At 40.7% G+C, this 132,554-nt stretch overlaps 5 protein-coding genes and 1 pseudogene across 5 annotated transcripts; 2 read left to right on the plus strand and 4 right to left on the minus strand.

Annotated features, from left to right (window-relative positions):
• The first annotated feature begins 3,320 nt into the window (after positions 1 to 3,320).
• On the plus strand, positions 3,321 to 20,211 carry LOC149300247 (ceruloplasmin-like). Its single transcript, XM_089485258.1, has 18 exons — positions 3,321 to 3,475; positions 4,655 to 4,899; positions 7,029 to 7,241; positions 8,206 to 8,376; positions 8,996 to 9,250; positions 9,442 to 9,610; positions 10,731 to 10,870; positions 11,186 to 11,332; positions 11,678 to 11,886; positions 12,757 to 12,907; positions 13,058 to 13,270; positions 13,920 to 14,127; positions 15,298 to 15,437; positions 16,227 to 16,352; positions 16,619 to 16,728; positions 17,482 to 17,698; positions 18,812 to 18,951; positions 20,023 to 20,211. Exons 1-18 carry the CDS (start codon positions 3,321 to 3,323, stop codon positions 20,209 to 20,211), a joined length of 3,198 nt encoding a protein of 1,065 aa, XP_089341384.1.
• A 699-nt stretch (positions 20,212 to 20,910) lies between these two features.
• LOC149300248 (BLOC-2 complex member HPS3-like) lies at positions 20,911 to 33,239 on the minus strand (annotated as a pseudogene).
• A 1,095-nt stretch (positions 33,240 to 34,334) lies between these two features.
• On the plus strand, positions 34,335 to 56,466 carry LOC149300249 (DNA-dependent ATPase/E3 ubiquitin-protein ligase HLTF-like). Its single transcript, XM_089485259.1, has 24 exons — positions 34,335 to 34,354; positions 35,111 to 35,324; positions 35,467 to 35,633; positions 36,187 to 36,320; positions 37,118 to 37,194; positions 38,284 to 38,358; positions 38,907 to 39,098; positions 39,527 to 39,619; positions 40,092 to 40,140; positions 40,437 to 40,521; positions 41,450 to 41,529; positions 41,810 to 41,902; positions 44,866 to 44,963; positions 45,262 to 45,405; positions 46,555 to 46,693; positions 46,870 to 47,005; positions 47,411 to 47,590; positions 48,580 to 48,704; positions 50,263 to 50,441; positions 52,538 to 52,657; positions 52,741 to 52,853; positions 54,947 to 55,127; positions 56,151 to 56,231; positions 56,314 to 56,466. Exons 1-24 carry the CDS (start codon positions 34,335 to 34,337, stop codon positions 56,464 to 56,466), a joined length of 2,928 nt encoding a protein of 975 aa, XP_089341385.1.
• Positions 56,467 to 58,607: 2,141 nt separating this feature from the next.
• LOC149300250 (glycogenin-1-like) lies at positions 58,608 to 65,418 on the minus strand. The gene is made up of 8 exons (XM_089485261.1): positions 65,349 to 65,418; positions 63,360 to 63,495; positions 63,097 to 63,271; positions 62,385 to 62,547; positions 61,806 to 61,932; positions 59,215 to 59,434; positions 59,013 to 59,063; positions 58,608 to 58,824 (listed from the first exon to the last, which is right to left on the minus strand). The coding sequence occupies exons 1-8, from the start codon at positions 65,416 to 65,418 to the stop codon at positions 58,660 to 58,662; spliced, it is 1,107 nt and encodes a 368-aa protein (XP_089341387.1). The 3' UTR covers positions 58,608 to 58,659.
• A 28,126-nt stretch (positions 65,419 to 93,544) lies between these two features.
• Positions 93,545 to 108,703, minus strand: LOC149300251 (mast cell carboxypeptidase A-like). The gene is made up of 10 exons (XM_089485262.1): positions 108,686 to 108,703; positions 104,018 to 104,142; positions 103,509 to 103,614; positions 102,933 to 103,034; positions 101,502 to 101,609; positions 99,571 to 99,681; positions 98,110 to 98,200; positions 96,284 to 96,486; positions 95,471 to 95,555; positions 93,545 to 93,732 (listed from the first exon to the last, which is right to left on the minus strand). Exons 1-10 carry the CDS (start codon positions 108,701 to 108,703, stop codon positions 93,545 to 93,547), a joined length of 1,137 nt encoding a protein of 378 aa, XP_089341388.1.
• A 4,561-nt stretch (positions 108,704 to 113,264) lies between these two features.
• LOC149300252 (mast cell carboxypeptidase A-like) lies at positions 113,265 to 126,215 on the minus strand. The gene is made up of 11 exons (XM_089485263.1): positions 126,091 to 126,215; positions 125,064 to 125,139; positions 123,300 to 123,424; positions 121,634 to 121,736; positions 121,450 to 121,551; positions 119,796 to 119,897; positions 118,957 to 119,067; positions 117,631 to 117,715; positions 116,686 to 116,888; positions 113,645 to 113,729; positions 113,265 to 113,452 (listed from the first exon to the last, which is right to left on the minus strand). Exons 1-11 carry the CDS (start codon positions 126,213 to 126,215, stop codon positions 113,265 to 113,267), a joined length of 1,305 nt encoding a protein of 434 aa, XP_089341389.1.
• Positions 126,216 to 132,554: the final 6,339 nt, after the last annotated feature.

Raw genomic sequence — 132,554 nt, forward strand, 5'->3', positions numbered from 1 at the left:
AAGTCTTACATTACTGAAAGGGTGGTACTGTAGGTAGGTGGAACAGCCACCCAGCAGAAGTTGTTAAGAGAATTTAAACATGTATAGGGTAGTCATGTGGCTATCCTGAATCTAAGAAAAGAACAATGGCCAATTAAAGTCACATCATGTAAAGTTCACATCAGGAAAAACGCTCTTAAGTGCTTTATCAAAAGTGATCTAACCGTTCCTTCTGATTCATTGGCACTTATACAAAATTTCTAATTCAACAACTTACCTCAGAGCGCAGGACTTGGATTTCTTCATACGTAGCTTTTGGACACCTGAAGGAGGCACCGTGAGTCTCAAGCACCCGTCCCTGGTGCATGCCTGGGTCAGTGCTCCTGTAAGTGGGACTGCCGTATGAAGAGAGTTGGCGAAAAATTTGTTAATATGTGAATCACCTGATACAATGAAATACATTAAGTAAATTAAGTCTCATCTGGAAGGATCAAAATATCTTCGACTATCCACTAAAATAAAAAAGAGTTACTATTATTTATTAATATTTAGTGTGCATATCCTACATAGTAGACATAAACTTCTAATATGTACAACTGTATACAATAATACAGGTAATCATAAATCCCATCCAAGAGGAATATTGGCCCCACACAAACAAATAAACAATATTTCTAAAATACTGTATACACCCTCCAAAAACTAGACTTTGCCCAGCTCTTTGCCCAGCAGCTAGCTAAAGGACAGTTGTGTGCAAACATTTGAGAACTCATTGTCAAGTTACATATTTTGTTGCTTTTCAACGTGCGAAGAAGTTAACACAACCTCTGTAGTGAACAGTTTCACATTTTACCTGTTTATAAACATGGTATCACACAAATTGAAAACAAAAATAAAGTGCACGGGATGTGTAAAGGTTTAGGCACCCTTCCAGCTGACACACTACACATATCGTTTGTAAGGCTTTAGAGTTTAGGTGACTCATTTGACCTTCTTAATCTTATAGCCAAGTCAAGACAAGATCTGGGAGACCAAAATAGAACCTCTTATACAACTGTTCAGAAGTGCAAAGCAAAATCCCCTTGTCACTGCAAAGGACCCTGCAGAAAGGTTTAGCTGGCACATCAGTAGTGGCGCACCTGTCCTCTATGAAATATTGGTTACACAAACACGATGAAAGAGGCAGACAGAAGGGAATGTTATGTACAATCTCATCACAAAATCAAAGTCTGATGTATGCAATGCAAAACTTAGATACCCTGGAAACATTTTGGACCAAGTTCCTGGCTCTAATAAAGTGAAAACTCTTTGGCAACAGCACTAAAGGCATGTGACAACACACTGACAACCAACACTACAGCAAATTGAAGGAGTACCCCACAAAATCCTACAACAGAGAACTCACCAAATCCATGCAAAAACTCCCCTCTAGCAACACTTAATACTTAAGGACTAATTCCAGAGGAACCAAAAATAGGCTCCTTCTGTATGCTCCCCAAGATCCAGAATGGTAATCTGAAAGACCTATAATATAAGGTGTTGGTACACCTCTTGTTAGAAAAACCCCATGCTATATATCCGTGAGACCACTGACCTCCTAAATAAACTCACCCATTCAAGCCACTATGGATGTTGAATCCCTCTATACCAACATCCCTCACAATGATGGATTAGTGAAGATGCATACCAAATAAAGCAATCTTAACACTAATTGAGTTCATACTCACATACAACTACTTTAAATCTGGACAGATTTTTTACTTACAGATTATGGGCAGAGCTATTGGAACACAGATGGCATCACAGTATGCCAACCTATTTATGGCAAAACTGGAGAAACAATTCCTGACTACCTGTGATCCCAAACCCCTAATCTACCTTTGCTATATAGACGACATTCTAATCATCTGGACAGTCATTGAAAAAACAATTCAGACAGTTCCACAAAAACTCCAACTTTACACTCTGCAACTTTACAATAAAACTGCAATTGCAAGTAGTCCTGTACTCACAACAGCTTCCAAAACACAACCATCAGTATCCAAAACATCACCATTCAAACCTCCCTATACCGCAAACCAACGGAAAGGCCCAGTTACCTCAACCGCAACAGCTTCCCCATGGAACACACAAAAAAAATCTATAATCTACAGCCAGGCTTTAAGATACATTTGTTTTGGCCCCAGAAACAAAGATGAACAACTAAAAGACCTCACATAGGCTTTATTGTTCAAGGATATAATACCAAATTCACAGATGGCCAAATATAAAGATCAACAAACATACAGAAAGAAGAACTACTGAAATGCAAAGACCCATGGATTAATGATTAGGTCCCCTTAGTGGCCACATACAACCCACATGCAAAATAGCAAAAGAAGTCGCTCTGTTACAAACAAACGTAAAACAACTGGTAGTAGGGAGCTCTATAGACATGCCAACAATGAACAGAACCTCCACCTGTATCGGAAAAAGGTGTGAAGCCAACAACCATACACCACAGACATGGTACCAATACCACATACAGGCCTACACCATGAAATGAATGGTACCTTTAATCCTGATAAAGGGTTTGTGTCACACTATCCACACAATCAATCTTACACATAGACACACACCTGTGAGAGTTTACAACACCAAGAGAGACTACTCCTACCAAATGCTACATTTCACACTAACACTCCATTATACTTCAGTTAGCTAATAACGGTAGTGCAAGCAGCGTGTAGAATCGGTGCTATAAAGTATCAACAAATGCTGGAAACCAAAAGCGATTAGGTATAACAACAAGACATGGATCCAAAGCATACTTGAAAATCAACTATGAACTAGTTCAAGGAGATCTTGAAATGGCCTTCACAGAACCAAGACATTCTTAATTGAAAATCAATTTGCAAATCTCAAGAATGTACTCTGTGTAAGATGGCCTAACGATATTTCTGAACCTTCGGAATTTGCATTCTGCAGGGAAGAGTAAGAAATAAATTTTACAGCTAGAACAGGAAGAATGTTGGCTGGCTACAAGAAACGCTTGGGGTCTGTGATTTCTGTGATCGGAGGAGAAGTATATTTATAGGCCTTACGTGGGGAAGCACTCTAGCCGCCCCTGCACAGCCATCGTCCTCTATGCCGAGTGAACACAAACAAAATAAAATATAGGGTTAAAACAAAGTTAACATTACTGTGAACATTGACACAGGGTTTTACTGGAATGTGTGTTTACTTTGGGCAGGAGATAGTATCATATTATGAAATTCTGACTCGCTGATAACAGAAAAGCTACATATATAAGAATGGGATTTGTTAGTCCATTATCATGAAATGAGGACTGGAGCTAGAAAATGAAGCTCATTGTGATATGTCTAATATTTCTATTGGGACTTGGATGCACAGCTGCCATAGACAGAATATATTATATTGGCATCAGGGAAACAAATTGGGATTATGCACCTACTGGGAGGAACATTATTTCTGGAAAGTTAATAGATGATGATGAGTAAGTACCATTATTTATACAATCTTTGTTCATAAGCTCACCGAGGTACGCATTTAAACTGTACCATAAGCGATAATTGAAAACTGAGTCACCTCGACAATTCATTTCAATGTAAAGAAGGAATGATTGATGGTAATTGACATGCAGCCTGAAGATGATATAGTTGTAGCAGTCGTGGGGCTTACTTACAAATTGACACAAGCAAGACGTGTCAATATCTGCTAACAAGATTAAACCATATACTTTAGCGTAAGGGCCATAAATGTCACACTTAGGGATCTTCAGCACAGTCCTCAAGGGCAGTAAGGCTCAGGAACCCTGACTTATAGCAAACAGTGATTCATTTTCAAGTGAACCACCTCAAAACAAAATCATAGGAGAAACAAACCTAGCTTCCAATTGGAACTTCTCTAACTATATTATGCTGACCCAGACTGATCAGCCTAAACAACCACTAAGAAGGCCTATGTGATCAGGGCAGATATATATTTTAGGGGCGGGAAAGCACCAAAGCCCCACAACTCAGTTCTACAGTCATCATCCTCTATGCTGAGCGCAAGTTTATGAGGTCATATACTGACATGCTGCTTATTAAAGACTGGTAGTATGGAGTAAGTTTACTATGTGGATCCTATGTTGGCTATGCTGTGTGCTCCATCATCTATATGGGCATTTTCGAGGGAGATTGCTGACCTCATAAGTTTGTTCACTGATCACAGGGAATAATGTACGAAGTATAAAGAATAATGTATTATATTTATTTTGAAACATATTGTTTTTTAGCAGACTGTGATACTCATACCCACTAAAGATTGTGATCTCCTACAAAAGAGGAAGAAAGAGGGAATAGAGACTAACTCTCTTAAAAGCCAATGCTGTTAAGTTTAAGTTTGAGATTTTCCCCATCTTCTTAAAGGATGATATACATTTGTAAATGATAAAAAAACAGACCTTTCAAAGAATATAAATGTATATTGTTGCTATGTTAAATCTCATTTAGCTTGAATTTCCTCCTTTTTCCAGCATTCAGGTTTATGTTGTAGAGCTAAAATGATTTCTTCTATTTGAAAGAGCAATTCGAAATTATGTGAAAGTTTGATTAAAATAATTTAAAACGTAGATCTCATCCACAAAACCTCCCCCAAATAATGATAAATATATACATTTTTTTCATTTCAGACACGCAGGCACGTTTTTATTGCGTGATAATAACAGAATAGGCAGGATATATAAGAAAGCGGTTTATCTTCAATACACTGATGACTCCTATACAGAAGAAATCAAAAAGCCAAATTGGCTGGGATTTCTAGGTCCTATTATGAGAGCAGAAGTTGGAGATACAATCACTGTTCATCTTAAAAACTTTGCAACAAGACCGTACAGTTTGCATCCGCATGGAGTCCAGTACACAAAGGCTAATGAAGGTAAACAAGCTTTATAATTAGATAATTCATGCCTGAATTGACACCCATCCAATATAAATATTCACATGGATTTGTATGTCTAGAGTTTCAAAGTTGGATTACTGTAGCAGAAAGCACTCAAAACATATTAGACATGTTATGTACATATTTTATACTAGAAGATGTGGGAAATACTTAATCCTGTCGTAGTATTTCGAATTCTCATCCTAAAACTATGAATATGAAGAGGAATTGAACACAAAAAATGGATATTGTTGAATTTAATGGATATTGTTGAAAATACAGTCCAAAGAAGGTAGTGATCTAGTTGAGCAACATTCATTAATAAAAATGCAGAACCCAGGGCCAACTTTGACACAATGCAAAATGGCAGCTGTTTCAGACCCAGGTTTACTAAGGACAGCTGTCCCTTGAGCCCCACATGGTCTGCAAGTTGTGATGGAGAGGTATGTCCATTACAACTTGGAAAATGCCATTATATCTTGGATGCCGCCATTAGACAATGGTTTGTCGACAGCTTTGCTGTAAAAGCTAATAGGAAAATAAAAATGCATGGGATAGGTAGAAAGCTTCAAGACAAAAGACAGGATCAAGCAGTGATTAAGGTCTGAGTATTCACATCAGGAAAATTGGGCAGACTAGATGGGTCGGATGGTTCTTACCTGCCATCAAATCAGGGCCGGCCCAAGACTTAATGTCGCCTGGGGCGAAGTTTAAAACGCCGCCCCCCCCCTGCCGACGTGGGGGGTGGCATTTTAAACTTCGCCGACGCCATTATCTACCCTCCCTATTATCTACCCTATCCCCCGCCCTTTGTACTTACCTTTAAACAGTCCTGCGGTGAGTCTCCCTGCTCTGCCACGGTGCCGGCTTGTAATGCTGAGCGCCGGAAATTGACGTCACTTCCGGCGCTCAGCATTACAAGCCGGCACCGCGACTGAGCTAGAGGGCCCGCAGAGGAGAGAGGGGGGCGCCGAGCGGGTAAGCGAAAACCACTCGGCGCCCCTCTCTCTCCTGCGCTTCAAAAAAAAATAAAAAAAGCGCTTGGGGTGGCAAAGTGCCGCCCCTTCAAAAGTGCCGCCTGGGGCAATTGCCCCACTCGGCTCCATTGTAGGGCCGGCCCTGCATCAAATGCTATATTTCTAATGCAGAGAAAGGAATTGCTGTGTTGGAAGCAGCACAGGTATCCGTTTTCAGAACACTGCACCAGCAGAGATAAAGTGGGCTCTGGGGCAAGTACAACTAAACACACCCAAAGTGTTCCAATTACTGTGTAATAGTCCTGATTTTCAGCCCCTGTCCTGTTTGTGACGGAAACCCGTATTCGGACTGAGTAGCTCCGCCGTAGAGATCTTCCTTGCCGCTGAACAAGGAAGATCAGCACAGGTATTTATACACACAAACATGATAGGTTTAAAGGTATAACCTCATCACCTCCCAGACAGCCCGGTGCCTTCATACAGTTCTATGGCCAGCAATGCCCACCCGAAAAAGAGTCACTATTTCGGGGTGATCCCGAGGGAGCATCGTCAATCCCGGGATACCATTGGAGAGCTTAGCGTCCGAAGATGTTATGGTCCAAAAGGCGACGTGATCTGACGTCGGGACCTTGAGCGACAGCGTCGGAAACTTCCTTGGAAATAGTTGGCGAGGTAGCCAGACCAGAGTTCCATGGCCGCGGCTGGGTAACCCCGGTCCTAAAGATTGGTAATAAAAACCAGAGTTCCCAAATTAGCTCCCTCTCACTGACCACCACCGAGTGTTGCCCACCACGTGTTTAATGTAACTTCAAAAGAGCGACATGGTGGAACAAAGATTTTCCGTACCAACACAGTTTCAATTGTCCAGGAATTTGTGGCTCGGTCCCGGTCAGGTGCCAAGCAGGGGGGGAGGTGGAACCCGACCAACATTAGGGGTATACAGGGTCCGTGAACCTTTAATCCCTGTGAAAACAACAGAGATGGGGTGTAACACAGAAAAACAGGTATGGGGCCAAAATAACATAGGGTATGAACAGATGGGCTGTCACACTGCTGTTCCTCCAAGCAGATGTCTGTGGCAAAGGATGAATGGCAATTTAACAAATTATGAATTAGAGTGAAATGCAATGAACAGAACTTTGTTTGCAGGAGCACTGTACCCCGACAACAACCCAGATGCACTTAAGAAAGATGATGCTGTTAAGCCAGGAGAATCCTTCACATATAAGTGGGATGTAGTGATGGATCAAGGACCAACGCAGAAAGATGAACCTTGCATAACGAGAGTGTATCATTCACATGTCGATGGCCCAAAAGATGTTTATTCTGGCCTTGTTGGGCCCTTAATCATCTGCAAAGAAGGTACGGTATCCGCGTCCCTTCCTAAATGATGTTTCTGGTGGTTATGACTAAGGAAAAGAAAAATAATGTCCTCAGATCAAATGAACGTGATTGCTCAGGTAGAAATACCAAAGCTGTCAATATCACCAGTTACCGCTCCCCGCTGTATTAACAGGAAAGAAGGGCGATTCCATCCCAAATATGTGAGTAATCAAAAAAATAGAGTATAATCTACTAAACATGGGAAGATATCACAGTAATTGTATATAAAGTGGTGTGTTTTCACTATATCAATGAATATTAAACGGAACTTTACGATCATTATTCAAAGTAAAATACATTTTAGATATACCCTCAAAAAACAGAATGTTGGCACAACAAGAAACTGTATGCTTAAACATTTCATGCAAAACCTTAGTATCTATCCATTGAGTGAGAGCACAGTACATCTACAATTAATATTTGATATCTACATTCATTTGTGTTTGATCTACCAGTATTGGTACAAGAGCTACAGGCCACAAATGCGACGATAAACCGATGGACAGGGTAACGTGCAATAATTCCAGATGTGCGGCAGAGAGAACAGAGCGCACTTCAGTGGGTACAGAATGAAATATCCAAGCCATATTATACTTATATGTATCGTATTGTTTGAATATGATTTTGAAATATGGTCGGGGAGGCCAGAGGGTCAACCTTCAAGTCCTGCCAAGTGGGCCAGTAATAAAGCAGTCCACATCTACCAGACATTTAGTCCTCACTATCCAGCCCACACTGCAAAGACTACCATGCTACTACCGGTATATATACTATAGGGGTTATAGAATTGGAAGTAAAACAGTCTCCAGTAGTGGCCCAAACTCAGAGCAGCCTAAGGGAAAATTGCCCCCCCCGCACACTTTTCAGCCCTGCCCTAATTATCTTTATGGATGATCGTTAACATAATCAGCTAGTTCACATTTTGTTCCCCCTGTTATTATAGGTCTGATAGACGAAGCGAAGAATAAAGGGTATAATGAGTTCATCTTGATGTTTACCGTGGTCGACGAAAATCTAAGTTGGTATCTGGATGAAAATATCAATACTTTTTTATCTGAGCCAGCCTCCCTGGATAAAGACGATGAGGAGTTTCAAGAGAGCAACAAAATGCATTGTGAGGTTACTTTCTCAATAACTTCTGGATGTCAAGTACTTTTAACTCGATATAGAATTTGATACGTAGCTCTCTGTTTGCATTACGGTTAAATCGGTACATGAAATCCTCATGACACTTACGCCAAATGTTCACCATTTCACCCACAAGTTCCCCGGCCACTTATAAACTAACAACACCACACAATTCACCAACAATCCCAACAAGGTACCTATATTTTTTGACCAAGTGGCTACAAAATATGAAACTGTTCTTTGCAGGTGCCCCATATAAAAATATATATGATATTTTATTTATATAGCGCCAACAATTTACGCAGCGCTTTTTACAAGTCCATACATTCAAAGGGTCTGACAAAACTAGAAATAATAAACCTAAACATTAGGTAAAGAAGGCCCTGATCGCAAGATTACAATCTAGGTGTACGTTCTTGCTTTACATTTATACATATTTTTTGGAAGATGCACCAAGGTAACTTGTTTTATAAACTTTTGAGACTGTTTGTTTTGTTTTATATATTTATATATCCTTTTGGAGTCACTTGATGTTCAAGATGGTCTATCTATAAAGATAAGATAAATATGTCATTATAAACTCAATTAATCATTCTTTTTTTTAGCGATCAATGGGTACATGTATGGAAACCTCCCTGGTCTTTCTATGTGCAATGATAGGAAAGTTAAATGGTACATGTTCGGTATGGGGAATGAAGTAGATATCCACTCAGCGTACTTTCATGGACAAGTTTTGACACATCAGCATTACCGTGTGGATACCATTAATCTGTTTCCCGCCACCATGGTTCAAGGGGAAATGGTAACAGACAATGTTGGAAAGTGGCTTCTCAGCTGCCAAGTTAACGACCACTTAGAAGGTATGCTTTCTTTAAAAAACATCAAATGATAAAATGACTTTAGGTTGTTTTGAGGAACCTTTATGGACTATATACAATATTTAAGAGATATTACATGTCTTCTTCTCTTGTAAGTAGTCTCTCCCAATTTCCAATTGTATTTACATTTTTACTTTCATTGGTAACTTATCAACTATGACTTTGGTCTTTAGGCGGAATGCAAGCAATTTATGAAGTGACAAACTGCACAAAATCAAAATCAAGCTGTAAATTTATGTCAAAGGAAAGACATTATTACATTGCGGCAGAAGAGGTTATCTGGAACTATGGTCCAACGCTAACAAATCAGTTTACAGGAGAGAAATTAGATACTCCTGAGAGGTGAGTATTATGAATGAGGCTTTGATCAAATTGACACCCAATGGGTTCCATTCTGGCTTCCTTTACAAGCCACGCACAATCCCAGCCTTTTATCTACAGAATCCATGTTCAAAATGTACGTGTGCAAGACTGATTGTATTTGTGAAACAACGTTACGTTCTGGAGAGGTACAGGTATTAAACATAGATATCTACAACATCAACAATTCTGAACATTGTTAAGGGGATTGAAGGCTAGAATCGACCAATGGCACTCAAGAGGTTAAATATTACAACCAGACTTCTTATTAATAGGGTATGTGCAACTGCCTGCTGCCACTTGAATGGCACTAAATATATATATATATATATATATATATATATATATATATACAGTATAGTGGATATATACATATATATATATATATATATATCCACTATACTGTATAGTATAGTGGATATATACATATATACTGCATTTACACTGTATATAATGTGTAGCTATTAACATTTACCATAATCAGATCTGTAGTAAATATTAATAGCTACATTTTGTGAATTGAAATACAACAGAGAAAACAAAAACCACAAAATGAAAAGTTTATCGTTTATATAGGTAACGAAATAATATCCTAACAGGGCATGCAGTCTCACTATATTTTAAAGCACCTTTGCAAGTACTTGATTAATTGTGTGCATTTGTATGCAGCAAACGCAAGCCACACATAAAATAGCAAAATGCTCATTTATTTTTAACAATACTCTGGCCTCACGTGTGCCACTTCGGATGCCAGTTCAGGCTAATATAACCCTTTAGCATTCAAAGTCGGAAATGATCTGAATTGTAGCAAACATTGGATGAACTGCATTTAAAACACATTCCTGATCTCCTGCTTCAAATAACAAACCCTACTTAGCACACCTTGCTTACTATATTCTCTTAATCGTTCACTGCCAATGCTGCTTGCTTATGCACAGTTATTAAGTGCAGATAAATTATGTTTCTATTTGGTTTTCATATGTCAGTATAATGGTATATATATATGTATGTATGTATATATATATATATATATATAGTTAGTATGATTATATAATCTAGAATGCCCATAAACTTTTCTGCTCGTATGTGTACGATTTCATAGTGAATCAGCCCCGTTTTTTGAGCAAAATGATGTACGAATTGGCGGTTCGTACAAGAAGGCAGTTTATGTGGAGTACACAGACTCAACATTCACAAAGCGGAAAGAAAGGTCGAAGGAAGAAGAACACCTTGGAATTCTTGGTAACTTCCTTTATTTAGTCTATGTATTCTACAGTTTGGACATTTTTGGCAGAAATATTACAGGGAAGCTATGGGTAGTTTAGCTAATAAATGAGCTGAGCACATAAGTGAAAACTTACCTGCTCCAATATATAGAAGGAAATAACTGCACCTCCAAGGGTGAGGTAGAAATCTTAACTTAAATAAATAAGTCTTAAGATGAAGGTGAACGCTTTATTGTCTATACTTAAACAAGTCTATCAGGTCTCCTATAGCTAGTATGCTTTTTTTTTTTAAAAAAAATCTGTTTTCATCGTACTTATTTCGATCAACTAGGACCAGTCATCTTGGCACAGGTGGGAGATGTTGTCAAAGTGACATTTAAGAATAATGCAAGTCGACCATACAGTATCCAGGCTCATGGAGTAAGCTACACCAAAGACATGGAAGGCGCATTATACAGAACGGGCAGTCATACCGAAGGTGATTATTGTTCTTTTCTGCTCCAAATAACACGATGTGGTTTATTTCATTACAAGCCATTTACACCTTCAAGATGCTGTTCCACCTACACTGCCGAATTAAACATAGACACTTTAACCACAGATAAGATCCATTGGGCACATCCAGTCTGCACGTTTTCCTACTGTAAAGACTTTAATCTGAAACAACAAATAGTTTTGCGTCGTTCATAAAATAAAAACTTCCTAAAAGTTTCTAGATTGTTTTAATAAAATCTTCAGAGAAGAGGATAAAATGGCAGATCTTCTGATTGTGATCTCTTGGCTTGTATATGTTATATATGATTTTATTCTCTTATTACTGCAGATCCAGATGTTATAACATCTGCTTCCCATGTGGCTCCTGGGGATACGTTCACGTATGAATGGGATATACCACAGAGTTTTGGCTCCACCATACACGACCGAAATTGCTTGCCGTGGCTTTATTTCTCGGCTGTCGATGTTGTTAAAGATACCAATTCTGGTCTTGTGGGTCCTCTGTTAGTGTGCAAAAGTTTGATTAACGGCAAACAGGTAAATAGCACGCTTTAACCCCTTAAGGACAATGGGAGGTCCCTAAACCCATTGAAAACAATGCATTTTGAGCCTGTACATGTACGGGCTTTGTCATTAAGGGGTTAAAGAAGTAGCCATACTGGCTATGGTTATAACCATTCGGAACACACTTTTCATTATTAATACACCGTATTAAAAGCCAACCAAATGTGCATATTACAGGAGGGAGTGTAATAACTATGATTTCTCTTGATCAGCATAATGTTCCTCCCGATTAACCTATCTCTGGAATATTATTTGTTGACTGCTTCAGGCAGACTTTGTAGAGGGAGAGGTAGGGAAGGATATTGAGCAGATATCACTAGTTGTGCCAAAGCAAGATCAGCTTCCCCTTTGAACTAGAATGTAACTTTTAAACTAAGGATCTTCAAAACTATTATACTGATGAGAAACCCCAAAATATATGGATGTTTTGGTAAAGGCTGCAATGCCCTGAATGCCCATTTAAGCAGGCAAATAATCTGATATACAGGGGTGATCTTTTGTCACGGATTAGAGTCAGATCACGGTGATATTCACATCCATGGAAACTCTCCTGGTTTCACCCCAAATCTCAATGGTCACAAAACCTGAGTTATTATTTCTTTAAAGTAAAAGCACTTGAAATGTGAATTGCGCCATTTTTGGGTAACAGACTCCCTTTGAAATACACTTAGTGACTTAAAATATAGGTCTGGGTGAATTCCTGTTTCAGATTACCTTGATCAAGAATGTAGATTCTTTAAAAAGGTTAAATTCAATCTGGAGTAAGAATTTCTATTTTTAAATGAACGTACTTGCGCTTTTTCTGATTAATTATAGAACAACCTTGTTTTTTTTGCTCTGCAGAGGGGCATACAGCACAATTTCTTCATGCTGGCCACTGTATTTGATGAAAATAAAAGCTGGTATTTGGATGAAAATATAGAATTATTTACAGGCACCCCTGAAAATGTGACCAAAGAAGATGAGGATTTTCAGGAGTCAAACATGATGCATTGTAAGCAACCATTATTATTGAATGTTTAAATGTAGTTACAGCCCTTAAAGGCATTGGAATGATGGTGAACATCTTCTGCGCTAAAGAATTCACAGGTGATTCTATTAATTAATGCTAATGATGCCCATTTGTTTCAAACCCTGCATTTAGCTATCAATGGATATATGTATGGAAATCAACCCGGCCTGGATATGTGCAAAGGAGACTCAGTTCTGTGGCATGTGATGGGGATTGGGTCAGAGGTTGACATGCATGGAATCCACTTCTCTGGAAACACCATTGTCGATCATGACGCAAGAAGAGATACAGCAAGTGTATTCCCTCACATCTCTTACACAGTTGCCATGAACCCTGACAGTAAAGGTAAATATACTATTGAAGGGAAAGCCTCATTCAAAATGCTTTTTTTTATTCTCGGTGGTTTTACAGAAGAGCTGAGTAAGCCCTTGCTATACCTTTTCGGAAGTGTTGGACAATTTTATTATACATACATGTTGTAGTAAAACAAACAGAAAGTACCTGTTGATATATAATAAACCCATACCACCCAATGGGCCACCCAATATAAGGAAGAACATATTGTTTCAATATATTGAGCTACTCTAATCGGCATGGACAACACAAATATGAAGAATGAGCTTACAATACTGTGTGGAGCAGAGGGAGATTGGGCTGTCAGTAACAAATCATTTTATGGTCCAAGAAAGAAAGACATTTGGAGGCAGATGTTGACAAAGCTTCATTAGGGACTAATCAGCACTAGAGTTTAAATATGATTCTGAGGGACTCATCCCACCAGATGAGGTCCCCACTGACCAAAAATGAAACTCTGGATCTCAAACTAGGGGTACACTTTCTAATCCTGAGTTATATATGAGCATCACCAACAAGATAAGCTGTCATATATTTTCAGTTTGTGATGGTAAAACGTTGTGACGGACTTAAAAAAAGCTTAGCGTAAAGGTGGCAAGAGGTGAATCTGAACCATTTAGCAATGAAGTGCTTTTTCCAGGTGTCTTTGATGTGGAATGTCTCACCACGGACCATTATACAGGAGGCATGAAGCAGCATTACAGGGTTAATGCTTGTGGCTGGGAGAAGCCGGAATTTTCATTTTCACGTACAAACACCTATTTCATTGCGGCAGAAGAAGTAGAATGGGATTATTCTCCAAACCGCACCTGGGAACATGAAAGACACCTGCATCACGCTGAAAGGTAGTAAGGGAATCTATACTCACGTTACAAACGACTATTCATGGTTTAACTATTTAGGATGTATGCACTCATTTACAAACTATGTCAGACTCCTTTCCTGGCAGAGTGTTTAATAATATTAAAGTGATAGAAGTTAGTATCGGGGATGCAGAAATGTTGGAGCCCAGTATTAACACATAGTACTACCCCCTTAATTTTTTATACTCTCGTCTCATCTTCTTTCCCTTTTAGGGATCACTTTTTCCATCTTTCCATTTACTTTATTCCCTCTCTACTCAGACCTGTTCATTTCAATCTCCAATATCCATTTTCTTCTTATTACACGCCCTAGGGGGAGATATCTGGACTACTAAAACGTGAACTCTTATCAATATGCCCCCTTGAATGAAATCAGTGTAGAAATTAGAGTATAGAATGTCTGAATGTGTCAGTTGTGAGATCTGACTATTAGAGTGATGGTACCACCATTCAATAGGACATACGTGGCTCCAGTGGTACTGTCTTGACCAAGTCAGGACAGCTGTCAGCTATTAAAGGAGTAGAAAATAATTGGAGCAAGCTGGAAGCTTTGAGGTCAGGGGAGGACCCTAGATATATATCTTGACCATGCTCTGTTTTATCAACATATACTGGCGTGCACCAAAATCGACTCCATCTAAATCCTGGATTTACAATGGATCCAGTACTAGAGGAAATGCTGCTTATATGTAGCATTAAGGAAGAAAAACAAAGAATGTTTGATCCCTCAAATCTTTAACGTGACACTAAACTTTAAAAATGTTTTTCCAGTATCCTTAGAATTGGAGAAGACTGCTTTCTGCAGACGACCAGCAGTTTATCAGTTAGGAGATGTCATTCTCTACTCTTGCAATAAGCTACTCAGTTTTGACCAAGATTGACAGAGGGGATCTTCAGTGGATCCCACCTATTTGTCTGGGGGTAAAAACACAGGTCTCTTATTGCAGGAGTAGGGGTATTTGTATGCATATCCATACTTTGATCCTTCATACCAGGTGGAACCCACAATGGGAAATACATTGCACACAACCAGACTCCCAAAGACCATAACAGAACTTCATTATTCACATGGAATAATTGACATGTTTGTATTTATATATATTTTTTACAAAGAGTAAAAGTAAATTGAATTCAATATCATTTTATATGTTTCAGTCCGGCTGATATATTTTTAAACAAAAATGGTAAATTTATTGGTTCGAAATATAAGAAAGCAGTATACCGGGAGTATACAGACAACACCTTTACAAAACCCAAAGAAAGAAGTGCGGAAGAAGAACATTTGGGAATATTAGGTAATTAACCATGGCAGAATATGAAGGAGAGCTTAGTGTTGTAGTTTCCAATAATTCTTAATATGAAACAAACAAGAAACCCTGTCTGGTTCCAATATTATGCTAGTAAAGTCTAAACCATACCTCCCAGACAGTATGGTTAAACATATGGCTAGGAGGCAGGGCTCTGATGGGACTTTAGAACCAAGTCTTTTAGAAGAACAAGGTGTATTTACGTTTACATTTATAAACCCCTTTTGTGCTGCTTATTGACGCATCAGAACTGATGCCCTCATGTTTAGTAAACATTCTGAGATCCTAGAAAAGAGGAACATCAGTGAGAAAAGAGGGATTTGGGTCCCAAAAACAACATATGGAAATGTTATGGGAATTTATACATTTGGTCCAAAGCAAGAAGAGGTTGTTTATGGTTTGCTCCATCTGCTATGTTTCTTTTATTTCACTGTGTATATAGATATATGGCTTTTAACATGCAGAGGCAATATCTCAATACTGTCCCGTTTAAAGTGGGAAAGCCCTGATCTTTTGTGGACAGGGCAAGTTGACAATGTTGGTGTGTTTTGCTTTAGAGATCGCATTGGGTTGATTTTATTGCAGAACTTAGTTAAGCTGCAGGATCTCTTGCTTTCAGTGACAATCCAATCAAGTCATTTCCAGGAGTATGCATTTAATTATCACCAAAGAATACAAGTTTAAAGTATAAGGCATAAGGAAACAAAGCGCAGTGCTAGACTGATCAATCCTTTGCTGAGATATGAATGAAGGCACTGATGACTTTTTCTTCCATAGGTCCAGTTTTAAAGGCAAATGTAGGAGAAAAAATTAAAATAATCTTTAAGAACAAAGCAAGCAGGCCTTATTCAATTTATGCACACGGGATAAAACCATACGGAAACACAACACCAGCAGAACCAGGTAAAGACTTTTTTTATGTTTTTTTTTTATACCCTGGTTTGCATTTTATTTAAATATGAATCACTGGTACATTCAAAAATCCCCTCCAAGATGTTATTGTTGGATGTTATTGCTCGATGTTCTGGATATTTGTCTTAACAAATACCCAAATTGAGGTAAACATACTGTATGATGTCAGAAAGATTTTAGACAACAAAAGGATGTTTCTGCTATGCTAAAGACAGCAGTGGAAAGTTTTCACTTTTCACAACATATCTTATCTACAGGCCAAGTACAGATCTATACGTGGAAAGTACCTGAACGATCGGGACCCATCACGAGAGGTGATGCAGACTGTATAACATGGGTTTATTATTCAAATGTGAATCGCATTAAGGTAAGACTTCCATTCTACTTTTCAATGCACATTATAGGTAGACTGGGGTTATTGTTAAAGTATTCATTATCATTAGAAATTAAAAGAGAATTAATCTTTCATTCAAATAGATCCAAATATAAGACTCATTGTGTCTGTGTTTTGACTTTTGTTGAGGTGCATGAATGATGCTGTCCAAAGCCAGTATCGAATTATTGCCATATAACCTTTGTTTAATAATTTATGGACAATTGAATATTCACTAGGTCCTGAGCTCTAGGGCAATGTGTTTCTGAATGTCAAATACATGATATATATGGCATTTTCTTCCCCCCATTCATCTTTGGGACTCAATTAGAAACTTGTTGGTCAATGACTTATCATAAGAATGGAAAAATAAATAGACTTATTTCTTGTGGCAGAGTCTACCACCCTTAAATAATTTTGCTTAGGGCCCCCAAAAGCCCATCACCCAGTGGCCAAGGCCACCATAGGCTCTTCCAGAGGTTAAATGCTTTAACCAGCTGTCAAGAGTTTCCATTATAACCACAAGGACCCCATGCGTCGGGTTGTTCGACCAAGATTAGCTGGTGGTTCTCCCTAATACAGACTAACAAGTTTACATTTTGAGCATGAATGACTGAAGACAGCTTCTAATTATATTCATCCAGAAATTATCTGATACAAATGTAGTCCAAGGACTGATTTGCTGCATATAACAATTTTATTGCATATGAATTATAACTTCTACTTGCACATACATTTTTATTGCAGGATACTTATAGTGGATTGGTTGGGCCACTTGTGATTTGCAAAAAAACTTTATTGCCACTTAAGATACTTGAAAAAACAAAACCACGTTTTAATCTCCTTTTTATGATTTTTGATGAAAATGAGTCCTGGTATTTGGATGAAAATATCCAAGAACATTCCCTGGATCAAAATGTTGACAAAGGAGATGAAGATTTTATTGAGAGCAACAAAATGCATGGTATGCCTTACCTAAAAAGTGTCATATCGTTAATTCAATGGCCACACTTGCATGTTAACAAATGGCCTCTTGACACTCCGTCACTGTTTGAATGCCCGATCGTATGTTTGGGCATTGCCTTTTGGCAGGTGTGACTGCTGACTGCATAAGAATGACTTACAAGAATATAGATCAAGAAGGGTCTATCCAAGAAAAAAAGGTATATGTTTCATGTGACACAATGTTTCATGTTCCACTGTAACTCAAATTACATCAACCACAGATCACTAGTCTTTACTGGACTGATACCTTCGAATAGTAAGAGTCATAGCTCCAGTACAAATTGGAAATATCTCAGTCGTCTTCATAGAAGGATGGCTTACATTATGAGCTTGTATGATTTATTTTGGGGCGGGGGGGGGGGTGACCTCCCAACTGAAGATTCTATTATATTCATTCAGAAGTGATTATTTACTTATCTGATGCAAAAATTATACAGACACCAGTGATGTCATCACGACAACACTAGGGGTGCTTTCTGGTTACTGGATAGGTGCCTAAGGATCCGTAATGATCCCAAAGAAATCTTTATAAAAGACAAAAATGTATATATGGAAAAAACTATTAATAAAAAAACCCGAACAGTTAATAAATAACCATACTATGTAAGGGAGCCTTTTGACCCTTTAAAAAAACATAAAAAATGTTTGCACGCAGGGTTTTTACTGTACTCAGGGAATGTAGCCGGACACAGCTCTCTCTTTTCGGCAGCGGCACCTATGTGATTTGTGTTAGTATAACAAAAAAAGGAAAATTATACCTAAACATATGGTTAAAAAGACAAAAAACTGCTGGTTTTCATGGTGAAAAATACCCTGCTTGGGAAGTTCCTGATTGTCGTTTTGTTCAGACGGCCTTTTTAATGATGAATGAGAAATGAGAAGAAGAGACATATATATATATAATGCTACATGTGGCCACAGATATCAACTTCTCAAGTTAAAACTCTCAAAATGACATGATGCCTGATAGCAGCAAAATAGTTCTGCTATAATATTATCCAGTTTGTTGAAACTATGTGATTACAGACACTTGCACTTTAGTATTTTGTAATTGTAAATTATTTTATTCCAGCCATAAATGGAAAAATGTATGCAAACTTACACGGTCTGACTATGAGAGTCGGAGACAATGTCATCTGGCACCTGATCGGACTCGGAAATGAAGTGGATTTACATACGGTGCATTTCCATGCGCACAGCTTTCAATATCAGGTAAACATACTGCTACTGAGCCTTTGTGCTCAAAAAGGGATATCCAAAAATGGTTGCCCGTTTGCGGCCCTCAAGGACTAAAGATGATCACCCCTGCGAAAAACTAAATGGACACTCAAGCCATCTTCTGCACTTTAACGCATGTAATAGCTTTGTGCCCCCTTTCATATTTCATGTTATCCCTTTTGCGAATACATGGAGGGATTCTGCGTTAGCCGCGTCCCCAGGTGCTTTCTGTGCAGGAGCCATCTTTACCTCCTTCCAGCTCCAGAGCTGGCTCAATGAAAGCCACGGGTGTGGGGGGGGGGGAGGTCTGTTAAGATTGCTGCGTGCGCATGCGGAAAGAGAAATTTCAACATGAGCACTTTCCTGTCACTGGTGGGCTGCCTGAAGCAGCCACTCAATTCCAAAAACCATCAAAGCCATTGGGGGTGGGGGGGGGCAGATGTAGCTAGAGAGAGCTGCATCTTCTACCTAACGCAAGTATTTTTGGAAGACAGAGTACTTTAAAATGTATTCTTCTTTTGAGGGGGGTGTCAGGGACCGTAAACTGTTCCTTTAGAGATTATGGTTCCCAGAGCCAGAAACTCCAAAATAAGTTTCCATTGCAGATTCCTTTCAAAAGAAATATATATTTACAAAGCCGATTCACTTTATTGTCCCCCCCCCCCTTGCAAATGCATGGAGGTTTCACCAAGATCTTCTCATGCATTTGCCTCTTTCCTGTCGCTCGGCTGAACACATCTCCTGCCTGACAAAGCACATGTGTTGAGCACTCATCACCGGTCCGCTCCAGCTGGCTTGTGCATGAGTTCCAGGGTATCCAATGAGACCCCCCCCTTGCCATGGGCTTTTGATCGGCTGCTCCTTTAACCCAAAGGAGGCCATGGAGGGGATGGTGCACTACAGCTCTGAAGCTGCAGCTTCACCCTAAAGGTAAGAACTTTATTTCTTCCCCCCCAGGCTAAAAAATGCATATTAAAATCATTACCATCATAGCTGAGGCTGTACAGAAGACTAGATTATCCCTATGACAGCAACTAATTTAGCATTTTTTTCTTCCCCTCCCAGCGAGGCGGGACGTATCAGTCTGATGTCTTTGATCTTTTCCCTGGGACGTTTCAAACAGTTGAGATGGTTGCCCGTGTTCCTGGTACTTGGCTGCTGCACTGTCATGTAACCGATCACATCCACGCAGGAATGGAGACGCTGTATACTGTACTGGAAAGTAAGGGAAGCTCTGGACAAATACAACCTTAGCCAACAATAGCTTTTATAGACCCCTTATCTTTACATTCACAACAGCACAGGTTAAACCTAAGAAGTCTCAGATGAAGAAGCTACGCCATTCTCACGTAAATCTGAGTGTCGACCATACCAAATTATATATTTTTTATACCCCACATGGCTCTCCGATTAGCACATACCCAAAAAACACACATTGAGTAATGTCTGCCATCAAAAAACGGTTGTTGAATTGGCAGAAGTGCTGTAGTTTTATCATGAACGTTAATATGTAGTTTTTTTTTTTTAAATTATACTAATTACTGCATTCTAACATTTTCTGTTTCAGAAAAGGAAACCCTCCTGGACAAATTTAAGAAACACTTACCTGGACATTAACATTCCAATAAATAAATGTATTATTGTACTATGGAAAACCCACAATTACAATAAAAATATAAAAAAAAACCAGGATGTTTCATATTTATATATTCAAATGCTTGCATTCCTTACATCAACTGCTATGAATACTGATATATATTTTTTTTTTTTTAAATACATTTTTTTCTGGATTTGGATGAATTGTAGGAATGGACAAGAAAATGGTTTTCACAGACAGATTTATGATCCATGGGGTAAAAGTAATGTCAAAGGGGGGGGGGGAGAAACCCCCACATATATTTGGTTGTAGTCGTAGTTCTCCATTTTACAATGACACATACACTGCAATATATTTTAAGTAACCAGCTTTCTTTTATTTTGGTTTAGAAGGTAAGGTAGGAAAAACGCAGCCACGCCATCGTCGGGAAGCAAATTCACAAAGTCCTGAAGTTCGAGCTCCGTGCTGATAACCTCCAACGTGTCTGAAAGAACAATATATCTTGTACGATGATGCTAAAGGGATAATCCCACACAGACAGCACCGTGTGCACGGTCCTTACCTCGCAACGAGGAGATAAATATGGCGTTCTTGTTTCCACTCTCTCGAATACGGCTGCAAAGTTCGGGTAGCATCTTGTTCCACCATAGCGCCTGTCGTTAGTAAGAGAAGGCATATCAGCAATCTTGGCACATACTTGACTTGGGTTTTACTAAATTATACGGAGCATATAATAAGGGATTGAATTTGCAGAGTTGGGGTTCAGAGCCTTAACCTGCTGCCGTTATAAGAATACTCCTCCGATGAAGAAAAACACTAAAATATTCCACTTAATTGGAGTGTCGCAAGACTTATATCAATGATATTCCAAGTAAAACTGTCCTAGACAGCATATAATCACTAGTATTTCAGTTAGTCTCATATACAGATGACAAAAAGCTGATATGAGACAGACATTTCTAGGAATGACACCATGCAGCAACATGCTCGATGATGTCATTAGATTTTAATACAACATACATGCCACAGATTACTTTTGTGACAGCTTACCATCCACAGAAGATCATTTTAGTTGTACGACAGGAGAAGCTGGTTGTTACCTGGCTCCGATCCCTTAGCTCATGTCTTGCGTATTGTATCACAGCTTCAGGACACCGATCCAGAAGTCGGTCTATTGATTTCTCATATTCCATCAGCCGCGTCTCACATATAACGTGAATGCTTAAAGTTGTGTTGTCATCATCTGGGATAAACTCCAAAAAAGGGAGAAATGACCCAATATCCATTGAGGGTCCACAAAGCAGAGACTGCAAAAAAAAAAAAAAAAAAAAAAAAAAAAAAAGTTAATAAGTAAAAGCTATTATGAGATGTAGTTAGTGAGTAAACCTCTGCAAGCAACCTTCAGTTAGGATATGTCATTTATACTGCATATCCTTTTGATTTTTAACATCTATGTTGACCTGAATTTAAATTCATGTAATGGAAAAACGCACATACCTGCAATTTTATCAAGTCTCCGCATTCATAACAAGATGTAGACTCTGACGACACCATCTTTGTGATCCAAGGGCTTATTAACCCAAAATGGCTGCACGAATTTCTCTGAAACAAAAAATGATGCATATTACATGTACTGATGCTCAAAAATATAACTCTCATAAAAGGTCATACAGAGAGAAATCAAATCACCAACCAAATGAATCCGTGTAAACCATAAAGAACGCAGCCATCTAACCAGATTTGCTAAGCGCCCATTTTTTTTTTTTTTATTGTTCTATGAGAACGTTTCTGAAGGTTATCAAATTAAGCAATGTAGGTACTTACTATTTCAGTTATCTGCGTCAACTACATTTAGATAATTTGCCATGCAATTAATTAGACACGATGCTGAATGGAAAAATGAAAGCAGCTGCATGAACTATACGGATAGTGCTAGGACAACGTACGTTTGAAACAGTCCCAGATACAGTACCCAATATGACCGAAAGTATGTGGACACCTGACCATAACACCTATATGACCTTGTTGGTCATTCTATTCCAAAATCATGAGCATTAATATGGCGGTGGCCTCTTTTTGTGCCTATAGCAGCCTCCACTCTTCTGGGAAGTCTTCTAGAAGAGTTTGGCGTGCATCTGGGAATTTGTGCCCATTCAGCCATTTGTGAGCTCAGGCACTGATCTTGGACTAGAAGGCCTAGTTTGCAGTCGGTATTCCAGTTCATCCACTTTTGGTTCCGTGGGGTTGAGGTCAGGGCTCTGTGCAAACTCAGTAATTAGGAGCGTCCATATCCTTTTGGTCATGAAGCGTATGAGATCTGGTTGGTGTTGGTATCTGAAGCCGGTTCTTGGGCAACTGGAGATCAGAAACTCCACATTTTGCCTATCCAGCTTTCTCAAAACGATATTCTGCAGACTGAAGGAATACATTGGACTAAAAGCAGAATAAATCTGGATTAGAGACTCCAATTTAAGGTTATTTACACACTTATTTTTACGTAAACTGTATTTTTCAGGATCTCGGAGTATATTTATGCTACAGCTTTTTATTTTTTATTTTTTTAGAAACATCTGAATTACGGGGCACTGTCATAAAACAATGAACATGAATCAAAAACTCATATTTTTCATTTTGTTTTTGGTCCATTTGTTTTCAGATGACTAATTTTAATTCCTGCCGTTTCGGCTCAAAGTTTGGTGCTGAAAGGCTTCTCTTTCTCTGTGGATCTGTCATGATTCTGGCCTTATTGGAGCACTTCTGCACAAGGGCTCCGCCAGGTTAACCTGGAGGATAGCGGACAGTGGACCAAGAAAGAAGACAGAATAAACAATAATTCGGAGCTCTCTGCTTTGTTTACGTTGGGGACCCTCCATATTTTCAGCCATTCGTCTGAATAAAAAGAAAAGCTAAACTGTGAGATTTCATTAAAATTAAAATTTGTGCAAATACAATAATTCTGAAATTAACTTTCCAATTGATACTAAAATTAGACATTTTAAAATCTTAATACTTTAATTGATCTGTTCAATGAAACACGTTACGTTTAGAATGTTTGTTCAACTTACCAGGTCTTCTGCGTTCTTTAGAGGGCTGACACAAATATGCTGGGGTTTACATATCCTACACACATAACGAGAAGACAGTTTGAACAGAATATCGTGTAAAACTGAATCCGGAGGATAGGTGGAAAGAAGTGCTTCCCAAAAATCTACAAGCATTTGGGGAATGTTTTCTTCGCCGTCTTTACCGTTCTCGCACAGCACCTTAATAGGGACACAAAATAATATGTTTTTATTTTAAGGGAATGACGGATTAAAATGCATCTGATTTTCTGACAAGCAATTGGTTTGGAAAAGTAAATTTAGGAAAAATAACCAAAAAATACTTAATACTTAAGCCAGAGGAATAAAAGAGTTAGATATATTTAGAAAAAAAATAACCTTAAAAAAGATCTCAGCATCTTTTAGCTTAATCTTGCCGTTTTCACGTAAAGCCACTATGGAAGCCACCAACAAGCCAGGCTGAGTCTCCTTTAGATGAAATGCCATCTGAGTCGGAATAATTTCTTTATTTCTGTGTATCAAAAGCAGCCTTGGTTCGTTCATAAAACCACACAGTAACAGCATCTGCAAAAAAAGTAAGAGCAAGGAAGCTGTTAGAGAAATATCAACAGAATGACACGATGGGGTCTATTCACCTCCCTGAACAGAGGAAATAGGCTGCGAGGACCACAGATGAGCTTTGGCGGGGACTGCTTGGTCATTAAGATGCCCCGTAGATGGATCTCCACTATATGCTGCTTTGGTTGCGCAACTGAAACTGTCGGGAACTTGGTCCGGGGTTGCTAGTTATTGCTCTCCGTGACCTTGCCTATGATTGTCCAAGGGTTCCAGCTGATGGGTGCCCCCCTGCTCTAGCTGCATAGTTGTAACTTTGATGACAATTCTCAGGTTGTTACAAAAGGAATATATTACATTGCCCCCTCTGATCACTTGGGCCAACTTGTCTGCTACATGTTGCGCTACGCTGCATAGTTAATGACGCTCAGAACCATTTGCTGGTAATGTACATCCAACAAAGAAAATCTCACCTCTGGCTGCTGGTCCATCTCATTTTTACAAGTCTCAGGATCGTTCATCCTCAGTGCCATGGATGCTTTAGTAAGGGAGACCAGACCAGAATTGGAAGCAGATTCGGCCTTTTCCAGGTAGCCTATTGCTTTCTTGGGACACACATTTTTCATGCAGGGGCTACAGAGCACATGGGGCAGCTGAGCTGGTTCTGTGTCATTAAAGATCTGCAGTACCTTTAAAGCCATCTCCTAAAAGAGAAAAAATAACTAATCTAAAAATGTTAGTGACACATTGCGGGGTTGAGGTTGTGCCCAGGCGTATCCAATGTATACGACAGATGTCTGCTAAAAGAAAGTCAAAATGTTGTTTTAACAGTGACATTATAAATAAGGCATGTCTCCATGTGTATAGGTTATATAGGGTACCTGCCAGGTACTAATGCTTCCACTGCCTGGCATCTGCAATGTACATCTTCTGGTACATTAACAAACAGGTTTGGATGAAATAGATTATGAATAATGAAGCAAAAAAAGAAAATAAACCCAATAAAGCGTTAACGTGATGAGGGGCGATGTAAAACCCCAAAAATTGAATAGCAAAATAAAATGAAAACAGTGCAACAGGGCTTTCATACTTCTCCCAGCTCCTCGTCCAGCTCCTCTAAAAGGGAATGCTTCAAGTAAAACATAAATCCTTTTCCACGATCCTGGGGCGGTTCATCGGAGAGAACTCGGTTTATAACTTCAGACATGGACAAGCAAGACATCTTGAAATAAGGAAGTGCAAGATGCGAATACTTGGTGTCCAACCTTAAAAAATAATAAAAATAAATAAATAAAAAAAGATCCCACAAATGATTCAAATCTGTGCAATCAGATTTAGCCTAATAATTTATACAAAAGCATGCTCTTTTTATGTTGCACCACATAACAGATGAAACCTTCCTGAAGCCTGCCTTGAAGGAGAGAGAGAGATATATATATATATATATATTATATATATATATATATATATATATATAACCCACGCTACCATTGGAATTGTTGGTCACACTGGGGAGGACGTAAAGCCGACTAAAACCTAGATCCAAATTACCTCTTAATTATAACTGTTAGAATCTATTTTTTTTATTACAATTGTTTGATATATCAAAGATTTACTTCCTTACTGATGTTATGCCTATTGATTTTTTTTAGTAAAAAATAACCAATGATCACTTATCTATAATAAAGTTCTCATGGTTTCCAACTTGAATGTAGAATGCATCGGGGATATTATTTGAAAGTCAATGCTAGTCCTCTGCGGAGCTGGAACTTGACCATATGTGAAAGCAACAGAACCAGGCGAGGTTCTAGAGCAGGGGATCCAAAATATAGCGCTTTGTTGGGGAGCTATGACTCCCAAAGTGCTCTGGTAGCCATTGAACACTTATTTTGATTTAGAACGCTAAACTACATGCGAAACTACCCACTGACTTGCTTATTGGAGAGAATTATGTGTTGCAGAGGTTCCTAACCATATTCCTTAAAAGCTATAACACATCATACACGAGAACAAACTCTGCTACAGACCTACCTGCTATAACAGTGCCCTAGACTAGCGCAGCTCTCTCTGTACGCGGCCAATAGTTCTGCTTTCTCGGCAGAATCCTCCAAGTGGGGCGCCATTAGAGCGGCTCTCACCAGTAGATGGGCTTCACTCAGAAGGTGGATGCTGCTTTGGGTTTTCATAGTGTCGTATTTCTTGCTGTACTCTACCTACACACAGAAAACCCGGTTAATCTATTGGCGCAATTCCTGAACACCATTCACACGATATACACTCGGTCAGTAAAAGGAACCATCTGCTAACACTAAAAGGCGAGGGAGATCAGGGCTTGGCAAACAGCTGAAAACTGCTCTGATACAGACAGGGTTATCTTTAAGGAACCGTCAACGTTTATAGGCCTATGTACATATCAAGTAAAAACTGTAAAGTGTTGCTTTAAGCGTGTGCAAATTGGATCTAAACAGAAGATCAAAAGCTAAAAAACAAAAACAAAAGCGTAACATTTTGTTTACTAAAGGAATCTTGTCTAAATTTCTTTGTTTAGATCATTTAGCTTGAGAATAAAACCTTGAAGTCTGCAAAAAGTTTACGAAGAATACACAGGAGATTAACGTGTGTATAACAAAAAAGAATGTGATCACAGAATTCGGGTGCACATTGTGACCAATCGCCCCCAAACCGCAATCCAAGACAAAGCAGGAGGTGAGAGCTCATTGTATGGCACAACTAGTAGTAACCAGCCAACAAACCATACAGAATGTATCGATCTTCCATACAAAGATCTAACCCTGCTAACCCGTCGAGCAGCCTTTGCATGTGGGAAGAAGCCCGGCGTGCGTCGTCATATCCAACACTTCTGTGCTGCTGGATGTTCTTACAGAAGACCAATAACCCTTGTTTCTTGAGCCCCTGAGTGCCACATCACGGGCTCTATCACGCTCTTCTTTGCTTTGGATTATATGTAAAATAAACCAAAATACCATTTCATTGTAGAGCTGGATGGTGGACATTGTGCTCACGACATACAGGTTCCAGTTAGGCTCCGTCTCCACGGGTACTTTGCCTTTAACACTTCCGGCTTTCTTTGAGCTCGAAAGGAAAAAATGAACAACGTCATCGATGCATCCTGTGTAATCATTAGAACATTTTACAAACAGCGCCTGCACATTTTTGGTAAGATCGTCGGTGCCCATCTTGAATTTGCCGTTTCACAACATTGAATAAGTTTAGTCTCCGACTCACTGCTACCTTTTGGGATTTCTTCCTTTCTCGGTCACATCCTCAAAATGTGCTTTTGTCAAAATAATAATATAGTTTTTAAAGTGCTCCATAGCCTTCAATCCGATGAAGAGCTGCATTCTCAGCGTGCACACATCAAGGGACACAGGAGGACAAGTCTTGGGAAAAAGAAACCAGATGGTATTTGCTCACAGGTATGAGATATTTTTTTTTTTTACTGTGATAGGTAAAAACAATAGCACACAACAACACAGCACAACTTATGTTATAGAAATTTCTCATTTGAGGCAAAACAATCACAATGCCCATGAACTGAAAGGTCTCCCAAGGCTCTAGAACAGGGGTGTCCAACTTGCGGCCCGCCAGCTGCTGCAGGACTACATCTTCCATACTCCTCAGCCAGCCCCTTAGCTGAAAGAGCATTATGGGAGATGTAGTCCTGCAGCAGCTGGAGGGCCGCAGGTTGGACACCCCTGCTCTAGAACAAACCCTTCCTATCTGAACCGCCGTACAACTTTTCCAGCCATAGTCCAGTGTCCCCAACTCTAATTAACCACTTTGACCTTAGCCAGAGGGTTCTATTCACTAACCCAACACGCAAGTCACTTCAACCAAGACAAAACAGACACCAAAAAAAAAAAAAGTATCGGAATTTGAGGAAAAATTACGATAAAAAAAGAGTTGCCATTTGTAATATATTTTACCTTCATAGTGGTATCAATGTACGGATCCTCGTCGCGTGCGGCAACCGCACTGCATCTCACAGTGTAACACAGCAGGTTGTTACTGCAAAGACGTGGACATGGGTCATTAGAAGAGGTCTGCAAATATACATAGGATTACAGTAACATTTACACACGTGCAGCACTTCTGTGTTCCCCGCACACGGAATGCCTGCTGGGGACGGCTTTGCGCATGGACGTAGGTCCCAGTCCTGCATGGTGCCATCTGAATGTGTCTTATATATCGCATCACACATTAACCATTTAGATTTTTATTATAAATATAAGAAGGTCTAATGCAGGGGCGTCCAACATGCGGCCCGCGGGACCTCGAGGTGCGGCCCGCGTGAGATCGGCAGCCAGGATCACAAGAGCCCTGCTGCTTACTTGTGGGAGGGTCTATTCTCTGCTCCAGTCCTGCCTCCTCTGTGGGGAGAACGAGTGCTGAAGTCTGTGATCGGCATTGAGAGAGCTGTAGTGCAGGTAAGGGGGTGGGGGAGGTTGTGTGAATGAGTATGCCTGATTGAGGGAATTAATCTGAATGAATGAATGAGTGTGTGTGTGTGTGTGTGTGTGTGTGTAAGTGCTGGAACCTAGGCATGATGGGACTGTGATTGCTGTTAACAATCCCACTCCTATCATGCCAAGTCAGTCAGTACATGCTGAAACCTGGCTAGCTGCCCCTTGTGTATTGATGCTGCCAGCAGTATGGGGTCTGCACTTGCAGCCACCCTGTACCAGCATGTACTGGCTGACTTGGGATGATAGGAGTGTTTTTGCTAACAGCAATCACAGTCCCATCATGCCTAGGTTCCAGCATTTACTAGTTGCCTGGGTATAAAAAGAGTGTGTTTGCTGTTAGCAATCACACTCCTATCATGCCAAGTCATATTGTTGACTTTTTTTTGTCCAATTTTGGTGTGTTACTTTTAATAAAAGTGTGGTTACACACTAAAACTGGACAAAAAATACAATGCCCAGCCAACCAGTACATGCTGGAATCTGGGTATGCCTGAGATTGCTGTTAACAATCATAATATATAATTTTTTGTACAATTTTGGTGTGTAACTTACTTTTATTAAAAGTGTGTGGGGGGTCACTTTCAGCTAAGTGAACCCTGAATTTTCGGTTTTGGTCCAGATTTTCATTTTAGTGCTTCGCTAAAATAAATAGAACTATTTTATTTTTACTTATCCAGAATCCTGAATTTGTAGGCCCAGAAATCAGTGAGAGGAAAAGTAAAGGTTTTGTGTCATTTACTTTATTTAATCTGCATATTTTATTAAAGGCCATATTTTCTCTCAGTGAAAAATGAGTGCGGCCCTCGCATGGATACAATTCTGATGAAGTGGCCCACTGCAGAAAAAACTTGGACGCCCCTGGTCTAATGTATCAAAAACAAAGCAAAACTATTAAAAGTCCTTTTAGAAGGATACGCACAGTGCAACATCATCTCTCATTACCAATGTGGATGAAGTGAAGTAAGGGAAGTAAAAAAAGGATACATTTTAGGACAAGAAGTCATAACCTAAAACTATGGTGTCAATGGCTTAAAATGTAATGTCAGGAAGTTTCAATTTACTGATAGGGTAGTAGATAAGCAGAAGAGCCTCCTTGTGGAAGATGTAGAGGTTAATACATTGGGGGAACATCCAAGCATATGGCTATTCTGAATATAAGAAAACGCCCAAGGGTAGATTATGGTTTGAGTCTTCACAGCCAGAAAAATGGGCAGAAAGGATGGGCTTAATGGTTCTTCTCTGCTATTAAATTGTGTGTTTGACCTAATTAGAAAGCTGAAATCCCATGACAGGGTTTTAAGCCCGAGCATGTGAAGGCAGAAAAGAATACCTTGTGATCACATGCAGAAACTGCGGCGTCAGGACAGCCTGCTGTGACCTCTCTGGATACCGATATACAGAGATCAGCTCGACTACGTTTCCAACGGTGTACAAATAGCCAGTGTGTGGCATGGAGAAAAAACAAAAGAGGCTCAACAGTTCTCGTGGTGGAGATGATGTTTGGTCCCCTGCAACAAGCCTTCCTGTTTGAAGAACAAGAAAACCATAGTATTCACCGTTATTTGGAAATTCAGATTTTCCCATTTCTGGGACTTTCACACTACTTTTTAGTGCAGAACTAAAATATTGATTCGTCCTTTGAAGCCTACATATTAGCTTATTCTAGGTCCTAGAGCATTGTGTAATTCCCCGGCAAAATGAAACAGTGGGTGGTATGCCTTGTACGCAGTCAAGATCGATAGTATAGGACTTGATAATGCAATGTTTTGTACTTTGTCACACAACAAAAAGTCTCAGAGACCTGTGCTCGAGCAGAGATCAGACATGGATGTCTAGCAGACCACCACACGTCAAATCCGCACAGAAGGCTCCGAACACATGCGGTGAGAGGGAAGGGGTAATACAGAAGGCCCAGAACACAAGCGGTGAGAGGGAAGGGGTAATACAGAAGGCCCAGAACACAAGCGGTGAGAGGGAAGGGGTAATACAGAAGGCTCAGAACACAAGCGGTGAGAGGGAAGGGGTAATACAGAAGGCTCAGAACACAAGCGGTGAGAGGGAAGGGGTAATACCGAAAGGGTCAGAACACAAGGGGTGAGAGGGAAGGGGTAATGAGCGCACTCACCTGTCTTATACATGGGCAACAGCTGCAAGGAATGCAATCTTGTGTTTTCCACAGATATGCCTTCAGAGAAGTCTGGTGCAAAATGCCTGCAAAAATAAAAAGCATTTATGGAAAAAGTATTATAACGTCAGACAAATATTTATGAAACGGCACCTAGTTATAAAAAATCCCCCCAAAAAACTCAAGTAACAGATCAGTCACTTGACTAAAGAGACAGCGATTGTGTTCAAGGGTCACTCTCCAGTGATATTTGACATGCAGCAGTGAAAGGTCTTCTCATGTTTTCCCCAATGCAAATAAACAGGATTATAATCTAGTTAGCATTCTGAAAAACAAAGTATATTACCTGTACATTATAGGAAGCACTTGAGAAGGGCTCTGGGAACGTGAAGAGAGCCCTGTCAATTCTGGAGTCACCGACACGTTACAGGATTTACATTCCTCACCAGTCAGTTCGACGGGTCTCTGACATACGACAAAGTCATCCGGCTGAAGTGGATGAGATGATCCGGGGACGGGATCCTGATTACCTAGAAATAAAATAAAAAAAAACACAAACAAGTATTACACTGCTGGCATTATGAACAAATTAGACATTTAATATGTAAATATTACAACAAGAACTAAGTGGGCAGAGACAATCAGCGTTAAAAAAAAAAAAAAAAAAAAAAAAAAATGAACCAGCCACCCAAGTGCAAATACAAACATATCAGAAGTCAAATGTCATACTCTCTATATTGGGGTCAATTACTCCAAAGAGTATAACATGATTAATTAGTTGAAATCTTTATTTACATTGGTCAGGTAATGTCTCCTGTGTCTCCAGATTGCGAGATGTAGCGACAGCAGCTTCAGATGATGGTGGGATCAGTTTCACAATCAAGACCTCCAGCTCTGACAAGATACTTACATACTCGGCACAAAATTTAACCTGCAAAATCGCCATGCCGGTAACGTGTAAAATGAGAGAACGCTCGAAGTCTAGTAAAGGCGTGTCATGGATGGAAACATACTTTAGACTGAAGACCACCAGTTTAGTCTTACAGCCAACAAGAAGGTCGCCTCGCATCGGGCAGCAGGCAAGGCAGACTGGGGGCTCCGAAAGAGGCATCTCTATAATTTCCATCTGGTCCTTGGAGGTCCCCGAATGAAGGGATTCCATTTGAAGGCCAACCATCCGCACACTGACTCTGGAGGTCCCGGTGGACTGACATCTCCAATTCATGTAAGCACGCAAGTAAGAAATATTATTCTTTTCTTCTATGGTAACCAAATAGTCCCCTAAAGAATGCAAAAATGACATAACGTTAGATATTTAATACCACACCTGACCAGCGTGATCCAACCGGAACATACCTAGTTAAATTGTGTAATGACCCAGAAACCCAAAGAATGTTGTTATTTTTGATTGCTTCATATTTGTTAACGTATAAATTAAACCTACATTGAAAGAAACTGAATTTAAACAATAACGTGTCCATTTCCCATCTACTTGAAAGCATTTTAGCAACTATTTCGATCAAACTAAACGTTAAGTTAAGAGTTTGTATTGTTTCCAATGCTATGGCTAAAACACAGACACCCGTTATTTGCAAAAGAAAATCATAATGTCCATGAAGACATTTTAGATATTTTCCAAGGCCAAGAAAGGGTCCTAGATTTTCCATGAAAGAATCTTAGAGATACCAACCACATACCCTGCGGAATGTAACACACGAGTAACAGTAAGCCGAATGCCATGACTAGCGCTACGGAACGGACAAACCTGTCCTACTAATAATCAAGTAACATTTTGCCTTATTTAAGTGTTGTCATACGACACAAAAGTAGTGAAGGGTTGTTGTCATGGCAAATAAAATAGTTTAAATAAAAATAATAGACTTTAAGAAGCTATCAGATAAAACAAAAAAAACATCGGATTGTCTGCACCTTTAATGTTGAAGGCAGCAGAGGGCATAGAGATGATCTCTCCCCGCACCCTGTGTCTGACTGATCCAACTTGTGGGAAGTAACAATACATCCACAGATCAGTCCGGCACAGAGGAAGACACACACCGCTCCAGCAGGTATGGGGCGTGGGCATGGGCACAGGCAAGCCGCGTGGGGGACGGCACAGGCAAGCCGCGTGGGGGACGGCAAAGACAGCACAGGCAAGCCGCTTGGGGGTTACACCCCTGCACAAACACACAAAAGCCACAAGACAATCTCCCAGTTTTCTGCCAGTGGACGAGTTTCTTACCTAAGTCGCTGTAGGTCATGCGCAGCACTTTGCCCAGGGTGTTAAAACTGCACAGCGGTTGGCACAGGTCTCCAGACACAATGAACACCTCCACTTTACAGCCGCCGGCACAGGTTACAAACACACTGTCGCGCCCGCAGCAGAACAGCTCGGGCACCTGTTTGGTCGGCACAATCAGCTGAGAGCCGTACGGGTGGCAGTTGTACAGCTGCACCATTTTCTTTGGTTCTGGTCGTACAAGTCCTTCAGGGGACGCGCAGGTCACACGGGGTCAGAAGATATGAGACGGCGCGTCAACTCCACATCACGGGCAGGGCAGCCAGGTGCAGGCAACACAGGAACCGCGCTCTACACCAACACGCAGTACTGCCCATGTATGCAAATATACCATGAAGAAATACCTTCTGTATATCTAAAAAAACACACAGGAAAGAGTATTAGGCGCCAATATTAACATACAATTCTTAGAATTAGAGAGAAGAGCTAGTCTAATGATCCGCAGCATATATATATATATATATATATATATATATATATCATTAAAGCTACCTTACTGCTGTCATTTTGACCGGTAACAGCCTATGAAGTATACAGTCCACCGGGTTCCATGCCCACCGCCCAAACACATCTATTACTGCGTAAAACATACCCCAGGTCCCCGTACGCAATCTCCGTAGTACCGAGTCCGACTGAGAGAACCTAGGCCACGCCCTCACTTCTCTCACCAGCATGTGACTCTCATTAACGCATCACGTGAATAGCGGGGGGGTGGAGAATGGGCTGAAATGGTTAACCCTATCCAGCTATCGCGCTGCCTGCAGCCACGGTGAGACTACAAGTCCCATGATTCCTAGCGGGAAGGCTCACGGGAATTGTAGTCCAGCAAACCCTACAGTAGAGTAACACCACAGTAAAGCGTTTCTATATGATTACAGGACGTTGCGCGATGTTCTAAATCCTTTATAGCCGAGTGTGACAAACAACAGTAAATGCACTGACCTTAACGTGCAGTCATTGCTGTGTTACTTGTTATCATTCCACAGTCTGCATATACATTACCCCGTGGTAGCGGTCACTGTTGTGTTTTTCTGATTGGTTGGCGCCACGGAGGCGCTCTGTGATTGGCTGCATAGTCCTGGCTGTGGTTATCGTTTTGAAACCGCGGGCGACTGCGTGTCGGAGTAGCGCGGACTGGGCGAGTTTGCGTCAGCTCCTTGCGGTGTACCTGGGTTTCTGCGCATGCTGATGAAGGGCCTCGTACCATTGGCGGTGTAACACCAGTCTCCTTCTTACACCTTAACCCTAAACCAAGATGTCACGGATGTTTATGAGGTAAAGGCCATTATCAGCGCGCGCTGGGTATTATCGCTGCCCCTCCCCCGTTATATTTCCCTGCTGGATTATAATACGCTGTGAGGAAGCATCACCAAGGCGTACTTAAGGATCTATTCACTAAATGGAGAGCTGACAGGAGAATTTTGAATTTAGCTCTTTGACTTCATTATGTGTTGTGGAGAGCTAAGCACAATGAGCTTCTGCTGAGGGAGCACTTGACTGGCCCTGCATAATGTATAATTAAACCAGTGAGATTTCTTCAGGCTTCCTAGACATCACATTATACATGGCCAGCTCAGCAATTCTTCCTGGAGAAACCAGCTAATATTGTCCCTTCATAATGAATAGGTAAGCGAGGGAGTTGCAACTACAGTCTAGTGAATAAACCCCTTTGTGTCATAAATATGTAGATCACGCTTATGGCTTCCACGGCGGATCGCTGTCTGATGGCAACTTGGTGTTAAAAAAGAAATTGAATGTTATAAATGAAGTAATAGAAGTATAAAGTCCTAAGGGAACGTATCTTATTACGGTACTTGATAGATAGAATGTGGCGGCAGATTTAAGCCGTTCGGCCCACCTTGTCTGCCCATTTTTCTTCCTGTAAAGACTCTGACCTTAACCAGTCCGTGATCTTGTCTTAGATTGTGGATTAAACATGAATTTCCCTCACTCTATCAGCCTCTACCACTTCTGATGAGAAGCTTCTGATCCTTTCAGTTAAAATTCTACTCTTATTCCTTACTCCTGCAGGGGATCCGCTTGGAAATTTTTACAGTCGGCTCAGTTTGGAAGAACTGGGAACTCTTCGCCATTTTCTTCTCCGAGTAACTTATTTTTCAACTTTGAGCTGGACGACCAACTTTCTGCCGATGATTCAACGTCAGCGGAAGAAGATCTTGATTCTTCGGTGCTGTTTGGATCATTGAGAGGCAATGTTGTTGGTTTGCGGTATTACACGGGAACGGTACGCAGAGTAAAAATATGTCATCGGAAGAATCTATGTGGCAAATGGACAGAGATCCAATCTAAATATATTATGACTTTTAAATACCTCGGTGGGCTTGAAACAGATGGCTGCTATAATATATCTCTTTTCGTTGTTTAAGGTCAGCAATAATGAAATGGTTGCTCTTCAAAGGGAGCCCAGCAACCAGTACGATCGACATGCAGTGAAAGTCAATAATATCAACGGTGACCAGGTTGGTCACATTAAGAAAGAATTGGCTGCAGCTTTGGCCTATGTCATGGATCGTAAGCTGGCGAGGATTGAAGGGTAAGCGATAAGTTTGAGGAAGACTACCGTACATATGAAGGGTTAAATGAGCCAATAAAATACCCTTTTATTAAAGAGGAACTAAGCATATGTGCCTTGTAGGAAAGTAAGTTTTGTACAGTAGTTCTGCAAAGGCATTCAGTAGACTTACGTTGGATGGTGTATACTGTGCCTTATCGCTGTTTTTCCTACCGGGCCTTCCACAGCACACATGGACGCAGCCTCTGTATGTCCTGTCAGAGACTGGCTCCGTTCACCACGGAAATCCGAAAGCTAAGCATCCCAGTTCCCGACCAGTGACAATATACTCTGAGTGGGAACGCCGTGTGCTGCACCAGAGTATATTGTCACTGGTCGGGAACTGGGATCCTTAGCTTTCGGATTTCATAACCCGAGTTTGGAGTGGCATTTTTGTGAGCTATGTCTGGAGGCTTCTGAGGTTTCTCGAGCCTTGTGTTATTACTCCTTAATTCATCTTTGGCTTCCTACACTTTTTCATTATTCCTGAATGATGGAAGTTGGGAAATATTGAATGTATTTACTGTATTGACAGGGTAGTGCCATATGGGGCAAACAATGCTTTCACTATGCCGGTAAATCTGAGCTTTTGGGGAAGACCAGAAAACAAGCAGGCGGTTTTAGACCGGATGAAAAAACATGGATTCAAACTCGGACCCCTTCCTGCCGGTGAGTACTGTTTGTCTTTTTTGTTTTTTGAACATGTACTGTTAAAAGGGGGCTTCTAAGCCAAACTCGTTTGAACATAGATCAATACCTTAATCTACTCCTTATTTAAAAGTCAAGTGGACATATTATTAGCAATTACAGATGATTTCATGGCATATGCTTATTTCTTACATTTATGTCCTTGGAGTAAATTTAAAGTTCATCTCAGAATACAAACCGATTAAACAATGTTCCCGTTGTGTGCTTCAGACTCATAGAACACCCTAAAGCAGTTAAGGTGAACCAATGGGCGCGCCAAGGCCTCTGTTGTAGCACATGGCCTGGTTGACGGCAGCCTGGTTAGTTTTCTTAATCGGCCCAAAAATAAATGTACATGCAGACCTCCCTGCTATTGATACTGAGTGCTGGCGTATGATGTAATTTCGTGACATTTCTGGCCAAAATAAATGGTGTCTGCCAAGCTGTATGACATAAGTGGGTGTATGCGTGTAAGTGAGTGTGCGTAATTTCTTTCTTTCTGGAAGATAAAAACAACATTGCGCTACACCAGTGATAGGCATCAATATGCTGTGTTCTGCAACTTGGTTTCATGAAGCAAATAGACAATAGAAGACATAATTACTGTCTGTCCTTACGTGACCAATTTGAATGGAACGGCCTGTATTTGGACTGGGTTACCTAAAAATCCTAGCCTGAGTTAGATAAACCTACATTAAAAATATGTTACTGATTTATGAGTATCGCATCTATTATCTGTCTTTTTTTTTTTATTTTTTTGTTAAATTTACTTTTCAAAGGTTCACAGTTCAGCTCTGGATCAGGACAGGGTTACAGTGGTCCTATTCTACCAGCTGTGCAAATGACTACTGAACAGGTTTGTTCTGTAATTACTTTACCAGAAAAAATGTTTTTGCTTTTTTTTTTTTTTTTTTGTATTTTTTTTTTTTGCTAGGGCAACCTAAAGATTCACTCACTTCTAGTAAAACATCTGAACAGCAAAAGCCTTAATATTTATGTATTATTTCTCTAACCGTTTTTCCCATGGGAAGGCAGGCTAGGTTTTGCGAGCCGATCAGCAGCCCCTCTACACCACAGAAAATAATTTTCTAGAAGCAATAGTGGCGAGGGGACCTTAACATGCCCCATGTGCAAGAGACATGGTTAGTATGTGGGGACCACTTTGGTAACTGTGCATGGTTTGCACTAAAAGGGTGAAAGGTCCAGATGCACCCAACCTTTTATGTGAGAAAACAATGAAACAATCTGACTTTGCGTCGCTGATTCCTGTTTTGGTGACATCTGAGTAGGATCCGCGTGTCAGCAGAGACTGACGTGTTTCCACTCTAAACGCACATCCATGCTTGGCCACACAGAGTGGAGGCCTTGTGGTTATCAGCCTTGCAGAGTGGTTCAAATACACAACAGGATACAAGAACACTGAATAGCCTTTTTTTACATGACCATTTCATTATTGTCTTGATTCTTTTATAAAACCAAAATATGTTGGCGTTAACATTGACTGTAGCTGGGTCAGACGAGAGCCGCAGTGTTGTCAGGTGATTCTTCTATATTTCTTATATCACCCATAAGTATATATTTTCCCGCATGCTTTTTGTTGTAGATATTGGTAATGGTAATGTTGTGCTGTAGGTAAGTCGTGGGTGTTTCATGTCGGCCCACTTGTCAGGTAATCTTGTATCACGTTGTGTGCGAGAACAAGAAATGCGCAAGGCCCTGTCAACAAAATGCAACCTACGAGGGTTGAATGTCGTAATCTAAACCGCGATAACTAATAGAGAAGGAAAATCCCTTTACAGCATTATGTTAAAATATAATGATATGGGGGATTAAATCTTTGCTTATTATATGCCACTTTTTGCTTAAACCATGCGTGTGGGATAAGATGTTTTTCATTTTCACTTAACTAAACAAAAGTGTTCATGTATTTGCTGATTTGTTTCAGTTAAAGACAGAGTTTGACAAACTATTTGAAGACCTGAAGGAAGATGACAAAACCCGCGAGTTGGACCCCTCTGAGGTAATGTCTAGTGATAAGCTCAGAAAAACAAATAGCTGACAATGCATTCCCAGTGAAGCTGCCGGAGTGAATACTGTACGTCGGCATTGCGTTAGTATACATATTTTCTATCAGAAGGAACAATGTGAGATGCTTGTATTGGGGTCTACTTGTTCTGCTCTGCAAGCGATCCAGGATTTAAGAGCGTGCGTGAAATGCAGATCGGGGAGAAGAATGTGAGCTATACTTTTTGAAGTCAAAGCTGAATTTGGATTGGATTCGTAGATTTATCAGTCAGAAGAACAAATTCAAATTCTAGTTGCTGATGAGAATATGTCTTGAAAATTTTAAACTTCCCTCTGAAATGAAACTTAAAGTACCCAGAATTAAAAACAATAAAAACCATACAACTCTGATGGTATCCCTCAGTCTGCTGAACCAGATATGTGTATCACGTAATGTTCATTATAAGTACGTCCGTAGCGCTGTTTTATAATAGGGGGCAGTGGAAATATTTAACATTGTTGCACATTTAACATACATTGATTTCTCATCATCATTTTCTGTAGGCCGTACAAACAAACTTGCTTCCTCACCAAAGGCAAGCTTTAGCTTGGATGGTTTCCCGCGAGAACAGCGATGAATTGCCACCGTTTTGGGAACAAAGAAGTAATCTGTATTACAACACACTCACTAATTTTGCAGAAAAAGAAAAGCCTGAAACCATCAAAGGAGGGATCCTGGCAGATGACATGGGTCTAGTATGTATATTTATATAGAATTATACTGAAGATTTATTTGCGTGGCAAGTGGGTTGAGTAACTTATTGATTACTGAGATTTGTACTGGCAGATGCTTATATTATCTAAAAATGTTTATGCACATTATCAACCCAGGAGGTAATAGCAGGTTCCACAATCTGGCCCATTCAGCAGCTGAATTATAGAATGACTTCAATAATTTGTTTGTAAGCGTAAATTGGGTTAATAGACTGTATCATCCTTGTTACTGTCAGAAACGAAGAAGTTCCTGTAGGAGAATATGTCGTTAAATACAGTATGTGTGTGTGTGTATGTGTATATATATATATATATATATATTAGTGCACCCAACTTGAGCTAGGTTTATTTGATCTGTATAAAGCCTGTTTATTTTATTGATGCATTCATTCATGGTTTTGTTGTTGTAGGGTAAAACCCTTTCAGTCATCGCTTTAATTCTTACAAACTTTCATGATGGTCAACCATTTCCAGTAGTAAAGACTCAAACCGACTCAGATCTGGTATGTTTTGTGTGTCGTATTTGCCAGCTGGCTTTTTTCTGAATAATTAAATTAAATCACTGCAGAAAGTAAATTGGGTAGAGGTAACATTTATCCTGGAGAAGAAATTCTTTTGGAGTCTAGAAGGATTTTTTTCACATGATTATATTTTCTCATGCAATTCTTATTTCTAATCAGCATGTGCTAAGAGACCCATTATACTCTGCTTATGGTGTACAAAATGTTAGCAGAAATGAACCATGAACCATAGTTTTTAACTCCTTTTTTTTATGTGGCAGAAATTATTGTGCATCTTCTTATTATTTATTATCTTTTTTTTTTTTTTTTTTTTTTTTGGCTGGAGAAATAAATAACAGAAAAGTGATTCTACCATTAGCAGCCGTTTAATACATAATACTGCAATAATATGCCTTTCATGACAGTTCACCTCAGTATCCAGAACAGATATAATGATTCTCATGCTGTTTCGCAGAATAAGAAGTATGAGGAAAATCTATTGACATCAGAAAAAAAGCAAAGGGGTAAGTACGTTACGTTGTTTTTAGTTTCTCACTTCTCAAGAGTACTGATTTTCTGTTTCAAGAGAGCCTTTGCAAATGCGATTAACCTGCACCGCAAGTCTGTATGGTGATCTTCGTATGTTCTAATGTGTTTTAGGAAGCATTGGACTATTAGCATGTTGTATTTCACTTTCCTTTAATAGGATTCATTTAAAAGGTAGATTAATTCTTTATAGGAGGGTTTCGCCTTCTGGGTATTAAGGGTTGAGCTTAATCAATCCTTGGCACAACCCCTGATTTGTTGTTTATGAACGCAGTAAAGAATAAAGAAAAAAGAGGAAATCCTTCAAGCAGCAAAAGTAATACTTGCCCACCTGATAACTCGAGTAGTCGCCCACAAAGGTACAGCATAACTCGTTTACTTTTCTAAATGTTTCCCCCACTTTCTCATTTTTAAACTGTCTGTTATGTTATCTTTTGCTTGGGTTCATTAGATTTTACCCAGAACACCTAGCTCCTGTTCGTGTCAACCCCTACCAAATGCTTTTCTTATTTGTATCAGATCAACCCCTTAAGGACCATGGTTCTTTTTTTTAGCATCTTTGCTATCTTTTTTAAGCACCATTTCCCTCTCTTTCATTTAGGTTTACCACTCAAGTAATATATACATACCGTTATGTGCTATTTAAAAAAAAAAATATTATTAAAGAAAAAATGCCCCCTGATATGCCACTTTGCCTACTCCCTAGATTTGCCCCCCCCCCCCGCCGACTGGCTGCCTGCGCGATGCACGTAGACAACCTCTGGTGCCAGCACTTCTGCCGGGGCTTTTATGGTGGAGGTTATGTCATGCCGGTGCTCCACCATAGAAGCCCCAGTGGAAGTGTCGGCAGCGTAGGTTGTCTACGTGCATTGCGCAGACAGCCACCGGCTGCTGGAGTGAAGGATCCAGGTCCCCTGCAGCGCTGCGGGGAGGGGGGGGTTTGGATCTTAACCCTGCTACTTAGCCGCTTAACGTGATTCGGGTGATAAGAACTGTGCATCCTATCCCATATGCCATCATATATCATTCTTTTTAGACATGACTGGGTTAAAATCGGCCCATGTTCATGTAAATTGTATGGTCCACTAAACACGGAAAAGCAATCATGATGTAATAAACGAAAGGGTTTAAAAATATCAGCAGGGGGTGTCCAAACAGCCTTCCTCCATAGTATACTAGCATTATTTTTTTGGAGATTACATTGTCATGTTCATTTTATTTATTTATTTATTTTGAGGTGGTGATTTGCCTTCTCTGCTACATGACTTTGCTTGTTTTATTTCCCAGACGACAAACCAGGAAAGCCAAATATACTCTCAGCAGTGACTCTGAAGAATTAGAGGACTGGATTCCTCCAAAAATTAAAGGTACGTCGCAAAAACAAAACCCTGTAATGCAGGATATCACATGTTCGCCATATGTCGTTTTACTACCCAGACATATGTTGGATTACTCCGTATCGTCAAAACTCGGTGAGCTTTGTGTAAAATAGACGGATGAAATGCACATTAAAGGAGAAAAAAAAAAAAGTCACACTTGTCGGATCATGTAAAGTTCTGCCATGTGTATATTTAAAAATAATATAACGTGTTTTTTTTTTACTTTTGGTTGAGTTCTTAGTGTTCTGGTTTGCTTGTTTATGTTTAGTTTCCAAAGCTTGCAGTCTTCAAGATGATGAGCAGTTTGCTATGGCTCTGTCTGGGCAATGTTTTACAGCAAAGAAGAAAGCCAAGGCTAAAGGTATGATTATATTATTATTGTTGTTGTTATTATTACACGGGGAGAACACAACATTAACCCCTTCGCGACCTTTGCCGGTTCAGGACCGTCATAACAAGAAGGTCACTAAATGACCTTTGACGGTCCTGAACCGTCAAAAAATTAAATAAGCTTAGAAAGTGATCAAGGATCACTTTCTTCGCTTAAACGGCCTTGCTGCAATGCCTCGATGTCGAGGCATTCAGCAAGGCCGAGATCGGCATCGGGGGCCATGTCTGGCCCCTCCCGTTTTAAAAGCGTTTAGGAGGCGATCAACGATCGCCTCCTAAACTTAAATGGTGTCGCTGGAATGCCTCGATCAGGAGGCATCCAGCGACACCAAACACTTACCTCTAGGTGGGCTGTGACCGCTCCGGAGAGCGGTCACAGCCGCCGCTGCCGGTGATCTTCGCCATCAAGCAAGATGGCGGCGGCCCGGGAAATAAAACAATAGAGACGAAAAAGTTCGCTAGAGGGTCTCCAGACCCTCTAGAGAACTGGCTCCACTTGCTGGTTGAATACAGGTACTGCATTCAACCATGCAAGTCAATGGAGCCCAGCTTTCTAATCACTATGTGATTAGTAAAATATTCAAAAAAAAAAAAAATATGGAAAAAAAAAATAAAAAAAAATGTGCTAACATTTAAAAATAATTATGCAGTGATGTCACTAGATGAACCATCCAGTACCAGCAAAATGTGTAAAAAAAAAATATAAAAAAAGTATTAAAAAAATAAAATTAAATTAAAAAATAAAGTTTATTATTTTGAGCAAGTGCTAAAATTTCTCAAAAATCTCAACAAAGAGTTAAAATAAAAGCACTTCAAATACCCAAGGGGTGTCTAATATATAAAAAAATGGCTGATGGGGTAAATTGGAGTGGCTGAGCTCAAAGATAGGGCATAGGTACAGACTGACCAAAATGGAGAAAAAAAGCGCACTTCCCAAATGTGGCATTTTAAATCTGAAACAACCCGACAAACTCATGCATGTCGGGTATCACTGCACTCAGGAGATGTTCCTGAACACACATTGGGGGGGTGTTTGACAGTGGCATATACCAGAACCTGTATATCTATACCTAAAGTACAATTTGTGTGAAAAAAAAAATAAAAAAATTACTATTACAAAGTTTGACAAAGTGTAGTTCTATAATTGGTGCATGGAAAGGGTTAAAATAACAGCATTTGGAATACCCTGGGGTGTCTAGTTTTCAAAAATATATGGTTTGAATGGGTTAAATTGAGTTAACCGGCTTCAAAGATATTCCAAAGAGGAGAGGGAGGCACAATGACCAAATGACCACCTGAATTACGCATGCCCCAAAAGTAGCCTTTTACCAGCCAAACAATCTGACAAACCCATGCATGTGGGGTATCGCTGTACTCAGGAGATGTTCCTGAACACACATTGGGGTGTTGTTTGACAGTGACATATACCAGAACCTGTATATCTATAACTAAAATACAATTTGTGTGGAAAAAAAAAATAAAAAAATTTACTATTACAAAGTTTGACAAAGTGTAGTTGTATAATTGGTGCATGGAAAGGGTTAAAATAACAGCATTTGGAATACCCTGGGGTGTCTAGTTTTCAAAAATATATGGTTTGAGGGGGTTAAATTGAGTTAACCGGCTTCAAAGATGTTCCAAAGAGGAGATGGAGGCAGACTGAGCAGATTTGTTAAAAAAGATTTGGAAATCATAAAACGCTGCTTGTACTTATTGCCCTATAACTTACAAAAAACAGCAAAAAAACATAAAAACATTGGGTATTTCTAAACTCAGGACAAGTAGTAGAATCTATTTAGCTAGTTTTTTTACTTGCTTTTTTAGGTGAGTAAAAGATTTTTCAAATAAAAGTCATAAAATGTGTTTTTTTTCAATTTTTCACCATGTTTTTTTAATTTTTTTTATAGTAAATAAGATGATACGATCAAAATAATGGTATCTGAAGAAAGCCCATCTTGTCCTGAAAAAAACAATATATAACTTATGTGGGTACACTAAATGGGTGAGGAGAAAATTACAGCTGAACACAAGCACCACAAAAGTGTCAAAACAGCCTCGGTCCCACAGGGTACAAAACGAAAAATGAGCCCGGTCCTTAAGGGGTTAACAGCATTAAAATTAACAATATTCAAAACACAACAAAAATGAGCAAAGATGAGACAGACTGATACATAAGGATAAGATCGCCCCGCTGTTGTGAGTTTCCCGTCACAGAGGAGTTTAATAGTACGGTTCAGGTCTCGTAACACACACGATAGCTGAATTCATTCCTCCTTTTTAAAATGCACAACTGTTTAGTAGACACACAGAATTTGACACAAGATAAGAACCTTTCAACCTATCTAGTATGTTTGTTTTTCCTGATGTAATTGGCCTTGTCATAGATTCAGGATAGCTTAATGTTTATGCCATGCATCGCTGTATAAGCATCTACCACTTCTGATGGGAAGCTGTTCCATTGATCTACCACCCTCTTGGTAAGCTAAAAATATGTTTTGTGTGTTATTTTTAACTCCTAACCTCGTAAATGTTGATTATTTTTTGACATTGCCTTGCTAAATGATGTATGGGCATTTGCCCAAAACAGAACTCTGTGCCCACGGGGCAGCACTTGTGCTCTTAGGCCAGTCTAAAATTCTTCAAACAGGGCTGGTCTGACTTGGACTGCCCAACACTTGATGTCTGGAACACGGCAGGGTCAAGAAATGTGATGTGACCCAGTGTTGATTTTTTGTTTGTTGTTATTTTTGCACGTATGTGCACTAGTGCGCATGTTAAGTTAGTGTGTTGAGAATGATTTGATTGTCTGATTAGTTATTTGATTCATCAGATGCATAGTTTTTTTTTTGTTTGTTTGTTTTATTTATTAAAATGAAGATTTGAGTTTTGTTCAGTTTTTATCCACTCACTAAATCCAACAAACTTTCCCAGCAGGGACCATTATCCCAAAATGCCTTTCAAAAAGTACATCTGGGAAGCGACCAAGAACAACGCTCATTGTATGTCCGCTATCAGTGCTGAGTAACTGGATTGTAAGTATGCTTGATTTCTCGGTTTTTTTTTTATGTTACATGCAGGTTCAAGTTAGAAATGGCAAAAAAATCCAGTCCCAGCGCTTTTCACTAGACTTTGCCAATTTAGGCCATTTGTGTGTATAATCAGTGGGTAAAACGCACAAAAATCTGTATTGGTTATTATTAGTGGGAAATGTAACGGCTGAAAGGCATGAATTGTCAGTCACACATCAGCGGTTGTTATCATTTGGACTTGTTATATGTTATGTTACACGTGTTTGCACAGCATGATCCTTCTTTGTATTCTATCACACAGGACCAGTTTGAGCAGCATGTAAAACCCGACGTGCGTCTGAACATCTACGTATATTACGGTCCTGAACGTAGCAAAGATCCCGGAGTGCTTTCTTCGCAGGACGTTGTTCTGACGACATACACGGTTGTGACACACGACTATGCCGTAAGTGAAGCGTGCCGGTGGATGAACGGGGAGCTCGCAGACCTTTTATTATTTAGCAAATCCTTTGCTCTTTTATTCTACATTCAACAAACTTTTATAGGTATATTTTAGTATCATACATTGTTATATGTTTTAGAGTTTATTTAGTTTAATGTCCCAGACAGGCTCACAAAAAGGCCTACTTATGTACTTTAAAATAATCAGCGGGAGTGCTTTCTTCTCACGCGCAATAAATATGAGCCTGCCCTGTTGGGTACGCAGGCTTTTCATTGAATGTCTACTCAGTGGGTCACTTTGGGAGAAGATATTTTTCCAATGTCACCAAAATAATGAGGAAACAGCTTAGTGTTGATTTCTCGTTAAAGCTGTCGCTGAGGAATTTTTTTTTTTTTTGTCCTGTGTCAGGAAGGGATATATTTTTAATTCAGCAATAATGGTGAAGTTTTAGTACCGTGGGTAGTGCCTTTCATTCAGGTAATAAGTCTATATGCCTGTTTTCTTGATCTATATGACGGCTTGAGATGCTGTACCCAGAAGGCAACGACTACTATAGGGGAGTTGCTGCACTCTATTAATTATTATATCAGGGGGCATTATTAGCTGGCATTGTCTGTTGGGAGACAGATCCGCGTGTGGGCAGTCTTTCACTACTCCTGCAGAGGGTTAATGTCACTAGGATGGATGCGTAGGCTCGATAAGATGCCCCTCCAGAACAGTTTCCTGGCCCTTCATCCTCACCGGCAGGGCGACAGCTTGTCTAGGAAGAGTGTACTAAGGGAAAAATGTCCTTATGTCATTGTTCAGATTTGTGGTTGTTTTCCCTGGAGCTTGTTGCAGGAACATGGGGACAAAATGATACCGGGCTCCATGCCCCGTCTGATCTACATTTTAACTATACCTTTTGGCTGTTTGGTGCCTTTAGGTGATACGTATTAATAGTGGGAGCAGTGAGAAGATCACCTGTCGGCATCCAGTCTCGGTTGAGACAATGGCTGACGTCAGATAAACCTCTATACGAGGGTTACCAGCTTGTTAAAAACAAAAACCACAGGATCCTTAATATCAACTGTCATTTTCTTGCTGAAAAGCAAGACCTTTAACTTTTTTCTTTATTCCATGAGCTAATTCAGTGTATTGTTTCTGGTCTAGAACATAAGTGAAAGCCCGTTACATAAAATGAGGTGGCTAAGGGTGGTGTTGGACGAAGGGCACACCATCCGAAATCCAAATGCACAGCAAACGAAAGCAATCCTCGGTTTAGACGCTGAGAGACGATGGGTGCTGACAGGTACGGCTTGCATGTTTTTGTTGTGTTTCATTCTAGCGGTTAAATAACGGAAATCAATGTATGAAACGAGGGGTTAATTAAAATGTTCTTGAATTCTTTATCGAGACAAAACAAGGGTATCGTCGGCGTAACTTGTCCGCAGCTTATTCTTGCATTATGTTATCTTGACGACGCAGGTACCCCAATCCAAAATTCACTGAAGGATTTGTGGTCCCTCCTGTCTTTCTTAAAACTGAAGCCGTTCACTGACCGACAATGGTGGCATCGTACGATTCAGAGACCGGTGACCATGGGAGACAGAGGAGGACTTGGGTAAGAACACGAGAAATACAATCCTATAAACAAAAAGTTTAATATCATTTTTAGCTGGCTGGGTCTGAGTTGGCTTTATAAACTTGTACGCTATACTGAATGTTTTTATAGCCTCATAATAGCCCACTTAGAATCCTTTCTTATGTGTGAAAAGGGGGTTTTGTTTGTACATATTCTTTGAATGTTTTAGCCCACTATGAGCATCCTGAAGAGTCACGAAGAAGATCTAATTGCAATTTGAAGTTCAAGGCAATGAGAATATTTTTATGCCGAGTATTTGTGAAGAACAAGATAAATGCTATAATTCCCCAAATACAGGCAGTACAAACATCTTGTCACACTGCTGTCTTCATACAAAGTGCAGCCTGCATGGCGTTTATAAATAGGCCTTTATTCTTTGTCTAGCCGGTTACAAGCCCTCATTAAGAACATCACTCTGCGGAGAACAAAAACCGGAAAAATCAAAGGGAAGCCGGTGCTGGAATTGCCAGAGCGGAAAGTGTTTGTTCAGCACATCCAACTGTCGGATGAAGAAAGGCAAATATACGAGACTCTAAAGAACGAAGGCAAGGCCGTCATTAGCAGGTAAGGCACAAATATGTCTTCGACTGCGGTAGAGCCGAATAATGAGGTTTGGATGACCTTTTTTTTTTATAGTTCTAATAGAAAATGCGTATTAGTTATGACAAGAAAATGTGCACAAGTGCTAACAGAACACCTTTCCGTGTGTACTTCTAATTTGTAGGGTTAGTTTTGGTTTTAAAATTTCAATATGTGCCAGGATTCCAAAGATTTATTTTCTAACACTTCTTCCTTCCCTTTATTTGGTAAACATGGTGTCCTTAATTGATTTCTAGGATTATTGTTCCAAATGTCAATTGACCTTTAATTAACCACTTTTATTGCACTCAACATCGTTCAAAGAAGAGAGATTTTACCAATTATGTAAATTGAATTTGTCTGGGCTTCACGCCTCATCTTTATTGGGGATGTTTTTTGCAAGCAGCGTAATAAAAATGGTGGTTTAAATCTGAATTTTTTGTTAAGTATCCAGCAAGTGGCCATAGAGTACATTGACATTACCGTAGGAAAGAAGAAAAAAACATATAAAAAAAAAAAAAAAAAAAGCAATAAATATTTTTTCTTTAAACCTCATCCTTTTTATACTTATAGGGGGTTTTAAAAGTAGCCCTTGCAATGCTGGTGAATATTTAAGTTGACAACCAAAGAGTTGCATTATTTTGTGTTCAACTGCAAAAAAACCTGTGCATATCCTTTGTGTATTAAGTTAGTTTAGACCTATATTAGAAAATATGACTAAACGTTATCTCTTTAAGACATGTTATACTGTTGTACATCATATTGAATAGCTTAGAAGAGGTTGCTTCCTTTTGATCTCTATGTAGCTCTGTTTTTTTTAGTTTTTTTTTTTTATAAGTATGAGTTTAGACAGCATTTATCTGGGTAATTCAGTTTTTGTGGGGTGTATGGAATCTCTTCATCCATTCCTAATTGTGTGTTGACCGTTGCGGATCGAAGGCTGCTGTTCTGAACTGTCACGGCGTGTCTTTTAGGTACTTCGATGAAGGAACGGTTCTTGCTCACTATGCAGATGTCCTCGTTGTGTTGGTCAGATTGAGACAGCTTTGCTGTCATCCTCATCTTGTCTCAAACACCTTGTCATCCATTACTTCTACAGGTTAGTGTTTGTAAAAATTCAGGTGCTTACGTACAAAATTCATATGAATAAAAATACAGATGAGGTCATGTGCAATTTCCCCACTTCAGTTGTTAATAGTTGTATTAACGGCAAAGACCAATAAACCCAGGGCTTGACAAATTTGTTGTGAATCTAGATGCCAGCTAAAAAAGTTAGGAGCCAGGATTTTTTTAAACTAACAGTTGGTCAGGAGTGATCTGATCATCATCAGCCCACGTACTAAACTCACAGCATTTGACCTGGAAGCACCCTGGACTTTCAAGTCAGTGCTGGTTTTTTTTGGAATTATTATTTTTGATATATATATATATTTTTTTAACGCTTTCAATGCTGATGTTCCATTGGAACACAGCATTGACTGATATTTAGTCCCCACAAGCTTGTGGGGACAAATGTTAACCCCTGCAATGCCACGAATGTGTCATACACAATTGTGGCATTGAAGGGGTTAACGCTGCACTGTCGCTCTCATGGAACGATCAGGCAGCAGGGGGGTGTTGGGGCTGGTGTCCACACTCTTGTGGAGACCAAAGAACCCTCTCCCCCTGTTCCTGAAGCTGCCTCTGGCAGCTGGGAAGCAATTGCTGGTCTATAGACCAGCCCATTGCAGGGGGGAGTCTCTGATGACTGCTGTAGGCTTCCATGCCTACAGGAATCATCAAAGGGCTTGTGGGGGCTCGTTTTTGCTGTTGCTGGTCTGCCTGGCAGACCACCAGCAGCAGAGCCCCTTACAAAATGGGAATTAACCCCTAAAATGCTTCAATCACGGCATTGAAGGGGTTAACGCTGCACTTTCGCTCTCATGGAACGATCAGGTAGCAGGGGGGTGTTGTGTCAGGTCCCCACACTTGTGTGGGGACCCAATCAACACTCAATCCTCTTTCCTGAAGATGCCTGTGGCAGCTGAAAACACGATTGCGGGTTTTCCTGCAATCGCGGTTTCAGCCTACAGAATCAGTCCGTGGGAGTGGTCTCAGGCTCGGGGGCGGGCTCGGAGTGGCTGTGCTGTCTGACCAGACTCCTGGGCAGACAGCAGCAGCAGCGCCCCCGTGAGAACAGGCTGACAAACACTTAGGCACCAGGACAAAATTCTGAGTCGACTTGGCGCCTGGGATTTGTCGAGCCCTGAATAAACCAAATTACTCTTTGAATTTATTTAAATACGTTGGCACCCCCATTTAAATAGAATGGGGAGTTTTTCCCTTGCACATAACAGTATTTGTCCTGGTGGGGTGTTTGCCATCACAACAAAAACGACAATGTCCTTTGGCGGAGCTGCCAGACTTTGTGTTTTGTCGTTATCAGCTCGGTCAACTGGACGCTGACTAAATGTGATGTGTAAACGCCGGGTTCAACAAAAGGTACACAGCTGCTATCGCCATTCAGCAGAAATACAAAACTGCTAGGGATGTTACCTTACAGCAAAAAAAAAAAAAAAGCATAATTCTAGCTTCACTGTGACGTTCCAAAGATTCGCTGGATTTTACCAAGCATAAAGTCACATTGTATATATCCTATTTTTTTTGTAAACTTTTAGGCAATGCCACCCCAGAAGAGTTACGGGAGAAGTTGGTGAATAAGATGAAGATTGTTCTGAGTTCTGGCTCGGATGAAGAATGTGCGATTTGTTTGGAATCTCTGAGCATGCCCGTTATAACCCTCTGCGCACACGTGTTCTGCAAACCGTGCATATGTCAGGTCATACAGAGCGAGCAGGTCAGTGTCGTGTTCAATCCCACTTGTACTCTTTCAGGAGAGAACGGGATCGAGGTATTTTACCCACCGCCAAGGCATTTAGGTGTTTGCGAGGAAGGGTTTATTTAAGGGATTTCTTATTCCTGACCAAGATATGATTTGCTGTCCCCTCTATGCTGAAGGGAACGTGGAGATCAAGGGTCTTCGTATTTGGTAGTTTTGGCCAAAGCTAAGAGGCTTGTGGAAAGGTGTTTTCTCCCTGTTAGGGAAAGTTATTCAGGCCCCTGTGGTATATAACAATAAGTTTGAATTACTGAACCCCATTCCTGAGGAGACAACCACAAAACTAACTAAAGATTGTGGGTTATATGATACTAGTCATTAAGTTGGTAATTACCAGACATTGGGAAGATAGGCAATCTCTAGGGATGCAAGAAGCGGCCGAAACAATGAATGGCATGCAAATGACGATGGAGATGTTGCAAAACCTTTTCAACACACTGCAGACATATGACAACGTTTGGGCTGAACAGCCATCACAACTAGTTTAACAGAAATATACAAAACACAGCCTGGGCTTTTAGGGAGGAAAGCATTGCAGCTGCAGTCCCACGTCTGTGCTAAAAGTATTGCCACAAACCCTTAATATTTGGACTGCTCAGTGGGCTTGTTACATGTGCGTTATGGGCGCGTTTTATAAACTGCATTTATTAACCTGCCGAGAAAAGAAGTAAGATTTCTATTAACTACAAAAGTAAATAAACAAATGCAAACCAGCCTGAAAACCAAAGCAGACCAATGTTTCATAATGTTGCTGTATGAGAGGGCAGTGGCACAATCGCCTATTACACAATACAACAGACATGGGGCACAACCGCCTATTACACAATACAACAGGCATGGGGCACAATCGCCTATTACACAATACAGCAGACATGGGACACAATCGCCTATTACACAATACAACAGACATGGGGCACAATCGCCTATTACACAATACAACAGACATGGGGCACAATCGCCTATTACACAATACAACAGACATGGGGCACAATCGCCTATTACACAATACAACAGACATGGGGCACAATCGCCTATTACACAATACAACAGACATGGGGCACAATCGCCTATTACACAATACAACAGGCATGGGGCACAATCGCCTATTACACAATACAACAGGCATGGGGCACAAGCGCCTATTACACAATACAACAGACATGGGGCACAAGCGCCTATTACACAATACAACAGACATGGGGCACAAGCGCCTATTACACAATACAACAGGCATGGGGCACAAGCGCCTATTACACAATACAACAGACATGGGGCACAAGCGCCTATTACACAATACAACAGACATGGGGCACAATCGCCTATTACACAATACAACAGACATGGGGCACAATCGCCTATTACACAATACAACAGACATGGGGCACAATCGCCTATTACACAATGCAGGGTTGAGTTGATTTTCTGTGGCCATACTCAAGTGTGGTGATAGATTTATTCGTTAGGCAGGAGTTTGCAGTTTAAACTCGCCACTGTGTTGTGAAGCGGCCGCTCCGGTGAGCTTCTCCTGCAACAAGCGCTCGGCGGCTCCTGCATAAAGCATGGTTATGAGTACTATTTTCTGGGAGGTCGCTGCAGTGATTGAATCATGCATTATACGCGGATAGGTCATCGCTTCTTACGAGGAGAAGCTTGTCAGGGTCAGCTCCTTACAATCCATAGCAAAGACAGTTGCCCGCATATCAATCCCACAGTCAGCGTTATGTGGTTGTAGATGCATGCGGTGCATTTCCAGCCGTATGAATGCATCGCCTGTACATATGAAATGATTAACCCCAAACGCACGTCAAATCCAAAATGATTAATTTGCTAGTATGGGATTTTAAATTGAGATACAAAAATTCTTAGTCTTACAGTGATGTAACTATAGTGGTTCCCATGGTGATTACGATTAATAAGGACTTTTCTTCCTGTAGCTTTAGTAATACATCTTCCAGTTTGCAGATTTTGAAGTTACAGATTATATATTTGTCCAATACTTACTTCATTTTTCTGTAAAACTACAGTGAAATAATTTGTGCGCTGCCATATTCCAGCCAAACGCTAAGTGCCCTCTGTGCCGAGGAGAAATACGCCGGGAACATTTGGTGGAATGCCCAGAAGAAGACACCGAATCTACGCCGAAGAAGGAGCAAAAGTGGAAATCAAGTTCAAAAGTAAGCTTTGCTGAATTAAAGACAGAGGAATTTTTTACGATTTTGGTACCCCCAGTCTTATAATGTAATTGCTTACTTTTCAGATAAATGCTTTAATGCTTGCATTGACAGACCAAAGGAACAAGGATCCCCGCATAAAAAGCATCATTGTTTCACAATTTACCAACTTCCTGACGACAATAGAAACAGCTCTCCGGTAAGATAAACTATTGTCACACGTCATCTTAACTGATTTGTGTAATTAAAAGCAGTAGTCGCGTCGCTTTTTGTTGTTACTTTTCTTTTAATAGAAATATCACTCCTTCCCCATATCTGGATTTATTTGGGCTCTAGCATGACTAGCATGTGATTTGTGTGGGAGGTTAATAGGCAGGGTTTAGTCCTGGAATCTGCATGCCTCTAATGCAGGGGTCCTCAAACTACGGCCCGCAGGCCACATGCGGCCCGCGGAGCGCATTTACCCGGCCCGCTGGGTGTTTTTTGCCTCAGGACATCCATGTGTTCCGAAAGATGCTTTCGGAACGCAAGGATGCCTCTGTGAAGTCCCTGCGGCACGCGTTTACTTTAAAAATGCGGGGACCGCCGGGAGCAGGCGCACGCAGCGACGTCACTGACGTCCCATGCGTGCACCCATGGCAACCGAGCGCCGCAATATGCCGGCATATTGCGGCGCTCAGCAGTGAAACAGCCGGCACCAGCAAGCGGCTTTTAAACACTGATGCGGAGGAGAGAGAGGGGCGCCTAGCAACCGCTCGGCGCCCCTCGTTCTCCCCCGCTTCAAAAAAAAAGTAGACATCCTTTAAAAGCCGCTCGCTGGTGCCCGCTGCTTCACTGCTGGGCGCCGAAATATGATGTCATATTACGGCGCTCAGCAGTGAAGCAGCGGGCACCAGCGAGCGGTGCAGGAAGAAAGAAGCATCGTGCTCCCGTCGCTGGACTTCAAGGTGAGGGGGGGGGGATATATAATGGGTAAGGGGGGAGAGGATATATAGTGGGTAAGGGGGGAGAGGATATATAGTGGGTAAGGGGGGAGAGGATATATAGTGGGTAAGGGGGGAGAGGACATATAGTGGGTAAGGGGGGAGAGGACATATAGTGGGTAAGGGGGGAGAGGACATATAGTGGGTAAGGGGGGAGAGGACATATAGTGGGTAAGGGGGGAGAGGACATATAGTGGGTAAGGGGGAGAGGATATATAGTGGGTAAGGGGGGAGAGGACATATAGTGGGTAAGGGGGAGAGGATATATAGTGGGTAAGGGGGGAGAGGACATATAGTGGGTAAGGGGGGAGAGGACATATAGTGGGTAAGGGGGAGAGGATATATAGTGGGTAGGGGGGGAGGGTATATTTGTTGATTTAACTTTACTTGTTCTTCATTTTAAATATTGTATTTATTCCCGTTTTGTTTCTTCACTTCAAAATAAGATATATGCAGTGTGCATAGGTATTTGTTCATAGTTTTTTTTTTTTTTTTAACTATAGTCCGGCCCTCCAACGGTCTGAGGGACCGTGAACTGGCCCCCTGTTTAAAAAGTTTGAGGACCCCTGCTCTAATGGGTTGCATACAGATTTACATGTACAACAGGACGGGGGCAGCCATTGCAAGTAAAGTACATGCGTCTTTTCTATGTGCAAAGAGGCAATCTCTGATAAATGGGGAAAAAAAATAATTAGTAGTTGTAGTATCTTTGGTACTTGAGTATCTCCCAGGTACCATCTAGTGTATTATTGGATAATACACAGGTATAGATGGTGCCCGGATAATACACACGTGTAGATCTAATGCATTGATAGGGTGCCTTTAAAGTCACAGAGATCACAAATAGAATGACTGCTTTATCAAGATGGTCATGGGTCAGACCAAGGGGCAGGTAATGTGTCAGTGAAAGCATTTTGAAATCATTACTGTGAGGCATAAAGCCAGACGCTGCCTACTTCGGATTAGATCTTGTATCTCAGACTCTACAGGGTAGAACTCGAGATCCTTGTTCGCCAACTGCATAACCTTGCATTCATTAGTCTTTCATTGCAACACAATGTTGTAAACGACCAGCCATCGGCTAATATAGGATGTTGTGAAACTGTTCTAGATTCATATTAAGCAGTTGGTTAGAAGTGCCACAATATTTAATGTTACAGACGACATGTGTAGCCCTCTGCGTGCCCTTTCAGCAGTTATGTAACCTAGTTTTATGCAGCGTAATACAGGATGGGTGCCAAGTCAGGACCGTTCATACATGCCGTGTCTGTTGCCATGGAGATCTTATACTGCCCTCATTTTTGTGCAGAGAGTCTGGCTTCATGTTTACACGCCTGGATGGCTCGATGACACAGAAAAAAAGAATAGAAGCGATTCAGTGTTTCCAGAGCAGTGATGGCGCGTCTCCCACCGTTATGCTGCTATCGCTGAAAGCTGGAGGCGTGGGTCTAAACTTGACAGCGGCTTCTCGGTTATTCTTAATGGATCCTGTAAGTATTTGTAACGGACACATGTGGTGTCTGACAGCTGTGCTCAAGGGGCGAAATATTCACAGCAATTAAATATATTTTTATATAGTACAGGAGCGCATTTCTTATACCAAAAACCAAAGCAGGAGTTTTACACAAATAGAAGGGAGCGCTCGCTCGCCGTTGGCTCCCCTTGAGCATCACTCACTGCAGCTCACACCTCACATGGATGGGGGGTTAGCTGTTTGCCGGACCGTGCTGCTTTGAATCACACGAGCCTTTTCACCATTAGGCTTCTCGCCAATTAAATTACGTAGCCAGCACAGCCCTTTTCACTGGACAAACATGCCAAAGCGAGGGACTTGATCCTACAACTCCCCCGTTCAACCAGTATACCCCAATATATGCAGCATCGTAGAGTGACGGTGATTTGAAGATGACGCGCTCCAGCAGTGAGATTTTTTTTTTTAATGCCTACACATGGCATTGTTGCATCCAATTGCTAGGAGCATTTCTTATAATACTTGAGAACAGCACTCTGTGTTGACAATAACTGGAAGACTAACCGGCTCCACGCTACATATCCTGGAGTACAGCGCATGTCCAGGAGAATTTTTTTTTTTTTATATGAAGCTCCGTATGATGCGTCGTAACTTCTAGTCTGTCAAACATTCCAATTAATTTGCTAATCTAGTGGTATATGATGGTACATTAAACATTATAGTGTCAATATACGCAGTGCTTTGTCCAAACTGTTACATTGGGGAAAGAGGGCTTTGATGGCAGACGGGAACCGTTCAGTTTATCTTACCTGCCTGCTTTTCCACTTGTAAAGAGTTAAACCTTAATCGGTCCTCAAACTTAATTTTAAGGATTGCCATATAAACGTTCTGCTTGGTCCTTACAGGCTACAAAATATTCTGTACCACCCATTAACTAAAATAGCTGGCACCAGCAGTTTGGGGGTCTTCATATGAACCTATCAACTGACAGACCTGTGCCCTATTTTAAAATGTTAAAAAAAATAAACCCCTCAATCTGTAGGCATGGAATCCTGCTGCTGAAGAACAATGTTTTGACCGGTGTCATAGACTTGGACAAACCAAGGAAGTTATCATCACCAAGGTAATTACTTCATACTGCGTGATGTAGTCAATTGTGTATAAATTACATATAATAAATTCTCATTTTATATTGTTCCCTTCAGTTTGTGGTAAAAGATTCTGTAGAAGAAAATATGCTAAAAATTCAGGACAAGAAGAGAGAGCTTGCCGCAGGGGCATTTGGAACAAACAAGCCCACATCGCGTGAAGCGAAACAAGCGAGAATCGCAGAAATAAGAACGCTTGTGGATTTATAAACATCAGCATGGACTTTCTTCCAAGTGATTGTACATGGGGTTTTTTTTTTTATATAAATAAAAGTTCATCCATTAGGTTTCACAAGATATACATTAACTTAAGCTGGTACTGAAAATTAATTTTAAGGAGTTTGCTCCCACTTCAGGTGTAAAAATGATCCTCTAGTAGTTACAGTAAAGTTACATTTCCCCAAGGGTATACATTTGAAGGTGCTGCAGAAGGACTGAACACTTTCAATAGGAATCAATTACAAGAAGCACAATTAAAAGGAATAAACTGGTATGCATCCAACTGCCAGAATGTAGAACTAATACAGCAAAAAATTATATAAAACTTGTTCAGTTAGTCTGATATCTCAAATGGCTACCTGGTACCTTCCATCTCCAGAATAGCCACATCACCTGTTTAGACATGACTTGGACACAGATGTTATCAATAGATTTGAGCAGGTGATCAGACTCCAGATGCTGCATTAGATCTGCTGATTTAGGAAGTCTGGACATGTGCAGCTTTAGGAATTTGTAACCCAACCGGAGTTCTTGCTGTTGGAAAGCCATCACATTCATAGGCTTTGGGGCAGGCACAGATGCCAGCTTGAGCTTCAGTCAAGATAAATATTTGCCCTGACTAAATGGGTGTCAGACAGCACCACGGAACAAAATCCAAATTCAAGCCACCAGCACTCTTTAGATTTAGTATCTAGGCAGGAATGTTCCATGCAGCTAGTAATATCCAGGAATATAAAAGTGACCCAAGAGCACTTCTGATTGCCCACGATATTTAATAGAGAAATATTCTTGGGTATAGGTACACAGTCTGTGTAAATTCTTGTCTTGATACTAAATCTAAGGTGTCCTGTGTTGAGGAAAATTGCATTTGGACTGAAGCCGCTTTGTTGTGGATGTGTGTCCAACCGTGGTAGGAACAAGCTTTTTTTTTTTTTTTTTTAAACCCATCTTATTCTGTTACATGCATTGTCACATCAGCCTTCATTTAAAGAGCTAGCAGCAGGCATTTAACTCCCTACCAATACCAAAGAGCAGTGGTGTACAATGCATAATGGCTGTAGTACTTAAGGAATATATTTAAATCACATACAGGGCCAGCCAAACACTTAGAGCAGAAGCAACTCACTGGATTTGAGCCATTAATGTATAGGTGAGTGAAGCCCCCCCCCCGGCCCATGAATAAACCACATTATATTGATGGCATGGGTCTACTAAGCAATGGCCAGGCAATTTTGGCCAATTGACCAGTGGGCAGATTAAGTTAGCTCAATTTGTTTAATACTGAAAGTTTACATTTTATTGGCCTACTTTAGAAAGATACCGTCAGGCTTACTAGTTTTACCAAAGTTAACTGGCTGAGACTGACTTAGCAGGCTGGGTTCCCGATGAAGTTATACCCCACATGTTTATTCTCTTACACGTTTGCAGGAGTTGCAATTTCCTCTTATTGCAGCACAACTTACCGCCACTGTTAGTTAAACCCATTGAAGGGCTAACGAGATTAGCCCTTATAATATTTTAATACTGGAGATATAGAATTGTAACAGTATACTGAACATATTCAGTTTAATTCTTTTAAAGTGCCATGTTACAGTTATTTCAGAAAATGCATTACAATAGCCCTTCTAGGGCACATAACCGAACAAGAAGCATTCCAAGGTGTGTTTACAGGGCACCCCAAACAAGTTGGTAGGATCCTAGCTTGAATCCGGAGTGTAGGAGCAGGAGTAACTAACTTGTTCATTTAATTAAGTTTGCTCATAGGTAGAAAAAAAAAAAAAGGGCAATATTGTAGGTACTACTGCTGGAAAGGCAAACCGACGCTATACATGGCCTATACATTACTATTGCATAGAGGACGACCAGTTGGAACAGTGTTGGGATCATTGCATCAGCTGCTCAAGCAAGATGGGTAGTTGGAAATGATCTGGGTAAATTAACAAATTAAGTGCTAGCCAGTGTTTGAAGCAGACACTTAAGTGATTCTCCAACTAGACAAAAACTTTGGCTGAGAAGGGGGGGGGGGATACAAATGGCACAAACTGGACTTTTACAAAAAGAGATGCCTATTTAAATATCCCACCAACAAGTTTTAGTAAAGCTCCTAGCAGTTTAGTAAGCTTCTGGTAAAACACAGTCCTAGATGCCAAATAGATCAACAAGTCCTTGTGCCGGGAAATAACCCTACTGGAGATAGGAGTCTAGCTTCTTTCTAATGTTTTCATAGGAATCTGCTCCCATGTAGTCAGCTTGGCCTTGTTCCCACCGTTCTCTACGCTCTTCCGAGGATATAGATGGTTGGGGGGGAGCAGCGATGGACATCTGTGCCACAGCTTCTGTAACTTCCTCCTAAAATGAGAACAGCCATGTTTAGTAGTTTGAAAACCATAGCTTACAATGTAAAATGAGGGACCCAATGGATATCCCATCATGCAAATAAGCAGGCAAAGCAGAACTTAATACACAGAACCAGCAAGAAAAAAAAAAAAACTGCAATGGATTCTGCGATGTGTATATAGGTTTTAAGTTCTTCATACCTCTCTACAGAAGCGACAAGAGAAAGCCAGTGAACAGATCAACCCCGATAGCTGTGAACAGTTTAAGACAGGTAAGACAAAAGCCCACATGAACTAAGGGACCTTTTTACAGCATAAAGCACTAACCTATTGGCCATCCCAACAACCTTCATATTAGAGACATGTTTTGTTCAATGTCAGAAACAAGTCCCTGTTAACATACCGCTTTCAGGCCTGTTGATACATCTTTAACTGCTCCATGCTCCGTAAGTAAAGGAAGAATTCTAGTAGTGTAGATATTCCACCAGAGGTTAAGGAATTCTGGGTGAATCAGTGTCTGGTCATGCATTTCACTTTTTACACTCTTCGTTTTGCTGTCATACGTGTAATTCCATGGTTTTACTTTACCCAGGAAGTGAACCACCTTAGCATCAGCCCCAAACCTTAAACAAAAAACAAAGATTTACATTATATTACACACACACGCACGCTTTGGGGGGACGGAATTCTGATTGGCATGCAGTTTTTGGCAATATTTTTCATACAAGCTGTGCATTCAAGTCTTTCTAAGAACACGAAGTATGTAAGCATTAGCTGTACAATTTTGCATTTGTAGTTTTGTTGGTTATAAGCAGTGGCGGAACTACCGGGGTCGCGACTGCGACCGGGCCCCGGCGGCAGGGGGCCCAAGCCAAGGGGCTGCCTGAAATCTTTTTTCCCTGGTTTTTTTTTTTTTTTTTTAAATAAGGCATGGGCGTCCAACATGCGGCCCTCGAGGTGCGGCCTGCGTAAGATCGGCAGCCAGGGCAACCGATCTTACGCGAGCCGCACCTCAAGCCCTGCTACTTACTTGTGGGAGGGTCTTCTGGACTGCACAGAGGAAGCAGAGTTCACGTGACATCCTACTTCCTCTGTGCTTTAGCAGGGAAGGCAGAGTGAGGCTGCGCCCCCTGCTGAAGTCTGTGAGCGGCATCGAGGAGCTGCAGTGCAGGTAAGGGGGTGGGGAGGGTGTTTGAATGAGTGTGTGATTGAGGGAATGAATCTGTGAATGAATGAGTATATGAATAAATAAGTGTGTGTGTTAGCATGGATGTGTAAGTGCTGGAACCTAGGCATGATGGGACTGTGATTGCTGTTAGCAATCACACTCCTATCATGCCAAGTCAGCCAGTACATGCTGAAACCTGGCCAGCTGCCCCCCTTGTGTAGTGATGCTGCCAGCAGTATGTGGTCTGCACATCACTTACAGCCACCCTGTACCAGCGTGTACTGGCTGACTTGGCATGATAGGAGTGTGATTGCTAACAGCAATCACAGTCCCATCATGCCTAGGTACCAGCATTTACTGGTTGCCTGGGTATGACAGGAGTGTGATTGCTGTTAGCAATCACACTCCTATCATGCCAAGTCATATTGCTAATTTTGTCCAATTGTGTGTTACCTACTTTTATTAAACATGTGAGTTTTTATTAATATTTTTAAAGGTGGGGGTCATTTTCGGTTTTGGCTAAGTGAACCCTGAATGTTTTGGTCCAGAATTTTCATTTTAGTTCATCCCTAGAATAAATCTAGGGAATCCTGAATTTGTAGTCGCAAAACTTTCAAGGCCCAGAAATCAGTGAGAGGAAGAGTAAAGGTTGTGTCATTTACTTTATTTTAATCTGCATATTTTATTAAAGGCCATATTTTTTGTCACAGTGAAAAATGAGTGCGGCCCGAGCACGTATACAATTCTGATGAAGTGGCCCACTGCAGAAAAAACTTGGACACTCCTGGATTATGCCCTTTGTACATGCGCCCCTTTTTCTTTGATTTTATTTACAGATATGATTCAATATGTAAGTTGAATTTGTTAAAAAAATTGTTGGGTAAAAATCATGGTTTTTTGGGGGGGGTGAGGGGGCCCTTAACAGATTCTCGCACCCGGGCCCTGAGGCGTCTAGTTACGCCCCTGGTTATAAGTAGCAATTCTATAAGCCAGCAACACATTGCCAGCGATTGAGGAGGCCTTTGGTAATGATGTTGGATGTCCTTGTAAACTGAAGCCTGGAGCGCAGCCAGGTTTGCAGTTCATAACACCTGATCAGATGCCAAGGTCATCAAGGATTCATAAAGTCTTCATTCATTAGAAGCAAGACTTCTTGCCAGTAACTGGAAGATTATTTACATGCACAAGAAAAGCCAGTAAACAAGTTGGACCTCTATCAGCTTCTTTGGAGTATACCATATATTACTAAACACCTCTCATTTGTTGACCTTTTTAGGACTGGCTAGTGGTATTGTAAATCTGGGCTAGTCAGCCATTTAAACTGTGCTCCCATACAATTTGACAAGGTTTTCTAGTGCTCACTCCAGCTTTCTACAAATCATGTGAAGGGGTTTAGTCATTTTCCCTTGACGCCTTTAAATATGATGGGGGGGGGGGCACAAAACAAAAAGTCACATGCCACGTAGGATGATCTTAATTTGGCATTTGAACGGGGAAGTCACATGACAATAGACAGCCTCCTGGTCTGCAGATGAGTCTAGCCAATAAACAATCAGCTGGATTCATTACACACCAACAGCTACTGAGAACCATTAAGAGATCGCTATCTATAAACCTACTGGACGAATTCTCGCATTCGCTGCCAAGTTTAGTAGTTCTTATATTAGACTTTGCAGTCCAGTAACCTGATGTTGCACCAAGAGGGGACGGAATTTTCATGTGACTCTTCCCATGACCAACGTGGTCAAGTCAGGCTTATTTTAGCCATGTTACAGCCTCTTTGTGGTACACATTAACACAAGTTAGGGGTCAAGCTAATTACTTACGCTTTAAAGGCAGGGAGGTACGAGTATATCGAGATACTGCTCAAGTTGTAAACAAAGGGAAGATGCTTGTGAATGTCTTTTGTTGCCCAGTTACTGAAGAATGCATTGAGCAGACCTTGGTCCCCACCTAAAGGCAAGAACATGGATGTCTACATCAAACGAGTCACGCAGAATTGATTGAATCAATTGTAACAGTTGCCATTTCTTTATTGCCTGGGTGCATTCACTAAGGTGGGATCATTTACTTTATATCACGTCATTAAGTCATGCAATACACGCGGGGGGGGGGGTAACTACTGCAATATAATCATTTCATGGTGGAAGAGTCTGAAACTAGACCACAGTCTGCTTGCTTAGTTCTAAACATATGTAAAGGAAGCAGATTAGCAATTTTAAAGGATTCCTCTATACATAGTTTTAGATTATAATGCAAGTATACTACAGAGTGCAAGTGCATACAGAATCTGAATTTGCCAAGTTACCCAATAGGATAAGTAGGCTGCCTGAGGGTTCAATGGGTTAGGTTGTCAGTTGCACTGTGATTAAACCTGCAGATAAAGAAGTGTATTATGTACCTACCATCAAAGCTGCCTTTTTCTGTAGCCAATTGTAACAGCTGGTTGTAGGTTTCTATAGATGGTTGGAAAACAAATACTCCAGAGTTGAAGCAATCTGGCCAGCCTGGGTCTGGTGCTGCAGATAGCTCTTCTCGCTCAAATAGGTTATCAATATTTGACAAAACCTGCCATGATCAGAAGATGGAGTTACTGTAAACAGATTTAGCGTTCAGTAAATCCTACCGCATCCAAGATGTCATGTGCTTCATAAGTCGTTATCCCCTCATTCTTCAAATACTTACCGTATTGGCTCGGATATAGGCCGCACCCTAAAAGTTTGGTGCTTTTTTAAAGAAAAAGTTTTTCTTTAAAAAAAGCACCAAAAAACATGCTGCCACTCTGCCTGCCCCCCCCCCCCCCCCTGCACCGCTGCGGGGGATCTGTATCCTAACCCCGCTGCCTGCCCGGCGCCCGAATATAGACCCCGAATATAGGCCGCACCCCCACTTTAAAGACTTAAAGTGGGGGGAAAAAGTGCGGCCTATATCCGAGCCAATACGGTAATATGCTCAGTGAGGAAAATATATTGATCACCTCAGTTACACAGTGACCATAGATCCCACTATGCAGAAGGACAGGTGAATGGGTACCATTGAGCCTTTCGCTCACTCACGCCAATTTGGCTGGAATCATCAGTCACGGGATGCTGAGTATATGCAACGTAAACGTCTTACCATTGTGTCTGCGTCCATGAACACACATTTTGTGTATTCTGTAAGTGCCCAGCAATGGAGTTTTGTTAATGTGATGCCAAGTTCTGGTCTCTGCATTAAAGCCAGGTGAGCAGAATCCTCACTGTCCAAGACATCCACTACCCGAACTACGTCAAAGACTTTATCCAGCACTTTTCTGTATTTACAATATAGACAGTTTATTAGAACACTGTTTACTTTTGCAACATTGCAGATTAAGAAAAAATAAAGTTAGTTGAGTTTACCTCATAGAGTCTGAGACCTGAGGTGTTATGAGCACCACCAGCTTCCTTGTTGTGTTGTGGTTTCGTAGAGATGAACCCAGTACTAGCGCTCCTTTAACATATGGATCATTGGTGGCCAGTGTTACAAAAGCTTGATCTTAGGAAGGAAAAAAAACACAAAAAAACAAATAGTAGAGCACACTTAAGTGGTTTCTAAAGAAATGGATCCCATTGGCGTCTTGATCAAGCACAGCTCTTGCATCAGGCTTTAAAATGATTTTAATGCGCTTTCTGGCACCCAAACTGCATGCTCAGAATGGCAGACTATAAGCTTGCCAAGAGATTCATGCTTCCCTTCCTACTTTAGTGTTTACAGGGTGGGCAAGGAAATGCGACCTCTCTCAAAGTCTTTGTAGTTTTTACAGCAAATAAATGCAACCTTTGTGATAGAAAGCACTCTGTTGCAAAAGTATTTTTTTTTTTTTTAGCCAATACAACAGAAGCTTGACATCTTAAAGATTATTAACATGGAAAGAAGGATCCCAGTGAGGTCATGAGCCATGCACCAAGATATGCATTTAATGGGGCAGATGTACCACATTTGAATAGCTTTCGGGAAGATAAATTCTTGGATCCAACTGTCCAGTAAATGTCTGCTCTCCTACATGCAAAACTAAATCTCAAGTCAAGTCTAGGTGTTATGCAGCAAGGGGGAAGATGGCCAAGTAGCCTTCTTATCATTAAAACCAGTGCCATAAAAAGATACCTAGTATTGACCAGCTTCTTCCCAAGTGCTACCAACCCAATTGTCTGTACTGGTATCCAGCAGCAGACTGATTTTATGTTTGTCTCTTGAGTACATGCCACCTTCCACGAGTCACTTGTGAGACTGGGCTTCTATTATGTTGCAACAACACCATAATCTGTAGTGTTTCAGTGACTGGGGAGGCACACAAGCATTATGTGGGATTGGCAGCAAACCCCGCTGGTTACCTACAAGAGTGAGCTATGTTTGTCCAGACTATACAAGGTTACCATTCACCTGGTGACATAGCCCATCTGTTCACTGCGTTTTACACGAGGCAGACAGCACAAGGGCTTTTTATTTCATACCTTCCCTGGAGCGTGGGCAGATACAGAGCCAACACCCACTAGGGCAAGGAGGTGTCACAAGAGATTTATTTTGGTGAACTGAATTAATGAGCTGTTTTCACTTTATGGATGAATGAGCCACTGTAATGCTGAATGTTTCACTGAGCTTTAAAGGGTAACTGCTCTAGAGTACTTATTGTGCCATACTGGACAGAGGATCTAACAAAATTTACGCTGAGAACTTTGCAGAGTAGCATAACCATATTATGGTAGAGGGACAGTTTTGGGGGGCGCAAGACAGCACATACAATTCACCCACTAGCCTCGCTACTCATGGCAAAGAATAAATATAAAAATTATGCACACGCTACTGGCCTACTACAACCAGACTCATCCATGGTGCTCCTCTTCCACAGTCACCTTCTAGGAATGTAAAGAAAGCTTTGCCATCTAGGAGAGACACCAGGGTGACCAGGGAAACTTACGTTACGGTGCCATGTGGCTAACAGTCCTGCATCTTATCCAGTCTCCAACAGCAAGTGTTGCCAAAGTCACAGAACACCTCTAACATATTGTTCCACAACACAGTCCAGTCACGTTCTAATCATGGTACAGGGCAGAGTGGGACGCCCCAGGCTAAACGCTGGGCACCAGCAGTTGCTTTTAAAACGCCTTTAATATTTGAAGACCAAAAGCATGCTTTAGAAGTTTGAAGACAACAGGGTTGATGCAATAAATCTTTTGCAATAAAAGTACAGTTTCAAGGAAATCTATCAATTCTCTTAATAACCGTGCTTATTTCTTAATAGCCAAGAGTTGTGTATTACACTCCCTGCCAGCACGGCCGTTACAGAAATGGCTTCACAGCCTTATAAGGAAGTTCTGATTATATTAATCTAGAAAAAAAATAGAGATTACTGGACGAGGAGGCACTGCAACACTTCTGTACCTTACGACACTCAAATGTTACTTTACAGCCCCTATCCATATATCGCAGGATATCAAACATACAATACGCAAACCATTGCACATTGACAACTTAGGGGAACTTTTATTCTAGCTACCCATAGCTAGAATAAAGGTGTATGGTCCAGGAGCAAGTGTGAACACTTACGCACCAACCCCCCCCCCCAGATTGTATAATAATATCAGGACACCGTTTAATATAGAATCTTTTTTTTTTTTCTGAATAACACCGGGCTTTACTGACGCAAAAGCTTGTAAAGCCATGCTTGGTAGAGACAGCTGCAGTTATCCTGCGTAAGGCACAGCATGAAAGGATGGAGTTACAGCTCGTTTAGACTAATCTTTTGCCCTGACCTGCTAAAATACCATTTCTGTAAATAGTCCTTGTAGCAGCACTATAAAGCCCTCACTTATTTGACAAGCAATGACCTACATATGAAATGCAGACACTGTCCCCAAACAAGTTCACAGGGAACATGCCAACTGTATTGTTTGAAAGGGACACAGCAGGCACACGCATGATAGCCAAGCGTGCAGAACACCCCCCATATTTAACCCTTCCTCCCAGCTATTTTGCATGCAGGAAGAGACATGTTCTGCCGAGTCAGCAAACAAGCAGGCAAGTGCTTCTTCAGACACCCGTGTGCTTGGATGGAAAGCTCTTTAGGAGAAGCTGCAGCCTGTTTATTGCACAGTTCTCAACTGGTTTGTTATACCTCCCTGGAATCTAACAGGAGCTGGAACTGTAACCGGCATACCATATACACTCGTGAGCAGATATATTCTACAAGCCAAGGATCTGGGGGTGCCGGGAAAGCAGATTTGTAGCATGTATACTAATCAATCACTCTACATATGCAATAAAATCACACTTATTGAATATTACCAAATCCTACTCTAAATTTGGTATGTGATAAGGCATTAGTTTGTTTCCATGTACCTACAGGATAACAGGAACAGAATTATGCCAGGCATGATTGAATTACTGACAACGCAGAATAGAGAATGCAGTCAGACGTGATCTATTGAGAGGGGCTTTATTCTGGCTTGCAACAGCAGTTAGAGACCAAAATCTTTTTACCGTTTGTTTTTTTTAAAGTGATAAAGATCTTTAGAACATTTCCCAGAGGATAGCAATAGCTGATTCTGACAACAGAATCCTGCCTCCAATTCCCTCTACAGCACATAACTGTGTCCCCTAAGGTATGATTGAAAAAGCCCTGGGGAGGAAAAACCTGTTGCCTGCACGGTCACTTTCATGTCCACTTTATGGAATTAGCCTCACATTTCAGAAGTCAGGCATGCGTCAATAACCATTTTAGGACCATTGATTGGCACCATGTTTGGAAGGTCACACTGGTGTGGTCATGTCCTGAGCTCCTAGATAGGAGGAACCTATCTTCTTATATTGTCAGGCAAGTATCACCAAACATCGACCTAGGCCTATGGCTGTTGGAATGGATACACAGTCAAGGTTCAATTTGTTTTCATAATTACGTATCAATCACAAGGCACACCATACCAATATAAGAGTATAACGTTACAAGAACTACTCTAGGAGTCCTAGAAAGAACTGCAGTAACATGGGAACATTAGAGAGGATACAGTGCAACTAACTAAAAATAAAAGCTGGAAGCAACGTCAATCAGTTAGAACACAACAGCTGGCAAGAGCACACTGAAGGACTGCGGACACTCGTCACGCTGAAGAGATCTTCCCAGGAACACTTGGTATGACATGCTTGAATCTAGCACTTGTGGCATCTAAAAACTGAAGCACAAGAATGCAGCCTCGATCTTTATATCTGAGATGTGCGTAGGCTTGTATTCCCACTATAGAGGAAGCCAGAAGCCACATGTTCCCCTTCAAGACACAAATATGGCTACCATTGAAAGTGTCAAATATAAAATAAATCCCTGTGGCAGCAGTTTCCATACTTTAAGGCATTGGTGTTTACATGATGAAACATGGATTTGGAGGTTTTCAAGTGCACCAAAACTATTTAAACATTTATATGGACTACAATGCATATTAAGCAAGCAACTCTACAAATTTCATTTATTTTGAAAAATGAAGATTTTATACCATGTACTGACTTAAGCGCCACATATACTCTGATGTCTCTACATACAAACATTTATAACCCCTTCTGTAGGCCAGGTAGATCATAGTACAAGGAGCTTGACTCCTACCCAGTAGGACAACTGCAGTACCACTTTGGCCAACAACCAACACAAGCAAGAGTCAACGACACACAGAATGGTGTAAATAACCTGAAGAGAGTTCACGCTACTCCAAATTGCAACATCAGCAGATAACACCAAGTCCTAGACATATATACACCTTCCCCTGGGAAATCTTATGGACGAGAAAACCAATTAAGAGCCAGCCCAATGGAAAGAATCCCTTGCGCCATCCCCGGATCTGAACATGATCTTACCAATAATAAAATGAAATGGGGGATCCATTTTTTTGACACTTGCCATGTGCAGTGGAACATTTTTCATTCATATCTTACCCCATAAAATGAAGTTGAGACAAACACATTGACTATAACACTTATAATATTCCATAAGATTAAGGCTACCATAAATAAAAACAAACAGATTGCTACCTAGGGAAGTTGCCATGTTAGGGGCAACAGCAAAGGGTTACCCAACTGGCCTGGTAGTTGTGCATGGAGTACAAACCCGGTATGATGAAAGCAGCAGGGGCCCCAATTACTTCCCTACAGTGATATATTTGGCCCAGGTCTGTCTTGAAGTTTGTATTATGAATAAAAGATGGAGATGGCCCTGGTCACATGATATTTGTTGCAGTATCTATGGCCATTATACAGCACTAGAGATTTTGATGGCTATAAAGATGTCAAGTTCACCTGAACTGGGGGGGGGGGGGGTATTAAGACATGTGCAATTCAAAGTATAGATCACCAATACTTTAGGTTATTGGAACTGTCAATCATTTATTAATTGAGATAAGCCAAGGTACAGCTCACACCCCAGCCTTAAGGATTACATACCAGGCACCAGACAGGGGCAAACCCCCGCTTTACTGCATGCAGGTTTTGCACTTTACTGGCACATAAGTGGTTAACAGCCAGGACATGGCACACAGCAACAGGTTGAGGGGAGGCGGGCCGGACCCCTGGAAGCCATCATCCTGCCTGTGTTAGGAGGCGGAAGGTGTACGTGATGGAATTTATCGGACATCCCAGTCGAGATAGAGGTCAGCCTGGAGATACCGCGAAGGACAGCAGCTATAGGAAGGTACCTCTAACAGACAGCTACTGCGTGACACGCAGTGTTTTAACTGGACATAATTAAAGCCCTCAAGAGCGGGGGGGGGGCTTTCAAGTGCCAATGATGCTCCTCTCAGGACCACCTCGCCGCCGCAACAGTTGGATAAGAAACCGTAATAAAAACGTAAAACTCCGGCTTCCGTTTAACGGACATTGAAGAAATCGGAAAAGAAAAAATGCGGAAGAGAGTTCATGTGAGGCGCTACCCCTATAAAGGTCGCGTCCGGTGCCACCCTACCTGCCATGGCTGAGCTGCTGCGCTGTTCCGGGCTCCTGCTTGCACCTCCCCTGACCCAGCTGTGCAGATGCTGCCGGTCACAGCGGATCCCAGTGACCTGCTTCTTATACGCGGCCTTCACGTGACCAGGCCCCGCCCCCCCCAGCAGGAGCTTGCACAAGAAACACACACATTGATAAACACGGTGCGCAGCCGGAGCGCCCGGTATCCGCTAATTGCGTAACTTAACCGGCGAAAGATTTGGCAATATTAGGGCTGCGCGGGCAAACTCACCGCTATTTCAAATCCTTCTGGTGATTCAGGGGTTAATCAAGATGCTGTTAATGATTTACAATCATGCCTGTGAAAGGGGGCGATCAGGTTCGCGTTAATGTCTATTTATTAACGTGTTCTGTGCGAGTAAATTGATACGGCAGGACACCATTAATCTTCCGCAATAAGGCTAGCCAATGCGATCCCTCACAGCAGTTTACTTAAATCCATACATGCCAACAGTACCGAATATTTTGGAACAATCCTCACCTTCAGATTTCCGTCTGGTGTTGGTGCTGCTGGCAGCTGCATGCGTGTGGGCGACGTGCTGCGCTGCTGTGGTGTCCACATTTTGTTCACAGATCAGCAGCTGATGTCACGCGGTTCAGGAACCAGCATTCAGGAATTTTTATAGATGTTATTTATTAACTAAGATAGCACCGGCATACTCCACAGCGCAGTACAATGGCTATAACATGTAGTGCGTCCCGTCATTCATACGTACGGAAACAAAAAGTGATGAAGGCTCTGATCGAACCAGCTCGCTGTTTCATAAAATAGTAATGATTATCATTTACAGCTACAGAACTTTTTTACAGCAACAAATGCAGTTTTATTGCTTAATATCACTTTTCTGTAAATAATGCCAAATAATTAGGCCATTTGCTTTCTCGGGGTAACTGTTATAGTCAGGACTGCCATCGGAAATCATGGGGCACATCTCCCATTAACCCGCCCCATCTAACACCATACAATAACATACGCTTTTACACATACTCTAAAACCGTACTTTGACAACCATACAAATGCTAACAAATACACACGCACGCTGATACCATACACTAATATCCTTACACCCTAACACCATACAATAACACACACGCTGATAACATACACCAATATCCTTACACCCTAACACCATACAATAACACGCTGATAACATACACCAATATCCTTACACCCTAACACCATACAATAACAGACACGCACGCTGATACCATACACTAATATCCTTACACCCTAACACCATACAATAACACACACGCTGATAACATACACCAATATCCTTACACCCTAACACCATACAATAACACGCTGATAACATACACCAATATCCTTACACCCTAACACCATACAATAACAGACACGCACGCTGATACCATACACTAATATCCTTACACCCTAACACCATACAATAACACACACGCTGATAACATACACCAATATCCTTACACCCTAACACCATACAATAACACACACGCTGATAACATACACCAATATCCTTACACCCTAACACCATACAATAACACACACGCTGATAACATACACCAATATCCTTACACCCTAACACCATACAATAACACACACGCTGATAACATACGCCAATATCCTTACACCCTAACACCATACAATAACAGACACACACACACTGATACCATACACTAATATCCTTACACCCTAACACCATACAATAACACACACGCTGATAACATACACCAATATCCTTACACCCTAACACCATACAATAACACACACGCTGATAACATACACCAATATCCTTACACCCTAACACCATACAATAACAGACACACACACGCTGATACCATACACTAATATCCTTACACCCTAACACCATACAATAAAAGACACGCACGCTGATACCATACAAGCTGGCACGCTGATACCATATACTAATATCCTTACACCCTAACACCATATAGTAACAGACACACACGCATGCTGATACCATATACTCATATCCTTACACCCTAACACCATACAATAACACACACGCTGATAACATACACCAATATCCTTACACCCTAACACCATACAATAACACACACGCTGATAACATACACCAATATCCTTACACCCTAACACCATACAATAACACACACGCTGATAACATACACCAATATCCTTACACCCTAACACCATACAATAACACACACGCTGATAACATACGCCAATATCCTTACACCCTAACACCATACAATAACAGACACACACACACTGATACCATACACTAATATCCTTACACCCTAACACCATACAATAACACACACGCTGATAACATACACCAATATCCTTACACCATACAATAACACACACGCTGATAACATACACCAATATCCTTACACCCTAACACCATACAATAACAGACACACACACGCTGATACCATACACTAATATCCTTACACCCTAACACCATACAATAAAAGACACGCACGCTGATACCATACAAGCTGGCACGCTGATACCATATACTAATATCCTTACACCCTAACACCATATAGTAACAGACACACACGCATGCTGATACCATATACTCATATCCTTACACACTAACACCATACAGTAACAGACACACACACACGCTGATACCATATACTAATATCCTTACACACTAACACCATACAGTAACAGACACACACACACGCTGATACCATATACTAATATCCTTACACACTAACACCATACAGTAACAGACACACACGCATGCTGATACCATATACTAATATCCTAACACACTAACACCATACAGTAACAGACACACACGCATGCTGATACCATATACTAATATCCTTACACACTAACACCATACAGTAACAGACACACACGCACGCTGATACCATATACTAATATCCTTACACACTAACACCATACAGTAACAGACACACACGCATGCTGATACCATACACCAATATCCTTACACACTAAAACCATCCAATAACAGACACACACGCATGCTGATACCATACACTAATATCCTTACACACTAACACCATATAGTAACAGAAACACACGCATGCTGATACCATACATTAATATCCTTACACACTAACAACATACAGTAACAGACCAGCACGCTGATACCACACACTAATATCTTTACACAGTAACCATACATGCTGACCGGTACACGTGTTCCGGGTGTAGCTCAATGATGGCGGCTCTGACTAAAGTAGCAAACCAGCAAGAGCCATGACCGACCTGCTGCATGCGGAATACTTTGATATTTTTCCCAGCATGTAAGAATGGAACCCCCATGTAGTATGCAGTTTACCCAGAGAAGACCTAAGCTTATGGGAACTTCTTCAGATGAATGATAGCCATTGATGCCATTACTAAAAGGATCCTTTTGCATAAAAGTGATCCTACATACATTTCCCAACTTTTCAATGGCCAAAGAGAGATACCTTTGTCTTAGGGGGTGTGGTTAGGGGTGTGGTGGGGTGGGGCCAGGGGCTGGGCTTTACCAGGACCTTTTATACACCTTTGTACTTAGAATGCATTTTGTTTATATAATTAAACTTATAAACACATTTTTTAGACTTGGGCATTTGGATTTGTACGAAATGCTAATTTAGCGAAATTTCCGATTTCAGCAGTTCGTAAAAATCTCCGAAAACAAGGCCAAACCACTCCACAAAACAGACGAAAAAGAAGCAAAAAGCTATGAATTTTCATCCAAAATCTGCAGGCTCTTTCACTTTTACGGATGGATGATTTAGTACCAAAAGAGGGACTCTTAGCTGGTATATAAATATTGGATTTTGGTATAATACATTACATTTAATAAATTCCACAAATTAATTCATTACAAGTCACTACCCAACTTCTCTGAAGCTTCTCTAGGGTGTCTAGAGTAAGAATCCCTTTCAGTACTCCTGAATCCTTTTATTACTCCTGATAGGAAACTACACAGTGTATTATGGACCACGGTATTAATGGTCCAGCTGGTTTTACTTGCCTCTCCAGGCTGAAAGTAGGCAGTTCTCTTTTTCAATTCTTGTATAGTAAATTCTGCATATAAAGCCTTTTTACAATTAACGCCCCAGCCTCATAATGAAGTAAAATACACATTCTGCTGCACGCAAATTGATGCATGTGTTCATTTTAATGCATGCTGTCAGTACATGCACTGTAACAAGTTCAGATGGGGCTCTACTGCCATGCATGTGAGTGGCTGCTGCTTAGCTGGCAAGTATGAAAGTTAAAACTCCTTTTGAGTTTATTGAAGTTTTCTAACAGTACATGCGCACAGAGGCTAGAATAGAGAGGAAACTCATCTTCTATTCAAAATACCCCAAAAACTAATGCATGTGGTAAAATGCACTGGAGCCCATGCAAACGTGCATTAAAACATATAAAAAAGAGACTTGGATGCCTGTTCGGTCCATAAGACATTTATTGGTGCATTGATACGACCCAGTCATGTTCGGGATTCTCCCTAAGCCTTTTACGTTGATGATGAGAATATGTATTGCATTTTTCCAGAAGTAAAGATCTTGACATGCTTTTGGCCCCAGTGCATGACACGTGATGGATTCATTTGTGATACCCATGCTAATTCTTCTTCAACCATCTGGACACAGTAACAGCCTGGCCCTCCGATCAGTCCTCAGTCTCTGAGAGCGACTGACACATTGATACAAGGATTCACCTTTATACTCAGTCCACTGTCCAGCCGCAGAATAATCCACAGCCTCAAATCCACCTTTCAGCCTTCAGATTATCTGGCTATAGTGTAAAATACGCATTAGCTATGTTTACAAGCAAGATTACAGTGTTTCTTTTTTATATGTTACTTTTGGTGTAGACATACTTCGCTTTGTCTTAAAAAAAACAATGCCCTAGGGTAAGAAAATGTTTTGAATGCAATGCGTAATCAGTAACTATGCCGTGTAATAAAACATATCTTAATATAGGAGACTCAGGAATTCAAAGCTCTTGGTGCTCTCATACTTTTATCAATGATGCTCAGAATGATCTATTGGGCCCCATCAGATGATAAATGGGAGCGACAATTAGTCATACACTTGACTTGAGTACTTTTACATCAATGTAATGTATAAAAGGTAATTGGCTATTTGAGTGATATCTAAATAGAGTTTATTTGCGAGTATAAACACACGCCACACTCCACATGCAATCTGCCATCAGGGCTAGTAACAGGTTTAAACAGGATTACACGCTATGCCAAAGAAAACTCTTGCAAAGGAACAAGTTGCAATGACTTCTATTTGTAAAGATAATCAAATGAAACAAAATTTGACATTAATGTTGCTTTAAGTATAATAGTTGCAAAATGTTCCTTTATTTGGACATAAACGTGAGTCTAAAATAAATGTGCCACTAAAGTTTTTTTCTCCGAGATAATATTTTCTGTAGTTGTCCGATTCACATCTGATGGGTTGAAAATATGCGCTGATGATGTCACTGCCTGGTTGGCCAATAAGCTGAGAAAACAACATGTAGCTTCTCAAAGCAAATTGCCTTCTGGAGTTTTAGAGGCATTGAAAAAATACATATGGCTTCTCTTGAAGATGCCTCAGTTAGAGTTTGCAGGTAGCCAAACAATGGATCTTATGGATGCAGTTCAATATTAAAGGCATGTAGACATATTTAAGAGGTCCTAGTTGTTGAGTAAACTTTAGTTTTGAGAAGGTACGTCATCTAAGTAGCTTTGACCTTTGCATGATTGTTGGTGCATGATTTTTGGTTTTCACACACTGAGGTTTCTAGAGTCTACAGAGAATTGCAGGATAAACAAAAGGAGGGTGGAAAAGAATGGTTAGACTTGGTCAACCAGAGAGAAAGGCTGCACATTCTCAAAAAACAATAGTTACAAGCGTGGTGTGCAGAAGGACATCTCTGAACTCACAACATACCTTCAAGTGGATGAGCTACAACAACATATCACAATACTAGGTGCATGTATGTAATCAGGTAGCCCCTGACTGTAGATCTCTCTTTTGGTTCTAAAGCCTTTCTGCAAGATATCTTGTAGTTTTGGCATAGTCTGCTTGCTGCTCACAAAGAACAAATGCAAAGTAATTTCTGGCGTTCTATTACAACAATATTAAATATTTAATAACCCCCTTGAGATCTTGCGATACACTGCATTAGATCTAGTATTATTATTACATACATATTATTTTGGTTTTTCCATTGATAACACTCTAAAATCAATCTACAGACTTTTTTTGTCAGGCTCAATGTGTCTTTTTGAAGAACATCTGATTTTACAGCAGACCTGAGATGAGGAGATTAATTGATATTATTTCTAATTAGAACTGTGCCACTTAATCCCACATAAAACTTGATCCAGGTGAAATAAAATCTACACAATTTTGACACAATACTTTTTACAAGTAAACTGATATCAATTATGGACTTGTGAACACAACTCATTACAAGCGATGGGATTAAGCGATCAAAATGGATTAAGTGATTTATTTCTCACTCTGGGCTAATTTCGTTAATGGAATCACTGTGTCTGACATTTAGTCTAACAGTAACTTTACTAACTGAACCTAGCCCAATATGGCATGACCCTGATAATTCACTTAACTTGTAACATAATATGACCCTTTAAAAAAACTAAAAATTCAAAGGCAGACATGTTTTCAAATGTGCGTGTTAGTGCATAGTGTTACAGTGTTTGTGTAGAGTGACTGTTTCAGTGTATGGTGTTAGAGCGTGGATGTGTGCCGTAATTTATGGTGGTATAGTGAGTATGTGTGTGTTAACATATGGTGTTAGAGTTTGGATGTTCGTATATGTTTTAGTCTGTGTGTTAGTCACGGCGCAGGAGGGGTAGCAGGATCCTGGCAGGTGCCAAAGAAATCCTACACCCAGGTGCCAGTAACCCTAGGTTCGATCTTGGAGCCAGGATGTAATTTCAACATTAACAGTACCGTACCTCAGATCAATAAGCCACATAATATCTTATATATAGAAAATCCCATTGTTCTATACAGAAGCTCACAGAAATGAAGGACATTTCTTACATAGGCATTCAATGGAGGTCCTTGTACGATTATGAAAAGTTTACTACATCTATGCAGCGGCTATGCATTTGGTGGGGTTTGGGGGGATAATTACGGGATTACTTTTTATTTTTTTAAGTAAGCGTTGTATTGGTAAAGCCAGGAAACGCGTATGGGGAAAGATCATGTAATTTGCAAAATAGTAGTTACGTGTATGGGCATTATTAGTACACATTTCCAAACGGTACAGAACTAGAGAGAAAAAAGAAAATTCTGGCAGAGGGTAAAATGTATGATATGTAGAACAGATGTAGATATACAGAGGGATATGACATGTAGTTGGTACACAGAAAAGAGAGGAAGCTGGAAGTAGAAGAGTCCAGGTGAGGTGTAGAGTGACAGCAGGAAATGGAACTCCTATTCGTTGCCCTCAGCTGGCATCTCTGTCCGTCCGGGATGGTAATCATGGAGAGGCTTAGTGTAAGTCAGTTCCCTGCAGCATTCATAAAGTGTAATAGAATCTGCTGGCGTGAGGGATCATCGTTACCATGTGATGTCATTTTATGAGTTAAAGAATGCTTTTCAGCAAGAGTGTAGTTGATATATTTTAAATAGACTTGTGCATTCGTCTTCGGGCGAACATGAAAACGAGCACGAAGAGGCCGTTTTTTTGTTCGTTCCGAAGGAACGTAGAACAGAATACAGTGCCGGCAAACCGTAGGCGAAGACGAAGACTCACAATCACGAAGATTCGAAGATTCTTCGTGATCGTCTTCGTTTTTGCCGCGCAACCGCCAAAATTTCAAACAGGAGTGAGCTGATCCTCGTCTGTCCAATCAGCTCACTCTTGTGACGTAACGCTAAGGGTCTCGTCCAATGCCTGTGCTGCTGTTTTTTGAATTCTGAAGGCGCCTTTATAAGACCAGAGCTTGCCTGAGAGATCCATTCATTTTTCGCTGTGACTGCTTTGGCAACACTGCTGTGCTGCATCCGAGCGTTACAGAGAGAGATTGTTCTGTTCTGTGTGAGACTGGTAAGCCTTAGCCTGCCATTTCTCACTGTGTACTTCATCCTCACTTCAGTGCTACTTAATTAATATATTTAATAATAATAATTTGATTAATTTAATTTTTTTAAAATTAATTTGTCATCAACTTTAGTGTAAGTGCTGTTGAGTTGACAGTGCACCCAGTGCCTCAGTGGCACTGGGGTGCCCTTGCCCTGGGCTGGCACTAGTGCCTATTGCCTGTCCTGCTTAAATAAATTAAATAGAATTTATAAATTACAATTTAATAGAATCTATAATTTAATAGTTCATTATAATATTATATATATATATATATTTGTCAGTCATATATATATATATACTATAGTATACTAGTGTAGAGTGTACTGTAGACATTCATCTACTAGTGTCTAATTTAAAATCAGTAATATTAATTAATATAATTAATAATTGAATTCATTATAAAATTATATATATATTTGTCAGTTATAGTTAGTAATAGTATACTAGTGTAGAGTGTACTGTAGACATTCAGAACATCTACTAGTGTCTAATCTAAAATCAGTAATATCAATAATTCTCTAATTCTTTCTTATCTTAATAGTTAATTAAATTAGCTATAAATAAAAGTAATAATATTAATTAATTACTACTAGCGTATAGTTCAGCTAATCTTATTAGTACTGGTGCTGCAGCTCTATAGTTTGTGCTTTGTTTTAGCAACAGTAAGAGACCAAGTCAATTTTTCTTAATTAATCTTTCATTTTATTTCATTTGTTTTGCTCACCTCAGTCCATCAGTGAAGTGAACTTGTTGGGCTAGTGAGTGCAGCCGCATAAGTGCTGTGTTTTTTTTTGATCAGCAAGCAGTGACGTTAACTGTTTTGCAAAGATTTTCTCATTTATTTTACATTTTATTTCAATTTTATTAAAAGTACCCTTAGTGTTTTGCTCACCTCAGTCCATCAGTGAAGTGAACTTGTTGGGCTAGTGAGTGCAGCAAGCAGTGAAGATAACTGTTTTGCTGTGACATTTTATTTTATTTCTAATTCTTTTCAAGAAAAATTGACTGTGACGAGCTGTACTAAGCAAAGCTTCAAGCTACTAGCTGTAGTACTAAAATAATTCTAATCTTCTTTAATCTTAATCTATAATATATTATAAATAATAATATTCTAATTCATAATCTATAATATAAGTAATTCTAATTCTAAATTCTAATTCATAATCTATATTCTTCTATCTATAATACATAATATATAAGTAAATTAGTTCTAATCTATTAATATTATATAACTTAATATTAATTAATAAATCATATACTGAATCTGATTTAACCTCACTTTAGCTTAGTGGGTTTGAGAGCGTCTGCCTAGAGGTAGACTTATAGTAAGGAAATATAGCTTTAGGCTAGCATAGTGGTAGGCTAAGCTCTTAGGCCCGTGTAAATTCAAATTAAAAATAAAATACTGCTAGTTATTAAATAGTTAATCTTGAGTTAATAATTTCAATAACTTTAGGATTTTGGCAGATTGCACACAGCACAGTGCAGTAGTGCATAGTTTTACTTTTTAAGCAGTAGCACTGAAGAGAACTTCCTCTAATTTTTTTGTCTTTAATTCGTTTTTCCTTTTTTTTATTTTTATTTTTTTATTTTTTTTTTTATAGTTTTTTAAACACTACACTACACTACACTACACTACACTACACACACAACACAAAATTTGAAATGGATCCTCCTTTTGGGACTAAGGAGGGACAAGCTCCATCTACCACCACCACCACCACCACCAGCACCACCACCAGCACCACCACCAGCTCTAAGATGCAGCCTTTGCGTCAGTCTAGTCGGCCAAGTAGGCCAAGCTCTCGCTTATCATTTGGGGAAGCATTGCTTGAAGGATCATCAAGTAAAGGAAAGGCACCAAAAGCAGGCAGTAGTAGTGCGGCTAGGCCCACAAGCTCTATGGTTTTTTACGGAAAGCCTAAAGCACCAGAAGCACGTTCAAAGTTAAAGGGTAGCACAAGTAGTACCAGCCCAGTGACTAAAAAGAAGTGCCTTTTGCCCCAAGCAGCATCTTCCCCATCCACCAGCAGCATGCAAGGTACCAAGCAGAGCCAAATTAGCAGCAAGACTCAGAGGGGTCCCAAACCAAAGCGATCTCATTCCTTTGTAGGGAAAACCACCACCACCACCACCCCCGCCTCTACCACCACTAGTGCTGCGCCTACTGTTCCCACTGGTACCGCCACGCCATGTCCTCCTAGTACCTCTAGCAAGCCACCAAGTCCTTACAAAATTTTTGTAAAGACAGTTAGAGAGAGGGCTACACATAGTGGAACTCCACCTAGCGAGGTAGCAGAGGAGCCTGAGACTGAGAGGCCAAGTGCAGAGTCTATTCTTCCTGCTCGCACTACTACTAGTCACGAGTCTCACGACGATATCAGTCTTAGCTCCAGCCTAGCAGGAATTCCATTCGATCTGGCTAATGAAGAGCTAGACTATGAGCCAGAGGAAGTAGAGGAGATGAGTGGTCAGGAATCAGATTCCTCAGGGAGCAGTGTCCAAATGACTAGTGCACAATTTTCCCCTGAGCCTCCACCTTCTCCGCTACGATCATCACCATCACCACCACCAGCAGCAGCAGCAAAACCTAGCAAATCTAAAGCAATTAGCAGTCCCACTATGGCCAGTACTGTTACCACCAGTCCCACCACCACTAGTTCTGCCTCTGTTCATCCACCCCGAGCAGTAAGAGCAGCACCCAAGGCACACTCCAAGGCTATGCGCGCCCCAATTTGGGAGCACTTTGAAAATGTTGAAGAAGGGCGCTATGGAAAGTGCAAACATTGTGGGAAGCTAATAAGCAGAGGGAAAGTGTCTGGCCATTTTACCAGTGCTAGCATGAAGCATCACCTCAGCACTCAACACAACGCTGTGCTATTGGGGAAAGATGCAGAGGTAAAACTTAGTGCAGGCAGCATAGCTGGTGGCCGTGGAAAAACCCCAACAGCTTCTTCTTCTGAGCCAATAGCAGCAGCAGCAGCAGCAGCAACTAGTGCTGGCAGCCAGAGACCAAGGCAGGTTGGAGCACTGCATGCCCAGCCCACCCTGGAAGAATTTGGGGCATTCCACTCCAAGAGAACGATGCCCAAACAGCAGGCCAATAAAGTAACGCGACTTATTGGTCAGTTCATTGCTGTTGGAGGGGCATCCTTCTCCATGATTGAAGGGGAGCCTTTCAAACAATTGATGGCGGCTGTGGCTCCACAATACACAGTTCCGTCACGTTCCACTTTCAGCAGGAACATTGTCCCCTCGCTGTATCGGTCCTGTGTTGCAGCAGTGAAAGAGGAGCTTTCCAAGGCTGCTGGTCAGTGTGTTCATTTCACTACAGATTTGTGGAGTGCACCTAGCGCCCAGCATGCCTTTCTTTCTTTGACAGCACACTGGTGGCAGCCCGGTGTGTCTAAGGAAGTTGCTGCAGCAGGCTACCGATCATTCCTTCTCCATGCAGAAGTGATGGATGAAAAGCACACTTCCCAAAATATTCTGCATGCGATTAGGAAAATGTTTAGCCTTTGGGTGGGAGCAGAGGCGGGCACCAATGTTGAAGTTGGTTTTGTGGTAACTGACGGAGGTGCCAATATGGTGAAAGCGCTGCGAGATGGTCATATTGTTGGTGTGCGCTGTGCAGCCCACATCATCCATCTTGTAGTGAAGGCAGCAATGTCAGAAGGAACTAATGTGGCAGCAGTAGTTCTGTCCCGCTGCAGAAAGATCGCTGGGCACTTTCACCATAGTGTTAAGGCTAGCCAACTTTTGAGGGAAGAGCAAGAGAGGTCAGGTCTTCCCGTACACTGCCTACGTCAGGATGTCAGTACACGGTGGAACTCCACGTTAGACATGCTAGAGAGGATTTTGGAGCAGCAGAGGGCAATCCATAATCTTGCCTCAGAGCACAATATTGGGATTACCTCTCCATTGAATAGGGAGGATTGGACAGTGATCGCCCAGCTAGTGGCAGTCCTTAAACCATTCAGGGATGCCACAGAAAATTTAAGCTCAAACACTGCCAGTCTGGCCCAGGTAATCCCAGTGTTCTCCCATCTAGGCAGCAAGATGGATGTGTTCCTTGGAAACCGTGAGGCTGTTCAAGGTGGCACTCTACATCCTGACGTAGCAGCCATAGTCAGGAAGCTGAAGGATCTGCTAAAAGTACACCTTCGCAAGCGAATGGAAGAGAGTCCCGAAATGATGCTAGCGTGCCTTTGTGATCCAAGAATTAAGGGAAAGCTAGCTTTGAAATTCAATGTTCTCAGTAGCTACCGGGAGCAATTGGTCAACAAGGTGCGTGACTGGCAGCGTAAAATGGGAATGCTGTCCGAGGAGGGTGAGGTGCAGGAGGAGGAAGAGATGATGTGGTCTGCTACCCCTAGCAGCAGCATCAGCAGCAGTGCCACAAGCAGCACAACACAGCTGAGTGGAGCAGCTGCGTTTTGGGAAGAGGCACTTGGCAGTATAGTTGGACCATCTGACAGAGCTAGCAGCAGAAAGGAGAGTAGTGCTGCTGAAATGGTCAAACTTTACCTCTGTGAAGTTCCTTCTGCTCCTAATGTTGATCCTCTTAGCTACTGGGATGAAAAGAAGAGTGTGTGGCCTGCACTCTCATGGGTTGCGCAGCAGCTTCTATCATGTCCGCCAACCACTGTTCAAAGTGAGCGCGTGTTTTCTATGACTGGAAACATACTGAGTCCACAGCGCTCACGCATGGCACCTCATCTGATGGAGCAGATTGCCTTTCTTAAATTCAATCTGCCCAAATTGGGTTACCCAGCTCTTAGCTTGGAAAGTTAAATTTTTTCTCTCTAATGTTTAAGGTAGTTTCTCCCCCTGGTTGCACTTGCTGCGGTGTGGCAATGCCTGCTACCTCCGCTGGTGTAGCCAATTTACGCTAGGGCCTAGTGTCTGAGCTCTGTAAGTCCGCTCCCAAACGCCTAGGACTGACAGTCTTTGGATGCTTTGCCCTGGGGTGAAACAGGTGAGTGGGTCGTCAATTGCCCACTCATTCACCTTTTTCCGTTTCCAACGCTGCTGCTGGTGGTGGTGCCAGTATCTTTTGCCAGTTCGCTTCCTGGCTGAAATCATGCCTCAGATGTCCCTAATGGAAAGGGTAGTTTCTCCCCCCTGGTTGCACTTGCTGCGGTGTGGCAACGCCTGCTACCTCCGCCGGTGTAGCTAGCTTATGCTAGGGCCTTGTGTCTGAGTTCTGTAGGTCTGCTCCCAAACGCCAAGGACTGACAGTGCTTGGATGCTTTGCCCTGGGGTGAAACAGGTGAGTGGGTCGCCAATTGCCCACTCATTCGCCTTTTCAATGCTGCTGCTGGTGGTGGTGCCAGCATCTCTTCTCTGCCAGTTCGCTTCCTGGCTAGAGTCATGCCCAAAATGTCCCTAATGGTAAGGGCAGTTTCTCCCCCCTGGCTGCCTCTGTTTGCGGTGTGGCAACGCCTGCTACCTCCGCCGGAGTGGCCAGCTTACGCTAGGGCCTTGTGTCTGAGCTCTGGAAGTCTGCTGCCAAACGTCTAAGACTGACAGTGTTTGGGTGCTTTGCCCTGGGGTGAAACAGGTGAGTGGGTCGCCAATTGCCCACTCATTCGCCTTTTCAATGCTGCTGCTGGTGGTGGTGCCAGCATCTCTTCTCTGCCAGTTCGCTTCCTGGCTAGTGTCATGCCTCAAATGTCCCTAATTGTAAGGGCAGTTTCTCCCCCCTGGCTGCCTCTGTCTGCGGTGTGGCAACGCCTGCTACCTCCGCCGGAGTGGCCAGCTTACGCTAGGGCCTTGTGTCTGAGCTCTGGAAGTCTGCTGCCAAACGTCTAAGACTGACAGTGTTTGGGTGCTTTGCCCTGGGGTGAAACAGGTGAGCGGGTCGCCAATTGCCCTCTCATTCGCCTTTCCAATTTTTCAATGCTGCTGGTGGTGGTGGTGGTGGTGGTGGTGCCAGCATCTCTTCTCTGCCAGTTCGCTTCCTGGCTAGAGTCATGCCCAAAATGTCCCTAATTGTAAGGGCAGTTTCTCCCCCCTGGCTGCCTCTGTCTGCGGTGTGGCAACGCCTGCTACCTCCGCCGGAGTGGCCAGCTTACGCTAGGGCCTTGTGTCTGAGCTCTGGAAGTCTGCTGCCAAACGTCTAAGACTGACAGTGTTTGGGTGCTTTGCCCTGGGGTGAAACAGGTGAGTGGGTCGCCAATTGCCCACTCATTCGCCTTTTCAATGCTGCTGCTGGTGGTGGTGCCAGCATCTCTTCTCTGCCAGTTCGCTTCCTGGCTAGTGTCATGCCTCAAATGTCCCTAATTGTAAGGGCAGTTTCTCCCCCCTGGCTGCCTCTGTCTGCGGTGTGGCAACGCCTGCTACCTCCGCCGGAGTGGCCAGCTTACGCTAGGGCCTTGTGTCTGAGCTCTGGAAGTCTGCTGCCAAACGTCTAAGACTGACAGTGTTTGGGTGCTTTGCCCTGGGGTGAAACAGGTGAGCGGGTCGCCAATTGCCCTCTCATTCGCCTTTCCAATTTTTCAATGCTGCTGGTGGTGGTGGTGGTGGTGGTGGTGCCAGCATCTCTTCTCTGCCAGTTCGCTTCCTGGCTAGAGTCATGCCCAAAATGTCCCTAATTGTAAGGGCAGTTTCTCCCCCCTGGCTGCCTCTGTCTGCGGTGTGGCAACGCCTGCTACCTCCGCCGGAGTGGCCAGCTTACGCTAGGGCCTTGTGTCTGAGCTCTGGAAGTCTGCTGCCAAACGTCTAAGACTGACAGTGTTTGGGTGCTTTGCCCTGGGGTGAAACAGGTGAGTGGGTCGCCAATTGCCCACTCATTCGCCTTTTCAATGCTGCTGCTGGTGGTGGTGCCAGCATCTCTTCTCTGCCAGTTCGCTTCCTGGCTAGTGTCATGCCTCAAATGTCCCTAATTGTAAGGGCAGTTTCTCCCCCCTGGCTGCCTCTGTCTGCGGTGTGGCAACGCCTGCTACCTCCGCCGGAGTGGCCAGCTTACGCTAGGGCCTTGTGTCTGAGCTCTGGAAGTCTGCTGCCAAACGTCTAAGACTGACAGTGTTTGGGTGCTTTGCCCTGGGGTGAAACAGGTGAGCGGGTCGCCAATTGCCCTCTCATTCGCCTTTCCAATTTTTCAATGCTGCTGGTGGTGGTGGTGGTGGTGGTGGTGCCAGCATCTCTTCTCTGCCAGTTCGCTTCCTGGCTAGAGTCATGCCCAAAATGTCCCTAATTGTAAGGGCAGTTTCTCCCCCCTGGCTGCCTCTGTCTGCGGTGTGGCAACGCCTGCTACCTCCGCCGGAGTGGCCAGCTTACGCTAGGGCCTTGTGTCTGAGCTCTGGAAGTCTGCTGCCAAACGTCTAAGACTGACAGTGTTTGGGTGCTTTGCCCTGGGGTGAAACAGGTGAGTGGGTCGCCAATTGCCCACTCATTCGCCTTTTCAATGCTGCTGCTGGTGGTGGTGCCAGCATCTCTTCTCTGCCAGTTCGCTTCCTGGCTAGAGTCATGCCCAAAATGTCCCTAATGGTAAGGGCAGTTTCTCCCCCCTGGCTGCCTCTGTTTGCGGTGTGGCAACGCCTGCTACCTCCGCCGGAGTGGCCAGCTTACGCTAGGGCCTTGTGTCTGAGCTCTGGAAGTCTGCTGCCAAACGTCTAAGACTGACAGTGTTTGGGTGCTTTGCCCTGGGGTGAAACAGGTGAGCGGGTCGCCAATTGCCCACTCATTTGCCTTTCCCATTTCCTTTTCCATTTCATTATTTTCCTTCTGATACACAACCAACCAAACATAACACACACAATAACACATATAACACATATAACACACAGTGACATCACACATAACACACATACACACACACTTACAATGCACAAAACACAAGGACCTTTTCCTTGTTATTTGCCCTGGCCTTCACTCACTAATAGCATTACATTAACACTATAACTCACACTTCACCCTATAACATTTTTCCATCCACATACCTGCCAACAGACCCAACTTTTTCAGGGACAGTCCTGCTTTTTTCCAGTCCTGTCCCATCTAATTTAGCTAAACTAGGTATGCAAAATGCAAATACACATAGGTAGTTATAGCTCGGTAGGTAACGCTACTATAAACATTTAATAAATATAATCAAGTACTAAATAATAAATCTAACTTTAAAATACATTTAAATAAACCCCTATTTTTTTTTAAAAAAAAACATTAAAATTTAATTATTATTATTTAGACATAATCCATCTTTAACCAAACCAGTGCACTGCTACTAATCTTAAACATAACCGTACATTAACCCTAAGCTATTTTTTAGTTCTTGTCCAACATTTTTCCATCAGCATACCTGCCAACACACCCAAGATTTTGGTGGACAGTCCTGCTATTTTCCAGTCCTGTCCAATAAGTAAGTTGGGTTGTTGCAAAGTATGCCATTGTAAATAGGTAGCAAATGTTAGGCATGTAAAGTGGTCCAAAATCAATTTAAAAATGTAAAATATTCCCTATTCTTTTATTAAACATCTATGGACAGTACACCTCGGTATGTGTGTGCAACTCTATTGGTCGTTTCGGCAGGGGGCTCGCCTGCCATCAACGAATGAAGTGCATTCTGCAGTTCTGCAATTCACTCGTTGATGCCAGACCAGCCCCCTGCCGAAACGACCAATAGAGCTGCACACACGTACCTTCACGGCAGCTGCTGCTGCTGTGATGTGTTATTAACCCCGTATTAACCCCTGCTAGGCAACCAGGAGGAAAACGAAGATTAAACGAGCACGAAGAATGTCCGCGAATATTCGCCCGAAGAGAAGACAGGAACGGGCGAATATTCGCGGAATACGAAGATTTTTTTTTCCCCGAAGACGAGCACGAAGACGAACACGAAGAGCCCCCTGGTGCCCAAGTCTAATTTTAAAGAGGAGCCTGTATGATTGATTTGTGTCAAAAAATGTTTGTAACTATGACGCACAAGGTACTTAGCAAAGAGCTGAGGATATTTAAACATACAAGGTTACTCTTTTAGCAGCGGTATGTAAAAATTGTTTGTTTCTATAAACATTTACCTTTTGGCAGATATTAGAGATGCTGATTTAATAAAAAAAGCTTGCTCCCTAGACTCCAAGTCACAGCTTGGAAAGCGGAGTGGGTTGAGGAACTGCAGAGGTGGGGTGGCTTCTACTATTTTTAGGTGTGAGTATGGGAGAGTGAATGAGAGTAAATGTGGGTACCAAGTGGGTAGGAATTAAAAATACCAATTCAAACCACATTGCCTGAAAATGAATGGGCCAAAAACAAAAATGTGTCTGAATCGTTTTTGGCCCACGTGTAGTTATTAGGAGATCATTGAGACCCCTGTTTGATTTCCAGCTGAGTTGCTTACTTTGTAATTGAAGGAGTCACTCTGTCCTCATCATAAAATAAATGTTATGTTTGAATCGTTTTTTTACCATCTAATTACAGCAATTACAGAGATCACTAGAAACTGAAACAGATATAAAATATTAAGACATACTAGTTCATGCAGGGGCGTAACTAGATGCCTCAGGGCCCGGGTGCGAGAATCTGTTAAGGGCCCCCCCACATCCATCCAGTAAATGCTGGAACCTAGGCATGATGGAACTCTGATTGCTGTTAGCAATCACACTCCTATCATGCCAAGTCAGTCAATACACGCTGGTACAGGATGGCTGTAAGTGATGTGCAGACCCCATACTGCTGGCAGCATCAATACACAAGGGGGGCAGCTAGCCAGGTTTCAGCATGTACTGGCTGACTTGGCATGATAGGAGTGTGATTGCTAACAGTAGTCACAGTCCCATCATGCCTAGGTTCCAGCACTTACACATCCATCCAGTAAATGCTGGAACCTAGGCATGATGGAACTCTGATTGCTGTTAGCAATCACACTCCTATCATGCCAAGTCAGTCAATACACGCTGGTACAGGATGGCTGTAAGTGATGTGCAGACCCCATACTGCTGGCAGCATCAATACACAAGGGGGGCAGCTAGCCAGGTTTCAGCATGTACTGGCTGACTTGGCATGATAGGAGTGTGATTGCTAACAGCAATCACAGTCCCATCATGCCTAGGTTCCAGCACTTACACATCCATCCAGTAAATGCTGGAACCTAGGCATTATGGGACTGTGATTGCTGTTAGCAATCACACTCCTATCATGCCAAGTCAGCCAGTACATGCTGGTACAGGGTGGCTGTAAGTGCAGACCCCATACTGCTGGCATTATCACTACACAAGGGGGGCAGCTGGCCAGGTTTCAGCATGTACTGGCTGACTTGGCATGATAGGAGTGTGATTGCTAACAGCAATCACAGTCCCATCATGCCTAGGTTCCAGCACTTACACATCCATGCTATCACACACACACACACTCATTTATTCATATAATCATTAATTCACAGATTCATTCCCTCAATCACACACACTCATTCAAACACCCTTCCCACCCCCTTACCTGCACTGCATCTCCCTCGATGCCGCTCACAGACTTCAGCAGGGGGCGCGGCCTCCCTCTGCCTTCTCTGCTAAAGCACAGAGGAAGTAGGAAGTCACGTGAACTCCGCTTCCTCTGTGCTGTCCAGAAGACCCTCCCACAAGTAAGTAGCAGGGCTTGAGGTGCGGCTCGTGTAAGATCGGTTGCCCTGGCTGCCGATCTTACGCGGGCCGCACCTCGAGGTCTCGCGGGCCGCATGTTGGACGCCCCTGCCTTATTTAAAAAAATAAATAAATAAATAAACGTAAAAAAGATTTCGGGCGGCCCCTTGGCTTGGGCCCCCCTGCCGCCGGGGCCCGGTCGCAGTCGCGACCCCTGCGACCCCGGTAGATCCGCCACTGAGTTCATGGCCATGAATGATAAATAAGACAGTCTCACAGTTGGGCAAGTAAATCAATTTTAATCCTCTACAAATGTTTCTGTACTTGGAAACTGGTTCCAGTAAAATCCTGTAATGCGACAAGACAACCCATTTCCTTCATAAGTAAACAGAAAAATCCCAAAATTATCATATTTACACTAAATGTATCTTTTTGATACATATCTCTTATCATATGATCATTACAGGCTTCATAAACTTCTATTCCAATATCTGTGAAATAAGTGATTTTCCTATTCACTGAGTATTAACTGCAGCTGGTCCCTTTAAAGTTCAATCACTCTGCACTTAAAAGGCTTAAGGCTAGGTTTCCACTTGGGTTTTTGTCCTGCGTTTTTTTCTTGATGAAAACTGCCACTGCATTCTCCTGTGTTTTGGCGTTTTTTCTGAAGTTTTTTCTGGCGTTTTTGCCTTTCTGTGGAAATTGCTTTTTTGACCTTAGGCAGTTTTTCCAGCCTTTACACGTTGGAATTTTCACCCAGCTAAAAGGGATTCGGATAAATGGCGAGTATCTGCCCTCTCCTGATGTCATTTTCTTGGTAGAGTTCTACTTAAACGCCCCGGCGGACCCTTTTGTCACTTTTCTGTGGTTTGTAAGGCATGCTTTATTCCGAATGTCTGCTCCTCTAGGAAGATTGGCCCCAAATGATGGTGCAAATTGTTTGCTGTTGCTTTTGGCAGGCAGGATCCAGTTGGTTTGTTTGTAATGGCATGTTTGTTCCAAATGGTGTAAAATTCAATATGAACTTTGTTTTGTGTGAAACTGTTTGTTTCCCGCCTATTTCTCGTAGGACACACAGATACTGGGTCCATCTGCATTGTAACTGTGGAAAAAAACGCCATAAAAAACGCCAAGGCAAAAAACCCACATGGCTTTTTCATGGCGTTTTTTCTCTCCCATAGACTTCTATTGGAGAAAAACGTCAAGATTTCCTTGCAAAAAACGCCAGAGTGTCAACATGCTGCGATTCTGAAAAACTGCCACAGAGCCCAAAAAAGCAGAAAAACGCCAAAGAGGACTGAAAAAACGCCAAACAGAAAAACGCCAAGTGGATATGGCATTGTGCGATTTCCTATTGAAGAACAGCTAACATCTGGCTGCAGCGTTTTTTCACAAAAAAAACGCCGTGTGGCTGAATTGGCGTTTTTATGGGCGTTTTTAGCAAAAAAAAAACAAGTGGAAACCTAGCCTTAGTGGCATACATGTCAATATATGGAATATATTTAGAGTACTTTAGCATGTAAATCAGCACTACAGTACCAGTACTATTGCTCCTGATGCTGATTGAGTGGGCTTGGTATGCAGGAAAAGACCATAATGTCCTTAATAAAACCCCTGTCTACTGAGTTTTGTGTTAAAAGGCTACAGTATCTCTTTCATACACATCCACTGTACACACGATTTATTATATGCTATCTACATAAATGTATTTTAGTGCATTTAAATATTTTTTAGTTCCCTCCATGTGACTTAACAGACTTAACAGCACTCCAGAAGTGTCTCTCCCAGCCAGACCACTGATCAAACCAGATGGTGACATCTTCCCGTGACGTCAAACACCCCTTGGATTGAGCCACATATTGACAAAAATAATGCTGGAGAGCACCAGCAGGTCATGGATAGGTTTAAATTTATGTAAAAGTAAAATGAAGAATTAAAAAAGAATTAATTATGTGTTACTTACATACCTAATACTTCATTAAAAAACTTTTTTTTAGAGTTAATACACAATAATTATTGAACCAATTTGTGGATTCCTATTTCAGCTCAGTAATCAGTTATTTGTATTCTACTCTTTCAAATCATTATGCATATCTACTGATAGTACAGATTTATCTCCTTTATCTATCTTCCGTGACTTATCATGGTTCATTTCTGTACACATATTTATTTTTAGAAATAACACCATTATTTTATTAAAACTACAGGCATGTTAATTTTCCCCATGACAAGTTAAACTGTGTCGGTGCTTTATGATGTATAGAAATTTATGGGTACATATAGACATGATTGATGGTAAATGTGAAATAAAATGTAATGTGAGATAAGACAAAAGTAGAGTCTTGTACAGAGTTAAGGTCACATAACATAAGATCTATTAAGGGCATTGTGTTCAGTTTATACTAGAGTGTGAGTGTTACTTGGAGATGCCCTTATTTCATATATGCTTCAGTGACAGTGTGGTGACATTTATCACTTTGCCCAGGGTTTCTAGCTCTGAGTTCAGACTTCTATTTATTGTTTGGGAGCGCCTGAACTCAACGGTTGCTTAATTGAGCTTGAGGCACACTTGTCTAGAAGGGAGTTTCAAACAATTTGCAACTCTTGAATAGACCTGAGCTGATAATTGGCTGGTTTTCTGAAACCAACTATGAGTAGAATAATCCAATAAAATGGGACTGGCTTTAATTAGGACAGAAAACATGGCTGCTTGCCAAATTTACTTGAACGTCAATGTTTTTTGTTTCACTAAATATGGTATACCCCAAAATAGGATATGCATGCCACCTATTCATGATTAGAAATAAGTCTTAATTTTATGCTGGAGTGACTCTGTCTTTTCAAGGCATCATTACTAGATACATTTTTCTAAGAAAAAGGCATAACTAGGGTTGTTGGCACCTGGGGAGGAATCAAAGGTCCTGCCACATGCCAGTGTTGTCTGGATGTGAAGGGAAGTGAAGGCAATGGTAAAGTTGTCTTTGGGGCTGCCCTAGGCCCTTTGGCTCTGGGGTAGGATCTCCCACTAAAAGATTGTGTGTGCCTTTTATGAAATGGAGCACTGGTACATCACGTCATATCCCGACAGGCCGTATTGTAAAGGTGTAGAGTATATTTTACTGAAGTGTAGGGTAGGCTGTGCTGAGCCTAGACAGCCTCCGTAGCTTAAATAGGTTGGTTGAGGAGATCGAAGATCTCGTTATAACTGGCCCATTGTTCGGCTGGACACTGAAGGGTTTGATGGTTTCATTGGTTAAATTAGGTATTTTAAGGTTCAGTGTGTTCTGCTACCACCTAGTGGACAAGTCCAGGTAAAACAATATTAAAAATCAGATGCTAACACTATATAGGATGAGTAAGGAAATGGTATACACAATTGCTCATGGAGCTTATTTGTTCCCACACAAGAATCACCTTTGCATAAAGCCACTGCCCCAAATATAATACCCTCTCTCGGGGATGGTCGTGTGTTAACATATGTGCTTTTTGGAGAGAGATCACTCTGATTCCCATACTATAAATAAATACAAATTAACAAATTAACAATAATGTATTACCTTACTAAAACATTGACCTTTGTGATCTTAGCGGCAGCTGGGCAACCCATTCCACATTTTTGGATTAAACCAACTCTACCCCATTTGAAAGTGGTAAAAGTGTTTCATGTGTCTCACAAATGTGCTCCTTTAATTTTTTAAAATACAAAATGAATAAACATATACTAAGAAAATATAAATCAACACTAGAAAAAAAAATTGTTCCATGATATATGCAAATGAATTATTCATGGTATTTTAAAGCATAATTTGGGAACTATATGCACATCTCATGATTCTCCGCCATCCATTTAGTTGGCTGAACATCATGGCAAATATAATAACTGCACTTGAAGTGCCAAATGTTACCACAACTGGTGATCACAACATAAATGTAGTAAATGTCAACAACTACAAACATGTTTTTCAGCAGTACACTTTTTTTTTTGGAGTGATTAAATTGCGGCTTTGTGTTTGGAAGGATAATTCAGAGTTTATTGGGTTCACATCAATAGCATATTTTTAAATGGAGAAAAAAAAAATTGGAACATGAGAACATGTAAACATTAAAACTATTATTGATTTTCCACATTTTAGGACTTTGAACGATGATGTATTGATAGTAGTATTTTGCCAGTTTGCTCTGCTCAGAAGCTCTATTCAGTATAGTGTACAACACACCTGTAATACCCAGCTGCTATTTTGCAAGTAGCAGACATGTGCTTTCAGATTTGTACAAATTTTAACAAAATTTGCCAATTTAGAAAACAAAACAGAAAGTTCAGTAAAGCAGAGATCACACAGTTGTTAAGTCATAGAGATAGTACTTGGTGTTTGCTTGTGTGGGTGGATGTCAGTGTTTGGTGATGGAGTTTCAGGGGTGAGCATATGGTTAGTGGAACCTGAGAGAGGAAGAGTGGGAGAAAGCGTGTGTGTATGTGTAAGAGTATGGTGTTAGAGTGAGTGGGTATTAGATCACATTGGCATGTTAGTATGTGTGCATGTTAGTTACAGGGGTGCCAAAGAAATATAGCAACCAGATGCCACTAACTTCAGTAGTCTGTGTAACTTTTTTCAAGTCATGGGGTGCATTTGAAAATGATCAGATGTTATCGTGGGAGTTTTCATCAAATTATGGTACCTTATAATGCATGAATAAGTATTAATAAATGAAAAACAAACTGCCAATGTACATGGTAATAATCCAGTATCACACATTGTAGTAGCTGTACAACAGTTCAATTTTAAAATAAAACGGAATGATGTAAATGTCTCACTGCCAGGCTTATCTGTTATTGTACAATGAATTTGGATTAAATTGAAGATAACAATGGTAGTTAATGTAACTGAAAGTATTAGTGGAATTATCAGTTTCTCTAGAGAGTTCTGTGTGCATAGATAGCTTCTTACTATAAAGCGTATTTACTAATGTGGCACTTTGGATTGATGGTTTCCAGTTTTTATAATAGAGAAACTCTCAGCTGGTGAGAAGTATGGTACTTTTGTTTCATACAAGGCGACATTTTCTTAGAAAAGTGGTAGGATTTTGATCCTACTGTCCTGTCTAAGTGTATTAGTAAACTACAACACAAATGGCTTCCAACTAATATGCATCAGCATACAATAACTATAGTCCTGTGCGTGCTTTAATGTGATTGAAGTTCATAAACCCACACTAAATACTACGAAAAACAATTATTATATGATTGAGTTGTTTTATGCTACATTAGACCACGGTTAAATATTTTATTTAGCATGCAAAGTTGAATACCCCCTTCTTACTGTAAGATACTAGTTTCTGAATTTTCAGCTAAACTGTCTCAATGGAAGGTCTATTTGTTTATCTATAATCATATGACACAAGCATACCTGCCAACACTCCCAGATTTCCCGCGACAGTCATGTTTTGGGTCCTGTCCCATCAAATTTGGGTCTGTCACAGTGCATTACACTGTGTACAGGCAGCATTGCATTTTAACTGCATATGTCTAATACACACACATCCTAAACGCTTTTAAATGGCCTCCAAACTACCCAGTTTCTGTACCGAGTAGCCTAGTGCTCATGCTGCAGGGTCATGCAGAGTGTGTGGCCACGCCTTCTTTAGACTCCGCCCCTGACCAGTAAAATGGAGTGATCAGTTAAAACAGCTTCTATAGTACCAGGAACAGGCTAGGAACATTTGTTGTTTTTTGTGGGGGGGGAAGAAAGACCAAATGACGCGCCTAATTTCCAAATATTACAGCTTTCTGTTAAAATTTTGTCTGGGTAGAACAGTGCTTTTAGTGCAGCTAATATAAAAGCAGAAAAAAACCCTGTTTAATGCTTACATATTTTTTATTGTTATTTGTGTCTATGCAGTTAAATGTACAGCTCTTGTTTTTAGCATTATGCTGGTTAAATCATGGCGAATGCCCGACAACATAATTGGCAATGTACTTGACGGCCAACGTTGTTTCTTTGCAGGTATGTTTAATCTGAGACTCTGGGAGAAGGAATCCATATTCGCCTTGGTCCCGTAGCTCAAAGGTAAAGCTGTACTTTATACCTTGGGTGTAAGCCCAGTCGTCAGATGAGCCGGATGTAGGATCTGCAATGTACAAGGACAATGAAGCGCTTACATATGACATCACAAGTAAATGATTTATTCCTAAAACTAACACATGCATCAGACCTTAGAAAACAAGTGGGGACCATAACCCCATGCGTCGTTCAAAATCAAATGATATGGTAGCCTTGCTGTATTAAATAAGACCTTAAATTAAAGACATGTTTTAAAACATGTTATGCAATATGTAACTTTTTTTACTCAAACTCACAAAAATAACTTGGAGGTACAATTTCAAAGACAAGCTTTTTTTAAATTAGGGGTTTTTATTTTTAGAAAAAAAAATATTGTCATTGGTGACTTTGAATGCACAATTTGAAGACCTGTATTAGGGACCACCTTCTGTGTACACATATTTGAAAGTCACATGATTGTTTGCAATTTTAAACTGATATATAACATTCTACATCTACTAGCAACCAACTCATATTGCCTAAAGCATACAATGATCATTGCCCAACCTAGAAGCTTACATACTTTTTACCACTTTAAGTCTGCTTTCAGTCCTTCCTAACTGATTAGAGGTGGGTAAGCTGTCCAGCACATCATCAGCTGAGCTAGACTCAGGGCCGGCCTTAGGGGTGTGCGACCTGTGCGACCGCACAGGGCGCCATGGTTGCAGGGGCGCCTGACCGGGACTTAGATTAAAGCATCGGTTTTTTTTTTTTGTGTTTTTTTAAAACTTTATTTAACATCATTCATGTTAAATAAAGTTTTAAAAAAAAAACGACGCTTAAATCTAAGTCCCGGTCAGGGGCACCGAGCGGTTGTTCGTGAAGTTCTCGGCAACCGCTCGGCGCCCCTTACTCTCCGTGACTCCGTCGCTGTGCCGGCATCTCATGTTGAGCGCCGGACTATTCCGGCGCTCAACATGAAATGCCGGCACCGCGGCAGAGAGAGAAGACGGATGCCTCCCGCTCTCACCGCAGGACTCCGGCAACAAGGTAAGTGGGGGGGGGTGTAGTTTGAAGGGGCAGGGGGGGGTGTAGTTTGAAGGGGCAGAGAGGGGGGGGTGTAGTTTGAAGGGGCAGAGGGGGGGGGTGTAGTTTGAAGGGGCAGGGAGGGTGTAGTTTGAAGGGGCAGAGGGGGGGTGTAGTTTGAAGGGACAGGGGGGGTGTAGTTTGAATGGGCAGGGGGGGTAGTTTGAAGGGGCAGAGGGGAGGGGTAGTTTGAGGGGCGGTAGTTTGAAGGGGCATGGGGGGGTAGTTTGAAGGGGCAGAGAGGGGGGGTAGTGAGGGGGGGGCGCCAGAGAAGTAGTCCGCACAGGGCGCCACAACGCCTAAGGCCGGCTCTGGCTAGACTAAAGGTGTTGCGGAGGTTGCTCAAGCAGAACTTACTTCTAGAAGTCATAGGTCTCCACTTTGGTGTGAGAAGTCACATAGGTCTATTCTGTACCAGATTGGACCCCTCCCTTGCCATGCCAAGCATGGTCTAAGTAGGAACCTAGGTTAAGCCCGACTCAAGCCTGCACCGACCCTCTCTGTCATGCTGTCAATTTTCATGTTCCATTTCCTCTTTTTAGAGTTTAACCTTTTACTGGTACATGAATGTGCAACCCTGTACTCCAGGGGTTTCAAACAATTCAACAATGTGCACTGTTACTTAATTAACACCATATTTGACCACCATGTATGTTTGTATATCATTCTCCTAGGACTGTGCAAGATGTGTTAGTGTTTTATGAATAAAGGCTTGCACTTATAACAGAAAATCTGCTTACAAATTGTGGAAGCCGAAGAACCATAGGTATATTTGGTTCCATAGAGGCTACGCAGTCTAGACACAGCCACTGTGGCAACTGAATCCTATTGTAAAAAGAAGATACATTGTTGTTAGTATTAGATTATTATATTTACAATACATATAAAATAAGATACAGTATTTGACTAATGTGTGACAATAATTTTGTACAATAGGAAGAACTCTTGGTTTCAACAGCATTTGAGTTCTAAAGAATATCAACACAGAAATGTATATTAACAACGTCTTTACATAAATATGTAAACGATATCCAATATAAGTTTGCTCATTACATTAGCCTGCTAAGAAGTCTATCCTACTTACATTAATTATTTAAAAGTAATCATTAGAACACTATATGGTCTATATCAGAAACATAAAAGATGTTCCATTAAATATATTTAACCCCAGAAACATAAAACTAAAACTGCCCCAATTACCATTGTATCACTTGTTTGAAAAACTGTGGGGAAGGTATGGTGTTCTCGTTCTTGATTGTTATATATATACTATAAAGTACTATGTGTTTATTCTTTTTAAAATATTTTAGGTCACTGGCTGTTATATTACATTTATTTATATAGTGCCAGAAGATTCCGTAGTACCTTAGGAACGGGTACAGAAAATATGATATAAGACGCATTAAAACATACTAGTACAGAGACAGAAGAGAGATCTGCTCCTGCAAGCATACAATCTGTCATCATATTATATAATTTTATTTGGCTATATCTAATGATATCCAATCAAATCTCTGTAAATGTAAGAATTCTTCATGTTGTTGTAAACCCACCAAGTCTTTTGCATTTGGTGGTAGCTCATATGTGTAGGCATAGGGGTACAGAAGCATCTGGGAATATGAGTGGATACTGATATAGGCCTTGATTGTATTTGCATGACGTTGGATGAAACTGGCTATAGTCTTGGTTTCCTTCTCAGACTCGGCAGAAGGTCCACAGTAGATATCAGAACATGGGTCATCCTCAGAGCCAACCTCTGCATGAAAAATAATATTAAGAAAAGATAGCCTTGAAATGAAGAATAGCAAATAATATGATTTTAATGCTAGAAGGGTAAGGCATGTTCAGATAAGAGTAAAACACGACAAGCTAGTAGAAGCTTGAAGAAAAAACATTATATGTAAAGGGTGTTTTCAGCCTGTATTAGTGGGAGGGGTCTCAGGGAGTATTTATACCCCCTTCTGGACCCTCTCATTCAGGGCATTTCGTTAATGCTGTTGGAGGGTTTTATTACGGCTTGCAGGGTGTTCATCTAGGGCTTGCAGGGTGTTTTGTTGCTGTCATTTCTTCATTTCGCTGCACCTTGTCTAGTCTTTCACCTCCCTGGGCATTCCTCTCTGTGCCTCATGACATAATCACTTAGCATTCCACCTCCTTCTTCTTAAGACTGGGTAAACTGTTTAGATTCCTTTCATCTGCTCTTGTCGGCACAGGTGTTTCGGTTTGTTTAGGGGGAGGGGGGATCGTTTAGAGGAAGGTAGTCAGAGCTGCTTGTTTCATGTGCAGAAAGGGGCTGCATCTTGTTTAGGGGAATCTATCCAGGGCTGTTCAGCAGCTCTACTCGTTTCATGTGCAGGGAGGGAGGGCGTCCCGTTTAGGTAAAGCTGCTCAGTATCGGTTTACCTTTTTGCACCTTCTGCCACACTATACCCCCTTTAGGACCCTCTCCTTAGGGGCATTTCACCCTCAGTCTCTATTCTCTTTATTTTCTCTTTCCTATCCCTCTTACTTCTCCTTTATGAGAGGTAGGCCCTATCCTACCTCCAAAGGGGGGCATTTGGGGGTCTAGGCACATTTCAGACCCTCTGGACATTCGCTCATGTTTTACCCCTACCACAATGAATAGACACATTCTGAATATTTGATATGTTGCTGTCCCCTGGATAACCCACCTCAGAGCAGATGTCCCTGTACATTTTGTCACCCTAAGTCCACCTCTGGCCATGTTATATATACTCATTTTATGGCTTAGTGCTGGTGTTGATACTTTGTTAAGGACTATTGATCAAAGAATGTCCTGTATGCTCCTGTATCAAAGAGTACAACAAATATACGTAATGGGCTTAACCCCTTGCCTGGACAGGCCAACTCATGCCTTGACATAACACCCCCCTCACTTTCCACAAGATTATAGAGTGCGTATATGGGACTTTGTGCCCATTCATCCAAATGAGCATTTTTGAGGCACTAATGCTGGACGAGAAGTTCTGGCTCACAGTCAGCCTTCCGATTTAACCTAAAGGTGTTCAATGGGGTTATGTCAGAGGTCTGTGGGGGCCAGCCAAGTTCTTCCACACCAAGCTCCTCCAACCATGTCTTTATAGACCTTGCTTTCTGCATTGAGGCACAGTCCTGCTGCAACAGGGGCTTATCCAAACTGTTCCTACAAAGTTTGCCAAACATTAGGAGCGTACAATTGTCTAAACGTCTTTATATTCAGTAGCATTAACATTACCATTCACTGGAACAAAGTGGCCTAGCCCAAAGCCTTGAAAAACAGACCCAGACCATTATCCTTTTTCCACCAAACTTTACTGTAGACACCATGCATTCTGGTAGGCAGCGCAAAATATGATACTTAAGGTCATAATTTTCTTACCGCACCATGATATGTTAAAGTTCCTGTTGAGATCTGTGCCAAAACAGTTACCACTAGGCTCTGGGGAACGGTTCTTTCTCCACATGCGATCCTATAAAAATATTATGAATGAAATATATACTGTATCATCCACTAACTGACTCTAATAAACAAAAACATTGGTACCCACTTTTGTTTATAGAAGCTATATTTTACTATAACCTTGTGTGCCTATGAAATTTACATATTATTTACAAGTGCTCTTTTTAAATCTGTAATAGATGTTTACTATAGCTGTAAACAACGTGAATGATGCAATATACATAACTAAGTGGCCCAACTATTTTATAGAGATAGAAGACAAGGCCCCCTATAGAAGATCACCACCTCCTCTCCCACCTGAGCATGGTGGGTAACTAAATCAACCTGAGGGGAGCAGGGCACATGTACATCCCCTCACTCCATCCTTTGCTCAGAGTTAAAATTTGTAAAGTGACTCTACAGAAGGCACAGACCCCAGTGTTTTGAAGGATGCATTGCAATGTTTCCTCCAAACACTGGGTGAATTCTGGAGCGACCAGTGTCCATTTTGTGTTCCACTGCCATGGGATATGGGCAGATAGTTTTTTGCCAAGGGGGTGCACAATGATTTCCATTATCCACCCTTGTGGCACCCAAATGATGCTTCCATGATCCTCATCCTCCCATATCTTGGGAGGTTTGTTTATTTTTTTATTTTTACACTACCTTCTCTATCCCATGGGGCAAGGATAGAGGGAAAAGGAGAGGCACAATATGGGCTCTATGCCTCTCCTAAGGTTTTTAAGGCTTTTTAACCGCCACTTACCACAGTTGGTTGGTTGGAGGAAGGAGGGGCAAGGATGCCCTCAAAAGGGCATTTTGTTTATTTTACCACCCATCTCATGGGAGAGGCATGGCTTGGAGCCTATTTTTCATATTGAAGCCTCCGTCCCTCTGACTATGGAGGTATACTTTTTTTTCTCCCTGTGGATGCATGGTAATATTAGCTGAATGGAAAATGCATTTGCTAGCAGGTTAATGCATTTCTAAGTTGCTTGTTTTTTCAGCTTGCTTTGAGTTAGACTTTTAGTGAATAGACCCCGCTGTCACTGTAAATTACAATATATTTTGTTTTAGATATATATACTGTACCTGTCATCATTTAAAAACCATTGCCACTTCTTACAGTCCTGTGAAAAAGAAAGTACACCCTCTTTGAATTCTAGGGCTTACATATCACTCATGGCTTCTCCAATTTGGCTTTATTTTTGTTGAATAAATCATGACATGGTGTAATATGCCATGTGTTGTTGTTTAACTGAGGATGTATGTACCTAATTTTTAGCCCTGCTAACAAACACATGTTAGTTATTATGTCCTGATAAGTAACACCATAGAGTGTACTTCCTTTTTCACATAACTGTATAATAAATTGTTATAAAGCATGTTTTCTAAACTCACCTCTGTCCAGGACCAAACATAACCATCAACGTTCAACACTGGAAGAATGTAGAAGTCAAGTCTGTTCACCAGCCTTTTTATGATTCTGTCCTTTGAACGTCCCTTAATGAGCTGCACAGAGACAATACAGAAGTAGGTCAGCATGTCTTTAACTTCACAAGGCACTGATATGTCAAAAAAGAAATAATCCAATTGATGATTAAAACGTTAGTATTAAAGACATAAGTGGTTATTCCAAATTTCATATCAGTCCAGCCATGGAGGAGGAAAGATGGTATGTGTGTGGTATAAGAAGTAGACTTGTGCATTCGTCTTCGGGCAAACATGAAAACGAACACGAAGAGTGCGTTTTCGTGTTCATTCCGAAGACATGCCGAAGAGAAGACAGCGGCGGTAAAACGTAGGCGAAGACGAAGACACACACCACGAAGATCTTCGTGATCGTCTTCGTCTAACACTCTCCCCGGTCCCTTCCCCTTCTAACTTACCTTGTACCTTGGCATCGCGGCAGTTCACAGAAGTGGAAATCCGCAGGTTCGCCGTCACGGGTTACAGGGCAGTGCGAATGAGCCTATTGGTCGCCTATAGGGACCTCCTCTGGCATCAACCCATTGGATTTCCACTCCCGTTAACCCCTTCGATGCTGCGTTAGATAACGGGAGCGGAAATCCATAGGTTAAAGGGCTGTGCAAGCGACCAATAGGCTCACTCGCAGTGAGACCAGTGGGATCTGCCGGGTAAGTTGCAGCATTGGGGTTTTAAAAGTCTGTACGAGCGACTCTGTTGGTCGCTCGTACAGACTTTTAAAACCCCAATGCTGCAACTTACCCGGCACATCCCACTGGTCTCCCTGTTCTATCAGTTAAATGTCCGTACAAGCGACTTTATTGGTCGTTCGTACGGACATTTAACTGATAGAACAGAGAGACCAGTGGGATGTGCCGGGTAAGTTGCAGCATTGCGGTTTTAAAAGTCTGTACGAGCGACCAACAGAGTCGCAACTTAATGAAGCAACTTGTCCGGCAGATCCCACTGGTCTCCCAGTTAATAAATGATAGAACAGGGAGACCAATGGTATCTGCCGGACAAGTTACGGCACCAGGAGTTTAACTGTATGAGCGACCCTATTGGTCGCCAGCAGGGGGCTCGTCTGCCAATGGCAGACAAGCCCCCCTGCTGACGACCAATAGAGTTGCTCATACGGACATTTAAACTCCTGGCGCCAGAGCTGCTGCGGTACGCGTTAACCCCGTATTAACCCCTTAACCGGAAAAAACGAAGAAAAACCGAACACGAAGAATGTCCACGAATATTCGCCCGAAGAGAAGACAGGAACAGGCGAATATTCGCGGGATCCGAAGATTTTTTTTCACGAAGACGAGCACGAAGAGCCCCCTGGTGCCCAAGTCTAATAAGAAGTGTTCGAGATGCCATCGGCTTAGGGTAATGTGAAACTGTCTCTGTAGCCTGCATCATGGATCCTCGTAGATCAATAGATCTCTAATCTGCATATTTGCCAGTGTAACATAAGTGTATTTATCTGCATTTGGATTGTGTGGTTAAGGTCTGCGTGTTATATGGAGTTGGGGATAGAAAAGGGAACTTTCTTCTCCAGATGGTGAATAAAATTGATAAAATTCACATTTTGACATGACAAAAGGCATATTTAAATACATCTAATGTTTTTGAATTATACAAATAAAATACTTTTAATATCAATAGTAACAGTTGATGCAGTTGTCGCTAACTGTTTTTATACCATATTCATAAAAATAATATGTTCTGAGCTATACCTTTCTGGTGATTTGGGAAAGTCTATAAAATCATTGTGATTTTGAACGTGAACCCATGATTTATTTTTTTTATCACCTTGATTAAATGATTAAATGAGAATAACTGAAACCAGTGATGTAAGTATGAGAATTACTTACCTCTTTAACAAACCATTGACAGAACGCGGGAGAGATCCATTCTCGTGCATGTATTCCACAGTCCATGAAGATTGCTTTGGATTTAGGAACTGTTTTTTGTTTTCCAACCTTATTATGTCAGAAAAAAAACCAATCACATACAAACATAATTATTATTATTATTATTATTATTACTATTATTATTATTATCTTTTATTTATATAGCGCCAACAATCTATGCAGCGCTTAATACAATGCATATATTCAAGGGGTATGACAAGACAAGAATTCACAGACTAAGACAAACCGATACATTCGGTGGAGAGATCCCGGCTCGCAAGCTTACAATCTTAAGGGAATGGGGTGACAAACATAAGGCACAGAGAAAGGTGAGAGGTAATGTGGTGGTTGTATCAATATATAATAAATATAACAGAAATGAGTTGTGTTGCCAGTAGTCTCATTTTGTAAGCATGAATTGTTAAATACAACAGCCAGTTCTCTCCGTTGACTAGGCCTCATCCTGCGTGACGCACCCTTTTTCCATTGCAAATAGGGCAAATTAAAGAGCATAGGTTATCAGGTTTGCACTCTATTACAATGTTTTTTTACCGCACTGCCAAAATGTATCCAACTCATTAATACTTCAAGGTTAGGCAGATGCATGTTTTCTGTTTCACATGATCACTATAAACTATTCTTTCTAAATTGATATGTAAACTTACTGAATTACTTTAATCATATGCTTATTAACATAAACAAATGTTTGTGTCAAGTGACGTTAAAAAAAAAAAAGTAACATTTGAAATAGCACATAGACTACAATCACATTTTATTCAAGGTATATTACTATATTTCCCTTAGGCACCAATTAAACTGTACGAGCCCCTTCATGGATGAAGGTATTTTGGGCGGGAATTTTTCCTATGATTATTCCTAGGTGTGCAGCTATGTCAGAAGCCCCTTTTCAGCACAAGGGACTGTATGTCATGCACAGAGGTCCCCTGTCCTCACTAGTCCAGCCTTGGTCTGGCTTGGCTACCCATGGGGAAAAGCACTGCAGTAAGTAGCCTGAGTCTGAACAAGATTCTTTTATCAACAATTGGTAGAAAATTTGAATGTTCCATAAGATCATATCGATTTAGTATGACCTTTGTTACCATGAAGCTTTTCAAGCATGGAATATAGCAGAACATAAATATTGGGCAAAATATGTATTTTTTCTGCTCATTTTCTTTTTACAGTTGGTTATTCAGTTTGTGGCAATATTTCTTACCTTTTCATTTGTTTTTTGTCACAAATGTGTTTCACCATACACCTAACAGCAACAAATAGGCTACAGTGGAAACAATAATCTCTCTTGCGCTGCAATCACATTTAATCAATCTGAGTTCTAAGTGTTTTTTTAGATTATTCTTATATATGTCTTCTCCTTTAACCACCCATCCTCACCTTCAGCAAATACATTGGGCGTCCTTCAAATGTTTTACCAATTTCAAGACGCTTGACTAAGGTGGGATATTTAGAAGCCATTTTGCTGGTCCAGTCAGAAATCTGAAAGCAATAGTGTAAAAATGGTGTAAATTTTATTATTATATCTCATAGATTAAAGTATTCATTTCATGGGATCAATATAATGTGTAGGATTTTTATATAATATATAGGTAAAGTGCTGAGATGAAATTCAGCATATCTTCACAGGTAAAACCGTATAAAATACGTATCCAGCCAATGTCTCTTTTATTTTCTCAAGAGGTCACTGGAATAAATCACAGTGATCCACCAAATCCAGTATTTATATGTAAAAAGTCAACTTTTGAACTTTATATTTAGTGTCTTGACATTGATTACCCAATATAAAATATTACATGCTTTTTATTGGCAAATATTAGCAAGCAAATTTGCTAAGAGGTGTAGATGTGCATAATGTTATTAATAATTTGAGATGAATAATCAATAGCAACATTAGCTAGAAAAATACCATCACGTGTAAAAACAACACCAATCAACTATGTTCAAGTGCCCTACCTTCTCCCAATCATTGTAAATCTCATAGCGATGCTTGTTAGACTTCTGCAACTTCTGGATATCTAACTGCGCTTCGATGCCTTCCTGAAGATTGTGAAACAAAACTCTAACAACATAGAAATATTGATTACTACAATAGTAATGCTACTTCTACTACTACTATTACTGCTACTACTACTACTACCAGTACTACTGCAAAAAAGTAGCAATTTACTTTAGGAACAGTTAACATTTTAATGTATGCAGTGTATGATAAAGAACAATATTTTTATTAGGATTAAGACAGTAAAAAAGGGTCAGTTGGCAACATTAAAAAGTTTGAAACAGACAAACAGATAAAATATGTCAATATTAAATGCAAAAAAATAACTTTAATGGGACAATATCCCTGGGAGCCCCTACACAATGCCTATGAAAATACTTTGTAAGTACTTTTGCACAATGTATTAACTTTTTCACTAGACCCTGGAACATGGTTCCATTGATGTAACAGACAATGTCTCACTTACTCATACTTAACTGTGTTCTGCTCCAAAAGAAGTTGAACTGATTCTGAATGATTGACATTAACATGAAAATCTACTGTCATTTGGGGTGTCACATGTCTTACTGTATCTGGGTGCCAGAAATCCAGCTAAAAAACAACGATGTGTTCATATCATTATCCACCAATCAGATAATTACATAGACTTGAGGATCGTTTTTACTGTTTGTAGAACACTTGAAAGAATATGTACTGTATTGTTAAAACATTTTAATACATGGGGCTAAACGAAGTACAGGAGGGAAGCATATTTTTAAATGAGGAGAAACGCAAGATCAAAAAGCCCAAAGAGTCCAAGGAGCAAGTGTTAAAAAGTAGAACACCAGTATGCTGCCATGTATCATTTTTATCTCCTTGATACACAATTGTATAAACATTTTTTTATTACAATATTTATTGCATTTACAGTATATTATACCGCACTCAATTGAAAGGCTTTATTTCCCCAGCAGCTGCGATACATGTATTTATGTTCTCCTGCACATAGGAACAGAAGTTTAATTTGGGTGAGGTGGCCCAATAGGGGTGCCTCACAGGCAACGAGAATGACGGCATGCACACAAGGTATATGTCTGTCTGCGTTGTTGTGTGAGCCCCTCACTGCCATTGTAGGTGAGGGAGTACAGGCAAGGGAGGGCTTCAGAATAATAAGAGAAGTCAGTGTGTTTTTTGACCCTATGAGTGCAAGTGTGCAACACGTACATTGAATAAATGAATCATTCATTTACTACATATAATTGATGAAAGGAAGGGCAATACAGCAGCTGCTGTGGAAGGCGGTTATAAAATAGTTTAGAAACATAAGAGGACAAATTGATTTGACCATGTATCTATATGTGCCTAGTCAGGAAAGGTTAAGAGGACTCTTACTGCAACAGTAAAAATCACATTGAATAGAAATGCATTGCTCAGCCTATTCACTTAAACACTTGAGTCATTTTATAAAACATGTTGCTAATGAGTATGTATGTTTCTTTCCAGAAAGAAGGTGAGAGGAAAGGTTCTGATGTGACATGGAAATTCTGCGTGTGTGGGGCTGATTATGTTTCCTTAACCCCTTAAGGACAATGGGCGGGACCTAAACCCAGTGAAAACAATGCATTTTGACATTTGTCATTAAAGGGTTAAGATGCGCATGTTTGAGTGTATGCCATTTGGCTCAGAATATTGTGTGTGTTAGTTTGTGGAAGTGTTACTGAAAGTGGTCTGTATGTTTGAGTGTAGCTAAGAGTGGGCAATGTATTTGAGTTTACTTGTAGGACAACACATGGTCAGTCTAAGTGGGCAGTTTATTAATTTATGGAGTATAAAGAAGATGGTAGGGGGCCTGATGAGGGTGGTAGAGTGTTTAGTATTGTGCTGCAAGTTGTTTGAGTGCATGCCTCTGACTGCTACAAAGTCTTCTGAATTTTTATACTCCATTATCACTTTTATGTGTGCAACACCTCCAATTTTGTAACTATTTTTGTGTGTATGTCTGTCTGTGAGTGCTGTGACTTATGGTATTTTGTGTCTATTGTGTGTTTGAAAGCCGTAGACTATAAAGCTACACTACAGTGCGTATTTGCATTATTTCCATTACATTGGTAATTCAGTCTTCAGTTAGTAGACATATATACATATATACTTTAAACATCCAATAGCTAAACATCAGGATTAACACCGTCACTATTAATATTAACCCCTTCAGTACCGGGACGTACCTGGTACTTCCTGGTTAACAGTCACCTGTAGACCGGGACGTACCAGGTACGTCTCCTCCAAAAAACGCCCCCACATCACCACAATCGCGGTGATCGTGGGGGCGCTGCTGCTGCTGTCTGCCCAGGAGTCCTGGGCAGACAGCACAGCCTGTCTAAGCCCGCCCCCAAGCCCACGATCACTCCCACGGAGTGATTCTCTAGGCAGAAACTGCGATTGCAGCTTCAGGGAAGGGTGGGGGGGTATTGAATGGGTCCCCACACAAGTGTGGGGACCTGATCCAACACCCCCCTGCTGCCTGATCGCTCCATGAGAGCGTCAGTGCAGCGTTAACCCCTTCAATGCCGCCATCGCGGCATTGAAGGGGTTAATTCCCGTTTTTTAGGGGGTTCTGCTGCTGGTGGTCTGCCTGGAAGCCCAGGCAGACCAGCAACAGCAAAAACGAGCCCCCAGAAGTCCTCTGATCAGTCCTGTAGGACTGATCAGAGAGACTCCTCCCCTACAATCTCCAGTCTATTGGAGATTGTGTCCCAGCTGCCAGAGGCAGCTTCAGGGACAGGGAGACAGGGTTCTTTGGTCTCCACATGAGTGTGGAGACCAGACCTCCCCCACCCACACATCCTCAGTTAACCCCTACCCCCCTCTTCCTCAATTAACCCCTTCAATGCTGCGATTGTGTATGACCCCCATCGCAGCATTGCAGGGGTTAATATTAGTCCCCACAAGCTTGTGGGGACTAAATATCAATCAATGCTGTGCTTCAATGGAGCATCAGCATTGAAAGAGTTAAAAAAAATAAATAAAATAATAATAATAATAAATTAAAAAAAATAATAATAATAATAAAAAAATAATAATAAAATAATAATAATAATTAAAAAAAAATAACAGCACTGACCTGAAAGTCCAGGGTGCTTCCAGGTCAAATGCTGGGCTGATCAGATCACTCCTGGCCAATAGGAGTGATCGGATCATTATGGCAGCCCACGGATGACCCTGCTCTACAAAGAGAGAGGGGTCATCTAGGGTAATTATGAAAAAACACAAATTATTAATAAATGAAAAAATCATAATTATTACCTGATCACTTGTCGGTGACATTTTAAGTCGCTGATTATTGATCGGTCTCCCTGATTGATGTCAGCGGCCTAAACCTGTCACTTACAAGTAATCTGATGAAAAAAAATATTTAAAAAAATGTAAATGCACATGTTCCAGTTTTGCCCTCATAGCTTCCTCAAAAAATACATGAACCATGCATGTGAGGCCTTGTTGGAACCGGGGGGTGTTGGTGAACAAAATGTGGTGTTTTTTTTCCAGTGTTACACATATGCTGTGCAAGAAATAAATTGCAACATTGAAATGTATGCGTTAAAAACGCAATAAAATAATTTCCCTGTGAAGTTTGGCAGACATCAGTGAAGAAATGGCTGGCTGAAAACTGTCAAAACTACCCTAGTTGAACACCTTGACTCGTCTACTGTTCATAAATATATACTTTTATGGGGTAATTTACAGTGGGGGGGCTTCCAAAATGTCCCAAATGGGATATGGGCCCAGGAAACCAATTTCTGAAAACTTGCGCATGTTCCAGTTATGGCCTCATGGCTTCCTCAAAAAATGCATGAACAATGCATGTGAGGCCGTGTTGGAACCGGGGGGTGTTGATGAACAAAATGTGGTGCTTTCTTCCACTGTTGCACATATGCTGTGCAAGAAATAAATTTTAACATTGAAATGTATTTGTTAAAAACGCAATAAAATACATTTTCCGTGAACTTTGGCAGACATCAGTGAAGAAAAGGCTAGCTGAAAACTGTCAAAACTACCCTAGTTGAACACCTTGACTTGTCTACTGTTCATAAATATATACTTTTATGGGGTAATTTACAGCAGGGGGCTTCCAAAATGTCCCAAATGGGATATGGGCCCAGGAAACCAATTTCTGAAAATTCCAAATGTGAAAACGAAAATGCGCATGTTCCAGTTTTGCCCTCATAGCTTCCTCAAAAAATGCATGAACCATGCATGTGAGGCCTTGTTGGAACCGGGGGATGTTGGTGAACACAATTTGGTGTTTTGTTCTGCAGTTGCACATATTCTATGCAAAATATAATATAAAATCTAAAGCAACATTGCAACATATGCAAAAAAAACCCCAAAAATATAAAAATACCTCAAAATTTGGCAGCAATTGGCGATAAAATCCCTGTTTGAAAAGTGTCAAAATGACCCTAGTTGTACACCTTGACTTATCTACTTTTCATAAACATATAATTTTGGGGGGGTAATCAGTATCTGTGACAACTATTGCAGTTATTAGACTACCATGCCAAATTTGAAAAAAATTACATTTCAAAAACGTGATGCATGCCTTGCAATATTTGCCCTATACTGGTCAAAATAGATAAAAATCCTGGCCATGTTGGGTGGTTTCCAAATCAGGACAAGTTAATGAATATATTTGGGATAATTTTTTCCCATTGGTTTAATGTGTGTACAATTTGTATGTATACAAAACTGTAAAAAAATGCGTTTTTTTTCATTTTTTCCCCACTTTTTCCAGTTTTTTTCAAACAAAACAATGTACTACCCAGCTTACTATGGTTTCAAATGAAAGCCCTACTTGTGCTGAAAAAAACAATATATGATTTGTGTGGGTGCACCAATTGATAAGAGAGAAATTACAGTTGAAGAAAGACATGGCAAAAACACAAAAACGGCTCCGGTCCTTTAGCGACACCCTAGCTTAAAAATCCCGGTCCTGAAGGGGTTAAATTCCTTACAGAAAAACTTTAAAAAAGCACCCCCCCAAACAATATTACACAAAAAAACACATCACTATACAAATAACACGGAATTGAAAGAAATTTGTAACTTTTTGTCATTGGAATATGAATACTAACTTTACAAGGTTTTAAAACATCCTTACCTTGAATTTTTTGTCCATCTTTTGAATTAACACCACCTGCTCTTGTGTTTGAGGAACAACCCGAAATACCTTGTCTCTGAAATACATGACATGTATATGATCCTTGAATATCCCAGCTTGTTAGAGAAAAAGTGAATGGTACAGATGTTCTGTACTCTCTAATCTCTAATCTTAATTAAAAGTAAGATAAAAATATATTTATATTTACCGGTGAAAAGTCAAATTTGATGACACAAAGAAGGTTGCAGAGAAAAAGACCCAAACTCGCAAAGATTCCATAACTTTTGTTTTTTCTTTACGTCTTGGTATTCAGTGATACAAATGCATATTTCCTGTCAAGGTCTTTTGTATGTGTTATCTGATCACTGTAATCTCCTCTCTCTGTATATATTGATTTTGCATATGTGTTATACGTGCAGTTTATATATAAATATTAATCGATCATAGTTGAGGAATTTGCTGATTTTAGAAAAGTTTCCAAAGTTTTTCCTTCATTAAAGGAAAGTTTGGACAGTCTTTTGACAAGCCATACATATGCATTACTTATGATGAAATGCAAGTCCTAAGCAATAAATACTATGTTCTATGCAGTAATGTAGTATAGCTCTAAAGAATTTGTTGCTCCAACAAAACCATTGCAAAACCCACTGCAATGGTGTTACTGTTGTGCTGATTCTTTAACATGTTGCTTACGCTCACAAAGTGCTTTCCCGGCATAAACTTGCATTAGTCGAAGGCTGGCAAGAAAGCCCCAGGCGAGAGCATGGAGCAAGAAGGGCGCATGACTGAGGGGACGACAGGCAGCCCTCTCCCCCTCCCGTTTTCCTGTTTTTTAGTAAATTTGCTGAGTCAGCTAGGGGGGGCCGGCGGGCAATGTTGATTGACGGCCCTGAGCTGACGATTGATAGGTGTGCATCTACTTACTGTGCTTAGGGGTGGGGGTCACTATATATATGGGAGCCCACCCCGTTTAGGTCACTTTTTCGATTGACCAGGAAAGCTTTCCCTCCCTCCCACCCCTCTTTTTTCTGTTTCTTGGCGGTTGGTTATCAAGCTGGCATAGCGCAAGGGTTAACCACCTTAGGTGTGGTTTGACCCGTGGTGCACAGGCCCTCGGCCTAAGTGCAGGACACTCCTTGGGCTTGTGCCTTGGTGAATCCTAGCCGTGACAATGGCTGCCGTGCAGGGGACGCCGGTGGTCTCTACGTTTTTACGGTTTTACGCCTGTGCCAGCCGGTTCGGTTGTTTACAATTTAGGGTTACGATTTGTAGCCTTTATATTTGGTTTACAATTGTTAGTTTTAAGGCTTGCACGTGTCATAAGTAAGTCGGGTAGTGCGGCACGTGCATTGCTATATTATATACTATGTTATATGTGTTTACAAATAAAGTTCATTTTACTATGAATAAAGTTATTTATATCTGTGTCACGGTGGGGAAGGCGTAAAGCGGACTGCACCGTGGCCTTATTTTTCCATAGTTGACTATAATAAAGCATTATATTATTTACTTTGTGTTTGTGTATTTATTGTGGGAAGGGGGGTAAAGAGGGCGTCGCATTGGCGCTACCTCAGTCAAGGTCTGGTGTCATGTGATATTTAGATAACAACCTTGAACAGAAATCTAACTGTATTAATTGTATTATGGTAGAGCTCTTAGGATAAACAAGTGTTTATCCTAAGACCCTTGTGAGTTGGATGAGCTACCTAGGAGATGTAGCTTACCACAAGATAATGTGCTCAGAGCCGGCCTTAGGCGTTGTGGCGCCCTGTGCGGACTACTCCTCTGGCTCCCCCCCTCACTACCCCCCCTCTCTGCCCCTTCAAACTACCCACCCTCTCTGTCCCTTCAAACTACCCCCCCCTCTGCCCATTCAAACTACCGCCCCTCAAACTACCCCTCCCCTCTACCCCTTCAAACTACCCCTCCCCTCTGCCCCTTCAAACTACCCCCTGCCCATTCAAACTACCCCCTCTGCCCCTTCAAACTACACCCCCCCTCTGTCCCTTCAAACTACACCCCCTCTCTGTCCCTTCAAACTACACCCCCCCTGTCCCTTCAAACTACACCCCCCCTCTGCCCCTTCAAACTACACCCCCCCCTCTGCCCCTTCAAACTACACCCCCCTCTGCCCCCTCAAACTACACCCCCCCACTTACCTTGTTGCCGGAGTCCTGCGGTGAGAGCGGGAGGCATCCGTCTTCTCGCTCTGCCGCGGTGCCGGCATTTCATGTTGAGAGCCGGAATAGTCCGGCGCTCAACATGAGATGCCGGCACCGCGACGGAGTCACGGAGAGTAAGGGGCGCCGAGCGGTTGCCGAGAACTTCATGAGCAACCGCTCGACGCCCCTGACCGGGACTTAGATTTAAGCATCGTTTTTTTTTTAAAACTTTAATTAACATGAATGATGTTAAATAAAGTTTAAAAAAAGAATAAAATAAAAAACAAACGATGCTTTAATCTAAGTCCCGGTCAGGCGCCCCTGCAACCATGGCGCCCTGTGCGGTCGCACAGGTCGCACACCCCTAAGGCCGGCCCTGAATGTGCTTGTCTGGTATGGTCAAATGTGCTAACATAAAACAAATTTAAAACCTTCAAAACATTGTATTGCATTACAACAACCATTACTACAGAATCAATGCAATACTATTAAAAAATCACATTGTATTTTCTCATTAATTCCATTTGCAGCCCTATAATAAAATGCAAGCAGGGGCGTAACTAGAAACCACCGGGCCCTGATGCGAAAATTCACCCCGGGCCCCTCAGCTTCAACAGCTGTTGTCTGTCTGTGGCTTCTCTGCCCTTTTCCCCCCCCTTCCAACATAAAACATAAGTAAACACACAAATTAGACACACTTTTCATACTCACAAACTCACACTCCATCTCACCCCACTTACACATCCATGCTCACACACACTAACATAATTACACATCCATGCTCACACACACTAAAACAATTACACATCCATGCTCACACACACTAACATAATTACACATCCATGCTCACACACACTAAAACAATTACACATCCATACTCACACACACTAACACAATTACACATCCATATTCACACACAAAAGTAACATCCATGCTTACATACATATATAGACACTGTGCGGGCAGCCTCAGTTTCACCATGGATCACATGACCCCCGATACGCTCCTGTCTCCCCGTGCCGGTTCAAAATAGTTTAAGAAGGGCCCGTCCGATCATGATCCAGGTTGGAAGGGTCCTTTCTAAACTATTTTGAACCGGTACAACTAAAAAAGGTGTCACAGGCCCCTGTAGTTACACCAGTGTCACTTGGGGCTGAAGCTGATAGACTTAACTTTTATGAATCTATGTAACTATGTAATTATGTCCCAACTGAATGTGAAGTAAGCTACTGTCTATAATTCTAAATAGCCAAGTGGGGTATTTTAACTTAATAGTTTGTCATCTAACTTAACTGCTGACTGTACCCATTCTTTGATTGCAAGCTAAGATAAACAGCTCCATAGTCAAGGAGTCATTCTTAACTCTTTAAGCAGGGCTGGCCTGAGGCCCAATTTGCAGAGGTGGATCTCGGTGAAGTCACGTAATGTACATGACCACATGGTAGTAGCGCGAACAGCTTTTACTGCTTTGTACGAGTCAGTATAGGTATTAGAATAAGGGTGTGTTAGTGTTTAGCTGTTTGTGTTAGTGTTTGATTAATTTGAGTATAATATCTGTGTTATATAATCAAGGTAAACACATTTTACAGTTTGATTATCTTGAAATTCTTATCTTCACAGATGATATCATTGTTTTGTGAACGTTTCATATCTTAAATGTTGGTGACATAGGACACTAGAATCTAACGGCTGAACTACATGCTCCTTTATTTGCACTCTTGCCAGAATTTCACTTAAAAATATATTTTCTTTCCTTGTCTAAACAACTTTATTAGTCGGAATCCACAATGTTATAATCAAGTGAAGCACAACTGAAAATCTAACATGAATAACCTAAGCATGAACTTTTATTTTCTTAATGTTGTTTCTATTGTAAAACTACTACGAAACTTCCTGCATAACAGAGAGGTCATTCTTTCCAACTATATTGTGTAAAGTAATTTCACAAAGTGATTATTTATTTTTACTGTTTTATATTCTAAATGTTTTTTACCAAATGTATTTGAAAGATTAGCTTTAAACACATTAAACAGGTACCTTTTACAATAGTATAAATCTAACACAGTACTTTTGTTAGATTTATACTACTGTAAAAGGTACGTGTTTATTTTACTAAATTACTTGTATTTTACACAGGTTCAGAATGAGTTTCATCACACACACACAGTGGCATTAACCTCCAGCCCTCAAGGGCTGCAACCAGGACTGGTGTTTTGCACTCAAAAGAATTGAGAAATAGTTCTTATATTTATATAATACTATTTATATATTTATATAATATATTTATTGGGCACAATAAAACTATTAAGCTAGTACTGCATAATTTTTTTAATGAAGCACAATTTTCATTACATTTAGTTCCAACACATCTTATTGAAAGTTTAATTCATGCAAGCAAAAAAACCAAAAAAAACTTCTTATGTATCCAGTCCTGTAGCATAGTTTGCAATTACTTTCACAGCCAGCATAGTTTCCTTGCAAGTTGGTTTTATCAGGTATTCTGGAAGGAGAAAGCCATAAACGTCATCATCTCTTAGCTCAAAGACAAAAGAATATTTGATGCCTTCTTCGTAAGTCCAGTCAATAGAGGAACCCGAAACTTGGTCTGCAAGTAAATCAGTGAATTCAGCATCTGAACAGAACATGTCATTCTCTTAAACACTAAGTTATTTATGTGGTAACTGTGTTTTGGTGTGTTATATACTTGGAGAACGATTAAAAATGCAAAAGCAAATAGAGATCTTCCAATATGATAAAGCAACACACCATCTTCATGTTTGTAACAAAAATATCTTACAGATAGTTGATGCTATAGGTCCATATGTGTAGTTGGTCCCATAGAGGCCAGATAACGCTTGTACAGCAGCACCAGAAATTTTCTTCTATGGACAAAAAAGCAGAAAACATCAGGTAGTTTTACAAAAATGTATCCTGTTTATAAATTAAAACTAAGAGATCTCACCTCTGTAGAACTACAGGAGGTCCAACAAATAATTGATCAAAAACTCAAGGTTATCAAAAACAAAAAATCAAAACAGCCCCGGAATGAAAGGATTCGAACGGCAGAACTAAATACAATTAACTGTATCTCAGAAACGCTATAAAGCTCAATTCGACACTCCGTAGTGTCTCTAGCTGTTCTCTACACTGAGGAGCAGGATACCTTCCATTCATAAAACTGCCTCACCTTCCTTAATCACACAGCTGCCTATAAACTATTGAAAACTAGAAACGCATAAACAACATCGGGATCCCTTGACCAACAAGATTCTTTGTTCTTGTTTTAGTTTACAAGGGAAAATCTCCAATGCTGAGCCCACTATATTGAGGCGTCCAAATAGGAAGCTACATTTTTTTTGGTATAGGCCAATAGGGCCAAGGGCAGCAAGTCCTGTGGATGATAGTCCCACAAAATCTTAGGGAAAAAGCTCCCCAGTGCTTTGCTACTTAACTGGTGACAAGAAAGAGATCTGATCTTCAAACTAGCACATTTACACTGTACCAGTAATGCTGTACATTGCACCATGGGTCCCTTTTTGGAGCTTGAATATGACAATATATATTGATTCTCAGTTTAAGGATAGCAGCTGAGGCAATATGTGTGCAGGCCACTGATCAGGGACCGGCAGACATAAGCACACCACTGTGCTAAACATAGAAACATAGAAAGTGACGGAGGATAAAAACCATTTGGCCCATCTAGTCTGCCCAACATCTAAAGGCCTTCCTTACGTCAGGAAAGGTTAACTAAATACAGAACTGTAGATTTTATAAATGCTGGTTCTCGCTACTACATACTTTTAGATTTAACATGAAATAGTGGATGATACTTTATATATTTACCAACCACTGTATTTTTTATCTCCTTATTGAAAGAGATTAAAGCAATTATATATGTTTATATATGTTGTTGTTTTTGGAACAGATCTGTATATAGTATATTCATAATTGCGTAGCTTAAAAAGGGATAAAGTCTGTTTATTCTTTCAATTACCTTTCAATTACCAATCTTCAGAAGCAGGGCCGGCCCAAGGCAAAATGCCGCCTGGGGCAAAGTGCCGCCCCTTCAAAAGTGCCGCCTGGAACGGTTACCCCACTCGGCTCCATTGTCGGGCCGGCCCTGTTCAGAAGAAAATTGAGACTTCTATCCAATATTGTCCCAAAGGCTTCCAGATTTTAATCTGGAAGTTATATTGTTTTAATAAACGTCCAAGTTCCTTATGAAGGCACTCGACCCTATTTTTATTAGTCAACAACTAGAGTCCTATAATGATGCCAACATGGTCAGAGTGGGCCCTGAAGGGCCTCCCAAGTAGGGCCAAGCTTTAACACAAGGTTTAGGGACATTTTATAGTCACCTTAACTTGTGTTGTTTGTTCCGCCCTTTTCATTGTGTTATGTTGCTGTCCAGGCTTACAAGGCATCTAGGGGTTGTGAGTGCTCTGGGGGAGAACATTTGATGGGAGGTTCCTGATAGGTGGTCCTGGGAGCCTCAGGTTTGGGCATCTTGGTATGTCCGTCCCTGTGTGGTGGTTCCTAGTTTTCCTGGCGGGCTTTATGGTTTCTGTTAATTATTTATGTCTATTGATGTTATTTATTATATTTATGTGTTCAGTTTGGTAGGTGTTGAGCCTAAGGTTGCGTGGCATTGTTTTATTCCAGATCTTGTAAGATGCCAAAAAAAACCCCCACCATTGTGCTGTATGCTAAAACGAGATATATAAAGGAGATATATATTTCAAATATGATGGGATTTGACCAAATGCCAAATAGGCCAGCATCATCAGCAGTGCATTTAGGGAATGCAGTCGAGGTAGATATATCTATAATATTCGGCTGTTTTGGAAGAGGAATTTTCACCATGGTTACCTCTCTGCCCTGCTCAAAACCCCCAACACTTACAACACTTGCAGGCTTTGGAGCCGGTTTCCTCTGATTAGATTATGAGACTCATTATCTAGGTCAAGGGGCAGATAAATGGGCTGTCCTGGGTAACCTGAAATGCTGTTGCCATTTGGTGACTGGCAGGGTAGGGCTGGTAGCCCAGAGGGGCAAGTAGAGCAAAGTGGCCCATCTGCCCCTCCCCTCCAACACTGGCTTGCATACGTACACACAGTTACACGCTTTCACCACAGGGTCACGTACTCTTGCATTATGTGACCCTGCCGCGTTCCTGCCTCCCCATACTGATCCAAATTTTTCACAAAATGTCATTCCGACCTGTTCACATCCCATTATGAACAATTTCGGAGCAGCCCCCCTGGGCCAGCTCGCCCTGACTTGTCAGCTTATTGATTCCACTAGACTTAAATGAGTGAACAACTACAGTAATTCAACATATATTTGCCTGTTAAAAGGATGTATTTAAAACCTAAGTAGCTCTGGACAAATGCTGCCACATTCAAAGCTCTGTCCCAACAAAGCATTTACAGAATCTACAAAAAAGTCACGTAGCACTGAGTTTGCTTTTCAAGAAACATGTCTATGACACCTGGCCATTGAGGTTAATTCATGTTGAGTTATGCTCCAATATTTGTAATATTCCATAGTTTTTCTGTGGAATACAGTTTTTGTATTATTAACAAATTAATATCATTCTTGAAATTTTATGTTAGAACTTCAGCTTCATACAACAGAAGTGAAGAACCCTTTAGTCCAGCAATCCTTCCCCGGGTCTCCCAAATCACCATTACTTATGCCTAGATCAATTTAATCAGGCTCACCTCTCTCAACAACTTATTTTTCTCCCCCCCCCTCTAGTTCAGCCATCCCCTCTCCCCCCTTTCTTCTGCAAATGAATACAATTCTAATAATTCAACATACAGTTCATCCACCTACCAACTTTTTATGGTTCGGTGGTTTCTTTTTTGTAAATCCATAAGGGTACATTAACATTTGGCCGTAGGAGTGGAAAGAAATATAAGCTTTGATAGATGAGAGATTTTCACGGATATATGCAGTGAGTGCTTGTGTCTCCACTTCCGAAACAGGACCAGATCCGGCATAATCTTCATAACATGGGTTGTCACTTGTACCAACACCTGGTAAAAAGACGTTATTATTTTACAAATATAGAACTAGCCATTGTCCTGATTTACATTCAACAATATACTGGGTGAAAGTTTTAATTAATCAAACATTAATTTGAACCCCTTGAAAATCTTGTTCTTAAAAAATGCATAATTAAAAGGTGGACTATATGTTCCATTAGAAAATGTTGAAATGTATTCAGCAGAAATATTTAAAGTAACTACATTTTAACCCCTTTGCTTAGCAATGCTCTACATTTGGTACAGTTTAAGCAATCTGCATGTATCTTGCCTTTATTTCCTAATTAAAATATTTGTTTTAAAGAATGAAAAATACCCAAACAAGCAGAAAATCAGGAAGAGTATTTAGTGAATACTGTGAAGTGATGAGTACCAGGGGTTAAGGTAGGATTGAAATAAATGCTGGATATAAAATCTTTTAAATTGTTAATATCATTATTTTAAAGCATTTAATTAGTGCAATTAAATTATATACAACTCAAATGGTTAGTATATTATTTCTCACATTGAAAAACACATTGACAGGCAATATGAAGATCTTGTACAAGAAGGTGGAAACTAATCTTTCAGGAGCAAATGATCAAGTCAAAAAGGGAGGAAAATAAGGTTAAGGTGTATTGGGACACAGTTGATGAGGGCAGTGTGTTTGTTACATTCTGGACTATCAGAGGTTGGCCATCTCTACCATTGTAAGCAGTATATCTTACCGTGTTTACTATTGCGTGTTACTTACTGTTCCAGGATATGTTGAAGTTTCTGTTGAGGTCAGTGCCAACACATTTATCATTAGGCTTACGATTTTTTCTCCACATGCGATCCTGCAAAATATCGCATAAATGTCCAGCAATATGTTCAAAATGACATTTTAGTGATAAACAGGAAAGAGAAATATTCTTTTGATCTTGCATGATACCCCAATACCCTTGTATGTAACCAGATGAGTGTTAGTATGTTAGTGTGTGTAAGTCTGTGTGTGTATTGTGTGTACATTAGTGTGTATGTATGTTAGTATGTTTATGTAAATATATCACTGTGTGTGTGTTTGTAAGTATGTTGCAGTGTGTGTATGTGTGTGTTTAGGAGGACTTTCAAGGGTGCACCGGCATTTTTAGTTACCTCAGTAAGAATACAAACACTTTTAATAACTCTTTTCCTGATTCCTCTAATTTTCAATGGAGGGACATGTGCAGTAGATAGGTACAGTTTGGATGAGCAGAAGCAAATAATCCATATTTTTTTGTGCTTTATCTCTATTATTGTACATATAATTGCTATAAGGGTTTCTATTTGTGAGACAAAGCTTAGAATATCTCAAGGTAACTTGATTTGATTTAGAATTTGGATTGTAGTTTTGGGACTGTTTATGTCAAGGGATTTGACAACTGGTTTGGTAAATAAAGTAAGAAGTTGAATAAAATACCCGAGAAATATGTCTTTATAGGGCCCAAGCAGAGTCAGGATAAGCCAAGGTACCTTACACGAGCTGGCAGCGAGGTACAAAAGGGTCAGGCAGATGCAGAGTCAGGACACAAGCCGAGGTACGGTACACGAGCGGCCAGCGAGGTACAATAGGATCAGGCAGAATCGAAGTCAAAGGAGAGCCAGGTAGATACACGGAAAAATCACGAGCCGTTTAGTAGATAAGGGTCAGGCAGGAGCAAAGTCAGAGGGAAGCCAGGTAGGTACACGGATAATCAATAAGAAACACGCACTCAGGATGTAGCAGGGAAGCACAATAACTGAACACTGAGCAAAGCTCAGTGCTCGGTTTTAAACTTGCCGCTCGGGGAAAGCTCCGCCCCCGAGTGGGATGCAACTGAATCGAGTTCCTGCAAACAGTGTTCGGGGAACAATAAAGTTACAACGGGGCACGCCTAGCAAAAAGCCGGACAGACAGCGGAGGAGGCAGAGGTAGCGGGCACCCTACCTTTTGCTGCGTCGGGTCGCTGGACCCCGACATTAAGAAATTCACATGCAACTTTTTTATTTTAATACATGTACCTTATATTGGCTTTTGTATCTTTTCGGACATTTTCCATCGCAGTAAGTGGATATTTACCTCAGTCCATGTCCAAACATAGCCGTCAATGTTAAACACAGGAAGGACATGGAACGTTACAGTGTCCAACAACCTAGTCATAGATTTATCTTTTCCATATGTTCTGACTGCCTGTGGTGGAAAAAATACACTGTATATTCAGCAAATGAACGTTACACGTGTCATAAACATTAGAACAGATAGTATTTGAGTACTATGTTTGTACACAACCACACCAAAACATCTTGTAGCGTTACACTCGAAGGACTTTTATTGTTTTGCTGTTTTGTTTAAATTTGAATTGAATTCTGGAGTATGAGAGATTTGGAATTCTTTACGTTCAAGCATGATAAGAAAATAGTTTTTCTGTGTCTTTAGACGCCAGGATGGCGTGGATAAATATTGGGCATTGACAATTCAAAAGAGATGAGATAGCTAATGGCATAAACCCAGACAGAATGGTAATTAGGGATATAATAAATGTTGTCTTAAAATCAGAAAGACGGCAGTCAAATTACACGAGATGCAGGGGAGGACAGGCCCTGAACCCCAAGAAGCTTAGGCACACTACAACCCCTGACACCTCACTTACTCACTTATTAAATTAGGGAGATTGTTGCCTTTGTGGACCAAAATCTGTATCCTTCGCTGTATTTTGGTTTGATCTCTGGTTATAATATTCTAACTCTAAATGCACACTTATCACTATGGGGAGCAGCGGGAGAGAGATCTATGCAGATATCCCTGCATACACAAGGTTATATTGTTAAAAGTATAGAAAATAGCAATATCAGGAAAATACGTACATAAGAGCATCCATTTGGAAGTATTGTAAGAGTTTTAGTGTTATGCCACTGTACCTCATTAACAAACCACTGGCAGAAAGCTGGCGAGATCCATTCCCTTGCGTGCGTACCACATTCTAAGACAATGATCTTTTTATTAGCCTTCTGGGAACCAATCTTTAAAAAAATAAAATATATATTTAAAGATGCACTATATCTTCACATATACTAAATTAGTTCTGACTACAACACTTGGAAGCCACATGGACCTGGTGATACTATTGTAGAAGAGGTTTTGAAATACAAACATTTGAAACAGCAAACATAACGGCCACAGTTTAACAATTTAAAGGGGTACTTTTTAAGGGGTTTCATTTTCTGATTCATTTCTTTTTTTATATTTCTTTTTTTAAGACTTCATTTCAGATTTATGATAAAAAAAGACCGCACTCTAACAACATACTGACAAGTACAGTAACCAGAAACACATATCCAGGTAGTGAGCGTTAACTGTTCAAACTCACTTACACAATCAGCAAACGGAACTATGATGCATCTCATAATGAACAAATAGGAAATATGTGAGCCATATGAAAGTGGAAATCAAAAATATAAACTAAATAAAAAAAATATATTTTAAATTCAAACCTTGCAATGCTTGTGCATTCTTAATATAAGCTGGCAACAAAACATGTTTAATTGTTAAACTGTCTTTAGACTTCTCATTGCAAGTACTGTGTGCTTGTTTTACCATTTAATGGTATGTTAAATGAGCTTAGCCCTGTCTGCATAGACTTTTTTTCATCTAGAAAATTACTAATAAAATGTGCTAACATTTTTAGCAAACATTAACTCGTGAAGGTGAAGTTGTTTCCCGTTTCTCTCTGTGTAGCCTTTTTAGCAGTTTAATAAGTATCGTGTTATTTTAGATAGGCAGTTGAATTATACTATGTTATTATTTTTGTTCATTTTTCAACACCTGCTACCACCGAATTCGGGTTCTGCCGTTGGGATACTTACCATTAATCATGAGATTAGTTCTATTTTTTGGGACATTGTTTTTGTATGTATGAATACAGTTATATATCCTAAAAGCACACTTACATAGCAAAAGTGGTACTTCATGACCTACTATTCTAAATAGCTATTAAATGTCCCCTTTTTTCTTTCTCTTCTTCTTCTTTTCTTCTCTTCTTCTTTTCTCAACAACATCTTCACCTACAACCCCATGTCAACGTGTTTTGCTCATCTACCTCTCTCATAATTAACTGATGTCCACTTACTTAATAAACTTACTTTTTTTGGAGTTTGACAATCCAGAGAAAAATGTGATTTATAGATATTATTCCCTACAAGAACCACACTTTGGGAACATTTTAAACACTTTTTTCCTATTTATTTATAAGGACATTGAACATTTTGGAAAAGAGATGCCGCTAACAGAACATGGGAACAATTTGATATTTTTTTCTAGTTCTTGATGAAGACTTGGTACCATTGAAGATTTTTGGAAAGACGTGCCTCTATCAGTTCCGCACCACAAACAGAGCCAGCTACAATTGAAGCTTGTTATTAAAAAGACTACTTGCTTAGAAATTTCATATAAGTGCAACTGGGAAATACTTCCAGATACCCTTAGCAACCCTTTTTTAATTCACTCTGGAAAATCATTCTTATAACACTAAGTTAAGCCTATTTGGGTTAAATCTTTCCACAACAGGTTTTGTACCTTGAGAAGTATCATAGGTCTTCCTTCATATGTATTTCCAATCTCCACGTAAGACACTAGCTTTGGATTCTTCAAAGAAATGGAATATGCCCACATACTAATCTGTTGAAAGAAACTTGTATTGTTACCCTTTTGAACATTGATTGGAAAGCAAGTGTATTACAAGAGTAAATTGGTTACTGACCTTTTCCCATGGCAGATATTTAGGGATTTTCACAGAATCTTTGAGTATTCTACTTTTTTTAAACTGTTCTTCAATTATGTCTTGTACATTTTCTAAGAGAATTCTAACAGAAATAGAATAATTAGCTATTTATGAAAATAAAATTTGCTCTGTGTACCAAACACCAAAATACGCAGCAGTAGTACCTGAAGCAGACTTTTCCATTTATATTCTTGTTTACAATATTTCATTAATAAGAGGTGGGTTCACAGTCAAGTTATTAATAATAATAATAATTCATATTCATTCATAAAGTCATATTCCGGCGCTCAGCTGTAAACGCCGGCACCACGACGGAGTCACGGAGAGTGAGGGGCGCCGAGTGGTTGCTGAAAACTTCACGAGCAACTGCTCGGCGCCCCTGCCCGGGACCTAAATTAAAGCATCGTTTTTTTGTTGTTTTAACTTTATTTAACATCCAGAGCGGCAGAGCGAGAAGACGGACGCCTCCCGCTCCCACCACAGGACTCAACAAGGTAAGTACGGATAATGAGAAGTAGGAAGAGGGGGTGAGGGGAAAGCAGTGAGAAGGGACAGAGGTGGGGGCAGTGAGAAGGGGCAGGGGGGGAGGCAGTTAGAAAGGGCAGGGGGGAGGCAGTGAGATGGGGCAGAGGGGGGCAGTGAGATGGGGCAGAGGGGGGGGGAAGGCAGTGAGAACGGGCATAGGTGGTAGAGGATGAGAAAGGGGAGTTTTGTGACAAGAGTTTTTCCTTTCCTTTGTTGGGATGGGGGGGGGGGGCGTCACAGGAGTAGTCCGCAAAGGGCGCCGTAACACTTAAGGCTGGCTCTGTACTAAAGACATAAACTGTACAAAAAATATATCAATGCACACATGAATGCCAAGGTTTTTGCACCTATTGTTTTTATTTAATAATAAATATATACATGTATTTATTGATTGCAGAGAGTTTTAGAGAGAGGGGCACCTGTAACATCACAGTGAATGGTAGTCGGGATCAGGCTTTATTGCCAGCATCTTAGCCAGGGGTCATATTAGGCTGACTGCTTAGTTGTTTTATTTAGAGGCGATGACTTATCTGCAGCTTATCAGTGTAAGAGGAAAGCCAGTGTGTTAGCCATTAAACCTTTGGTTTTCTTTTAAATGAAAGACTCATGTTTACTCTTATATTTGACAAACTTTCAGAGCCTCCCCTATGCCATAGTCTTTGCAGATAGGAACCCTGCATTGCTGCCAGGCTCCTAGGGTCCACTTTATCAAGCATGTATCGCAAAATGGCCCTGAAAGGGTTATAAATCTTAATATCTATATATATCCATATGCCCTGGAGCATCTCAAGCATAGTAACTAGATTGTTGTACTTGTATATCAGTTTACTAGTCAACTGAATTAATACTGTTTATAAATTATGGCTTTCATGGGACATTTGTTGGAACAATTTGTATGACACTATCGGGGAAACATTACAATAAAATATGTTTGGCTGGTATTACTATAAGAGTCTGATAAGCATGATAATTGTAGGGTATCTAATTGTATTGTATGGACTTCAGACACCAAAGTTCTACTCCACCGTCTTGCATTTTATGGAGTTAATGGATTTCATAAGCATAACATTTATACAAATCAGAAATCACAAACTTCATAAGTGCCCCAAGTAATGCCTACTTATACTTAATTTCTTTTTGGTCCAAGAGATGGATTATTGCTTTAGCGTCCTCTGCACCAGCACGGAAATCCACAGAATGATCAGGGATCATAAAATCAGATGATCTGGGTTTCCAGAAATCCAACTACAAAAAAATGAAAGGATGATTTCTTTTGTTTCATACATATTAGGAAAAAATGTGTTGTAATACCTAACTTAATAATTGGCAGTGCTTATTATTAAAGGGTATTTTATTTATTTATATATAAAAAAACTCTTCTTTTTTTATTACTTTTTCTCTTTGTGAAAACAACAAAGTGTCTCTCTCTTCCCTCCAATCTCCCTCGCACTGATCACATTGTGAAAAACGGATGATGTACAGGCACTGTACGTCCTGAAGGTAATCTTGTCACATATTTTGTGGATGTACCCGTACATCTATAGGTTAAAGAAGGGGTTAATATCATCTTGGTATAAATAACTAATACATGGGACAGCTTCTACTGTGATTGGGTTTGCAGATTACAGGTGTCCCATATGATAAAAAAGATGTTTAGAAACATTTTATGGCAGACAAGAACCGTTTGGCCCATCTAGTCTGCAGGTTCTTCCTGATATACGGACTCAGACCTTAATCAATGCATTGTTTGATTTAGGATAGCTTTATACACTGCATGCTAGAAGCAGGTCAAATCATTTACATGTCAAAGATATACCTTCACAAATGCTTTTGTTTATAATCTCTGCAGAATCTTGTGATACCTTTTTTATTGGACTAACAGTATTTAAAATAATAGACAAGCTTTCGGGAGTCCTCCCTTTATCAAGTCAAAAGCATTTCTGACCAAGCAAGTGAAAAACCCAGTTTAAAACTGACCATTACATGTTCTGATACGGGGTTAAAACAGGGGTTAAAAAAATAAGGTATAGAATTTGCAAACAAAAACGTAAGAGGGTTGTAAATAGAAAATAGTAGCATATACTGCACAGATAAGGCTGGAGGCAGCAGGTGTAGGCATGCTTTTGACTTGATAAAGGGAGGACTCCCGAAAGCTTGTCTATTATTTTAGATACTATTACTCCAATAAAAAAGGTATTGCAAGATTCTGCAACATTTTGGGTTTTTTTGCATTCTTATACACTGGACTAATACGGCTACTCCAAACTACAGTTTATAATCTCAAAAATTCTAGTATATCCACCCATATGTATAACATATATACACAACCGTTCATACTTTTGGGGTCACTTAAACATGTCCTTATGTGAAATGAAAATTCTGTTTTTTTTTAAATAAAATGAAATTTGACATTGTACACATTGCAACTGGAAACAACAGATTTTTTTATAAAATATTATATATATATATATATATATACTTCCATATTTTTAATATAACATTAATCATTAGCTAAGGGTTCAAGGTGTGTCCCATGTTGCACAATAAAATCTTCTAGCTTTCACATATGCATTTAAAAATGTTATTTGCTCTGATCTGTGGAAAGACACATTAAATGGTTTGCTAATTCTGCAAATGTTGCATTTTTTTTTTTTTTAAAGTTTGGGTTGCTTTACTAACATTTAATAACACTGTTACAGTATATTAAAAAATAGAATAAAAATCCAGTCTTGTGCATTTATTTCAATGTTAATGCTTTCTGAAAATGACCAAGTTACTTAGTATAACACTATTATAATACTCTTTAGTACAAAAGTAAATCTAATGTATTTGTTAGAGTGTTAGTGGTTGCATTTTTCAAGTACCAAAAATACATGATCCTTACCTGCATTACACTGCCCAAATATTTAATAAAAAGTACTTCTTCTTCGTTTTTTGGAATCACCCGGAATACTTTTTCACTGTAAAAAAAAAATCAAAAAAAGTTTTCAGAAATATAAGGATTTTTTTTCTTTGTATGCCAGTGTGTACACAAACTATGTTGTGCTAACAAAGTCATGCCCAGATAGTTTTCTTGGGTGGAGGGCAAGTCAATACGCCTTTCAGTCCCTCTACTTTCAAAACCTCCACTTCTTTACTTACATTTTGCTAGTTTCTTCACTCATCTTTTAATGCCATATCTCCCTGTCTATTAACAATTGCTTCTCAATATTTCCCTCGTTGTTTCCCCACAAAAACAATCATTAAGCACAAATTCCAGGGAGGAAGAGTCCCTTCCTTGCCTGTGATCCCCCATCTGTAATTATATAATGAACATCTTAAATTATATAAGTATCACTTACTTGTCGAATCGACAAACACTTAATGTAATCTCCACAAGGGCAAAAAACAACAAGGACTTCATGATTCCTTTTTTGTTGTTCTTTTCCAGTTATGCTACCCCTTTTATAATTCTTTCAGTTATCACCAACATCTGTGTGATTATCATCTGAACATATTTTAGGATTAGTGGTGACTTTCAAAGAACAAATATTGATAAATGATGCATCTTATCAGTCACATCTAGAGCCTGGAACATATCTTGACACACACTAGAGATAAAATACAAATTGTAGGCACTGGAAGCCTTTATTGCACTGCTCATAAGAACTGCCAGTACCCTTGTTTACCATGTAGATAATTGCTCTGTAGGTAGCCTCTTCATAACTATTGGCCAAGTTTGTAGAGCCAGAAGTAGTGTGTTAGGCTGCTAGGTCTAAACTTCCATCTAAATAGATGAATAGGAAATTTGCCGATTTTGTCAACTGGTACGACTCTCTTGAGAGAAGACCAAACCCTCACAAAACAGATGAAAACAAAGAAAAAAAGCTCAGAAGTTTCATCTGAAATTTGCAGGCTCTTTCACTGCCTACCACTTCCCCTTCTGTGCCTTGCAGCTCCGCTTCCATGTCTCAAATCTTCTTGTTCTTCCTCTTTTTCTCTCTTCTTTCTTCGTCCACATCTTCACGTACATGACCTGTTGCTGAACTTCCACCATAATGGCGAAGCTGCAATGGTTGTCCTCTCCCCCTGATTGGAGTGTCGGGGAAGAGGACATCCCCGGAAGCTCTACCAATTTGTCGAAAGTTTGCTGGAAGGTTATGTATGCAGAGATGCAGACAAAGAAAGAAGAGAGAAGATAGAAGAGAGGAGAAAGGAGAACAAGAAGATGTGAGACAGGCAAGCAGAAGTGCTTGGCAGAGAGGGTAGGGAGAAATTTAATGAGCATGAGAGAGATTGAAAGAAATTTAGAGTGTTAGGGAGTGAGAGTCTGAGAGAATGAGTGAGAGTAAATGAGGGCATCGGAGAATACATTTTGTTTCCCAACTAAAAATGCCCCCAATTTTAGTCAGAATCGAATGGACAGGAAACTGAATTCATTGACCAAAAAACAAATTGGTCAAAAACAAACATATAACTAACAAATATTTTTTTTATAAAATAAATAGAGGAGATATCTATACCAAGAATGCAATATTCTCAGAAAGAATAAAACAGCAAATATTTTGCTGCCAAACTGTTTGAGGAAATTGATCAGTTATCATATGATAATAGGCAGCTATGCAAAATGCTTGCTGCAATGGGGGAATCACACAATAGGAGGGAAACCATACAGAGACAGATTGAACAACCATCTACCAGACCATAAGGTAAATTCTCTAATTCAGAAAAGTTCCTACAAATAATGTGCGCACCCTCACTCCCTATTGGAAGAACAGGCACACCCTCTCTCCTGATTGTTGGAACAGACACAGCCTTTTGCAAATTGCCTGGAGGCTCTGACCTTTTGCAAACGGTCTGTTATATTAGTTGGTTATTTATATGCTTCTGATAAAATCCAGTGGAACTTTGCATTTATGAGGCTGGTAACCCTATTCCCTTTAGAGAAGGCCTAAGTCAAAGGACTACAGCAACACACATACAAACACTTCTACACATACTCATACTACTCACTAATATACACTGCCACATCCATTCTAGCACACACTACATCTCACACCACTTTTATACACATTCATGCTCACACACAAACACAACATATACACATCCATGCTAACACGTACACTTCATCTCACACCACTTACACATACATCCTCACACACAAACACTTACATGTGTATGCTAACACACATCCATGCTAACGCAGAGAAACACTTACACCTTCATGTTTGTACATACAAATGCTTTAACATACACACTCATGCTCACATATACTTATACATACATTAATGCTCAAATACACCTATACATTGACATTCATGCTCGCATACACTTATTCATAGACATTCATGCTAACATACACTGCCCTTAACTCTTCTGCAGCTTTAGGTCTGGCTGCTCGCACAGTGTGCCATCAGGCTCGGTTTAACTGCAGGGTCACATAACCAGCCCAAACAGTGGCATAACTACAGGGTCCAGGTCGGAAGGGCCCTTTCTAAGCAATTTTGAATGGGCACAGGGAGACAGGAACAAGTGGCTGCATGTAGTTACACCACTGTTTGGGACGGTTAAAGGGAGATCCATGATGTCACCTTAACCAGCCCTGCTCCTGCATAACCCCCTTCCATCTCCTTGGTTTCGCAGATGTTTCCATTCCTTCGAGATGGTTCTGTACCAAAGTTAATTTGTTGGGACATGAGCTTTAAATCCTCAAAAGAACAAGTTTATTTTATATATTTTTTAGCTGTGTTTCTCAAGCCTGTTCTTTTTTGACCACTTGATGTCACTGTTGCTTCAACAAAAAAAGAAAAAGTATTCATATGTACAGGTGAGAATAAAATACATAGGTATAAAATGTCAAATAGATGTTCCAGTTATAAGTGGACAACAAACAGTTAAGGTAGCATTAGAGTAACATGTACATTTAAACGTTGGCAATAATTATTCAGTTAGTCATTTATCATTGATTAGTCATTAAACAGTCTTGCAAATAATCCACTATGTTGTTTGTTTCAGGGTACTGATTATTGTTTTTACTATTATAATAATGGGTTTATTAGCTGATTAATATGACATATAATGATTTCTGTGGCTGTTGTTAATTTTATCTGATATGCTAAAAATTGATGTGAGTGTCCGTTTAAAGAGAATTGTGTGCACTCTAAAATAGAATAAAATATTCTACACAATTTACTCCCAATGAGAGAGAGATTTATGTGTACGTGAATATTTGTAGAAATTATGCTGCACGCAATAGGCTTAGATGCACTCAGGCTACCACGTGAACTTAGCTTGACGTCACCTTTAAATTAAAGATTTTTTTCCCCGGTAAATGCATAAGGGATTCATCTATTACATTACATACACCTTTGTGTCCCACCCTTGGAGGCTGGATCATGTGTGCACATCATACACATCACCCTCCCGCCATGTAGTTCAGGTATAAATAAAAAAACACCACATGGAAACACAGCATTGCAGGTATAGATCAACTGACAACTTGCATGCAAACAATGAAGGTACAGATCAAATAAATCAGGGGCGTCCAACCTGCGGCCCTCCAGCTGCTGCAGGACTACATCTCCTGCAGCAGCTGGAGGGCCGCAGGTTGGACACCCCTGAAATAAATAATGGATAGAAACCATAAACTGCAGGCAATGATTACAGGTCGCACACCCCAGGTAAAGCCCTGACTGGTACCCAGATTGCACTCATAGGAATTTCCTCGGCAGCCACAGGATTTATCCAGCACCCAGATTGCACCCATAGTGGCCTCCACAGGTCTCCTTTCAGTTCAGGCTCTTCTGAGCCTGGTTCCTCTCAGTCAGGGTAATGGGCTTCTGGATGAGAAGGACAAGAGGGGGCTGGAATCAGGGTAGGGTATATTAATGCTCAATTATTATATTGGAATCATCACCAAATGTTATGTTACTTGGTTACACATATGCTCCTTGATTCCACACACTTTATATCTCACTTCCTTGCTGTAGTTATTAGTGTAGGTATTTTTATTCTGTGAAAACAAGAATAATATTCCCACAATACAATGCCTTTCCTTTAAACTCAATTTAAAGGTTTTTAGTTCCCAAATTAGCTCTGATGAAAGGAGGTGGTATCATCTTTGTTTATTGAATAAGAATTCCTGAGTCATCGAATACCATGACTGTTTTTCTTGAGTGAGATACAGCTGGTCAGGCACGACTCTATTAACTGGCCTCTTGTAAATTCTGGACTGTGTCCTGATTCCTGTCGTAGCACTTAGAAACAATTTTAGCACTTCCTCTAAGTAAATATGTTTTTGTATAATTAAATAAAAGTAACTGGAGTTCTCTCCAGTACCACATATTATGAATACGTTAAAATACTGGAAGTCCTTGTTTTGCTTTGAAAAAGAAAAACATAGGATATATATACAGGGCTGGACTGGCAATCACCAGGTGGCAGCTGCCTATTGAAGTAGCTGCAGCCAACGACTTGACATGCATGGCCACAGGCCACATTTCTTTGCTCATGTAGCATATGGCCAGGCATATATCCGGTGGCTGGCTACACTGTGCAGCACCCAATCTTTATCGAGACAATTCAAAAAGTGTTGCATTGTTGCCCTTACTGTATTGCCTAGACAAAGACCTTTTTTGCATAGGTCTAATAAATAGTTCTTTATTTACACTTATATTTTGAAGTTTACTACACTCTTTTCATCTGATGGTTGTTTTCACATATATTAAGCCTTAATATTGGACCGGATATCTAGTTATATCATAGAAACCTTACAACATACTGCCTTTTCATTATGATGTAATGCTGCTTATTGTTCCCTTCCATTTAAACAACCTACTCACAGAGTGCTATTATAAACATGTTCTGCTGCACCTGTTTATGTAAAGCAATACAAGATAACTACGTACTATGCTATTCATTGTTTGTCGTAATGCTGTCAGAGGATGCCACCTTTGCTGTAAGTCAGTTTGTAAAAATTTCTGTGCTGCTAGATGCTTTTGTAAACTCCAGATGAGTAGCTCCATAGTGTAGGTTTTCTTTGGCGAGAATTCCCTAGGCAGGACAGTAATCATAGCTCGTTTTCACCTAGTCACTTGACACAGTGTAGGGTGAGACAACAGACTTGTTAATGAAAAGGACACAGGACACAGGATACAATATCCACCTGTCCCACATTTCAACTTTCTGCCTGGATCCTCCCCCCTGGCTCCCTGCTGCAAAATATCTGGATGTACAGAAAACAGGGTCCCCTTAGTGGGTCGACCCCAAACCCTTTATATTTGTGGACGCCTCTCACAAAGTTTTTCCCCTTAAATTCCCCAAAATTCCGGGGGAATTCTGCTGTCCTCCGGCTAGTTATACGTTGTGGTGCTGCCAGCTGGTTATACAGAACAGGACAGGGTGGTAAAAGTAAATCTGTGGAACAAATTGACAAACATAAAGGGGAAAACACATAGAGTGATGTAACTACAGGGGTCACAGCTGCAACCAGACCCGTCTCTCTTGGGGGCCGGGGGCCACCCCTTGTTCCTGTCACCTCATACAGGTTCAAAATAGTTTTGAAAGGTCCCTTTCAACTTGGACCATGGAGGTCCAGGTTGGAAGGGCCCTTCCAAAACTATTTTGAACTGGCAAGTAGAGACAGGAACATTGTCAGGATTCCACCCTGTCAGCCCAAACTCTATATTTATTTAGGTGTCAATGCCATTGCAGCCGCTAGAGGTCACCTGTCAGATCACAGTATGCTAACGACCTGACCAGCTGAATCTGCTTACCTGGGTGCAACACCTCCCCTTTAAATACCTGTTGATTCCATTATTCCGAGCCTTTGCATTGCAGTGTATTCAGCCCCTGCTGTTTCTCTGCTTCATGACCCTGTGCTCTTCCTAGTAGTTCTGTTGGATCCTTCTCGTTTTTATTCGGCTTGTCCTGACATTGCTTTTGGCTCCTGAATTGGCTTTTAATTGTGATCTCCTGGTATTGACCCGGCTTGCCTGACCAGGTCTGCCCTGCCCAAGGGCTCCCTGCTGTGTGCCCTGTCCCTGGGTTTTTCAGCCGTGTGCCCTGTCCAAGGGCTTTCCAGCCATATTGCCAGTCAAGACCAGTTCTGTGTTCTACTTACCTGTCTTGTTAGCTTACTCCAAAACAGACTGTCTCAAAATATATCAAGTCTTCGGTGTGTCTCTTTTTGCCACTTTTTACCTTCCTACCTGTCAATATGGATCGTAGGGTACAAACAAAGCCTCTGCTATCCCCTGCAACTGGGCTCCTAACCGGTCTGCTTACCCGAACCCTGACAAACATATCGTGGTCACATTATGTCACGTGTCCCTGTGGTGAAACCGAGGCTGTTTCCACAGTGTTTATTTGTATATATATGTATATATGTATGTGAGCATGGATGTGTCATTGTGTGTGTGAGCATGCATGTGTAAGTGGGGTGTGATGGAGTGTGTGTTAGAATGAATATGTACATGTGTGTTAGTGGGTAATTTGTGCATGTGTGTCTACATATATGTGCCAGAGTGTATATGGGAAGGAAACAAGGGGCAAGGGCTGAAGAAGGCACATACAAGTTGTTTGAACGCAAATATTGATAAGCTGTTTTGGGGGCACTGACAAACCGGAGCAAAGATGACACAAGCAGGCTGTTTAGGACAAAGGTGGCACTGTGGGCCCTGTGGTTTCTAGTTATGCCCCTGAACGCATATATAAACTTCCACACTTTTCGGGAAAACAGGGAGTTCAGGCAGGGGTACGGCAAGTTGAGAAAGGATGCAAATGGTATTGTCTCACTTTTCTGTTCCAGCATGAGTGTGCCTTTGTTTACAAAGCAAGGTCCATGAAAACATAGCCCATTGGACACCTTTGGGATGAATTGAAAAAACAATTGCGAGCCTTTTGGCTGAATGTGCCCAATTCCTACAGACATATTCCAAAATCTTGTGGAAATCCTTCCCAGAAGAGTGGAGGCTATGATGGCAGCAATGGTGGGGCAACTCCATATTATTACCCATCATTTTGGTATAGGAAGCTCATATAGGTGTGATGGTAAGGTGTTCACATACTTTTGGTCATATAGTGCGTATGAGAATTAATAGTTCATAAATTGTAAAATGGTTAAAGATAAATTAATATTTGCTCAGGTCCTAGCATCAAAATCCCCAAATCCCATAGTGACAGGCCAGCTGTGGTGTTGGCGAAAGATGAACCATACCAAATATGTTTTTCCACAGTTTTACTTTATACTAAATCTGAGTACATAGAGTGGTCACATGTTATTATTATTACATTTGTTTAATATTTTGGTGCTCCATGGGGTCTTTCATACCTTTGAGTTTAATTGCATACCATCCAATCTTTCAGCTGTCTAGATCATGACATCTGTTTTGGGGGA

This window comes from Sceloporus occidentalis, unplaced genomic scaffold (genome assembly GCF_023333645.1).
Source record: "Sceloporus occidentalis isolate IW3139 unplaced genomic scaffold, rSceOcc1.0.p SCAF_25, whole genome shotgun sequence".
In the NCBI taxonomy this organism is placed as follows: domain Eukaryota; kingdom Metazoa; phylum Chordata; class Lepidosauria; order Squamata; family Phrynosomatidae; genus Sceloporus; species Sceloporus occidentalis.

What these genes read in the sequence shown, in the direction of transcription:
- LOC149300249 (XM_089485259.1), top strand. Translation starts at nt 34,335, where the DNA reads ATGTCACGGATGTTTATGAG. An exon ending in GCGAGTTGGACCCCTCTGAG is followed by an intron (nt 38,359 to 38,906) that starts GTAATGTCTAGT and finishes CATTTTCTGTAG; the next exon opens with GCCGTACAAACAAACTTGCT. An exon ending in TTGTGACACACGACTATGCC is followed by an intron (nt 45,406 to 46,554) that starts GTAAGTGAAGCG and finishes TTTCTGGTCTAG; the next exon opens with AACATAAGTGAAAGCCCGTT.
- LOC149300252 (XM_089485263.1), bottom strand. Translation starts at nt 126,215, where the DNA reads ATGGTGGAAGTTCAGCAACAGGTCATGTACGTGAAGATGTGGACGAAG. An exon ending in CAAAAAGAAATTAAGTATAA is followed by an intron (nt 121,737 to 123,299) that starts GTAGGCATTACT and finishes TATTTCTGTTAG; the next exon opens with AATTCTCTTAGAAAATGTAC. An exon ending in GCCAGTGGTTTGTTAATGAG is followed by an intron (nt 119,068 to 119,795) that starts GTACAGTGGCAT and finishes TTTCCACCACAG; the next exon opens with GCAGTCAGAACATATGGAAA.
- LOC149300251 (XM_089485262.1), bottom strand. An exon ending in GCCCAATGTATTTGCTGAAG is followed by an intron (nt 101,610 to 102,932) that starts GTGAGGATGGGT and finishes TGACATAATAAG; the next exon opens with GTTGGAAAACAAAAAACAGT. An exon ending in ATGTTTGGTCCTGGACAGAG is followed by an intron (nt 98,201 to 99,570) that starts GTGAGTTTAGAA and finishes ATATTTTTATAG; the next exon opens with GATCGCATGTGGAGAAAGAA.
- LOC149300250 (XM_089485261.1), bottom strand. Translation starts at nt 65,418, where the DNA reads ATGGATAGGGGCTGTAAAGTAACATTTGAGTGTCGTAAGGTACAGAAG. An exon ending in CAGGTCTCAGACTCTATGAG is followed by an intron (nt 63,272 to 63,359) that starts GTAAACTCAACT and finishes TTGTAAATACAG; the next exon opens with AAAAGTGCTGGATAAAGTCT. An exon ending in TCATGGACGCAGACACAATG is followed by an intron (nt 62,548 to 63,096) that starts GTAAGACGTTTA and finishes TGATCATGGCAG; the next exon opens with GTTTTGTCAAATATTGATAA.
- LOC149300247 (XM_089485258.1), top strand. Translation starts at nt 3,321, where the DNA reads ATGAAGCTCATTGTGATATGTCTAATATTTCTATTGGGACTTGGATGC. An exon ending in GTACACAAAGGCTAATGAAG is followed by an intron (nt 4,900 to 7,028) that starts GTAAACAAGCTT and finishes CTTTGTTTGCAG; the next exon opens with GAGCACTGTACCCCGACAAC. An exon ending in AGAGAGCAACAAAATGCATT is followed by an intron (nt 8,377 to 8,995) that starts GTGAGGTTACTT and finishes TCTTTTTTTTAG; the next exon opens with CGATCAATGGGTACATGTAT.